Source organism: Pleurodeles waltl, chromosome 4_2, assembly GCF_031143425.1.
Source record: "Pleurodeles waltl isolate 20211129_DDA chromosome 4_2, aPleWal1.hap1.20221129, whole genome shotgun sequence".
NCBI classification, from domain to species: Eukaryota; Metazoa; Chordata; class Amphibia; order Caudata; family Salamandridae; genus Pleurodeles; species Pleurodeles waltl.
Window position 1 is genome coordinate 609,084,943 of NC_090443.1, and position 144,179 is coordinate 609,229,121.

The window sequence follows — 144,179 nt, forward strand, 5'->3', positions numbered from 1 at the left end:
GAGGTGAGGAAGGGTTGGTTGGTTTTGTGGTACCACAGGTTGGGAGTTTTAGTCATGGGGCTTCTGGTTGTTCAAGGGCAACGTATCTTAAGGGTGATAACGAAATAACTTGTAAGGTGGATGCTTCAATTCAAGCGAACGTGGTCACGGAGGTCGGTAAGTTGGAGGTAAGCGTTGGGTCTGAAGGGTCATCAAATAAGGCGGAAGAGGGTGATGGAGCAAAGGCGAGGTCTAAGCACATGGGTGGGGAGGGCAATGGGGGAAGCGTCAAGTCTAAAAGGTTACCATATATGGGAGTGTTGATGCCTTTGGGGGCGCATCTCACTCTGAGTTTGAAAGAGAAGATTTGGAAGGATGAATTCGTGGACGTTTTTAAGTTGCTTCATCGGGAGGTTCAGGCAAAAGAAGGTTCAAAAGAAGAGGAATGGGAACTAGCTAGGAGACCTAGAGTTCCTACTACGATTGAGAACTGGACGTCAGCTTTCTTGATTTATGCCAGCGTCTATTGTGAGAAGCATCAGGATTCTTGTGTAGCATTGATGAAGTATATGGATGTAGTGCGTAGGGCTCAGATGGATTTTGGTGGTTTTGGCTGGTTTAGGTATGATGAGGAGTTTAGGGCAAGGAAGGCTATGGACTCTTCTAAGATGTGGGGTGAAATTGATCAGGAATTGTGGATGCAATGGTTGAGGTCGGCGAGGAAGGCGCCCACAACTCATACGGCGAGTGGGCTACCGGTGCTGTATAAGCCCTTTCAGGGGCGCCCCACCCAATTTGGGGTGGGTTTTGGGCACCGAGGGCAGTTTCAGGCGAATGGGGCATGCTGGTCTTACAACAGTGGCACCTGTAATAGACAGCAGTGCAAGTTCAGGCATGATTGCTCCCACTGTGGAGGAAAGCACCCAGTTTTCCAGTGTCTCTGAGGTTTTCAGTGGACCTGGCATGGGCCGCAGGCCAGAGGCGTTGATAGAGGTAGAGGTTCTTCACAACATGTTACGGGAAAAGGGCCCTACGCCTATTCATTTTGAGACAGTTGCTTACTGGCTACAATTTTATACACTTGAGGAAGAGGCCAAGGTTTTGTTTAGTGGTTTTTTAGAAGGTTTTAGGTTGCGCTACCAGGGACCGAGGTTGAGAAGATGGGCCAATAATTTGAGGTCAGCGAGGGAACATCCTGAGGTGGTGAGAGCGAAATTGAAGAAGGAGGTGGATTTGGGCAGGATTGTGGGCCCCTTTTTAGCTTGGCCTTTGGCAAATTTGACTATTTCTCCTTTGGAGGTGGTCCCCAAGAAGCAGGCGGGCGAGTTTAGATTGATACATCATTTGTCCTGGCCCGCGGGGGCCTCGGTTAATGATTTCATTGCAGGAGAAGATTCGATGGTACATTATGCTTCAATAAATGAGGCTATTGCATTGGTTCGGAGGTGTGGTAGGGGCGCGGAGATGGCTAAATCTGATGTGGAGTCGGCGTTCAGGCTATTGCCTGTTCACCCGGATGATTTTTCATTGTTAGGCATGCAATTTGAGGATGCCATTTACGTTGACAGGATGCTGCCCATGGGGTGCTCGGTGTCATGTAGTTTTGTTTGAGATGTTTAGCTCATTTTTAGAATGGGTTTTTGTGTTTCTCGGAGGTGCTGGTTTGGTGACCCACTATTTGGATGATTTTTTATTTGTGGGTGCCGCCGGGTCTGTGAGTTGGAAGCGGGCAAGGTTTAGCATTGCTTTTTGGAATTTTTTCCTTTGGTTGTAGCTTTGGCAGTTTGGGGCAGATTTCTGGCTAACAAAAAAGTGGTTTTCAATGTGGACAACCAGTCTATAGTACACTTGGTGAATTATCAGAAGGCAAAGGATGTAAAGGTTCTTAAATTGTTGAGGATATTTTTGCTGAATTGTTTGAAGTTCAACATTTTGTTCAAGGCTCGTCATGTGCCCGGTGTTAAGAATGACATAGCTGATGCGTTATCTCGATTTCAGTGGCAGAGATTCCGTGGTCTGGAGCCGGGAGCGGACGCGTTGAAGGCGGCTATTCCTCCAGAGTTATGGGCCCTAGGAGATTGAGGATTCTAGAGCTGGTTCAAGTCTATAGCTCCGTCAACGAGAAGGGCTTATTGGCAAGCATGGTTGGAGTTTTTGGATTCGGTTGCGGTAAGGCGTTCGGGAGGTGACGACATGCTTTATTTTAGGCAAGAAGATGCAGTGAATTTTGTAATGCAGCAGATTGAGAGTGGGTGGGCGGCAGTTACTATATCGGGTAAGTTATCGGGTGTTTCTTTTTACGGTAAGTATTTAGGGGGTATGATCCTGTCGATGGGGAGTTATGTAGGAGGATTTTAGCGAGATGGGCTAGGGCAGGGGGTGGTGAGGTGCGATCGTAGGCGTCCTATCACACTTAGGCCCTCATTCCGACCCTGGCGGTTTCAAACCGCCAGGGTGGAGGGCAGAGGAAGCACCGCCAACAGGCTGGCGGTGCTTTCAGGGCCATTCTTACCACCGCGGTCAGAAAAGGGGGGGTTTACCCCTGGCCCAGGGAATCCTCCATGGGTCCGACCCCCTTCCCGCCATCCTGACCGCCAGGAACAGGATGGCGGGAACGGGTGTCGTGGGGCCCCTGGGGGCCCCTGCACTGCCCATGCCACTGGCATGGGCAGTGCAGGGGCCCCCTAACAGGGCCCCATAAAGATTTTCAGTGTCTGCTTTGCAGACACTGAAAATCACGACGGGTGCCACTGCACCCGTCGCACCCCTGCAAATCCGCTGGCTCCATTCGGAGCCGGCTTCCTCTTTGCAAGGGCTTTCCTGCTGGGCCGGCAGGCGATCTTTTGGAGATTGCCCGCCGGCCCAGCGGGAAAGTTGTAATGACCCCCGCGGTCATTTGACCGCGGTGTGGTCTTTGGGCGGTTTCCACCCGGCGGGCGCCGCCAGCCGGGGTCGGAATGAACCCCTTCATCTGTTGAGGGCTTTATTGGGGGCGTTGGGGAGCATATGCTTTTCCGATTGGGAGGTAGGTTTATTTTCCCTTTGTATGTCATGGTTGTTTTTATGGTGCTTTTCGTGTTTCAGAGCTTCTAGGAGTGAAGGGCAAGGAGGGACTTATTCACAGCAATGTTCAGGTAGGTGATGGGGGTGTGTCTATATGGTTACTTTTTTCCAAAATGGACCAGTTGGGGAGGGGTCAGGAGGTGTTTTTGAAGGCAGTTTATTCTAATGATTGCCCGGTGCGCTGCTGGTTTTATTTTGCAGCATTGGGGTCGCATATCTCCAGGTTTGTATTCGTTCATCAGGATGGGACACGGTTATTAGCTTCTCAGTTGTTAGCAGTACTGAGGATGGCATTGAGGAGATTGGGGTTGGATCCTTCTAACTTTGGTACATATTCATTTAGGATTGGGGCCGCCACGGAAGCTCGGAATCAAGGTAAATCTGATCAGTTGATTAAACAAGTGGGTAGGTGGAGATCTGGCTGTTTTAATAAGTATGTGCGTTCTTTTAAATAGTGTTTTTATCTAGCGTTTAGATTCTACTTTTCTGCCTATGCTCCTATCTGGTTTACTTAACTGAATTCTCTTGCTGTTTGCTGTTTCTGGTTTCCTTTTAATTTTGGTTTTGCAGGTTGTAGAAGCGTCACTTAACATATTTTCTCTTGTAGGTTGTGTCGGGGGTCCTGACAAGGTGTGCGCCGTGTGGTTTGTGGGACACTCATTTGTTCGATGGGCGGAGAAGCAAGCAGCATCAAGACATTTTGGGAGGCAACTGGGGTTAGATAGTTCAAGGATAAGGGTTAGTTGGGTAGGGAAGAGCGGAATGAGATGGGGAGAGTTACTATATGTTTTGGCCAAGAAAATGGAAAGGGGTATTTGCCCGGATTTATTGGTGTTGCATTTGGGGGAAAACGATTTGGTAGCTTTGTCAGGCATTGGATTGATAAAGGTCATGAAGATGGATCTATGTCGGATTAAGGAACGTTGGGCAGGTACACACATAGTATGGACGTGTTTAATGCCGAGAAGAGTATGGAGGGGTGCTCATTCTTTTAAGGGCATAGAAAAGCAACGGCGTAAAATTAAAAGGGAGATGAGAAGTTTTTGTAAAGCTCAAGGTTTTTCTGTTTTGTGTCATGTGGACATTGGGGTTTCTGACGTAGATCTGTTTCGCCAGGACGGGATACATTTGACGTTTTCGGGTAACGAGCACTATTTACTGGACGAGGTTGTTGATTGCGAGTTATTGGGTGAACGTTTGTGGGACAGATAATAATTTTGGGGGGGGCAGGAAAACACCTTTGGGTTTTCCTGTGTGGCCTTTCGGGGGGTAAGGGGTAGTTCAGAAAGAGGAGAGGGTAGGGAATTTGCACTGGTCAAGGGTAATTAGAGAAGGTGACTGCAGGGCAGATGGGTTAATGGGTTGGTTGGGTCAAGGTGGGGATGGGACAAAGGGTAGGGCGGTTGGGTCAGTTTAGAGGGAGGGGGAGGGGTTAGATGATGGTTTTTGTATTAGTGAGGTTTGGGTAGTTTTGTGAGGCTATAATGCCAAGGTTTTTTATTGCCAGACCTGTTCTATTAAAGCGGCCTTTTACCCCTTACAGTGAGTTTGTGGTCGTTTCATTTTCAGCCCGATGGGGACTTGGGGGGAGCACAGGGCTTGCCTGTCTCCCCCCGGGTTTATCGGGCTGTGGTGGAACGTTCCACAGACTCGACTGGGGATTGGTTTTGGGGAGGGAACTGGGTGGTGACGTTGGGGGAGGTATAAAGGACAGGGGCTGGGTGTGGGCGGCCTCTTTGGCCGTTGTCACACCCAGTGGGCGTTTTGGTCTTCGTGCCCTCCCGTCCTCCCTTTAGTTTATTGCATTCTACCTAAGGCTTTTTTGATGGGTCTAGTTTTTTGGTACAATTTTACCATTGGCGTGGGTTTTTTCACTCCTTTTCGGTACGCTTGTTTATGGTATTTATGTTTTAACAGGGCAGGTCTATTTGAGTTTGTTTTTGTTTAGGCGTATAGGTTAATGGGCTGGATGGTACTAGTTAGTTTGGGGTAGAGGTTTGGGGGGGAGGGGTTTTAATCATGTTATTGCCGCTGATAGTCAGGTCTGGTATGAATTGGGTATTTATCGGAATGTGCTGTTTGGCCTTTCGGGGGGGAAGGGGTAGTTCAGAAAGAGGAGAGGGTATGGAGTTTGCACTGGTCAAGGGTAATTGGAGAAGGTGACTGCAGGACAGATGGGTTAATGGGTTGGTTGGGTCAAGGTGGGGATGGGACAAAGGGTAGGGCGGTTGGGTCAGTTTAGAGGGAGGGGGAGGGGTTAGGTGATGGTTTTTGTATTAGTGAGGTTTGGGTAGTTTTGTGAGGCTATAATGCCAAGGTTTTTTATTGCCAGACCTGTTCTATTAAAGCGGCCTTTTACCCCTTACAGTGAGTTTGTGGTCGTTTCATTTTCAGCCCGATAAGGGATGCGCTATATCTTACTATTTTGATGCATGTAGAACGTGCCGATGCTTTTAATAGTTAAGTGGAAAAAATATTAAATACATTATTGAGGGGACTTATTTTGCCCCACTCAGACTTCTCACATTCGAAGGGCGTTAGAAATGACAGGGAATACACAGGGCTAATTCCAAAAACATACATGCCAACATCCTGACGTAACGGAATTTGTTAAGAATGAAATTATTTATTTTAGCTATCCCCGCGTGAAATGTTCTCCACCTCATTTCAGTTCATTTCAAATTAATTCCCCAAGCCTTTTTCTCTCAAACTCCCTCTTGCTAGCTTCTAAAAGCTGACATTTATGCCAGAAGTGCTTGTCAAAATAATAATGCAAGTGGGTGTCACCTTGCTTTCAGCTGTGTACGTGTGGTCTATTTAAACAGTGTAGCAAATATAAACTATTTAAACAGTGCAGGAAATATAAACTGCATAGATTGCATTTAGGGCTGCCGCGTTTGGCCAGTGGTTCGGGATTTCAGTCTCGGAGCCTGTTCTCCTGTCAGCCTCCGGCGTGTTGCAGGCCTGCTAGAGCGGCGCGTGTGCCTTTGTTCCCGGCTTACACTCCACCATAGGCCCTGTGCTCGCCCTGCTTCCGTTGTGCGCATGCGCGCTTCCGGTCTCCGGCTGCTTTCTTGGGACTTGGTTCGCCGGTGTTCCTCTCGCTTCTCTGCGCTAAGACTCTCGGCCAGGTGCGTGGCTGCTTGGGGTGGATGGTGGAGACGCTGGGAACCGGATTTTATTCTCAGCGCCGATCGCACGCAGCCCAGAGCCGGTCCCATTAACCATTGTCTACGTGTTTCTGTTGCAGGGCACCGGCGTCAGCTATACCGTCACCGTCAACAGCTGCCCCCGGCCGCAGCCCGAACTTCACCCCGCCCAGGGCCGCCATGGCCGAGTACATGCTGGAGATCGATGGCAGCATCATGGAAGGGGTGAGCGCATCCGAGCACGGCCGGGGTGATGGTATCTCTGTGTGTTGGTGCACTCTGCGTCCAATCAGTGTTTCCATGAGAAGGCGGGGTAAAGCTCACCCGAGAAGGAGGGCTCTCAGCCGAGGAAGTACTCCCTGAGGGCAGAGTTGAATATGGGCGGGAATATATAGTGCGGGAGGCAGGGCGGGTGCAAGATTACCTGAAAATGTTTATGCTTCCTTGAAATCCTCACACGAGTGAGTCCCTTAGGGATGCAACGGGGGCGTTCTGCACAAGGGCTTTTAAATACAAGAAAATAGACTTTCCAAGATATCTCTATATCACAAACATAACCTTACCGCAGAGTTTTGATGTGATAAAGCAATACATCCTTGGCTATATCTGTTTGGTTCAATTCACATCTATTTATTTAGGTTTTTAGAAGTTCTGTCAACCACATGACAGTGGCCTTCGAGTGCTCTTGGGGTTGTGGGTGCATATAAAGATCAGTGGGCGGCAGGACAGGACTCTGCAAAACCTGATGTTGAAACATCTAACCTGTTAGGGATGGGGCCAACTGAGAACAACAGCCATCAAATATATCCTGGAAGGTGGTAAGCTTTTACAAGACCAGGGCCCTGAAACCCAAGCGTGAAACGGCATGTCACTTATTAGACCAGCCAAAGAGGCGTGTGTCAAACAGGATTGGATTATCTAAATTCCCTTGAAAATTGTTGTTATTAAGAATTTTCTGAGCTCGAGAAAATCATTCTCACGTCTCGGATTTAGTGGTATGGAATTTCACATTGAGGAACTCTGCACATATAAAGCTTGCCCACCTAATCTTTTCTACTCAGCTGGGTAGTGGTGAAACATCTGAATCCAGACTCAGGGGTACTGATTCGTAGATAAGAGATGACCTAAGGTCTGTATAGTTTTGAAAATTCTGGAGTTTAGAGGGAGCTTTGTCGAAGAGATGTGTGTGTATAAGGTATTGAAATAATCCAGGCGCAACATGACCATGGCAAGGATTAGAGTGGTTTTCTAAGAGCTTTGGAACCCCTGACGAACCCCTTTCAGCAGTTATAAAAGATGGAACGCTATTTTGGAGACTGCATTTATTGTGGGTTGGGTGGTCAAAGATAGACCTCTAACAAGGATTATTCTCAAGCTGTGAGCTCTATTAATGGAGGTTTAGGGGGTAGTCCATTTCTTCTGGCCAAGACTTATTGCAGGGCTATGGTCTAACATGGTCAAAAGCGGGATTTCAGGTTTGTGCCGATTAAGACAGAATCATTCATTCTGCATCCAAAGGTGAAATCGGAAAAGTGTGACAAGATGGACTAATGAAAAAAAAAAATACACCTCTTATATGAAAACAATGCACTAAAGGAGTCCTTCATTAAGAAAGGTGTGCCCCGGATACTTGTAGTCTTCTGGTGACCCTGTATGTGAGAAGCACTTTCTCACTTCAGTAAGCAGAACCATGGGGGGAGTGAGCTCAAGTGTATAAGAAGGGTTGTACCATTATGCTAATATTAGTCTTGCACATAGTGCATTGTATTTTGTGAGGGGAGGGTGCGCCCAGCACTCCCAAAAATATTTCTGCCCATATTCTAACTCTTCCTTCTCATCACAAGTCTGGTGCCAATGATGGCCTGGAATCCTAGTTCATTGTACCATCACTAACTTGTACACCACAGTTGTCCCAAACCCATTTCCCTTTCCCCGAGTGCGATTTGATTTTCTGTTTTGTGCCCCCACTGCTCCTATTTCTTGCTCCACCCCAGCCTCTCCAAAGTTTACGCACATAACCCTCTTGTACCTCTGCATCCTTTCGAGCCTCTACAGTGTTTCTGATGACCTTCAGTCAGTTCTGTTCCCACATTTCTCACTTTGCCCACGGGCCTTCTGTCCTGCTTCCTTGGCAGCATGTGCATGGCCTAGTTCCTACCGTTTTTTTACCTTTATGCAAACCTCAAATTTGTGTATTCTCCTACTTCACTCTTTGCTCATTCCTTTTGTTCTCTCCCCACTCGCCCATTAGTTCTTCCTCCCTTCCCTTTGATTTAGTTCTCTGTTCTCACTGCTATTTTTCATCCTGTGCAAGCTCCTCTCCATGTTACTTATGTACATCTTTTCTTTTGCAGGGTGGGCAGATCCTGAGGGTATCAACATCCCTGAGTTGCATCTTGGGGCTTCCTGTGCGGCTCCACAGTATACGGGCTGGCAGGAGCACACCGGGGCTCAGGTAAACGAAAATAAACTGCAACCAGTATCATTAACTGTATTCAGAATAGAATGACTTGACAGAGAAGGCACGAGCGGGGATGATATTTTAGGGCAAAACGGGAGGTCTAAGTTGGTCCGTGGCACATATTTGAAATGCATAGACAGAGTGACCCACGGTGAACAGTGCTGTCCTAACCAGTTATCAGTCCCTGGTTTTGTATGAGTATGTCTCCTGTGGAGTACCATTTGCTCTGGCTTTCTCATGCAGTCACGATGCTTTACAGAATGTCACTGCATTTTTAGCAGAAAACACAACTCTAAGTGAGATGTGAAGTGAAAACAGTATTTTTATTGTCTGAAAGATATCAATTACAATAATACAAAGAATAAGTAAAACTATATAATTATTAAATAAAATCAAGGTGCCTAAACCTATTTTGCACATAATCTTAACATTTACCCCTGCACCATGTTAGTGCATGATCTAACAAACACAAGGTGTGATTGAAATAGTAGATTTGTGCAGCAAACTATAACCAAAATATAAACACTTCGTATGTTTTCCAATAAAAGTAGAAGGTTTCACAGAAAAATAGTGCTTAACCGCACTTTGACTGTACTAATGTTTCCCTTAATAAATTATGCCCCAAGTATAATTTTTCCTTAAAGCCAACAGTTTTGAGAATAGACAAATTATATGGTCCATAATTTATTTTTCGAAGCCACTAAGCCTGCATCCGTTTGTAGCTAACTGTTGGACCTTCTATTTGCCTTCAAAATGATGAAGTTGCAGGTTGTACAATAATCTGGATCTTCAGCACATCATTCTGTAAACAGACTCCAGAGTGGAATAAAAGTACTCTTGCTTTGCTATTTAATAGGAGTCAGTTAATGAATCAGTGGCAGCTAGGATTAGGGCTGGTTGGTTTACTTTTTTCACTCTTAATTTAGTAAGGATTAACCTAATGTATTAGCATTCGCTCTACCACAATCATAAACATAATTTAGAATTGAGGCTTTGTGTAATGTTGCCAAGAATGTCAAAAGTAATTCAAGTCGAAGCTTTCGGGTTGAAGTTGCCGTGCATAGATTTACCAGAGATCGTATTTCTCACTTATAGACCTTATCCAGTTCACTTCCCTTTTTTATATTAGGTGCTAATGAAGCATACAAAAGAGACGAAATAGGCTTAAAATGTATTGCTGTATTCAAAGATGTGATACCTCGACCACCATAAATATTCTAAAATCTCTTAATTGATATTCTAATGATGTGTCATTTTATTTTCTTAATCGAAATATGGTAAAAGCATGATAACTTATTGTCAATAGTTAATCCCAAATATTCATATATATTCACTTTTCTATTAGTTTTCTACCTGTTTTCCAAGACGATAGCATGCAGATTATACTGATATACATCACTTTCGTTTTCCCAAGATTTGCTGTTAGGCCTTTCTCAAGAGCATACTCATTCGGCCTTAATAGTTGAACCTCTAAGCCCTTTGCTAATAATGTCAATATGACCGAATTATCCGCATAGGCCAAATGAGTAATAGCTTGATTGCCTAATTTTGGTGGATGTCCTTTATTACATTGACATAAGATGGTAAATCTAAAATATATATAAAAAGAAACAAGAGGCTACAAAATGCAGCGGTGCATAAAGCCATCTGAAATAAGCATGTTAGGGGAAAGAGTCTAGTTAGACAATTTAATTTTCAACCAGGTTTCAACATGCAATGCTATTAAAAATGTGATGTTGTCAATTCCCCATTTTATTAGTTTGTCCCTAAATCTTACATGAATAATTGTATCAAGGACTGTGCTATAATCAATGTATGAGGCATACAAAGAAAGGTGTTTTTTTTATTACTTTATTAGATGTTAAAATGAGGGCAGTAATATAAATAGTTGAACAGCCTGATCAAAATCCCCTTTGATTGAGTTCTGTAAAGTTATGTTTGATTGTTCATGCAGATAATTTATCCAACAGATACTTGGCAAATATCTTGCATTTACAGTCAAGAAGAGCTATTAGACTGTACATTTTTGGATCATGTTTTAAACTCTTTCGTGTGAATCAGAAAGATAATTGAGACTTTGGTGGAGACAGGTAGTGGAATCTGTTGAGACTGTAACACACTTGCAAATAGTTGTACTAATAGTGAACTCCGTAAAGTAGGATTGCATTTTACTGCAGCATTGGGTATGCTGCTAGAACCAACCACATGTGAAAGTCAACTTTTCTTTTTTTCATCAGACTTGTGATTTTTTTTTTGTGATAGATGGAGTGTTGTATTGGACTAATGTGAAATAATTAAGTAAAGATCTTTTACATGCTCTTGCCAGATATCATTTGGTGTAAAGTAGTCAAATTTTATAGACCTCTGTTCCATGACCAATCAAGGACCAACATTGTTTGAAGCTATTTGAATTAATTGCTTCAATTAAATTAGTTCAGGCTTTTTCATGATTTTTCATTGATGTTTCCTTCTTAGTATGGTTATACAGCGTTTTTATGTTTATTTGACTTTCACATGTCTGAAAATAGTAATGTTCCTTGAAACTTTTTCTTTCCTGAATTCATATGCAAATATAGTGTTAGGTTGTCCATCAAGCAGTCTGGAATTCCAGCATCTGTGTACATTTTCTAAGCGTGTGTCTCCACAGTGTTTTATGGTTTAGGAATAACTCTAGAATTTACATTTGTATTTGCATTTGTCTTAAAGCTCTTACACCATAATTAGATATTGTAGCATATTTTATATTTTTAGTTATTTTTATTTGATTTAAATATCAAACCATTAAAACACTAGCAGTGTCTACAGACAATATCTGTCTGTGTATAAAATCTGTGTGTGTATACAGGTATGTGAACCTAAGTGGGAAAGAAGTTTCAGCTACCCCAACGTTTGGCTAAATATTAAAAGATTTATTTATATATATATACGTACATATAAGTAAAGATGCAGTTCCACAATAGATGTAATTTTTAAGCACCAAATGATCAATTTGACACCCAGCGCCACTAAGTCAGTCTTTGACATTCCTGAGGAACTTGGCTCCCCAGTTTGCAGTGAAACTAAGATTGTCCCACCCTGATCCCTTAAATCTACCTCTGTACTTTCACAACAAACACTGTTCAAAACTTTCTATTTCTGATGCAAGATGTCCATTTTTTTTCTTTAGAAAGTAGGTTTCACTCTTGGTCATCCTCACTTTTGAAAGCTTTCATCTCCTTATGATGCAAGAGTTAACAACTCTTTTATCCCCAATTAAATTTGTTTTTCTGCTGCATTCATGTCTGCCTCCTCAGTTGTGCAAAGCTTCGTCAATTCCGGCCTTGGCTTTTTTTTTTTTGTCATAATCTTAAAAAAAAAAAAAATGGCCAAGCCCAAATAATTAGCCCATGGTTGCCTTTACTTTACTGCAAGAGGGCAAATGAGCAGAAACCTTTACATTGAATTGGATGGATGGAGCCAGGCCGGGTATGATTGGTATGGAACATAAATAGTTAATTTTACACATGCACATTCCTTGTTGCACATGCATCTACCCACTTGCCTCTCCCTGTTAAAGTATATTGCTCCATTATCTTCAAGTCATTATCTCTAAGCTTCCATTGTAAATGATGAAGCTGATAAAAGTTTTCCTGTTAAGCACCACTTGGAGCCAGTTCCCACTTCACATTAGATTAGCCTAAACATTTCCTCCCGAGCAGTACTTTTAGCACAGAACTCTGTCACAAGCCGCATTGTGTCTGTAGGCACTTTCACCTTTCTTGTTCTGTGCCTCAGTCTGCTTTCAGAGTCAACAATTATCACGTCAATAGCTGTGTTTTCATACAGCAGTCAGGTTCAGATGGGAATACATGGTACATGAACCTAGTCTCATGAAAAAGATGAACGTTGTTTTTTTTTTTTTTATTTGTTTTCTTTTTGTTTTTTAGATTATTGTTTGTATGAATAATGTTAATGTATAGCTGCTGTGAAATTGAGGTTCACATGCAGGTATGTGCTCGTGACCTGTTATTTTATAGTCCGCCCACACCAGTATGAACAGGTATGTTAGAGTCAAAGTCCATTAACATTGGTTAAGGAGTTCCACACCTATCCCCTTCTCTCCCAAACTGTCATTTTGACACAGTGCTCTTCATTGTCTAAAATGATCTCTATGAACTGGTCAGATTGTTCATGAGTAATGTATAATATGAACAATGGTGTGTTTTAGATTGTCTACTATTAACCGAATTTGTAGTTTACTGTACGAATTGCCACTGTCCGTAGTAGATCGTCAACAACAGACTGCTAAAAGCTGTAGGTGAAATAGAAAAACTGACACAACAATTTCCCATTGAGCTAACTCCTAGGTTTTCCTACTTTATGTGATACATTTCTCTTTGGGCAGCAGTCAGCCTTGAATCCACAGCCAAAAGAAAGTAGGCAACAATAGAGTCAGTTTAAAAAAAAAAACTAAGTGGCCAGTGATTTTACCCATTCACTGTCTCCAGTTAACCCAGTTCTCTGAAAAAAGAATGAAGTCACATTCTCTTTTCAGTTACTTGCTATACCATGAAAATTAGTTTACTTACATCAATGAAGTATTGTTGAATATGCCTGTACAGTTACATGCATTTCTGTACACAACTTTGTGCAAGCTTGGTGACATCTACTGTAGCTTTATTGCCTCCATTAGTTTTTATTTCAGAGTGAACGTAGGATATTATTATAAATAAAATACATGCATCCCTTATTATTGGGAGTTGGGGACAAAGGGAGATAAATGGAGACTGTCCCTAGAATAAACAAAGGATCCAAGCCAGATGCTAGTTGAGCAAGAGATGAAATACATTGAACTTTAGAAGCTGAGTGGCATGGTTTATGTGCCTCTTCCTTCAGCACGAATTTGCACTCAGAATTTCACCTTTTTTATTGAAAATTGACAAATATGTATTTTTCAGATTTGTGGAAGATAAAACGGAGAATGAGTATAACTAGGAAAAATAGCAAGTGCAGAAATAAAAAGTTTTGATTATTAGTTTGTGTTTTATTTCTGAAAATGATTTCTTCTTTTTTGCAAAGCAGTGCTCAGTAAACATCAATAATGGAACATTTTTCAGCATAAATAGAATTCTTTTTTTTTTTTTTCTCAGTTCATCAGCACACTACAATTATAGACTATTTATTGGGAAAATACCTGTACTTGCTTTTCCAGACTGTACACAGTTTTCCTTAAAAGCATAACATTAGTATTTAGTTAGGCTTTTGTCACAGAATAATAATGTTGCCAAAACAAATCCAGCAATATTTTCAAAAGATACATGACACAAAAATATATGTGTGGAACATCTACGCCATCAGATTAGGTGGTGTAAAAACTGTAATTCAACAGTTTCATGAAATGGGGAATCTGAAAGCCCACAATATTCTCGATTTGCTTTTTCAGAAATTCATAAGAATTGTAGCACTGGATGGAGAAATAGAGAGAGAGACTAAGGCTCCAAGACAGACATTGAAAATACAAAAGCAATGTTGGATGCTTGTTTGCAGAGCAAGCGTATCCTAAAGTAATGAGCATTGTGTCCAAACATCAGTGGGTGAAACCAAAAAACAAGAAGCAGCATACTAAAGACCGCAATGCTGTATGACATCTTGAATGCAGCTGAGGCTTGACTAGAATATAGAGACTTGAACGTTGTAAAAACGTGTTTCAGTATAATGTCCAGTCCCACTGTAATACCGCTCTATAGTTATGGAAATTACAGATGTTAATAATTATCCTTGTAAGAATGAAAGGCTGAGCTGGAAAGTCAAGATTAAAATTTGTGACTTTTAGGGTACAGGCATTTGTCTGTAGTGAGCACTGAACGAATTGTGGCTTCTTACATAATGAATTGTATTGCAAAGCAAATTGTTCCTAGTCTTGGAGTGTTTGTTTTTAATAACTCAAATCAAATAAGTAAATGTGGTCTATCATGGGGTTAGACGCTGAGCTACACGCTTGCATTGACGTGGTCAATGTTGACTTGTGTACGTATCCATTGTATACTGAGAGGATTGTTGTCTTCCTTTTTGATTTAATGCGGTTGGGGCGTATGTTGCTCTACTCTTTGTTTTGAGAGTTTCTAACAATGAAGTAAACAAAAAATGCATGAAAGCAAATACAAAATATTGTACATTGTTATACTCTGCATCCTTTTCTGCTTTATATTGTTTTGCACCTTTCCTCAAAGACTAATTTAATGCACACTGTTGAATAATATTGTAAAACGTTTAGTAAAGTGATACATACACAGTAGGAGTGCAGCAGAGAAAATTTGAGCATTGAAAAATGAGTGAGTTGCTTATCTGTAGGTACTAGTCATGGTGCTGTTCTTACGAAGTTGTAGTAAGATGCATCGGGTGATGTACTTTCTGCTGTATAAATAAGCTTGAGAGGTTGAGAATATGAATATAAAGTCTTTTGTGTGTAATACATGTTACAGGAGAGACCGGTAAAAAAGAGGTTTTATTTGAATACAGAAAGATGACAAACTAGGAGAATCGGTACAGTAGGGCTGAAGAGGAATGTAAGCTTATGTATGATTTTTATAGACTAGGGGCCTGATTTTGAGTTTGTTGGATGGAATACTCCATCACAAATGTGACATATTCCGTCCGCTATATTACTAGTGCCTTATATGCTATGGGGCTTGATATAATAGAGTATCCCATCCGCCAAAATCGAAGTCCGGCTGTAAGTATTTCTTCATGTGAGTGGGCTTTAGGAAACCATTCAGAAACTGCAGTGATGAAAGAGGTTGTAAAACGCATGGATAGACTATTTGTGAAGTCTGGCGAACATTGACTTTTTCTTCTACTATTTCTAATGACGTATTTTTGAAAATTGTCACTAAGATGGCAGTCTCCCCATCAGACATTTATGTTTTTTCTTTATTCAAAAGGTCCGCCTTAATGTGCACCATATAATGTATTCCATTTTACAGGCCTCAGCATCTGTCCGGGCTGGAGATAGTTCGTGATTTATGTGAAGGTCAACTGGAAAGAGGTGAAATTGGGTCAACTGAAGTGATTTTCACACCTGGAAAGATCAAAGGGGGAATCCACACAGCAGATACAAAAACAGCAGGGTAAGTCAATCACAATAAAACATATACTGACTATCTAGTTCTTTCGATCTGTGCCACCATTTTAGATTCTGTCAATCATATGGATAGTCTATGGCACTTTTCTCAATCAAAAGTGTGGTTGTCCTGAGATGGAGATGATGTCCTAAAATGTGAGAGACGGACACAACAGTTATTTTGAACTATCCATTATTGATTTCCATTTCAGTTATATTTTGAAAAAATATTTAGGATACTTGTATAGCATTGGCCCACTCACAAGTGCAACAAAGTGCCTCATATAAAACAGCAATATATTGGAAGCCACAAGGCCAGCGGAGTGCTTCACATAAAATAAGAACAATACAAAAAAAAGTAACCTGAGGCGAAGTTTGGGGTGATCCAAATCTGACAGTAGATAAATTTGCATGGATGTGTGTACATTTTTCCAGAAGGGCAGTATGTTGGGGTTGGGTCTTAGATCCTTGAGTAAGTGGTTCCCAATTCTGGGTGCGTGGTAAGAGAAAGATTCGCTCATTGTCTTGGATGCAATTGTCCTTGTGAAGACAGAGATCTTTGTGAATGCCACAATTAATTTTGAAGTGATTTTTACCTTGCAGCAATAACCTGTGGAGGTTTTTCAGAATGTGTGTTGTACAGTCAGATTTCTTAGCACAGCATCTTTGAAAAGGTATTCAGCTGTGTTAAGGATAGCCCTTATTCATTGGATTGATGTGGGCCCAATAATACTTGGGAAATGACCAGTGGTTTTACAGCAGTTCTGAATTCTGAGGGTATGATGGAGGACTATTGCTTCCTTAGTAGAAGATGGAAGTGTGTGGTTTTGTTAATTTTGGTGATCTACTTATTGTTAATAATTGCCAGATGATGTGGCCAACTTATTTGAAGAGTAGGAAAGTGCAGTGTCCAGGTCTGAAAATGTTTCCATTTTTCAATGGAGGAACTGTCTTCAGATTAAAGGAGGAGGACTTACGTTTCCGTTGTATTTGTTTCAAGGAGAAATATTGTAAATATGTCATTTTCTCTGAATATTTTGTAAATCTAAAATGTCTGAGGTGTTTGTCATTTTGCGTCATCTGTGTATTGATGTATGACACGATCTATATCTGGTATCATTAATTGTAAAGGCTCCATGTTGAGTTTTAAAAGAGTAGATGTAAGGATTGGGCCTTATGGTAAAATACAGTTAGTTCATAAAGAGGAGAGTTGGAAAACGAGTATCTACATGATAAAAAGTTTCATTGCCACTTTAGACTTTGACTGTCATTCCCCATCGTGGGTGAAAGACTGTCAAGTAATGTCTTGTGTTTGCTTTGTTAAATGCTGATGAAAGGTCCAGTAGCTCTGTAATTCAATAATCATAATCCTTATCCTGGAGAACATCTGCAATATTCTGTATTTGGTGGGATGAAATTCTCTCCCCCCCCCCCCAAGAATGTTTTATTGATTTTTAATGCAATGCAGTACAACACGCTTCTAGAACTTAATAGACATTGCTGTTGTTAGAGCTAGGGTTGGTGTTTCAATACTGGTAGCAGTTTTGGCAGCTATCTGAAATGTGTGAGAGAAGAGTAATAGCCTTTTTACTTATTTTTGCCAGGAAGAGAAAGCTGAAGAGCATCCTTAGGTTATGGAAAATCAGTAGTGTCAAGGGTAGGTGAGGAGTGATTTGACTTTCTTTGAGGGTGGCGAGAAACACAGTTTCTGGAAATGAGGAATAAATGATATTTAAGAAAATGGTCACTATGTCTTAGGTACATGATTTTATCAACATTCTTGGAAAAGTGTAGCCCGCATATGTAGAGGGCTTGGTGGAAACAGTGATTTGTAGAAGAGATTCGGTGTCAAATGGTTTAAAAGGGACATCTAGTGTAGAGAAAAACAGTTCTCTTTACTCAGTCCTGCATCTCCTACAGTTGTCATTCTAGAATGTTGCTTTGTTTGATGCAGTCATCTGGGATTGTAAGAAGCATTGTAGCAAGATTCACCGGATGGTCCAGTAAATCATTGTTTATGAATCTTTCTTTCTAGGATAGTGATTGAAGAAGTGGGCTATTCTGATAGCAATCTTGCTTGTGAAATATGATTTTTAGGATAGATATAAGTAGTGTTTAATGCTGGCGATTTTGTTCCCACTGGGGATTTTTGCTCCAGCTAGTGATTTTGTTCCCACCTAATATTGTGCTTCTCTCTTCAGGACACTCTTTCACAAACATATACCATGTTATGTTAATCATGTTCGTTTTAATGTCCACATTGTTGTCCTCTTCCAGCTTTCCAGCATCAGTAGTTAATTTATTACAATCTATAATTCTATTTTCCTTATCCTGGAGGACATTTGATTCATGAAGCTTCCATAATCATTATTTTTTTAAAATGTGTATTATCAGAACTTTCCTCAGGTGCCATTCTAGAAGAACTCAATACTTTAACATCTGGAGCTGTACATACATAAAACTTCCAGCCTCAGTACCCATTGTAAAGCGATTATTGCTGTATATAGGGTGTGTTGCATCTTTTTATACAGATGCCATGTAGTTTAATGGAAATAAAACTGGTGTGTGTGTGTTTTATCCATACGTGGAGTGAAATGATGTTATTTTCTTTGCCTTCTAGAATTGTACTTTCCCAATGGTATAAAAAAAGATTTGAACAGAACTGTTTTTGGTCCATTTTCAGGAGTGTCTGCCTTCTCATGCAGGTATCCTTGCCCTGTGTACTGTTTGCTGCTTCCCCAACAGAACTCTATTTGAAAGGTGGGACCAATGCTGAGATGGCGCCACAAATTGATTACACAGTGACGGTAAAAAATATTTTTGTTTTCTGATCTTTAAAGACTAGTGTATCTTACCTTATTAATTGTCCGCTTCAGGATTATTTGACGAGTGCAAGAGTAGTGCCTGTCTACATTGATAACTACAGATGGGGTTGTTTGCAATATTTTCCACGGGAAGGTCCATTTATTTGCTGAAGTGATCGGTGCTTAAATCCAGTGAAGTATGGCTGCTTCAAACACGTCTAAATTGAAGAATAATCATATGTTGTTTTACAGCTTAAACCTGATGCTTATGTTCATAGTATTTTGAGTTAAGTATTGGATAATGTAGGTTTTCTTGACTATTATGAAAGGAATTCTGGTTTCTGTGCAGAGGTGAGCATAGTATTTCTATCTTCCTTTTCTACTGAGAGCAGCAGCAAGAAGGAAAGGGTCATTAAGTACTGAACTGCAAATCACATCAGGTTAAACCACCAATGATATAGTCCTCTCTTGTGTAAGATCATTTGTCCCATCTCAACACTATCCTTTTTGCCATGGATGGCTAATAAATCACTCAGTTTCTTGCGTTTAGTTTATCCATATTTATTTATTCAAAGCACCTAGAACAACTGATGTGTTTAACATCAGATGAATGTCTCTCACAAACAAAAACACCAATACAATAATTTGATTAATACTCAGCTAGAAAATGTAAGCTATGATCAAAACAAAGCACATTATTCTCTCATTAGTAATAACTTCAAACCTTTTCAATCTTCATTAAAACTGAAGGATTGAGTAATGCTTGCGTCTGTGTCCTAAATAGAATACATAATTTTCTTCACTAAAACTTTGAAAATGTAAAGTCTGTGGCAGATTGAATGCAAGCATTATGCAGTTTTAAAACTTACTTGCCACCAATGATGACTGTGAGGGATTGGTCTCAAATAAAAACTCTTAAACACAATGGGATTTGTATCTATTCTGATGAATGAGTACATGTTGTTCTCTGTATTAACGTCAAACATTTTATTCAAACCTAATCGGGGAGATGCCAGTTTCACCCCAGGTTGCCTCACTTTCAAAGACATAGAGAGGGAAACTTCAAAAACCAAACATGAAGTGATGCAGTAAGTTCACAGTATGTCTTGGTAAGCTAGGTTACCAGGAATACCATTGAGCGCCAATGATGAACACTCCCATCATGCAATTCATTCTTTTGATATGCTGTTGGCTCTATGGCAATATGCAGCGGCCATTGGTTTTCAATTGAAATTTTTAAATGGAATTTTCTTATGTGATATGTTGGAAACAGCACCTCATTACCTTCTAAAATTTCAGATGAACATTCCTCCAAAATAGGGTCCCTCAAAAAATTCAATCAGAACTTGTGTTTCACAATTTCGCTACAATCCATTTTGTGTTGTAGTCGACTACGAGTAATACAAATCTTCCCTCAATGCCTAAACCTTCCCATGTCCAATAATATCTAGGGCAGGTTTACACCAAAACCCATATCACCACTGAATGTAATAGTGGTTTGTTGGTAAACGTAACCTTATTACTGTATGGACAGAAAAGCAAAATCACGCACATTGTGGTCTATCATTGACTTGAGCCCAGGCCACTAATAGCACTTTCTAACACTGCGCTTGGTTAGACTGCTATCCAAGTTATCCTCGTGTGCCAAATCAGGTATTATTTCTGTTAATGTGTGGCAGGTAAAATCTTGATTTCTCTTATTAATTTTCCTTTCTGAATACTTAACTTGTCTTTAAATTTCCCAATATGCCTTCAAAGTTTCACTGAAAACAAGCTTTTGGGCCTATTCCACTAGGGCAAAAGTAACTACTACTGTACCTACAACAAATATCCTAGTGTTAGAAATGACCCTGCTTTATGTGGTTGTCCCCCAAACATTGGCCTTCTGTAGCTGAACCCATTTTGTTGTCATTAGGACTTTTGTGCACTTTACCCCAGCCAACCAGAGATAGTGTCATTGCTCTTTCCTTTGAACATGGTAAACATGGCTTTCACCTGATTGCTGCATTTAATTTACTTATACATTCCTAGCATTTTGTACTCCCTAAACCAAGGCCAAGGGCCTGTAAGCTTAGTGCTACTAGGGAGCTGCAGCACCCAGGGTGCCAGCCACCAAAGTTGTTCCATTTGATATCTCAGGCATGCTGCTGCAGTGCAGTTTTAAACTCTCATATTGACTTGGCCAAATATGCCCTCACTATTCATACTTATAAGTAAACCCTAAGGTAGGTGAAAAGGCTCACAGGGCAAGGTTAAAAAGTAGGACACACATCTTTGTTCTTTTAAGTGTCCTGGTATCGAAAAACCTCCAAAGTTGTTTTTCACTGTAGCAGCGCTGGCCTCCCACAGTTTAACACTGGTTTATCTCATTACGTTTAGGAAGTGCTGAATCCAATTTGGGAACAGCTAGAAAAATATTTTTTCAATTCATTTTAATCACAATTTGATATACTCTTTAATGGTAAAGTCTTATTCTAAAAGACTATTTTTGGAAATGCCACTTTTAAAAAAGTTGGCATTTTTCTCCCTAAGCCAAGTGTGTCTTTCTGCCAGAAGAAGGAAGCCTTGTGTGTCACTGGCAAATGCAGCTCGCACCAGAATCTGCCTGTCTTTTATTTCAGTAGCCAGGCTGGAGACAATCCTAGGGGAAAAGAAAGAACTGACCAAAACCAGTTTAGGGTTAGACAAAGGGAGTGTCCCACACCCACAGGCTGGCACGGGCGTGAAAGTGGCAACCCCAGAACCTGAAAACAGAACACTCCTGGACCTGTGAAGACTCAGAAGATTGACTGCACTGCTGTCCGAAGCCTGAAGGAAGACCAGACCTGCTTTCCTTGATACCAGAAGTGACTCCAGAGGTCAGTTGGCTGACCTGTTTGAGTGACAGGGACACGCAAGCTTCCAGGGGCCTTTCCTGCTTTTCAGCTGACCAGATCCATCTGGACCCGACTCTTATCCTCTACTGACCGCTCTGGGAGTGAATCCTGACCCTCAAGCTTTGTCTTCAAGTTCTGGGCCATTTACTGAAGTCAGACTATGCTTATCCCTGCCTAACAGAAAGTTTCACCAGATCTGAAATGCCTCTTCCTGAGGGTTAATTGGCAATAGCTGCAAAGTCTTGCAAAAAAAAAAAAGCATGTTTGCTACCACCCTCGGCTTCACCTTATCCTTTGAATTTTACTAGATGGAGCTTTTCAGTCTTAATCTTTTGTAACATTACGTACACAGGAATATTGTTTTTGCGTTTGGGTTGGTTGCAACGTCAAAGGTTATTGAGTAGAAACAAAAGATTTTGTTCCCCTGCACTACACAAAGCACTATAAAGCTGTACTCCACTTCTGAAAGACATTTTAGAACAGTAGAACATTATTCCAAAAGTAAACCACAGGTAACACCATACCAACACCAATAGTTTTGAGGCACATTGAAATATTGTTGCCATTGGTACTCTAAGATATTTATCCGCTTCAAGGTCAAACCAAAGCTTGGGGTTGCAGTGTTGCTACCTACGGACGATGGTGTTAGAGGATTCCCTATTACTCATCAAACTGCAGGAGCTCCAAGCAGTTGTGTTAGCGTACATAGCATCCCTAAGACATGTACATATCGTTTTGGTAAAAATAGCCCATACCTTAGTAGGTATTATCTCCAGAAGCAGGTGGACACACTCTCTGATAAGTAATTGGAGGAAGCTTAGAACCTGTGTGTCACTGCAGAGGCACATAGGCTTCCTGGTGAGGCACAGCTTTTAATGGAAAACAGCCTTGAGGTTAAGTAGAAGCAACACACCACAACCACATTGTAAATCCTTTCTTTTCAACAAGCTGGCATGCTAGACAAGGCCTAGTTCTGTTCTCATCAAAAGAAGCAAAAACTCCTGTTTTATGCTTCTGTGTATCTCAATTCAAAGTCCAAGAGAAGTGCACTATGGCTAGAAAGGCCTGCAGTATTTACCTGTGATAGACCCTTGCATATCATGAATCACAGATGGTGGGGAAATGCATATACACATAATTAGCAATTAACTTTATCCTTTCAGTGTGGGCGAGACATCCCTAATTGTCAAACTTCATGGCAGTCTCCTTAGTTTCAGACATACACCTAGGTGACAGACAGAATTTACACATCATGCATATTTGGCAGTTGCCCTTCTAGATTCTAGACTTCAAATAACTGCAAATGTAACAACTTAAAACAGTTTTTCGAGGAAACCAGTCATCCAAATACATGATTTTGCTTTGTCTGAAAGTGGAAATGTTTTCTTTATTTATTGTGCTTAGAATTTTTTTGCCCCTCTACCGACTTCAGTGGAAGGCGTGTTTACAGTATTTAAGTGTGCATGTAGTTTTGATTCTGTACTTCTCATTACATAGCTGCTGTGAATACATTTTCTTCTCATAACGATTGGCTTTTGAGACGCAGTGTATGTTGATGCATTTTTTTCACATTATGCATTTTCAACCACTTTACATTATCTGTTTCCCCTAAACGCGTGCAAACACGCACACAACCTGATTTAGAGTTTGGCAGACGGATTACTGCGTCACAGGTGTGACGGATATCCCATCGCTGTATTACAATTTCCATAGAATATAATGGAATCGTAATACGGTGGATGGGATATCTGTCACTTTTGTGATGGAGTAACCCTTTCCAGCAAACTCTAAATCAGAACTAAAGTTCCTTCTACCAAATATTTCTTTTATTTGCTGTTCATCGCTCACATACAGTATCTCCCTTCCTGTATTTTTTTGTTTTGTTTGCAGGAAGGGAGAAGCTACACTTCTTTGACAAATGGGATCACTAGAGTGTGTCACATTGCGTATTCAGAACATTGATACTACACATCCAGATACTTGGATCTCATCTCCGAGGAAAATGCCCTACTGCTAGTCTTTTTTCACCTTCTTGCCATCTGACCAGTCTTTTCCTGCCATAGGTCATTCATAGGTGAACACATCCAGGTCTGGAATGTTTCTAATTACCCTGACTCTACCATGCCAGTTGGTTTCCTGGAAGTGGTAGTTATGTATTCTTTTCATGAATAACACCTGCAGGTTTGTTTAGCAACCTGAATCCCTTGTCATGTAGGCAAGACTACGTTTTTCTTTTCAAACTTCCATCAGAGACCCTAATGGTTTGGCCCGTGGATTATTGCAGTACAAATATATTTCTTTTCATCGAATCAGAGCCAGTATACATCATATGAGAACATTTCTTATTCCTGCAATTGTAAGTAATTCCAGTACATGATGTCTGTATAACAATCTGGGTCTAATGCAGTCCATCATAGCACAGTTGTGTTTACCTCTGTTACTGGGCCAACTCAAGGCGTCCTTTTGTTTCTTCTATTAAACTTTGAGTTTATCAGCCTTTATCTGATAGATAATGCTTGTTTGCAATATCTGTGACAAAATAGTTTGTGTAGGGCCGCACTGTAATAAAACATGGTTAATAATACAGAGACTCTTTAACAGCGATCCCTAAGATGTATATCTCTTTAAGAATACATTCTCATCACCTGTCTGAAATGTATTTTAGGCTTAGAACTACTCAAACTATGTTTCTTCCATTGTTCTCTCCTCTTACTTCTTCAGCAAAGAGTTGCTTTCTTCTTACATTAGACTCTGTGAGATTTCTTAGTTAGGGTCTTCATCAGGGGTATCCAACAGGTTGATCATGAACTACCAGTAGCTCGTAGGCTTCTACTGAGTAGCTCAGACATGACAAAGGCACACATGATAAGACAGCTATTTTAAACAGTGTGCCTGTGAGCTGGCAGTGCACCCTACACTGTTCTGAAAATTCATTTCTTCTTTTTGCCTTCTGTTTTTGCTTCTCCTTCCTACTTTCTTTTTTCCATGCACTCATGTCTGTCTTTCCTTTTGTGCTGTCTTACCTTGCTTTCCATTTCTCTCACATTCTTTCTCCTCCTTTCTCTTTCTTCCTATAATTGTACACTACTGCCTCCTTTCCCCACTTCTTTGCTGTGCATTCACTTTCTTTCTTTTTCTGGTCTTTATTTACTCTTGATATGTTTTCTCTACTTCTTCCCATTTTTCCCTCTACTTTCCTCTTTTTCTTCCATTTTCTGCTTCTTAGTTTTGTCTTTAGTTTTTTCTTCTTTTGTTCTCTTTACTTTTTTCTTCAGTTCCCCTCATTCTTTCTTTCCCTCAACGATTCTTTCCTTTTTTCTTTCTTTCTTTTTCCTCCACTTTGCTTTTCTCCTTTCTCCATTTATTTTTCCTTCCCCCCCTCTTTCTTTGTTTTTCCTCTTCTCGTCCTGTTTTGTCCTATCTCATACATTTTCTGTGTCTTACTGTCTTGTATTTTGTTCTGTTCTTCCTTCCCTCTCTCCTTTCTTTCAGTCTTATCTTTTTTTCTCTCTTCAGCTTTCCCACTTTGTTAATTCTCTAGTTTTCTCTTTTTCTTGTTGCATTTACTTATGGTCCTTTTTTCTTTTTTTTCTCTTCTTCCATTACCATCCTATTCTCTATGTCTCTCCTTTGTTTCTTTATTTTCTTTTTTCTTCTACTGTTCTTCTTTCTTTCTCTGATTTTGTTCCTTTCTTTACATCTTTTTCTCGTTGTCTTTTTCTTTCCTTGCCTCCTTTTTTCTTTATTGTACTGTTCCTCTTTTCTTTCTACTTCGTACTTTCTTTCATCCTCTCCTTTCATTCATTCTTTTCACTGCTTCTTCCTCTTTCCTTTTCTTCTTAATTTCTTTTAGTTTCCTTTTTTCCTCCATTCTTTTTTTCCTATATTTTGTTTCCATGTCTTTCTCTGCTTCTTTCTTTTTTTAAATAATTTTATTGGCATGTCAACAAACATTTTGCAACAAATGCTTACAATTCAAGGTCTACTTCAATTAGCGATGTAAATCGTGATCTTTGTACAGTATTACTGCTCTTTAGAAGGGAGTCCAACCATTATCTTTGTACTAGGAAGCATAATGACACTATTTAACAACAATACCTAAACACAGCTCCCCCACCCGAGCTTCCAAAGTTAGCTGGTGCATGTGTGCAATGTCCTTCCTTAGGCTATAGGTAAATCTTAGCGTCAACCTCCTCAAGAGTCCCCTCTCCCTCAGGCCTGATCCCTCCACTGCGTGGTGTTGGGCACAGCCTGTTACCCCACTTCTAAAGGACCTCTATTTATCGTACCCCTGAACCCTCTAGTACTTTTATCAAGGTCTGTGTCATCATTTCCCAAGCTAGCAGATCATTCTGCAGTCTGGCATTTCACCTGGTCCTCCGCATGTGTACTTCCTCCGCCCATTCCAAAGGATCTTCCCGCCATATCAACTCTGGCGGTGGCTTGGGGCTCAGCCAGTTTATCGATATGCGCTGCTTTGCAGCCATCATCCCCACTACTGTATATTTCCAGCTTTGTTTCTTTTTTGGATTGGCAGAAAGTACGCCCAGGATACATTGTTTAATCTGTAATAGCAATGTCCATCCTGTCACCTTTTTTTATATGGGCCACAATTTCTTCCCAGAACTTTATGATGGTGCACTCCCATACCATATGAATGAAATCTGCTTGTGCTTTGCCACAGCACATGCAGTGTGGATCTCTGTGGGTATATTTTATTTAGCCTCTTTGGGGTTGAGTCGACCATGTGGATATAATTATATTGTACTAACTTCACTTGTGCATTAACGCATACTTCTTTCACTCCTATAAGTATTGTCTCCCACTCTCTGGGCACTGTCTGTTCCTCACCAGCTGCTTGCCATTTGTTCTTCCACGCAGAGAGACAAACTATTTCTGTCCCCCCCGGAGTGCCCTATATATACTTGTGTGATCAACCTCCGTCAGCAAGGGTCAGCATCGTGACCAGTGTCTGTGTGGGTGGTGGGACGTCTGGGAAGGAAGGCCACAGCTGCCTAGCCATAGCAGGCAATTTTGCATTTAGCAAAAATTGGCCTCTGCCCAGTCTGAACATTTCGCAGGCATCCTGTAAAAGTGACAAAACAATTGTCAAGATAGAGATCCGAGGCCGTGATGCAACCTCCCTCCCTCCCTCCCTCCCTCCATCCATCCATACACTGACATTACCCGCGCGATTTGGCCAGTGTCCAAATATCTAGAACTGCTGCATACGGTGTTCGCCTAATGACCCACCTAACTGCACAAGCCTATAGTCAGTTAAATTTTTCCCATTAGGGATAGGTGTAGTGTGTTCCAAAACTCCACAGTTGGTCACAAGGCCTCGATCACCCGACCAAGGTTAAGCTCAAGTGTGGCCCGTCCTCCATGAGTGATCTGGATTACCAGGTAGCACACCTTGTCAGTCCTCCACGGTATACCAGCTACTGCCAGCTGGATGACCGGGATTTTACTTAGCCTCCCTATTGGGAACAGCATTGATTTGCCCGCATTGAACCGAAGGCCAGCGTATTCTCCGAACTCTTGCATAATGTTTAATAAGATCAGCGCAGATATAGCTGGTCGACGGAGGAATATCAGTGCAACGTCAGCATAAAGCTATACTACATGTTCTGTGCATCCTACGTGGACTCCACATTCCCCAATGAGCACTCTCAGATGACAGGCTAATGGCTCCATTGCTAGCGCAAACAGCAGTGGCGACAACGGACACCCCTGCTGTGTGCCCTGTTGCAGCGCATTCACGCCAGAGATGAATCGGCCGGTTTGTGCTCTTGCTATGGGGTTTTCATACAGCAGTCTCACCCATCGAATGTAAGTGTGGCCTAATCCAGACACCTCCAGCATCTGCCATAGGTATTCCCAGCAGACCGAATCAAACGCCTGCTCTATGTCCAGGAACGCCAAGGCACAGGCGTCCTGGGTCAAGTCCGATGAGTGCATCACATGCGTTTAATCGCCTTATGTTACACAAGGTGTTTTGTCGGGGGATAAATCCAGATTGGTCATCATGTACCAACCATGGCAAAAACAGCAGTAGCCTCATCGCCAGTACTGTGCTAAGTGTCTTTTAATTGACATTTAGCATTGATATTGTTTGGTAGGAGCCCGGCTTTAGCAGATCCCTTCCTGGTCCCTTCCCAGTTTCGGGATTGTGTTAGTGGTGCCCGAACACCTTTCTGTCTGCATCTGTCAGCGGCTGTAAAGACAAGCCATTCAGATAGTCTAGCAGTTCGCTCCGTTCTAGATCAGGGGGTGGGGAGAAACATCACTAACAACGTGGTCAATGCAACGCTATACATTAACCACGCTGCCATTACCATTGTGTTTAGCACACAAGCCTTTATCACACATATGCGTGATAACGGCAGAGAGAGCAGTCTGGGCAAAAAAGGAAGGAGCCGCGACCAGAGGGGGGAGAGGTAAGTGAGGCTGGGTTTGGGGAGGTAGGAGAGTGGGGAGTCTTTAGGACAGAATCGGGGTACTTTTTAGGACAGGGTGGGGTAGGTTTTAGGGTTTAGGGTGGGGTGGTGTGTCGGGGTATTTTTTAGGAAAGGGTGGGGTAGGTTTTAGGGTTCAGAGTGAGGGGTTGAGTTTTTAGGACAGGGTAGGGTTTGTGGTGGGGGGGGTCGGGGTAGTTTTTAGGACAGGGTGGGGTAGGTTTTAGGACAGGGCAGGGTAGTTTTAGGGTTTGGGGCAGAGTAGTTTTTACAACAGGGCAGGATAGGTTTCAGGGGCGGCTCCTCTGGTATGGCAGAGGAGCGTCACGCCCTACACTGCCCCCACCCCACCTCCCCAACTGTGTTGCCGGGCTGGAGAGAGCAAGCCCAGGCTCCTAGTCTGCGTTGGAGCACCCAGCCAGGGCACTCCAGTCAATCATAATGCTGCTATGAGCAGCGACATGACTGGCCTCAGGGATGGCTGGGGTGCCTGGAGTGCAGCGGTGCGGGGGAAGGCGGCTACATTCAGGTAAGTTTGAAAAAAAAAAATATATATATATATATATATATATATATATATATATATATATATATTTGTTTTAATATATATATATTTTTAAAATTGTGTTTTTTTGCCCCCTTCCCTGCCACTTTTCACAGTCACCAGCTGTGACTGGTAGGTTTTAGGGTACAGGGCGGGGGTTGGAGTAGTTTTTAGGGCGGGGTAGGTTTTAGGACAGGGTAGGTTTTAGGATGGGGTCAGGGTAGTTTTTAGGACGTTCGTTGTCGGTTTTAGGAAAGGGTAGGGTAGCTTTTAGGTTAAAGGTGGGGAGTCGGGGTAGTTTTTAGGGCAGGGCGGGGTAGGTTTTAGGGTTCAGGGTGGGGGCGGGAGTTGGGGTAGTTTTTAGGACCGGGTGGGGTAGTTTTTAGGACAGGGTAGGCTTTAGGGTCTAGGGCGGGGGTTGGGGTAGTTTTTAGGGCAGGGTGGGGTAGTTTTTAGGACAGGGTAGGCTTTAGGGTCTAGGGCGGGGGTTGGGGTAGTTTTTAGGGCAGGGGGGTAGATTTTGTCTTTATAGTGGGTGCTCTCGGGATCTGCGTCTACTCTGCCATCTTGTGTAGCCACGTCCCCACTCTGCTTCTTTCTTTTCTTTCTCTCTTCCTGTGTTCCCTCATTCCATCATTGTTTCCTTTCTGGCTCTTTCTCTTCTCTTTATTTCTTTCACATTCTCTCTCTGTGTTTCTTTCTCCCTTTCTATTCTCAAGAGCAAAGGACAACACTTCTCATGGACCCCAAATTTAAACCTTTTGCAATACAGCTCCTGTACCATTAATACTGTATGTTCCCTGTAGCAAGAATGGGTGTATTTTCTAAGTTATTTGGCCTCTCTGTACATGTATTTAATATCTAAATTAGTCCGTAGCTCACAACGATTTCCATGGATTAGAACTAGCTGACTATAGAACAGGTGAGCCCTGATCCATTTAGGTATAGAGAGTTGTTTAAAAAAAAATAGGAAATTAGGGTTTCTTTAAATTGTATTGCTTTTGCATGTTTTAAGCCGTAATCTAGTTAGGACTCGACTAGGACCAACACCCAAACCAACCGATCACACCAGAAACCTCAGCATAATCCTGGAGAGCAAACTGATCATGAAGTGCCCGATCAATGCAGTCGCAGCTGCCTGCTTTTGAACACTTTGCATTTTACAAAAAGTCTTCAAATGGCTTCTCCCCTTAACACCAAATGACTGTGGTCCCCTCTAATACAATGGCCTATGTTCTCTGCGCTGAGATCACTTATTTTAAATGTACTTTCACTTTATACACTCTTCTTCATCTGTGCTACAAGAAGCCTTGAAGGTAGAGTTGTCAAATCCGTGCATGTGGGAAGTTATTTACGATTACAGTCATTGCCTTTTATAAATCATTTTATCAATTGACTGATGGCCCTATTTACTGAGCCAGAGCTTCAAATAGAGCAAGTCAAGCAGGAAAATGTATATATGTAATATAATTAATGTATCTCATGTAGCACTCATGATGTAAGAATATTATACAATCTCTTAAGTTCAAAAAAGTGTATTTTAGAAGCGTTTTACTTTAGTACATAAGATTATATCACTGCATAGCCAAGCATGTATTAAAAGTGATAGTTTTTAGAAACATTCATGGTTCATCCCCAATGACAATGTCATTAGTAAACTAAGAGGTAAGTCAGTACTTGTGTAACCCCCTAGACTGTCATAAGTTACATTATAGATGCAGCAAAATTACAGTTTACTAAATCAAATATAAGAGGTGCCTGCACAATACACATCCTGTTTTCAATTATTTGAAAGTGCGCTCAAATGTGATAATAAAGAAAAAGGAGGTTCTGTGAAATAAAATAATTGGCTACTATCATGCAATTTGGACAAGCAGGGAAGCGAGTGTTGATTCCACAATGTTCTGGTATCAAATTTTAAAATTTAGCCACTAGATGGATATCGCTTTCTTTCCTACTCCCTCCCCCCGCCCTTTCAGTTTTGTCTTTCATTCTTTGCATACACCAGAAAAAAATTACACAAAGATATCAGACTCGACTCAGCTCCCAAGTCCCAACTACCAAGCCAAGAATGCATTTATTTGGGAGTTATCACACCCCACACCGTCCGCCTGATACTACGCCTCTGACCGTACCTCAGGAATGGGACTAGCTAGAAAAAAAAATTAAAAACTATTTTTAATATTTATTGAAATCCAATTCAGTGGTGAAGTTGAATTTTTAAAACATATTTAAGAAAATTGACTTTTACAATGTTTACTTTCTGTGCCTGACGTTCCTGAGGCCACATTTGTATGTGTTCTACCCCCTTCTGTCAGCCAGTAATAAACACTTTGAATAGGTGTCGAAAACATCTGGAGAGTCTTCCAGGGGCAAACAGTAGGCTGACGTGGTTGAAGGTGACTCCTCTGAACCTCACACATTATGCATGATGGGGGAAGTGTATATCCTTTTTGACAATATAGTGTCAAATCTTGCTGGACTGTCAAATCTTGCTTGACAGGTCTGCTGGGTTTACATATGACACTTTGGGGCGTACTTGAAAGAAAGCAAACTGGGGGAATTCTTGTGTATCCAGTGTCTGGTTGCTGGCCGATCTGCTGTGTTCCACCAGACGTCTGTCTCTCTAGCTTGATTGTGGGTACAGTGGCTTCCTCAAATTGGATTTTAGTGGTAGATGTGGGAAGACACTAGGATTTTCATAGTCCTCTCCCCAGACACCTCCCTCCCCCATTCCTCCGAGCCTAGTGTAGTGTAACTGAAGAATTTTTCCATCTTTTAAAGGCTCAAAGTGGGTACTCTATTGGTTAGTGCATTCCCAGGAGTCATTCTCACCCACTAGCTCATGCCAGGCATAAATGCGGCTTCTCCAGTTACCAACTTCAGAACACTTCTGGACCTGAGGAAGAACTGAAGAGGGCTGGACCTGCTGTCTGTGACCTGAGAGGAGCCCTGAAGGACTGGGCAACCTCCCTCTTGTTCCCAGGACAAAATAGTGGCGTCCAGGGGCCATAGGGCTCACCTCCTGTTAAAGTTATACAGCAAGCCACAAGAGTCCTTTCTTGCAGCTGACCAGTAGAAACTGGACTTGGCTTGGGCCCTCCTGTTGTCCTCTGTTTGACACCCTGTGATTCTCCAAATGCTTCCCTTGAGGTCCTGGGGCACTTAAATAAAATCTTTGACTTTATGCTTCTTGGCGCTATTCCTACTTAAAAGTTTAAAATGTTATGTCCCTGCTTTCCCTTATTTGATTTGGTTATTTGTTGTCATTTTGTTTATTATTTTTTTCAAATTTTGCTTGGGATTTTTATTGTTCCTCATTACTGTTTTATGTAATGCATGAATGTGTTACACAGTGGCCTAAGTTGAGCCTGTCTGGTCTTTGCCATAGATACCAGTGGGTTGAGCTCAGGTTAACTTAGTGAAGTTGAGGGTTCACCCTGACAAGTGTTGTTGTTAATCTTTGAGGTGGGTAGTCACACATTGTATTAATAATCCAATTTCTTAAAGCCCTGTTTCTCCAGACAGCTCAAACAGCAGGCCCAAGTTCTTGTTCAGGTATCTACTCCTATGGTGTGAACGAGTGGAGTATAAACTAAAGTCAGGAGCAGGCGGCAACCATTTTGGGAGTGATGCCCAATGTGCAAGAATGACTGTGTATGCTCTGAGTCTGCAAAATTATTTAACCTTGCGCTCCGTTATAAGCTGTTGAAAGCACCTCTGCATTGGAAGTATCGTAAGCCTTGTTTATTTATAGTTCAGGGACAAAGTTATGAAAGGAATTAATCCAGTAACTGAGTCAATAACCCTTAAGTGACCAGATGCTATAATATGCAGAACTCTAAAGACAAAATACTTGAAACATACAAGTACTATACATAATACCTCAGCCAATCTGTCACCCAATATCTTAGTTGTACGTAACAAGTAGAATAGGCATGCAATTTTATGAATGGAACGTGTTTACAGAACAAAACATTTTTAATACTGGAATTAACTCATGCCTTCCCATATGTTGTTTTTATCTAGGTCTTCAAACCTATTGTGGAAAGATTTTCATTCAAGTTTGGCTGTGATATTAAAACAAGGTAAGTGCAATAACTTTCTCGTAAAATCTAAAGTTCTCATGATCCAGCTGGACTACACCATTTGAGAAGTAAAAAAAAAAAAGATAATTGTCGGAGATCAGCTATTTTAGACGCAGTACAGACTTCAAAACTAACTTCTCACTGACATTATGTGAAAATCATCTATTGACAACCAAAAGAACACTATCAGTGCATTGTAAAGAGATAAATAACACTAAAATGTCTGAGACGTGAGAAGTAGGAACCTTTTGTGTGGTATTATTTAAAAGAGCAGCCAAATAAAAGAAATAGCTTAAAAATCTGCCTGTCACTTATTAACATAGTAAAATGTTGCACAGCGGAAAAAAAGCATATTTTTGAAAGCTCTGAAAGAAGACCTTGAAAGTAGTGGAAGCCGTATAGAGTGGCGGGTGGGGGGCAAAGGTAAAGAGAGACTAGGAGTGAAAGGGTAAAAAGAACTTGGTGTGGGGTAGTGAAAAGGATGGTCTGAGGGTTCCCTCCAGTAAAGAGAACAAAAAATATTGGTTATCTTTGTTTTAAGTTTGTGGTTATATGTGATTGTGGAGATACGTTTTTCAGAATTCTAAAAAGAAAAAAAAGTTAGTTTTTATCTTTTCACGTAGACCCATCTCATCCCTTCAGCTCCAAATCAAGATTTTTATTTGCATTTAGTTAATGAATGCTCCTGCAATAGTGTTAATGAAGGAATGCATCACATATATGTAAATGAAGCAAGAAAATGCATTACGGTACAGTGACTGATTTATAGTCCCCACCTCACAGGGTGGAAAGAGTAAAGGGAGAATTTGGGCCAGTGGTTGTCTTAGAAAGCAGTTTGAGCCTTTCATAGCTACCGGGAAAAAAAACAGCCACAAGCATTTCCTTAGGCTTTCAAACCATCCAACCTCCGTTTTATTTTGCCAATACCACATACAGGGTGTTTTGATGTGATCTATTGACACGCAGTAGTGAAGAAAAGTAATGGGAACCGCTTTAATGACCAATGTCCATTTGCACAGAAGAGCAGTAGGAAAACTCAGGAAGAGGTGCTACCTAAATCCGAAAAGGAGTACAACATATTCAGTGGGCTCACGTCTTTTTCAGACTAGGCCACATTAGAAAATGTGACATACATTATGGTTAATAAAAGGGAGGACAACAGTTGAAAACAAAAAGGGGAATTGCAAAAGGCAGAAATGTTTTACTATTCTCTCGCTTGCGAGAAATATTGCATACAACAAGAGGCTTGCAACTTGCCCATTATCTAACATTCATTGGTTTTATTGTCAGTCTTATTTGCTGTCTTCCAATTGGCCAGCGCGTGCTGGCTTCAGTTCCTCTTCTTTCAGTTGGCATATGGACCAAGTACTGTTTGCTTCAGCTTGATTGCTGTCCTTCCACTAATTGTGCTTTGATTGAGGCTTATTTTTTTTCTTCCTGTTCTCCTTGTTGAACCGCCTACCATTTGTAGGTATGTTTTACTAAGCCACACACACTTCAATGAAGCCCTCCTTTTCTCCTTTTAAAATAGATATTTTTTGTGACAACAGATGTTATCTGCCTGTATTGTGACAGCAGAGGGCTGCTTCTAAATGTATTTAAGACATGGACATCGGTGCAGTTTCTTTCTTTATGTAATAGGGTCTTTTTGCCAAATGACATTGTTTTTCTTTTTTACGCTTGGGAAGATTAACTGATTTTCTCAGAACCTCAGAGGTGTTGTGCCGAGACCTAACCAGAATCGGCAAAGCCCATAGGTCTTACCTTTGAGAGTAATGGCTCTGCCTTTGCCTTTTGTTCGTACTGCACAGAAAGGACATTGCTGACTTTGGCAATGATTTTCAGCCATGCTGTGTGCTAAAATTAATAATAATTTTTTTTTTATGATGGACCCAGCGCTAACGAATAAAAAAAAAAATAAGAAAGTGGCTACATTGAAGCTTTAAAAAAAAAAAAAAGTTTTAGCCACACTGCAAAGCATCGCAATGCTGTAGGACATGGCTAAAAAACATTGGCAAAGCCATTAGCTCTCATAGCAAGACCTGTTAGCTTTGCCAGTACTTGCTTTTTTTGTAAAAAGAAAATAAAAATAATAATATATATATTGTTTTCATGAATTTTTGAACTTATATGATAATACTATTCAAAGGCACATGAGCATCTGAAACCCATTGTACATACAGTACATTCATATAAACAATTCAGTGTGTAGTTATTTTTAGCCATGTTTAACCACCACATTGTATTACAGTCCTTTCTGCACATTATTTCGGACTAGCTCAAGGTGTCTGCCCAATGTCTGGTCCATGATTCTAACAAGCAGTTCACCCCAGGTTATTAGGTCTTCATAACTTTTTTGTCTCTTCTAGTAAGATTTATTTGTTGCTCATTTGCTGGTAAGTCTGTCTTCCAGACTTTTACCTCTAGGGCCCTAGATGCTACTCAGTGTATTGCAATCTGCCTCCACGCTAACATTCAGGTTTTTCATTTTTAAGCGTTTCCGACGTGGCTTCACATATTGATAGAGCCCTCTAATTCCAGCCCCACAAAATGCAACATCACAGCCATCAGCTCCACCTAGAACTCCACCAACATTGGACAAGCCCACGCCATATGCAAAAAGTCGGCATAAGGAAGCCTGCACCTCTCATAGCTGCAGGGGCTAGTGGGGTAGATTTTAGTCAATTTAGATGGCATCATGTAAGTTCTGTGAAACAGTGAAACTTTATCAGCATAAAATGTGCATTAGGGGACACCTGCTTGACTTTTTCCGATGCCCTCTATTCTGATGCAGTCAGTTCATACTACATGCAGGTGTGTTATTCTGCGTCTACACCCCGCCTTTCCCAGTATCTGTTGCACAACTGCATGCTCCTCTGGCTTGCCTGGGAATGAAGTCCAAATCCCCCGGGTCGTGTGCGCTAGTCTAACATATTATAAGAACTTCCCAGGTCCCGGTACATAGTGCCCTTGTGCTTGTGCGAAAGAGGGGAATCTATTATTCAGGTATAGATTCCCTACACATTCACAGAACCCATCTCGCCTTCTCACATAGTTCAAATCTTCATGTGGATATTAAAAATGGCTTTAATGACCACAGGGGCATATCGTCTAAAGAGGGGGCCTGGGAAATATTATACAATCCACCCTGTGGCACACATCCGCCATTCAACAAACACACTAAAGGAAGACATCTTTAGGGATTCCTTTCCTCATCATAAATGCTTCTGAAAGGGTATATGGGTTGTATGTGCCTGCCAAAAGGGATTTCTCCCAGTTAAGGCTATCATCAAACCAGCTCAATGCATGTTGGAGCCATGTAGCTGTAAATTAGGGGAACAAGTCCGGCAGACTCACCCCAACTTTACTCTGCTTCTTTTTCCAGCCCACGCTAGTGTGTACAGTAATATTTCCAGGTGAGGAAATGTAGTACTCTGGATTGGGCATATTACATTATGCAGTGTGGTAGGAACACCATTTTTACCAAGGATGTACGTTCAATTAGAGAGAGTGGTGGACATGTCCAAAACTCAACAGAGTGTCTCAAGCCCTCAAATAAGTTCCCCACATTTAAATCATACTGAGCTACAGGACAGGTTGTCACCCAGATCCCCATATAACTACATTTATCAATTTGCCACTGTAGTCCAAGCCCCTGGGGAGTTTCATATTAGTGCTTCTCAATCCACCTAGGGGAGCAATTTAGATTTTATCCTGTTTGTGAGTAGACCCGACATCGTGGCAAAGTATCTCTGTTCCTCGGGGAGGAGGATTTTTGATTGCACCAGGACATGCTGATACATCTGGGTATTATCAGCGTACAGTGACACTTCTTGGATCATCACTGCAAGTTTAATACCCCAGGTTCTGAGTTCCGACCTTAACCTGCAGGCTGTGGCTCATCTGCAAGCACAAAAAGCACCAGGGTCAGGAGGCAGCCCTGTCTGGTACTTCTGCCCAGCTTTCATGGATTCAAGACGGTTCCTCCTGTAGATATTGTTACACTGGGTCAGCGTACAATAGTTGCACCTATCTAATGAAGCTGGTACTAAAGCCCATCAGTCCCAAGAATGCCCACGTGTACTGCCAGCCAGTAGTGACAAAGATATGCATCAGATGCAGAGCTGCTAGTGCGTACTCTTCCTCTGTGGGTTCCAGTGTATCCAGGACACGATTTAAACGATTAGTACGTTACGTTTTGCGTCTCCCAGGTAAAAAAAAAAAATCTGTTTTGTCTGAGTGTACCTGTGTGTATCCATTCTTAGCAGTCTGGAGGCCAGATTCTTAAACAGTAGTTTAATGTCTATATTTGACATCAACAGGGGCTTATTGATGGCCAGATCTGATGCATACCTGCTTTCTTAGAAATGAGGACCATCCTTGCTTGCTTCGAAAAGGAGGGCAGGAGAACACCCCATTCCTGTGGCTTCAGGAAAACGTCTGTAAACTTTCTAACATAGAGAAAGGCAGCACCTGGTATAATTCGATCGGGAGCCCATCGGATCCTAGCCTTTTACCATGGGTTATCCCAGTTAATGCTTCCTTGAGCTGTTCCAAGCAGTTTCTCCAGGGATGAACGTTGCTCAAGTGTGAGTCGTGGCAACTGCGACTCCCGCATTTTTCCAGTGTGTCCTGTGGGACAGCATGTGTCTGGACAAACCCCATCTGCAACTATTCTGAGCAGGCCTCATTTATCTGGTTTCTAGCCACTCTATCAGGCCCTCCATCTTTGTGTAGTGCCAGTATATGCAAATGCGGCTTGTTTCTTTTTAACAGCCATGCTAGCAGTTTACCGGATTAGGGACAATCAGTGGGGGACCCAAGACTCTGATGCGGAATGGCCTGCCCTGTCCATTTAGATTTTGTCCTATTTGTGAGAAGACAGGACATCATCCTCTGGGATCATAATTTGAGTGGCACACTGGGAACCAGTTCTCTGACTGCCAGGTCTGAAGCGCCTCTGCCTCCAAACTTCCTTCCATTACTGTTGTGAGGCCATCTTGGGCCCATTCTGGTTTTTCGTCTTAACTTAGTTTTAAATTTATACGTTTTAGGCTGACATCGCTTTTTAGCAATGACATTTTACACACTTTATACCTACACAATATTATTTTGAGAAGACACTGTACATGTTGCTTGTTTTCAGAAAGCCTTTCTTGCTATGTAATCTGTACACTGTTCAAGGCTAGGAGCATAGAACAAGATATCCTAGTGCTTGCGTTGCTCTTTTGGAGACAGCTTCTAACATCTAGACATATCATTGCATCCGAGCTGTGCCTATAACAGAGTGTTGGTTTGATTATATAAATGTGTGCACGGCCCTAGGTCAGAGGAGCACTCCATCCACTACCGTCCTGGAACAAATCCTGTGCTTGAAATACAGTTCTGCTGGCACTGATCTTACATTTTTCAGAGAAGGATTGCCAACTTCACTGTAGACTGGCTCCCTGGCTCAACTCTCTAGGTATGGGGGTCGCAGGATTTCCACTCCGATCAGGCAGAGGGTACACCCACTATGCTCTGAGTGTAGGTATTGATAGGAAGATCTAGATCTAGGATTACCAGGTTGGACTGTTAATACGTTTCACCATGTTATTAATGCTGATTACAGTGCTTTGTCACATTTGCCTAATAATCACAACTCATTGTCTCTAAGTAAGAGTATGATTATTTCAATAAAAGTCTGAAAACCTTCACTCGTATCTTTCTTGTGTTTAACCTTGGCATGCATGAGAAAAACAACAAAAGGGTAAGATCAGTTTTCACGACTTCCTTTGGAGTCAAAATGTCATGTTGAGGTTGCTGAAATGTGAGCTGGCTAGGAATTGGGTCGACCATTCCTGACTGTGTAGACAGACCCAGCCCTCTCTTCCTGATGATCTGCCACCCTAATACGCAGTCCTACCTTTTTAGTGGTAACCGTATAACACTCCGGGTCCTGTGTCTGAGATCATGACCACGCGTTGAGCCCACCATATCCCACATATCTAGTCAGGCCCTCACTTCCTGGGGTTTTCCTTGAGCTGTAGTCTTCAAACATGCAGGGGAAAGAAGCATTTAGCAAATATCAAGTGCCCTGAGTTTTTGCTTTACTTCAGAAAAGGACTTTTGTTGCGCCTGCAACTTTCTAGTACAGAGCCTAATTTTGAAGTAGTTGTGTAGCCCGTTTCTCCGTCACAGAGATGGAGTAAATTACTTTGTCCCTCCGAGGGGGTTGCCGCCTGGCAAATTGAGAAATAAGTGCCAAGCAGGTGTTTGTTTCTTTAAGCAACATCGGGAACCTCCATGGCGGTTTCTGTCAATGGTTTTTATGGTCTGGCTTGACAGCTCAGCTGTCACCAGACAATTACGTGAGAACCACCAGGATGGGGGCTTTGGCTCCGCCCACACTTGGGATCTGGGAGTGCATGTTGTGATTGGGCAGAAGTTGTGTGCTTCCACAAAAAATATGTTGCTTTCCAAACAGCGGTGATCATTTTGTTTATTTAACCAGATGCTTTAGGTTGAACTTTCAGGGGCACACATAACATTGTGATGTTATTTAAGTGTCTTAAATAACTGGATTATGGTGTTCTTTCTCTGGCGAATATGTGACAGAACAACTAGGTCCTAAACAACTATAGCCTAAACCACTACTGCTAAACAACTAAAAAGTCTCTTCAACCAAGTACTGAACAACTACTGTCTAAGCAACAATTGTGCCTGAATAACAATTGCCTGAACAACTAATATATTAAAATATACATATATATATGTTCGATGGCATGTGTAGCTGCAGATACGCATGCTGTGCATATCCGCCATCTAGTGTTGGGCTCGGAGTTTTACAAGTTGTTTTTCTTCGAAGAAGTCTTTTAGAGATTGAGGGACTCCTCCCCTTTCGGCTCCATTGCGCATGGGCGTCGACTCCATCTTAGATTGTTTTCTTTCCGCCATCGGGTTTGGACGTGTTCCTCTTCGCTCCGTGTTTTGGTTCGTAAAGTTAGTTAAATCTCAGAAAATTTGACGGTATTGTTTGCGTTCGGTATCGGGTTAGTTAACGCAGATCGACACTGAATTAAAGAAGAGCTCCGGTAGCCCTTCGGGGCTTCTATCCCCCGGCGGGGCCTGGTCGGCCCGACCGCGTGCGTCTTCAAGGCTCATGGAACGGACCCCATTCCGCTTCTGCCCCGAATGCCACAATAAGTATCCTTACACAGATCAGCATCTGGTCTGTAATTTGTGTTTGTCCCCCGAACACAAAGAGGATACTTGCAAGGCCTGTTGGGCATTTCGGTCGAAGAAAACGCTACGGGACCGGAGAGCACGAAGGCTTCAAATGGCATCGGCGCCGGCAGGACACCACGATGTCGAAGAAGAGGAGACTTTCTCCATTGCCGACTCTGACTCGGATGACCCCGAAACGGAGCAGCCTGCGAAAACCGTGAGTAAACCAGCCCCGGCCAAAACTCACGCCAAAATCATGAAGGCCCAGGGGACGCCACTGTCAGCAGGCCATGGCCTAACCCGTAAAATCGGTGACCAACCATCGGCACCGAAAAAGGGCACATACGTGTCGAATTCATCCGACTCTGGTCGAGATACCGGCACAGAGTATACTCGGCACCGAGAAACTGGCTCCGACCAAACTCGACATCGAGATACCGGCTCCGAGCAAAGTCAGCACCGAGAGATCGGCACCCCGAAACCGAAAAAAGTGGCTTCGGAGCCGAAAAAGACTGTGGAAAAAGTTTTGGTGCCGAAACACCCAGCATCGGAGCCAAAAACAAGCTCTTACTCCGAAGAACAAGGCCTTTCAGCACAACTACAAGGCCATAAATTTGGACCAGGGATAGAGATGGGGGAGCCAGATTATACACAAAGAAGGCTCCATATTCAAAAAGAAACAGGGAAAATAAGAACTCTCCCTCCTATTAAGATGAAAAGGAAACTTTCTTTCCAAGACACAGAAAAACAACCAAAAGCAAAGGTGGCAAAAGAAGTAACTCCACCTCGTTCTTCGCCACAACCTTCGCCACACCACTCACCGCAACTGTCACCAATTGCAACCCCCCCTATGATGCAATCTCCAACGCACACAGGGATGAGCCAGGATGACCCAGATGCATGGGATCGATATGATGCACCAGTATCTGACAATAGTCCAGACTGCTACCCAGCAAGGCCATCACCACCTGAAGACAGTACTGCTTACATGCAGGTGGTGTCCAGAGCAGCTGCTTTTCACAATGTGGCACTGCACACTGAACCGATTGAGGATGACTTTTTCTTTAATACTTTGTCGTCAACACAGTCAGTACCAAAGTGTACCAATGTTACCAGGGATGTTGAAACACGCGAAACAAGTATTTCAAGAGCCCATCAAAGGCAGAGCCATTACAACTAGGGTGGAGAAAAAGTACAAGCCTCCCCCTATGGACCCTGTGTACATCACGCAACAACTAACACCTGACTCAGTAGTAGTAGGCGCAGCACGTAAAAGGGCTAATTCACACACCTCTGGAGACGCACCACCACCCGACAAAGAAAGTCGAAAGTTTGACGCAGCGGGGAAAAGAGTTGCAGCACAGACAGCCAATCAATGGCGCATTGCCAATTCACAGGCTTTATTGTCAAGATATGACAGAGCTCATTGGGATGAAATGCAGCACTTTATAGAACATCTTCCCAAGGAGTTTCAAAAGCGTGCACAACAAGTGGTGGAGGAGGGCCAAAATATCTCCAACAACCAGATACGATCGGCAATGGACGCAGCGGACACAGCCGCAAGAACTGTGAATACAGCGGTCACTATTCGTAGACACGCATGGCTACGCACCTCAGGATTTAAGCCAGAGATCCAACAGGCTGTGCTTAATATGCCTTTTAAAGGACAGCAGTTGTTTGGGCCGGAGGTGGATACAGCTATAGAGAAGCTGAAGAAGGACACTGATACGGCCAAGGCCATGGGCGCGCTCTACTCCCCACAGGGCAGAGGCACATTTAGGAAGCCACAATTTAGAGGGGGGTTTCGGGCCCAAAGCACAGAACCCTCAACCTCACAAGCCAGACCCACATACCAGGGCCAGTATAAAAGAGGAGGCTTTCGGGGACAATACAGAGGTGGACAGTTCCCTAAAACCAGAGGAAAGTTCCAAAGCCCCCTCAAACTAAACAGTGACTTCAGTGTCACAAATCCCCAACACATAACACCAGTGGGGGGGAGACTCACAGAGTATTACAAAAATTGGGAGGAAATAACAACAGACTTGTGGGTCCTAGCCATTACCCAACATGGTTATTGCATAGAATTCATACAATTACCACCAAATGTGCCTCCAAAGACACACAACATGTCCAAACAACACTTGGATCTATTACAACTAGAAGTCCAAGCGTTATTACAAAAAGAGGCTATAGAACTAGTACCCAAACATCAGAAAGGAACAGGTGTCTACTCCCTGTATTTTCTAATACCAAAAAAGGACAAAACTCTGAGGCCCATATTAGATCTCAGAACACTAAGGCCCTCATTACGACCCTGGCGGTTTGTAACCGCCAGGGCCGCGGGACGCGGTGGCACCACCGACAGGCCGGCGGTGCCCCGCGGGGCATTCTGACCGCGGCGGCTTAGCCGCGGTCAGAGAAGGGAAACCGGCGGTCTCCCGCCGGTTTCCCGCTGCCCCCAAGGAATCCTCCAAGCCGGCGCAGCTTGCTGCGCCGGCTTGGGGATTCCGACTCCCCCTCCCGCCATCCAGTTCCTGGCGGTTCTCCCGCCGGGAACCGGATGGCGGGAGGGGGAGTCGCGGGGCCACTGGGGGCCCCTGCAGTGCCCATGCCAACGGCATGGGCACTGCAGGGGCCCCCGTAAGAGGGCCCCAAAATGTATTTCACTGTCTGCATAGCAGACAGTGAAATACGCGACGGGTGCAGTAGCACCCGTCGCACCTTCCCACTCCGCCGGCTCGATTACGAGCCGGCTTCATGGTGGGAAGGTCGTTTTCCCCTGGGCTGGCGGGCGGCCTTTCGGCGGCCGCCCGCCAGCCCAGGGGAAAACTTGGAATGCCGGCCGCGGTCTTCAGACCGCGGTGCGGTATTCCTGCGGCGCAACTTTGGCGGGCGGCCTCCGCCGCCCGTCAAAGTTGTAATGAGGGCCTAAATCTTTACATCAAATCAGATCACTTTCACATGGTGACACTTCAAGACGTAATTCCATTGCTCAAACAACAAAACTACATGTCAACATTAGACCTCAAGGATGCTTACTTCCATATACCTATACATCCTTCCCACAGGAAATACTTAAGGTTTGTAATCCAAGGAGTACATTACCAATTCAAAGTGTTACCATTCGGGATTACAACAGCACCAAGGGTATTTACAAAATGCCTTGCAGTAGTAGCTGCACATATCAGAAGACAGCACATACATGTATTCCCGTATCTAGACGATTGGTTAATCAAAACCAACACTCAGGAACAGTGTCTTTAACACACAAAATACGTCATAGAAACCCTTCACAAACTAGGGTTCTCACTAAACGACCAAAAATAACACTTACAGCCGTGTCAAATACAACAATACTTAGGAGCAACAATCAACACAAAAAAAGGGTTTGCCACTCCAAGTCCACAAAGGGTACAAGCATTCCAAAACGTAATACAAAGCATGCACCCAAACCAAAAGTATCAGGTAAAATTAGTGATGAAACTACTAGGCATGATGTCCTCATGCATAGCCATTGTCCCAAACGCAAGATTACACATGCGGCCATTACAACAGTGCCTAGCAATACAATGGACACAAGCACAGGGTCAACTTCAAGATCTAGTGTTGATAGACCGCCAAACACACACCTCGCTTCAATGGTGGAATCCTGTAAATGTAAACCAAGGGCGGCCTTTCCAAGACCCAGTGCCTCAATACGTGATCACAACAGATGCTTCCATGGTAGGGGGGGAGCATACCTCAACCAACACAGCATCCAGGGACAATGGGACGCTCAGCAGAAACAACTTCATATAAATCAACTAGAACTACTAGCAGTGTTTCTAGCTTTGAAAGCATTTCAACCACTAATAGCCCACAAACACATTCTTGTCAAAACAGACATCATGACAACAATGTATTACTTAAACAAACAGGGAGGGACACACTCATCACAACTGTGTCTCTTAGCACAGAAGATTTGGCATTGGGCGATTCACAATCACATTCGCCTAATAGCGCAATACATCCCAGGAATTCAAAACCAGTTGGCAGACAATCTCAGTCGAGATCACCAACAAATCCACGAATGGGAAATTCATCCCCAGATACTACAGACCTACTTCCAAAACTGGGGAACACCGCAAATAGACCTATTCGCAACAAAAGAAAACGCAAAATGCCAAAACTTCGCATCCAGGTACCCACAGCCACACTCCAAGGGCAATGCGTTCTCCCACTCCTTCCGTATCTAGTAAACAAATTGAGTCAAAACAAACTCAAACTAATACTAATAGCACCAACTTGGGCACAACACCCTTGGTACACAACACTACTAGACCTGTCAGTAGTGCCTCATATCAAACTACCAAACAGACCAGATCTGTTAACTCAACACAAACAACAGATCAGACACCCAAATCCAGCATCGCTCAATCTAGCAATCTGGCTCCTGAAGTCTTAGAATTCGGACATCTAGACCTTACACAAGAATGTATGGAGGTCATCAAACAGGCTAGAAAACCTACTACAAGACATTGCTACGCAAATAAATGGAAATGATTTGTTTATTACTGTCATAATAATCAAATTCAACGATTACACGCGTCCGCGAAAAACATTGTAAGCTACTTACTACATTTACAAAAGTCTAAGTTAGCTTTTTCATCCATTAAAATACATCTCGCAGCAATTTCTGCCTATCTGCAAATTACACATTCAACTTCACTATTTAGAGTCCCAGTCATAAAAGCATTTATGGAGGGTCTAAAAAGGATCACTCCACCAAGAACACCACCAGTTCCTTCGTGGAACCTCAATATTGTATTAACACGACTCATGGGTCCACCATTCGAACCCAATCACTAGTGTGAAATGCAAAACTTAACCTGGAAAGTTGCCTTCCTAATAGCTATTAGATCTCTCAGAAGAGTAAGTGAAATACAAGCTTTTACCATACAGGAACCCTTTATACAAATACACAAGCATAAAGTGGTTTTACGCACAAATCCCAAATTTTTGCCAAAATTTATATCACCGTTCCACTTAAACCAAATAGTGGAACTCCCAGTGTTTTTTCCAGAACCAGACTTTGCAGCTGAAAGAGCATTACATACATTAGACATAAAAAGAGCACTAATGTATTACATTGATAGAACCAAGCAATTTTGCAAAACAAAACAATTGTTTGTAGCTTTCCAAAAACGTCATGCAGGAAATCCAATATCCAAACAAGGCATTGCCAGATGGATAGTTAAGTGTATTCAAACCTGTTATGTTAAAGCTAAGAGAGAACTGCCTATTACACCAAAGGCACACTCCACTAGAAAGAAAGGCGCCACCATGGCCTTTCTAGGGAATATACCAATGACAGAAATCTGTAAGGCAGCCACATGGTCTACGCCTCATACATTCACTAAACATTACTGTGTGGATGTGTTAACAACACAACAAGCCACAGTAGGACAGGCAGTATTACGAACATTATTTCAAACAACTTTAACTCCTACAGGCTAAACCACCGCTTTTGGGGAGATAACTGCTTACTGGTCTATGCACAGCATGTGTATCTGCAGCTACACATGCCATCGAACGGAAAATGTCACTTACCCAGTGTACATCTGTTCGTGGCATGAGACGCTGCAGATTCACATGCGCCCTCCCACCTCCCCGGGAGCCTGTAGCCGTTATAAGTTGATTAAAAAAAAAAAAAAAAAAGAAATCGTAAATTTGTAAATATATCACTTTTAGTCACACTATGTACATACATACTTACTCCATTGCATGGGCACTATTACTATATACACAACTCCTACCTCACCCTCTGCGGGGAAAACAATCTAAGATGGAGTTGACGCCCATGCGCAATGGAGCCGAAAGGGGAGGAGTGACTCAAAGACTTATAACACTCCGAGCCCAACACTAGATGGCGGGATATGCACAACATGTGAACCTGAGATGTACACTGGGTAAGTGACATTTTCCATATATATATATATATATATATATATATATATATATATATATATATATATATATACACATTCTAACCAACTCATAAACCATAAAAACCAAAAAGAAAACCTTACTTTAAAATTAGTTGTTCAGTCATTTGTTATTCAGGCACAATTTTTGTTTAGACAGTAGTTGTTCAGTACTTAGTTGTAGAGACTTTTTAGTTGTTTAGCAGTAGTGGTTCAGGCAAGTAGTGGTTTAGACCTAGTTGTTCAGGATGTTTCCCTTCTCTGGCAGCTGCACAACTGAGAGGAGGGCAGTCATTAACCTACATGGAGTTTTAGGTCTGTGTTGACAGTGCAAAGGTCACCAGATCTTTTAACCTACACCAATATTATTCTACAGTTCTTTGCTTCCACACAGATGGATATCCATTCCTATGCTATCTACATATAATGCTTTATATTACCATACAACATTCTTTTAAGGGCAGACCTATTGGCATTGTCAGTATTTGTTGAAGTTTAGCATACGGCAGTGTCATCAAGATGTTCCCCTGCGCCAAACTGGTTTTGTGATTATCTTTTCACATAGTGGCACTGCTTTCACCAGGTATGAGGCTAGCCACAGGAAATGTATCTTGTCCCTCTCGTTCCGGGCTTTGTTTTGGCTCAGTCTACCATCACAGGTCATTTGCTGCTCAGCAGGTCTCAGCCACCCAGGGCACCGTGGCTGATTTTGGGCTCTGTCAGTGCACAGCTGTGTCTTCACAGCCGGTGCAAGTCAACCTTCAACTTCTCCAGCTGCCTGCCAAGTTAATGGCAACTGTTATACACCATCTACCTCCTGCGGACTCGTGTTTCCGCCAGTGGGGACCCGGCATCCAAGCCTCATATCTGTCACTCTAAGATGTTTGCCATTCCCGCACTTTGGTTGGGCCTACCATCGTCATGAAGTCCCTGGTGCACCCCCTGTTCACAGAAAGGAGACAGCCAAACGGGGCAGGGGCGGAGACAGACAGACATCATTTTCTTAGTTTCAAAGAAATATTTTATTGATTTCAACAAACAAAACTGGCACCAACAGGTACACAACTACTTGCTATAGTCCACCATGTCACACTGAAGGTTAACGCCTCACAAAAATCATTTTAACATCCCATTGATGATCCGTCCAGCATACTTACTCACATGCCCTTTGCAATACAATCCCATCCCTTCCTGTATATTCCTCCCTGCCCATTAATAGAGTAGACTCATTCTGTGTCTCATCAGAAGAGGGCTCTTTGTCGTCTGACGTGGAGGGAGAACATACCTCTTCAGGAATAATGAACCTATCCAGGAGTCCCACCCACGTCTCAATGTCCTTCTGTGCCTTCTCATCTCACCTGCACGTTCTCAGGCGGACCTCCTCAGTTGCAGTCTGTAAGGAAATGCCTCCTTGGCATGGTTGCCCCCTGACTTTTTGCCTTTGCTGATGCTATGTTTACAATTGAAAGTGTGCTGAGGCCTGCTAACCAGGCCCCAGCACCAGTGTTCTTTCCCTAACCTGTACTTTTGTATCCACAATTGGCAGACCCTGGCATCCAGATAAGTCCCTTGTAACTGGTACTTCTAGTACCAAGGGCCCTGATGCCAAGGAAGGTCTCTAAGGGCTGCAGCATGTCTTATGCCACCCTGGAGACCCCTCACTCAGCACAGACACCCTGCTTGCCAGCTTGTGTGTGCTAGTGAGGACAAAACGAGTAAGTCGACTTGGCACTCCCCTCAGGGTGCCATGCCAGCCTCTCACTGCCTATGCAGTATAGGTAAGACACCCCTCTAGCAGGCCTTACAGCCCTAAGGCAGGGTGCACTATACCATAGGTGAGGGTACCAGTGCATGAGCATGGTACCCCTACAGTGTCTAAACAAAACCTTAGACATTGTAAGTGCAGGGTAGCCATAAGAGTATATGGTCTGGGAGTCTGTCAAACACGAACTCCACAGCACCATAATGGCTACACTGAAAACTGGGAAGTTTGGTATCAAACTTCTCAGCACAATAAATGCACACTGATGCCAGTGTACATTTTATTGTAACATACACCACAGAGGGCACCTTAGAGGTGCCCCCTGAAACTTAACCGACTATCTGTGTAGGCTGACTAGTTTTAGCAGCCTGCCACAAACCGAGACATGTTGCTGGCCCCATGGGGAGAGTGCCTTTGTCACTCTGAGGCCAGTAACAAAGCCTGCACTGGGTGGAGATGCTAACACCTCTCCCAGGCAGGAATTGTCACACCTGGCGGTGAGCCTCAAAGGCTCACCTCCTTTGTGCCAACCCAGCAGGACACTCCAGCTAGTGGAGTTGCCCGCCCCCTCCGGCCAGGCCCCACTTTTGGCGGCAAGGCCGGAGAAAATAATGAGAATAACAAGGAGGAGTCACTGGCCAGTCAGGACAGCCCCTAAGGTGTCCTGAGCTGAGGTGACTCTAACTTTTAGAAATCCTCCATCTTGCAGATGGAGGATTCCCCCAATAGGATTAGGGATGTGACCCCCTCCCCTTGGGAGGAGGCACAAAGAGGGTGTACCCACCCTCAGGGCTAGTAGCCATTGGCTACTAACCCCCCAGACCTAAACACGCCCTTAAATTTAGTATTTAAGGGCTACCCTGAACCCTAGAAAATCAGATTCCTGCAACAAGAAGAAGGACTGCCCAGCTGAAAACCCCTGCAGCGGAAGACCAGAAGACGACAACTGCCTTGGCTCCAGAAACTCACCGGCCTGTCTCCTGCCTTCCAAAGATCCTGCTCCAGCGACGCCTTCCGAAGGGACCAGCGACCTCGACATCCTCTGAGGACTGCCCCTGCTTCGAAAAGACAAGAAACTCCCGAGGACAGCGGACCTGCTCCAAGAAAAGCTGCAACTTTGTTTCCAGCAGCTTTAAAGAACCCTGCAAGCTCCCCGCAAGAAGCGTGAGACTTGCAACACTGCACCCGGCGACCCCGACTCGGCTGGTGGAGACCCGACACCTCAGGAGGGACCCCAGGACTACTCTGATACTGTGAGTACCAAAACCTGTCCCCCCTGAGCCCCCACCGCGCCGCCTGCAGAGGGAATCCCGAGGCTTCCCCTGACCGCGACTCTTTGAACCTAAAGTCCCGACGCCTGGGAGAGACCCTGCACCCGCAGCCCCCAGGACCTGAAGGACCGGACTTTCACTGGAGAAGTGACCCCCAGGAGTCCCTCTCCCTTGCCCAAGTGGAGGTTTCCCCGAGGAACCCCCCCCTTGCCTGCCTGCAGCGCTGAAGAGATCCCGAGATCTCTCATAGACTAACATTGCGAACCCGACGCTTGTTTCTACACTGCACCCGGCCGCCCCCGCGCCGCTGAGGGTGAAATTTCTGTGTGGACTCGTGTCCCCCCCGGTGCCCTACAAAACCCCCCCTGGTCTGCCCTCCGAAGACGCGGGTACTTACCTGCAAGCAGACCGGAACCGGGGCACCCCCTTCTCTCCATTCTAGCCTATGTGTTTTGGGCACCACTTTGAACTCTGCACCTGACCGGCCCTGAGCTGCTGGTGTGGTGACTTTGGGGTTGCTCTGAACCCCCAACGGTGGGCTACCTTGGACCAAGAACTGAACCCTGTAAGTGTCTTACTTACCTGGTAAAACTAATCAAAACTTACCTCCCCTAGGAACTGTGAAAATTGCACTAAGTGTCCACTTTTAAAACAGCTATTTGTCAATAACTTGAAAAGTATACATGCAATTTTGATGATTTGAAGTTCCTAAAGTACTTACCTGCAATACCTTTCGAATGAAATATTACATGTAGAATTTGAACCTGTGGTTCTTAAAATAAACTAAGAAAAGATATTTTTCTATATAAAAACCTATTGGCTGGATTTGTCTCTGAGTGTGTGTACCTCATTTATTGTCTATGTGTATGTACAACAAATGCTTAACACTACTCCTTGGATAAGCCTACTGCTCGACCACACTACCACAAAATAGAGCATTAGTATTATCTATTTTTACCACTATTTTACCTCTAAGGGGAACCCTTGGACTCTGTGCATGCTATTCCTTACTTTGAAATAGCACATACAGAGCCAACTTCCTACATTGGTGGATCAGCGGTGGGGTACAAGACTTTGCATTTGCTGGACTACTCAGCCAATACCTGATCACACGACAAATTCCAAAATTGTCATTAGAAATTGATTTTTGCAATTTGAAAAGTTTTCTAAATTCTTAAAAGACCTGCTAGGGCCTTGTGTTAGATCCTGTTTAGCATTTCTTTTAGAGTTTAAAAGTTTGTAAAAGTTTGAATTAGATTCTAGAACCAGTTGTAGATTCTTAAAAAGTATTCCAACTTTTAGAAGCAAAATGTCTAGCACAGATGTGACTGTGGTGGAACTCGACACCACACCTTACCTCCATCTTAAGATGAGGGAGCTAAGGTCACTCTGTAAAATAAAGAAAATAACAATGGGCCCCAAACCTACCAAAATACAGCTCCAGGAGCTTTTGGCAGAGTTTGAAAAGGCCAACCCCTCTGAGGGTGGCAACTCAGAGGAAGAGGATAGTGACTTGGAGGAAAATTCCCCCCTACCAGTCCTATCTAGGGAGAACAGGGTCCCTCAAACCCTGACTCCAAAAATAATAGTCAGAGATGCTGGTTCCCTCACAGGAGAGACCAACACCTCTGAAATCACTGAGGATAGCCCCAGTGAAGAGGACATCCAGCTAGCCAGGATGGCCAAAAGATTGGCTTTGGAAAGACAGATCCTAGCCATAGAGAGGGAAAGACAAGAGATGGGCCTAGGACCCATCAATGGTGGCAGCAACATAAATAGGGTCAGAGATTCTCCTGACATGTTGAAAATCCCCAAAGGGATTGTAACTAAATATGAAGATGGTGATGACATCACCAAATGGTTCACAGCTTTTGAGAGGGCTTGTGTAACCAGAAAAGTGAACAGATCTTACTGGGGTGCTCTCCTTTGGGAAATGTTCACAGGAAAGTGTAGGGATAGACTCCTCACACTCTCTGGACAAGATGCAGAATCTTATGACCTCATGAAGGGTACCCTGATTGAGGGCTTTGGATTCTCCACTGAGGAGTACAGGATTAGGTTCAGGGGGGCTCAAAAATCCTCGAGCCAGACCTGGGTTGACTTTGTTGACTACTCAGTGAAAACACTAGATGGTTGGATTCAAGGCAGTGGTGTAAGTAATTATGATGGGCTGTACAATTTATTTGTGAAAGAACACCTGTTAAGTAATTGTTTCAATGATAAACTGCATCAGCATCTGGTAGACCTAGGACCAATTTCTCCCCAAGAATTGGGAAAGAAGGCGGACCATTGGGTCAAGACAAGGGTGTCCAAGACTTCAACAGGGGGTGACCAAAAGAAAGGGGTCACAAAGACTCCCCAGGGGAAGGGTGATGAGACAACCAAAACTAAAAATAGTCAAGAGTCTTCTACAGGCCCCCAAAAACCTGCGCAGGAGGGTGGGCCCAGAGCCTCTTCACAAAACAATGGGTACAAGGGTAAAAACTTTGATCCCAAAAAGGCCTGGTGTCATAGCTGTAAACAGCATGGACACCAAACTGGAGACAAGGCCTGTCCCAAGAAAGGTTCCACTCCAAACTCCCATCCAGGTAACACTGGTATGGCTAGTCTCCAAGTGGGATCAACAGTGTGCCCAGAGCAAATCAGGGTTCACACTGAAGCTACTCTAGTTTCTGAGGGTGGGGTGGATTTAGCCACACTAGCTGTCTGGCCGCCTAACATGCAAAAATACAGACAACAACTCTTAATTAATGGGACTAGAATAGAGGGCCTGAGGGATACAGGTGCCAGTGTCACCATGGTGACAGAGAAACTGGTTTCCCCTGGCCAATACCTGACTGGAAAAACTTACACAGTCACCAACGCTGACAATCAGAGAAAAGTACATCCCATGGCAATGGTTACTTTAGAATGGGGAGGGGTCAATGGCCTGAAACAGGTGGTGGTCTCCTCAAATATCCCAGTGGACTGTCTGCTTGGAAATGACCTGGAGTCCTCAGCATGGGCTGAGGTAGAGCTAAAAACCCATGCAGCAATGCTGGGTATCCCTGAACTGGTGTGTGTGAAAACAAGAGCACAGTGCAAGGCACAGGGTGAAAAAGTAGAGCTGGAGTCTGGAAAAATGGCCCAGCCTACCAAGAGAACAGGAAAGTCAGTTGGGAAACCAACTGCAACACAGCAAAAGAAAGGGAACCTCTCTTCTCAGGAAGAAGTTCTGCCCTCTGAGGGAACTGAGCCTTTGGAGCTTGAACCTTATCAGGTTGAGCTCTTAGGCCCAGGGGGACCCTCAAGGGAAGAGCTGTGTAAGGGACAAGAAACCTGTCCCTCTCTTGAAGGCCTTAGGCAGCAAGCTGCTGAAGAGTCCAAAGGCAAGAAAAATGGAACACATAGGGTCTATTGGGGAGATGGGCTCCTGTACACTGAGGCCAGAGACCCCAAACCTGGTGCCACTAGGAGAGTGGTAGTGCCTCAACTGTTCAGAGAGTTCATCCTAACATTGGCCCATGACATTCCCCTTGCTGGACATTTGGGACAAACCAAGACGTGGGAGAGGTTAGTCAACCACTTCTACTGGCCCAATATGTCCAACATGGTTAAGGAGTTTTGCCTCTCCTGCCCCACCTGTCAAGCCAGTGGTAAGACAGGTGGGCATCCAAAGGCCCCCCTCATTCCACTTCCAGTGGTGGGGGTGCCCTTTGAAAGAGTGGGTGTGGACATAGTTGGTCCACTGGAACCTCCCACAGCCTCAGGAAATATGTATATCCTGGTAGTAGTGGATCATGCTACCAGGTATCCTGAAGCTATCCCCCTTAGGTCGACTACTGCCCCTGCAGTAGCCAAGGCCCTCATTGGTATCTTTACCAGAGTGGGTTTCCCTAAGGAGGTGGTGTCTGACAGAGGTACCAACTTCATGTCAGCATACCTAAAGCACATGTGGAATGAGTGTGGAGTGACTTATAAATTCACTACACCATACCATCCACAAACTAATGGCTTGGTTGAGAGATTCAACAAGACATTAAAAGGCATGATCATGGGGCTCCCAGAAAAGCTCAAAAGGAGATGGGATGTCCTCTTGCCATGTCTGCTTTTCGCCTACAGAGAGGTGCCACAGAAGGGAGTAGGATTCTCACCCTTTGAACTTCTGTTTGGTCATCCTGTAAGGGGACCACTTGCCCTTGTTAAAGAAGGCTGGGAGAGACCTCTCCATGAGCCTAAACAGGACATAGTGGACTATGTACTTGGCCTTCGCTCTAGAATGGCAGAGTACATGGAAAAGGCAACCAAAAACCTTGAGGCCAGCCAACAACTCCAGAAGTTTTGGTATGACCAAAAGGCTGCACTGGTTGAGTTCCAACCAGGGCAGAAAGTCTGGGTTCTGGAGCCTGTGGCTCCCAGGGCACTCCAGGACAAATGGAGTGGCCCTTACCCAGTACTAGAAAGGAAGAGTCAGGTCACCTACCTGGTGGACCTGGGCACAAGCAGGAGCCCCAAGAGGGTGATCCATGTGAACCGCCTTAAGCTCTTCCATGACAGGGCTGATGTGAATCTGTTGATGGTAACAGATGAGGATCAGGAGGCAGAGAGTGAACCTCTCCCTGATCTTCTATCATCAGACCCAAAAGATGGCACAGTAGATGGAGTGATCTACTCAGACACCCTCTCTGGCCAACAGCAAGCTGATTGTAGGAGAGTCCTACAACAGTTTCCTGAGCTTTTCTCCCTAACCCCTGGTCAGACACACCTGTGTACCCATGATGTGGACACAGGAGACAGCATGCCTGTCAAGAACAAAATCTTCAGACAGTCTGACCATGTTAAGGAAAGCATCAAGGTGGAAGTCCACAAGATGCTGGAATTGGGAGTGATTGAGCGCTCTGACAGCCCCTGGGCTAGCCCAGTGGTCTTAGTCCCCAAACCTCACACCAAAGATGGAAAGAAAGAGATGAGGTTTTGTGTGGACTACAGAGGGCTCAACTCTGTCACCAAGACAGATGCCCATCCAATTCCAAGAGCTGATGAGCTCATTGATAAATTAGGTGCTGCCAAATTTCTAAGTACCTTTGACTTGACAGCAGGGTACTGGCAAATAAAAATGGCACCTGGAGCAAAAGAAAAGACAGCATTCTCCACACCTGATGGGCATTATCAGTTTACTGTTATGCCCTTTGGTTTAAAGAATGCCCCTGCCACCTTCCAAAGGTTGGTGAATCAAGTCCTTGCTGGCTTGGAGTCCTTTAGCACAGCTTATCTTGATGATATTGCTGTCTTTAGCTCCACCTGGCAGGATCACCTGGTCCACCTGAGGAAGGTTTTGAAGGCTCTGCAATCTGCAGGCCTCTCTATCAAGGCATCCAAATGCCAGATAGGGCAGGGAACTGTGGTTTACTTGGGACACCTTGTAGGTGGAGGCCAAGTTCAGCCACTCCAACCCAAGATCCAGACTATTCTGGACTGGGTAGCTCCAAAAACCCAGACTCAAGTCAGGGCATTCCTTGGCTTGACTGGGTATTACAGGAGGTTTGTGAAGGGATATGGATCCATTGTGACAGCCCTCACTGAACTCACCTCCAAGAAAATGCCCAAGAAAGTAAACTGGACTGTGGAATGCCAACAGGCCTTTGACACCCTGAAACAGGCAATGTGCTCAGCACCAGTTCTCAAAGCTCCAGATTATTCTAAGCAGTTCATTGTGCAGACTGATGCCTCTGAACATGGGATAGGGGCAGTTTTGTCCCAAACAAATGATGATGGCCTTGACCAGCCTGTTGCTTTCATTAGCAGGAGGTTACTCCCCAGGGAGCAGCGTTGGAGTGCCATTGAGAGGGAGGCCTTTGCTGTGGTTTGGTCCCTGAAGAAGCTGAGACCATACCTCTTTGGGACTCACTTCCTAGTTCAAACTGACCACAGACCTCTCAAATGGCTGATGCAAATGAAAGGTGAAAATCCTAAACTGTTGAGGTGGTCCATCTCCCTACAGGGAATGGACTTTATAGTGGAACACAGACCTGGGACTGCCCATGCCAATGCAGATGGCCTTTCCAGGTTCTTCCACTTAGAAAATGAAGACTCTCTTGGGAAAGGTTAGTCTCATCCTCTTTCGTTTGGGGGGGGGTTGTGTAAGGAAATGCCTCCTTGGCATGGTTGCCCCCTGACTTTTTGCCTTTGCTGATGCTATGTTTACAATTGAAAGTGTGCTGAGGCCTGCTAACCAGGCCCCAGCACCAGTGTTCTTTCCCTAACCTGTACTTTTGTATCCACAATTGGCAGACCCTGGCATCCAGATAAGTCCCTTGTAACTGGTACTTCTAGTACCAAGGGCCCTGATGCCAAGGAAGGTCTCTAAGGGCTGCAGCATGTCTTATGCCACCCTGGAGACCCCTCACTCAGCACAGACACCCTGCTTGCCAGCTTGTGTGTGCTAGTGAGGACAAAACGAGTAAGTCGACTTGGCACTCCCCTCAGGGTGCCATGCCAGCCTCTCACTGCCTATGCAGTATAGGTAAGACACCCCTCTAGCAGGCCTTACAGCCCTAAGGCAGGGTGCACTATACCATAGGTGAGGGTACCAGTGCATGAGCATGGTACCCCTACAGTGTCTAAACAAAACCTTAGACATTGTAAGTGCAGGGTAGCCATAAGAGTATATGGTCTGGGAGTCTGTCAAACACGAACTCCACAGCACCATAATGGCTACACTGAAAACTGGGAAGTTTGGTATCAAACTTCTCAGCACAATAAATGCACACTGATGCCAGTGTACATTTTATTGTAACATACACCACAGAGGGCACCTTAGAGGTGCCCCCTGAAACTTAACCGACTATCTGTGTAGGCTGACTAGTTTTAGCAGCCTGCCACAAACCGAGACATGTTGCTGGCCCCATGGGGAGAGTGCCTTTGTCACTCTGAGGCCAGTAACAAAGCCTGCACTGGGTGGAGATGCTAACACCTCTCCCAGGCAGGAATTGTCACACCTGGCGGTGAGCCTCAAAGGCTCACCTCCTTTGTGCCAACCCAGCAGGACACTCCAGCTAGTGGAGTTGCCCGCCCCCTCCGGCCAGGCCCCACTTTTGGCGGCAAGGCCGGAGAAAATAATGAGAATAACAAGGAGGAGTCACTGGCCAGTCAGGACAGCCCCTAAGGTGTCCTGAGCTGAGGTGACTCTAACTTTTAGAAATCCTCCATCTTGCAGATGGAGGATTCCCCCAATAGGATTAGGGATGTGACCCCCTCCCCTTGGGAGGAGGCACAAAGAGGGTGTACCCACCCTCAGGGCTAGTAGCCATTGGCTACTAACCCCCCAGACCTAAACACGCCCTTAAATTTAGTATTTAAGGGCTACCCTGAACCCTAGAAAATCAGATTCCTGCAACAAGAAGAAGGACTGCCCAGCTGAAAACCCCTGCAGCGGAAGACCAGAAGACGACAACTGCCTTGGCTCCAGAAACTCACCGGCCTGTCTCCTGCCTTCCAAAGATCCTGCTCCAGCGACGCCTTCCGAAGGGACCAGCGACCTCGACATCCTCTGAGGACTGCCCCTGCTTCGAAAAGACAAGAAACTCCCGAGGACAGCGGACCTGCTCCAAGAAAAGCTGCAACTTTGTTTCCAGCAGCTTTAAAGAACCCTGCAAGCTCCCCGCAAGAAGCGTGAGACTTGCAACACTGCACCCGGCGACCCCGACTCGGCTGGTGGAGACCCGACACCTCAGGAGGGACCCCAGGACTACTCTGATACTGTGAGTACCAAAACCTGTCCCCCCTGAGCCCCCACCGCGCCGCCTGCAGAGGGAATCCCGAGGCTTCCCCTGACCGCGACTCTTTGAACCTAAAGTCCCGACGCCTGGGAGAGACCCTGCACCCGCAGCCCCCAGGACCTGAAGGACCGGACTTTCACTGGAGAAGTGACCCCCAGGAGTCCCTCTCCCTTGCCCAAGTGGAGGTTTCCCCGAGGAACCCCCCCCTTGCCTGCCTGCAGCGCTGAAGAGATCCCGAGATCTCTTATAGACTAACATTGCGAACCCGACGCTTGTTTCTACACTGCACCCGGCCGCCCCCGCGCCGCTGAGGGTGAAATTTCTGTGTGGACTCGTGTCCCCCCCGGTGCCCTACAAAACCCCCCCTGGTCTGCCCTCCGAAGACGCGGGTACTTACCTGCAAGCAGACCGGAACCGGGGCACCCCCTTCTCTCCATTCTAGCCTATGTGTTTTGGGCACCACTTTGAACTCTGCACCTGACCGGCCCTGAGCTGCTGGTGTGGTGACTTTGGGGTTGCTCTGAACCCCCAACGGTGGGCTACCTTGGACCAAGAACTGAACCCTGTAAGTGTCTTACTTACCTGGTAAAACTAATCAAAACTTACCTCCCCTAGGAACTGTGAAAATTGCACTAAGTGTCCACTTTTAAAACAGCTATTTGTCAATAACTTGAAAAGTATACATGCAATTTTGATGATTTGAAGTTCCTAAAGTACTTACCTGCAATACCTTTCGAATGAAATATTACATGTAGAATTTGAACCTGTGGTTCTTAAAATAAACTAAGAAAAGATATTTTTCTATATAAAAACCTATTGGCTGGATTTGTCTCTGAGTGTGTGTACCTCATTTATTGTCTATGTGTATGTACAACAAATGCTTAACACTACTCCTTGGATAAGCCTACTGCTCGACCACACTACCACAAAATAGAGCATTAGTATTATCTATTTTTACCACTATTTTACCTCTAAGGGGAACCCTTGGACTCTGTGCATGCTATTCCTTACTTTGAAATAGCACATACAGAGCCAACTTCCTACACAGTCCATTTAACCACATCCGCCACCCACCTTCCTTCACTCAGTACAGCCTGAGCCATCCATGTAATTGCACTTCCCCCCCCCCCCCCGCCCTCTCCACTTGGCCAAACCCAACAGCAAGTGCAGGAAGTTAAAGGCTCTTTGGTCTACAGATGTCTTCCAACAAGCAGACAGCCGGGTCCTTATCCACAGTGATCCCATTTGACCTCACGTGAGTCAACACATTTCATACTGGTGTGAAGTATGTACGATGAAAGAAGTGGAAGTGCAGGAGTTTGAAACGTGAATTACTCTACACTCTCAGCACCAGTGCACAGGGCTATCATCAATCGAAACCCTCACCTCCCCCTCCAAGCACCATCCCCCATGCCTGAAGCAAATATCAAGTGACGGCTCTTGCCCAACTCTAAAAGTAAGTGAGGTAGCCGGGGCCATAGGAAACAAGGGTCATATACCCCGCACAATAGCTGCAATATTTGCATGCTGCAGAAATTCACCAGGCTCTATATGGGAGTGTTCCTGTGATGCCTCATATTCTATAACTCCTCATTAGGAAACATATCTCTCAGTAACTCAGTAACGCACAGCCACCCACCCTCCAGGTGGTCAAGTCCTATGAAGCCCCCAGTAGTCTAAGGTCCGGCAGATCCCGGAAGACCAAATCCTGAGCGAACGGGGCTCTACCCAAAACACTTCTAACTGTACGGTTCCACAGTGAGGCAGTATGCCTGACTAAATATGGGACTACTCCACGTTCCTGTCCCCGCCATTAAGAGCTGAGGTAGGGAGGACCAACCCCCCCCCCCCACCACCCCAAAAAAAGTTACTTCTACCAGGTGCCCTCCTTGACTATCCAGTGCGCCACTTGTTGTATTTCGGCAGCCAAGTAGTATTGTTGTAGTTCCCGTACTGACAGCCCTCCCACCTCCAATGGTAGCGACATGTGGACTCTAGCCACTCTGCTCTGCCACCGGGCCAGATCAGAAATGTCTGTAGAGTGTGCAACCTATGAAAGACAGCTCTGGGCACCATGTCAAAGGAATGCTGGATAACTTAGAGGCAACAAGGCAGAACCACCATCTTCACGATAGTCACGCAGCCCATGAGGGACAGCAAGAGAGAAGTCCAAAATTGCACTGACGAGCGAAGGCCCTCAGTGACCCTGCTCAATATTACATTGTTTACGTCTCTCTGGGGAATGTGCTATAAACATTTCCAGGTAGCGGGAGGAAGGGGCACCAGTGGCAACCAACACCCACCCCCCAACCTCAGGCAGCCATAGATTCCAACAGAAAAACACCAGGGACTTACCATAATTGAGTTGCAGGCTTAATATTTCCCCAAAAGAAGTTAAGTACAATGAAATAATGGGTTGAGACTGCCGGGAGATGAAAGGTAAAAAAGAGTATTGTCTGTATATAAGGACACTAAGTGAGTGACACCCCCCCATCCTAATCCCCCATTCGGCCATATGCTGTCGGATCCGAACTACAACAGGCGCTAGTGCTATAGCAAAAAGGAAGGGGGACAACAGACAACCCTGGCGGGTGCCCCTGCCCTCCTTCCACAGTGTGGAACTTAGCCTCGACACCCTTACCCAAGCAGTGGGCTACATGTACACCAGACATACCCAAGAACAAAAGTGGGCTCCGAGCCCCATAGCCTCCAGCACTGCAATAAGATATTGCCATTTAACTGTATTAAAGGCTTTAGCAATGTCTATTGACATCACAGTCAGTTCTTTGTCACAACCCTCCACCTCAGGTAACACGTGCATCAATCGTCACAGATTCATTGAGGCACTGCCGCCAGGTATGAATCCACATTGATCTGCGTGTATCAGTCGAGTGATGACCGGGCGAAACCTGAGGGAAAGCACTTTGCAAGGTATCTTAGTGTTTGTAGTAATCATTGTAAGTGGCCTATAGGCAGAGGGATTTGTCGGGTCCCCTTCAGCAGCGTTGTAATGCAACCCTCTCTCATAGATGGTGGAAGCAGACCCCTCTTCTGTGCCTCTTAGTACACCTCTAAAACATGCTGGGTATGCACAGATGAAAAGTTGTGGTAAATCTCTGCAGGGAATCCATCACAACCTGATGCCTTACCCCCTGGTACAAACCTCTAGGGTGAGGGCTGCATCCAAGTCCTGAGGGTCTAGCTCTCCCAGCTGCGGTAGTGACAATGACGCTAGAAAAGTTTTGATTGGCTCCTATGAGGATGAAGCAAGGTCTCGGTATGCCTGCTCCAAATATGTTTGCAGTGTGTCAACTACACCCTCCTGTGTATACACCTCCTGACCCTAGGAAGAGCAGAGGTACAGGCTAACAGGGTGCAGAGCCTCCCTCCAAAGAATCCAGGCAAGGAGGTGCTTGGTTCTGTTCCTTTCTCTATGAAGACGTTGTCAATACCATGTAAGGATAGACTGCACCAGCTCATTCCTAACCACTGTGACTGCACGCAAGAGTCGCAACTCCTCCCGACGCCCATCCCTACCATCTGGTGCCAATTGCTGAGCCTGTGCTAGGCCATCCTCCTTCTGGAGGAACTCAGAATGTAAGGATGGCCGCACACCACATGATCAACCGATACAGCGGCCTCTGAGCACTGCCTTCAGGGCCTCCCATTCGGTTGCCCAAGATTGGGTCATAGACCCATTGAGCTTGAAGAAGTCTCTTATTGCCCCCAGATAACGTTTCCCTTGTCTCAGGGTCCTTCAGGACCTCAGTGGACAGCCTCCAGTTCCCCAGAGTCTGCTTACCCCCACCACCCCCATGCCAATTCGATGTAAACTGGAGCATGATCCGATAAATGGTGGGAATGGTGCAATATCTCAATAACATCAGGGTCCAACAAAGCTGTCATAACAATGCAATGAAGCCTGCTATAGGTCCATGCATTGGAGAGTAACAAGTATAATCCTTGGATGAGGGATGTTTAGCTTGCCAAACATCTTGGCGACCCAAGTGTACTTCAGCCTCACTGAGGGCTGCTGTAATTGTAGAAGTAGTGTGTTGCCGTGGTGGATGCCTATCCAGTGCCTCATCTGCCACGCAATTAAAGCCCCCCTCTCACAGCACTCTGTATCGAGCACTGATGCAACAATATACTGCACCTCTGGATAAAAAGCATCATTGTTGAAATGGGGCCCCTTAGTATTTACCAGGACCACCTCCTCCCCAGCAAGCCTGCCCTGAATCAAGATATAGCTCCTTTCTACATCCGCCTCCATATATGTCATTGCGAATGGAACCTTTGGCGCATTCCAAATGAGTACCCCTGAGGAAAAAGTGGAATAATAAGCACTGTACGTCTGGCCCCTCCACTTTGCGTAGTTTGGCCACCTCCCGATCTGAGATGAGTCTCCTGCAAACAAGCAATATCCACTTTGTGTCTCATAAGGGAGAAGTGCACCCTGTATCACTTTTTATAAGATCCTAGCCCCTGCACATTCCATATAAGGATCTTAAACTTTCCTATGGCTCACATTGTAAAATAACCCCTGTTGGACAAATCCTAACACCCCCGTGACATAATTGCAATAGCTCCAACACAAAACCCCCAACAGACCCAAGTCCAACAGGACACCACCCCACCCCGGACAGGGCGCACATCCAGCATGTCTAGCCTGGACCAGACATCCTCAGGGCGTTCGAAGAAATGAGACCTCCCTGAGGCAATAGCCCCGTTTGGCTGCATATAAAAGCTTATATGTCTTATGTAGTTTCCTCTTAACTTCAAGAAAAGACTTGCGCCTTTCCTGCACCTTCTGTGTGTAATCCAAGTATAAGGCTATACTGCTGTTCTCAGGATCCCATCCCTGTCCATAAAATTCAAGATTCTAGCAATAAACACAACACCTTTGGAGGAGCATCAGTCTTTGGGACCGGCACCAGTGCCCTATAAGCTCTTTCAGTGACGAAGAAAGCAGACAGATCTTTAGGGCACAACACAGTCCTCTCCCAGTTTATCCAGAAGTGCTCAGCAGATTGACCCTCCACCCGCTCAGGGAAGCCCAGCGGGTGCACATTTATTCCTTCTGGAACACCCTCTAGCATTCTCAATTCTGTGTTCCAGGGTATGCAAGACAGTCAGCAACTGGGCAACATGTTTTTAAGTTGCTTTACTTCAGTCTTCAGAGTAGTTATTTTGGTTTCAGCATTCTCAACTTTGTCAGCTACTTAGCAGAGGTTGGCCCTCAACAGGTTAACCTCTAAGGACACTGCTGCAATCTGTCCCTTCAGGGCCACTCTCAACCCCCCTGTATTGCCTCTAAAAGTGCAGCATGGGAGGGCTCCTCCTACTGCTTCTGTGAGGGCTCCAGCATAGACAGGTGCTCTAAACAGACAGATGTTCTGAACAAGTAATTCTATGAGTGGCCAACGAGATGTAGTGACATGCATAATAGTATTCCCCTGCGATTGCAGTTGGGGACTGTCTTTACCCATCTTGTAAAGATGAAAGATGAGCAACACAGTACAGTGCTTGTAAACTGCCAGGAGTCCTCCTTTGCCCTGCCTCTCCAGACTACCGCCTCAATATGACACACAGTTTTGTAGCTGCAAATGGTACAGGGGGTCTGGCGCACTGCCCTCACCATCAAACTCCTGCCGTAAAGCAAAGTCTCTCTCCAGGGGCCCCCTCTCACCGCAGTACCGACCTGCAGAGTCCCCTAGCATCCGGTGTCTGGAGTCTCTTGGCCTGGCGAAGTTGCTACGCCCAACAGGCCGCAGGTGGCATCCACCAGCAATCAGTCATCCGGGGTGCAAACAGACCCCAAACAGCACCCAGATCAGGCATGGGTGTTCAGCTGCGCAGCGGCATGAAGCTGCTGTCCGGATGATTGAGGAGAGAACAGGATAATGCAGGATTTAATGAGCAGGGAGCCGGAGCTTCCTAAGGGCACATTCAGGCGGCCATCTTTGCTAGCTATGCCCCCTGACAGACTACATTTTCTATTGGAGTTACACCAGTTTCAGCCCAGGATGAAGCAAGATGTATCTCAGGCAGCCAGAGCATCAATAGTTCACCCCCTGCCAGCCATTTTGCTTGTCCACACGCCCACCACTGACAACTTAAAGGAGCCAGTAAAGGCCAGGGTCGCCACTCTTCAAGCTGAGGAAAAGGTGTAAGCCTATCCCTCCAATCTGACTTATATTTGTGGAAGGTCTACCTGCAAGTGCCTAATTGTTCACACTGCCTGTAAAAGGGCTTCGACTCGGGTTGCATGGGATGTGCCTCCACCTGATAAGAAGTCTAAGCGAATTGACACTACTGGGAAGCATGTAAAACTTGTCACATCCACTCATTGGCCTATTTTAAACTCAGTGTACCACCTCTACAGGTACAAAGGTACACCCAGAACAACAGGTATGAAAAGGAGGGGCCGGTAAAGCACCTCCCACAGGCTCATTGTAAACGCTTACAGGAGTTTGTTGCTCAGGGACAAACGATCAGCAGTGCCAATATTAGATGTACACGCAACGCTGTGGCTATAGAAGAAAGAGTTATTAGTACCTGCATCCTCCTACGCAGCCATGCCTGGCTTAGGGTGTTAGGATTTAGGCTACTTGAATGTTGTTTTGATGAATAACCGCTGCTTGTAACCTAGTTCATCCAGATGCCTGAAAAAATACAAAATGATACCTATATCACCAAATCTGGGGGTGCCCTATATTCCCCCAGTCCCAGATCTGCTTCCTGCAGGCACTAAAACAGGGGTGTTGTAAAAACCGTGGGCTCAGGTCAGAGACCCCTATCAATGGCTGCTTGGTCCTCGTCCCCCATTCAGCCATGTGTGGCCCTAAGGGCTAGAGCAGTAGGTGTGAGGAAAAGCCATACCCATTGACATGCCCACACACTTGTGCATCGGTCGGAAGTGTTTCCAAGCACACAATGACAAGGAAACACCCGATGGGTAGATCCATTGTCGCGAGAGACGCTAAAGTCTCGGAGGCCATATGAAGCAGATACGCGCAAGGCTTCGCAATCCAGCTTCAGCATCTGAATGAGCAGCATTGTCTTCCTTGCTGGTTAACACCTGCTCCACGCTGCTGAATACTATGCTGCAAGAGAAATGCAAAGCTATGTAGAATGCATTACAAAGCATGCATGCTCATTGGGGGCATATTGGGCCTGATTACAACTTTGGAGGTGGTGTTAATCCATCCCAAAAGTGACGGATATACTATCTGCCGTATTACGAGTCCATTATATCCTATGGAACTCGTAATACGGCTGGTGGTATATCCGTCACATTTGGGACGGATTTAACACCTCCTCCAAAGTTGTAATCAGGCCCATAATCAAAGACAAAAACTGGCATGTAAAGCGTATTACAATACTTTCCAGCTGAAAAACTAGCTCTTGAAAAATCCTTCTTATACATGCAGCTCTGCATTGGGGTCGCTTCCCAGCACTGATGTTAGTGTGTAAGAGAAAGAGCCTTATTACCAAGAGCCTTTATGGATGAGCCTTTATGTTCCTGTGTATACTGGACCTCAAGAGTCCTTATGTCCATACTAAATGAGCAGTTAACAGGTATGCCTTGTGGCCTTGTATTTATTTTCTTTTTGGAATGTGTGCAGTAGTGTGTGGAAGGGCTATAGTGTGAGTGAGTGAGTGTTTCCCCGGCATACACCAAAACCTACTTACCCTATGCTGGGTAACTTAGAATTCCAACCTTTTTTCTTTCTTTCATATTTTTTTTTTTAAACTCTTTTTATTGAATTTTCAACTGGTGCATACCAGATCAAAAAAATGTATACAGAACAACACTGTACTTTGGCACCAAGTTAGAGAAAAGAAACAACAATGAACCCCACACTCCCCACTCCCACAGACACTCACATATCCTTAAGCAATTCTAGATTTGGTCTCTATTCTCCAGCATCCATCCATTAGTTTACAGTCCTCGTCGAACTCCAGTGGGACCACAGTCAATACCTCCCTACATAGATAGTGAATGGTCATCCAAGCTCCCCATGCCCTTCCAAACTTTCTCGGACAGCCTCTGTGTGTGTATGTTACCTTTTCTGCCATCATGAAGCCATCCATCCCTCTCCTTCACGTGTCTACCGTTGGGCCAAGCTGTGCTCCCCACAGATGGGTAACATCCATCTTAGCCACCACCAACCCTGGGCACATCCACATCATTGGGTACTCCAAGGAGGATAAAGATGGGGTCAAGCGGGTTCCACTCCGAGACCACCCCCACGATCTTCACCCAGTATTCCTGAGGTCCGGGGCAACCCAGTATGGTATGGAAAAAGGTGCTGATCTGCCCCTGACATCGTATACAGTTGGGTGTTGTGCCCGCCCCATAGTATGCAGATGCTGCCTATCATAGTAAACCCTATGAAGGATCTTACACTGAATTAGTCACAGCCTGAACCTGATGGCTACTTCTCAGGGAAACATCAATGCTGCTTCCCAGTCTGTATCCTCTTTTTCCCCTAAGTCAGCCTCCGACCGGCTGCGTAATCTACAAAGGGTGTTCCGCATATTATTGTTAATGGTCCTGTACACCATAGAGACGGCTTTGACGTTTAACTGCTCTGTCAACAGTCTACCTTTCAACGGGGCATATTCTGGTATTTCCATTCTCTGGAGGCCCTCTGCCCTCCAAGCATGCCTCAGTCGAGCATAGTAGAAGAACTGCGTCTTGTTGAGCCCAAATGCGGCCTGTATTCATTCAAAGGGCATTAAATCCCTCCTTCCAACACATCTCCTAAATTGGAGATTTTAATACGATCCCACGCCTCGAATCCGGTCAATTTGCCAAATTCCGGCAGCCAGCCTCCCTCCCACAGAGTGGTCATCCTGGTGGGTCTGCACATCTATCCCAGCACCCTAGTGACCCTAGACCAGGCTCCAACAGCCACCTGTGTTGCGTGCAGGAGCCACCTCACTCCCCCCACCTCCATATGAGTATTGAAGGCACGATCTCCCCTCCCTCTGTAATCTCTCCAACCTTAAGGTAGAATGATCACCGGGGGCAAACATACAGTCGTTAACATTGAGCAGGTGTGCAGCCCAATAATATGCTTCCACATCCGGCAGGGACAGGCCCCATTATTCATTATGTTGCAGGGTTTTGAGCGCAATTTGTGGGTGCCTCTTCTCCCATAGAAAAGCCTGTACATCCCGCTCCAGGGCCAGGAAAAACCCCAGTGGGATCTGGTAATACTTATTTTGTAAGACGTATAGCAACTTCGGTAGGGGGATCATTTTAAGTATGGCTACCCTACCCATCAGGTTAAGTGGGAGATCCCCCCCCCCCCAACGTTCTATATCTGCTCGGCACATACCAGTCACCCTCCCCAAATTACAGGCATGACAGAGGTCCGCCTAATGTGTCAGAAATATGCTCAGGTACTTGAATCCCTCACTTGAATATTTTAGTTGACCTGGAAGGGAGTAGAGAACCATGTCCTCCAGTGAGGCGTATACACTGATTTATCCCAGTTCATCTGGTACCCAGAATAACTCTGCAACAATCTGAAAGAGTCTCGGCAGAGAATCTAGGGGTTTCGCCACTTAGAGCAGTATATCATCCGCGTATAAGGAGATGCGTTCCTCCTCCCTTCCCTCCAATGTCAGCCTGAACCCATACAGCTCGGGGTGGGTAAGGATCCTACATGCTAGGGATTCTATGGTGAGGGTAAATAGCAAGGGGGACATCCCTGTCTGGTGCCTCTTGTGATAGAAAACTCGGACGAGAGGGTCCCTTTAACCCTGACCGCACCACCGGATTACAGTAGAGCAGTCACACCCATTCCCGGTATTTGGGGCCCACCCCGAATCTCTCCAGAGTACACTCTAGGAAGGGCCAATGCACCGCATCAAATGCCTTTTCAGCATCCAGAGCCCAAAATATGTGGGTCCGAGCATGGCATGATGGTAGGTATCTAGTTATGTGTGCACCTCAGATTATATCTCGTGGACCGCCTCAATGCCAGATTGGTCCCTGTGAACTAAAGGGGCGATAGCTCCCTAAAGGCGCGTCGGTAGTACTGTGGCCAGCACTTTCACTTCTACATTAAGGAGGGAAATTAGTCTATAGGATGCCCAGGACGTTCTAGGTTGGCCCTCCTTGTGAGTGACCACTATTTTTGCTTTCCTTAGGTACGGGTGTAGTGTGCCCTGGCTTCTTTGCTCAAGGAACATAGCAAGGAGATGGGGGGGGGGGGTGAGGCCAAAAGATCGCCCAGCCTCTTGAAATGCTCCACTGGGAACCCGTTAGGGCCTGGGGCTTTCCCTGAGCGCAGCCCTGTCATGGCCGTTTTAACCTCTTCTAAGGTAATATCCTTTTCAAAAGTCGCCCGGGACTCAGCATCTAAGACTGGGACCACTATGCCTTGTAAGTATTCCCTTATGTGGTGTGAATCATGTAGCTGGCATGCCTGGTACAAGGCCCGAAAGTAATCGGCGAAGGCCCCTGCAATTTCTGTATTCGAGGAAACCGGAACCCCCGCCTGGGTCACCACCTCATCTACCCACCTCACTTCCATTTCATTCATACCCACCCAGACCAGGATTTTCCCTGCCTTGTCTCCCGTTTCATATAGCCTGTGTTGGGCAGTGCGCAATTGAGCTCTACTTTCCGACTCCACTGCTTCGCTATATTCTGCTCTAACTAACTCCAATTGACATAGGGCGGGAGGAGCTGGAAACTATGCCAGGGCCCCTCCATTTCTAGGAGTTGTTGCCTGTATTTTCCAGCGTTTCAGATGCCTTTTTCATCTTCCGTGCCACGAAGTTCCACGTACTGTCCCGTATCACTGTCTCATACGCCTCCCAGGGTACCACCGAGGATTCAACTGTCCCCACATTTTCCCGGAAATATAGTTCAGTGTCTACTTGAAGCCCATGTGCCACCTTGTGGTCCTGCAAGTCCCAAGCTTCCATCTTTGGGATCGCCCGTCTGGTTTCCCAATCCATACCAACAGTGGGAAATGGTCCGACAAACGCCGGGCCAAATAGTCTGCCTGGCGGACAACCCCCACTACCTCCACGGTGGCAAAAATGTAGTCCAACCTAGAAAAGACCCTAAGGGCCCCAGAAAAGTAGGAGTATTTCCTATTGGTAGGATGGGCACGTCGCTAAAGATCAGACAGTCCCAGTGTTGCCGCAAAGCTATACAATAGAGTATGTGGGCCCATTCCCCCAGACATCCCTAAGTGATCCAGCTCCATATCCCTTACATCATTAAAATCAACTCCCACCAGGTAGATCATGGAGTATGCTGCCAATAGAATCTCTGCCGCTTGTCCAACACAGGAGCCTGAAGTCTCGGTGGGGCATAAACACTTACAAACAGTATTTTCTGTCTACCCTAATGCCCCTGTACCCCCACATACCTACCCACTGGGTCTGCCCACTGTCTTGTGCTATAAAAGGGGGGGAATTTACGGATTAATATCGCCACTCACCTGGAGCCAGAGGTGTAACCTGTGTGTGCCAACGTAACATAGGGCCCTCTACCCAACAATTTTCACCTGGTGCCCTTAAGATATGTCCCCTGTAAAAAAAAAAAAAAAAAAAAAAAAAAGACCAGGATGCATTCTCTTTATGTACTGAGACACCAGACCTCGTTTGACCCTGTCCCCTAGTCAGTTTACATTCCATGATAGCACAGAAAAGCCCCGGGGATTGGAGGGGGCTGATATCACTTCTGGGAGTCATTGTATTCAAAGGCGGACTGCGTTAAGCGGGGGAAGAACCTTCCGTCCCTTACTTCCGGGCATGTGGGTGGGACATCTAGATGCAAGCAATTCATAAGACGAGACCTAACATGCATACGTGTCTGTGGTATATCTAAAGTCAGCATAAACAGGCAAAAAACAACCCCCAACAGAGCCAGCTTTCACCCCTCCCCACCCCACCTCCCATAGGTCCCCGTGAGAAGGTCTGGAGCCCCCCCCCACCCCACCTCTTCAACACAAAACTACAACGCACAGGTCGCCTCCACAAAGGAAGACTCCCCGACTCAACCCTTAGAACAAGGAAAGTTGCGTAATGTCTAAATAGCGTTCCAGCACCACCTTCTGCGCCTCGTCCTTACACGGGATGGTGTGTTCCGCTCCTGCTCCTTCAGCCCCTAGTTACTGCATTTCCTGCACAGTCTGGACTTCACCCTCTGCCCAAAGAACCATTTCCTCAGTTTCTATGCGATTGATGGCCGCCACCAACTGATGAGGAGACCCTGATATCGTCCCTGTGTCCACACCCAGGGCTGTCACCCCTGTGTCCGAAGCTGAGCCTTCCCTTCTGTTTCTCTTCCGGATAACCAGGATCCGACTATCCTCAGAGCCAGATGATGCTGCTCCACTCTTTGGTGATTGTCTCACTCTCCATGGTGTGTCTCCATCCCCTCTCTGCTGCCTCCAGCCCCTTCTCCTGGGGTGCAACCGGTCCCGCCATCCCATGGCCCGGAGTCCCCAGGTCTTCTGTCAGTCTCGTGGCCACCTCTCCCGGACAATTGAGGGCGTTCCTCCAGCCACTCCCAAGCACCCTCTGGAGATTTGAAGAATGTTTTTTCCCCTTGAAACGCGAATTTTAGTTTGCCTGGGAAAAGGAGCATGTATTGCAAATGGAGGCTACAGAGCTTGATCTTCACAGAGTTAAATGTGCGCCGCTGCCTCTGGACCTCTATGGTATAATCGGGGAAAAATTAGAATTTTGGAGTTCCCATTCAGTACCTCTCCCATCTTATGTACCTCTGTCAGAATCCTGTCTCTGTCCTGGAAATTTAGGAAACGGGCGATCATAGGCCTTGGAGGTCCTCTTGGTTAGCATGTTTGATCACAAAATAGGTAGAAAACTTCTCTGATGGCAAGATTCATCTCAGCCATGCTTCCAAAAACCGTCCCGCATTGGTCCTCTCTGTTCCTTCTGGGAAACCCACGAATCTCAGATTGTTCCTGCAGGCCTGGTTTTCTGCATCTTACAGCCGCCACATAATATCCTTTTTGAGGATCCTAGTCTCGGTCATTTCCTTATGGAGGTTCTGGACCGTATCCTCCCAGGTCTGATATGCGCGTTTCTGCTGAGGTGACCCTTTCTACCAAATCTTGGCACTGGAGGGATACCTCTGATTATACTTCTCCCACGTGTCCCTCCAGTACCTCCCTAGAGGACTTAATTGCCAACAAATAGCCGGTGGGTGGGGGGGAGGGAGGGGGTCACCACCTTCGTGTAGCGGTCCATACGGCCCTGTCTAGGTGGCTTGGGTTCCTTATCTCTCACCATTATAGTATTTATGGCCCACGACCTCCTCCTATGACACTGAGGGTCATCCACAGAGACTTGTACCCCGACCCACTCCTTTGCTGTGTGTTCCCACTTCCCAGTCTAGTTTTCACCATCAGTGTGAAAAAGTTGCTTCTTCATTCACAATAAGTCCAGCCCTTCTCAACTCTAAATGTGGTAACAGGAAAAGCAGAGGTGATGGCATTCCAATACCTGCTGTCTGTTTTTTAGGCACACCACTGTTCAAACAGTGATGACGTTTTGGAGAAAATGGCTTCAGGCATAATGATTGTAGCACATGCCTGGTTTGAGAGAGCTACTTTAGGTAACAATACTAGGCACCTCAACTGCTCACCACCAAAGGCACTATATAAAGTACCTGGAGCTTGTAGTTATCAGACTAGCTGCAAAAGAATTCCCTCCACTTGTTTGGGGTAAGACAGTGGTAATAAAGACAGACAACATGACACAAATAATCTACACCCAGTAGCTGCAGTGGCACCCACTCTCCCCTGAGTTCTCTGCACAGGAGATTTGGCACTGGTAACCCGCAACAACCTTCATTTGTTGCTAGAGTATTTGCCAGGAGTGGACAGTTACTTTGTGGACCTCCTCAGCAGGACACGTGAAAAAGTTCACAAGTGGGAATACCACCCACAGGTTGTTCAGAAGTACGTTTAGTGGTGGGAAACATCAACACTAGTCCTGTGTGCCACTCCTGGAAAAGAAGAATACCAAAACATTGCCTCCTGGTAGCTGCACCCGCAGTACATGGGCAATGCACTGTGGATGAAATGGTTAGGAATATTTGCCTACACTTTTCCACTTCTCCCTCTTAGTCCCGATAGAAGAGGTAGATGTCCATTACACTAGTACTCCCAACCTAGGCAAAGGCCTGGTATTTATTCCTCCTGAAGAGGGCAGTCAATCTTTGGAGGAAGAGAAGGGCATGTGCAGCAAATTAAACATACATCCCTTGAGAACTGTGTGACTACAAAAGATGTTCCCCTTCTTCTTTTCCTGTTTTTAAGAGCCTACAAAAAGCAGGATAATTCCCGTGACGACAAAGATACAAGGCCAGTATCTACTGCATGTTTTTTGTTTTTCTTAATTGCCCTTCCATGAATACAACTGACATAGTATAGGTGTAGGACTCTGTGGGGCTCTGACAGTCCTGGCGAAGGCTGTTGACCCATTTGGCCACGTATGACTGGCATCAAAATGCTGATTGAATAGTATTTCTGGTTGGAGGGTCATTACAACCCCGTTGCCATCTCACTATGTATTTTTAATTTTGCAAGATTTGCCAGAGATAAAGATGAATTCAGTTGACATGCGAGACAATTTTACTTCATCTGTTTTGATCTAGCAACAATTCTAAGTATAATATCCAGAGCTCCTACTTTGTCGTTTAGCCCATCACGACTAATGTTATGTCCCAGGTGAGGAGAATTGTGCCACAAAATGTGTGTGATGGCTTCTTTCTAAAAAAAAAAAAAAGGGGTCTCCTCTACATAGATTCTTCAGTATATGAAAGATCAAAATATTTCTCTTACTCTTCCGCAGGGTGTTATGTGGGATCAGTCAGTTCCCACAAGAACCTTCCACTCAGGCCAAATTGTCTCACTCCGCATCAAGGTCAGCGCACACACCCAGAATCCACACAGTTGAACCTCCTGATCTGGCACCTTAGTTCATCTACCTCCTGCGGGAAGCTTAATAACTATTACTCATGTCAGTTACTCCGTTAAGTGGAAAAAGGTTTATGCATTACTCTATCTCTAAACAGTTAAATCCATTTAGAGTTTCTGTCCAGAATTGTTTATCTTGAAAACTTTAATTAGAATTGACTCTTCAGGCCCTATGTTATATAGTACTGTAACAGAGGAAGGCATGCACATTACACGTGTATCCAGATCAAACAAATTTGAAATCCAGTGTAGATTAGGAAGAACTGATCACAGGTGCACCAGTCCAGCTGTCATTCTTGGTATTTGGACACTGGGTAAGGCACACTTGAATGCATCCAGTCTGTCAGAGAGAATTCATGGAGAACGTTCAGGTACAGGCAACATGCTGTCTACACACAGAAGACATTGGAAAGACTACATGAGTAATGTCTGAAATTTTCAGCTACAATGTGCAAAACGAGTGCTACTGAAATTAAAAATGAGTCCTGCATCACTGTTTCAGATAGGACTTAGCTAAAGTGTTTGGTAGGAGCAACCTATGTGTACGTTTCTTCATGGCCAGTAATAATGTGACGGCACTGCTGCATTGCCTTTCATTTAACCAAGCACTCTTTGAGGTACGCAAGTTGTGCTCAAATTGAAGATATTTGAGATCAAATGTTAAATGTGGTCAAATAAATAAAAAACATATTGCACAACGCAGTATTGTCTCCAGACAGTTGTAGTTTTTGCATACTTTCTTGGAGCCTAATGGTATTTCTTTAACTTTACAGAGGCTATTATCCTAGAGGTGGTGGGGAAGTTATAGTCAGAACGTCACCCGTCAAGAAGTTGACCCCAATAAATTTAACTGAACGAGGCACTGTGACAAAAATATATGGAAGAGCATTTGTTGCTGGTGTGTTGCCATATAAAGTAAGTATTTTTATAGTATATAAGTGCCTTGAAGGTTCAATAATGTCTATACGTTGAAGTAAAAACTCACGGTTCACACTGTAGGAACACTATATTATTTTTAAGTAGACAGTGTTTTCATCAAATGTTTGCATATGCAGGCAATAAGATGCCATGTGGTTTTAACACTTTGTATTCTCTTTGCAAAATGCTAGATAGCAAAAGACATGGCAACAGCTGCAGTTAGGTGCATCAGAAGAGAAATTAAAGATATATATGTGAATGTACAGCCGCTTCAAGAACCTAAAGATCAATCTTTTGGAAACGGAAATGGAATAATGTAAGACAACAAGTTCGTTTGCATGTGCATTTAATTCACTTTAAGTGGTATTTATTTCAAGAAAGTGTTGGAAAAAGGCTAAGGAAGGTTTTTTCAGCCTGCAAAATTATTAATGATCTGGATACTAAACTTTAGGTGTCGGTTTGTGTTCCTTGCACCTTTTTATAAGCCGAAATGCTTTGGGGGTAACTTTTTACATCTTTCTATTTTTGTACTTTATTAATAATCTTTCTGTTCAAAATATCCTTATTCTGGATGCACTGTGTTCATTTCGCCCACGGACAGTGAGTATGCAGACTATTTGTAGAACATGTATACTTTGACATGCATGCTGGGCAGTCCTTATATCTCCAAAATAACTGAAATGCTTTTCACTAAACCAAGAAAACGCACCAAGTGATGAAAACACTGCTGTCCTATTAAAATTTGGTGACCATTTGTGTCTCATTTTCGGAGTAAAACCCACAGAAAAATATCGTATAGGAAATCCTATTTTATTGGTAATAGAAAACACAGTTTGGGGGGGGGGGGCGCCTTACAACTTGAATAGTTTGACCAATCTGTACCAAATGTAACACACTTTTACCTGTACCACTAAACATTTTCCCCTCAAGTTTGGTGTAGACTGGTCTGGGGGAGATAAGAGGTGTCAATCTTAACTGCAACGGCACAACAGCAGCTCTGTAATATATATTTATTTATTTATAGGTACACATAATGTGTAAGGAGATTTATTCTCTCTATAACATACTGTTTTATTTTACTACTGGTGTTTTAACAACATGAGAACGTGCATGCATTAAGAAAATAGGGCATCTAGCCTTTTTATCGAACGTTATTACAAATGACTTGTGAAGTCACATTGCCCTTGACTCAGCATGTACGAGGTTCATGCATGTGAGCCCAAACAGCTTGTGTGCCAGCAGCAGATGGTGAAATAATCTGCCACTCGATAAGGCATACAACGACTGTGCTCAGGGAGCTGTGTTTCAACTTACTTCAGCTTCACAATGTAGGTTTTCTTAGGCAGTCTGCAGGAACGAGCAGCACCAGTCCATGTAAGAAACAAAAAAAACATGTTTTGGTGGGCAAAGGTCTAACAAATCAAATAGCTGTGAAATACATTTTCTCTCCTATCCAGTTCCACTGCCATAAGATCATTGAAGTCCCTTCCCAGAATGTGTAACAAGGAGTTGGCTTCCAGCAAAATGTCTAAAGTCACGTCAGCGTGAGGGTGTAAGTCCTTACCGGTGTCTGTGCAGCATCGACTTGGGCCCAGTCAGTGACTCTGGCGAGGTGCTACACCTAGGGCCATATGTACGAACACATTTTCCCATAGTCACAGAATGGGTAAAACCCTTTGATACATCTGGCCCCTAGTGTGCAAGTCCCGACTACGACCGCGCCTCAGCCCAGAATCCAAGGCACGACCCTTGGCAGGGCCCAGTTGTAGAGAGGCAAGGGTAGAAGCCCCGGCTCAGTCGGACTACCTCTCAGTCCTTGCAGCAGAATCTTAGGCTTGTTTGTCGGCTCTTTTGGGTATTCAAAGGCCTGGGTGCCCCTTAGGCCCAACTGCCCCGACCTCTGCAGTGCACCCCGCGCAGATGCAGTGGAGTTTGCTGCGGCTCTCTTGCCTTCTTCGTTCTGTCGCCTATTCCCTCTGGCAATCTCAGTCGGTCCCCCAGGATTACAGGGCATGTGTAGGTGAATACTGACAGCCACTACTTCATTGGCGCAATTTAGAACGATTTGAATCGGCCTGGGAGCGGAACTTGTTCAGTGAGCGGCTGACACTGTCGCCATCTTGGTCATGGGCCCAATGAAGGTCTAGATTTAATTAGATTTTCTTCTTTCCAGCTAATTCTCTTTTCATGGCAGTGCATTTGTGACTGCACTGTGATAATTACAATCCTGAGCCACACTATAGAGCTTCACCATTGCCCGTTATTTAATTTGCAACTATTTTGGGAAAATAAGCAAAACGTGGCCATTCTAATTGCATAAAGGCCCATTATAGTTGAGCTTTACGGGAACAGCTTAAAAAATGTATCAGCTTAACCATTACTTGTTGTTTTGGCCCCAGCTTGTTCATGAAACCTGAATATTCTAAATGCAACAGGGGTACAATGTTGTATAGCAAGCCACATGCCAAATGTGTTTTTTGATAAAGATAAAGCAGTCTCCGAAACTCTAGTCTTAACTGCATAATTAAATATGTTTTTTATTATTTTTTATAATAGACATCACACAGTATAGTCTAGCATTTCACTTTCTGCTTTCAGTAATCCTTTGCATTTTCAGGTTAATTGCACCAAAATAGACACAAATTATAAAAGATACATAATGGGTAACTTGTGTAATATGTATAAGACTATATTACAATTATAAGGTTACCTGTAATGCATTCTCTCTCACTCTGTCTCTCTCGCCATGCACTTCTTATACCCTCACATATTACATCATCGGTGACTTGTTCAGTGATAGCATTGATAATTCCACTCATGACATCTGAAATTATGTAAGTTATTATAACACTGCATGGTGTGGACGCGCATTATAGTTCATGGCGCAAGTTATAATTACTTCAGTTAACTATAACTGGTAAATTTGTGTGTTTTTGGTTTAATGTGTGTGTGTATAATATATATGTTCGTTGGCATGTGTAGCTGCAGATACACGTTATGCACAGTTCCTGCCATCTAGTGTTGGGCTCGGAGTGTTACAAGTTGTTTTTCTTCGAAGAAGTCTTTTCGAGTCACGGGACCTTATATATATATATAAAAAAAAATATATATATATATCTGTGTGAGTGTGTAGAGGTTGTTGGTATATCTGTATTTGTGTGTGTGTATTCATAGATCGCAAATGTACTCTTTTTCTTGTGTGAAAATCTAAATCTGTATGTGGGGAAAATGAAAAATAACTGCTTTTATTGATGTGTAAACATGGTTTCTTTATAGACTTTTTGCTGAGACCTCCACAGGTTGTATTTTTGCTGGATCGGCACTAGGCAAAAGAGGTAAGAATAAGAGTTAAATGTGATGTTGGAGTTTTCCTCAATGCCCAGTAGCTTGCTGTTTGAAACTTGTGTAAAATTATGACGAGACTATTGTTGGCTGCTTCCAAACAAAACGTATATCATGTAGTGAAAGGAATGCCTGCATTTTGCTTATCCAGCGTAACATGGTTTTACTCTTATCTTATTTGATGAAGCATTGTGAAAAAGACAGGCACGCATCATGCTTTAGCTGGCAGGAGGAAGTTGCTGTCACTTGGTTAGATTCAAAACTGAAAGTCAGTGCTCCTTTCTTTTCATCATAGACGTTAGGAATGGTCTTGTGTGGTAACACTTATCAGAGAAAAGCGTATACCTGTTGATCATTGGGCAAGATCATTTTTACATATTATTGATGGTTCTTTAACGTGTTCCGGGTATCCATGCTAATGCTACATTGGTTTTTGTTTTCTTGCGTTTTATAGGCCTGCTCACTGTACGTGCCTCACAATGACTGCTTATGGTCAAAGACACACCCCTGACTTTTCAGAGATACATTTTTAACTGACTGTTATTTAATAGGGAGCTGCATTGCATGTCAGTGTGCAACCCTTGTTCAAAAAGTTAGAGTACACTTTGATGCTGTCTTTAAGTCATGCTAAGGAACGTCTTTAACTGAATTCCTGCTGGAGCAGACCTGCCCAGTGCATATGCTTGGAATATTTCCCATATATAAGAAAAGTGTATATAGGGAAAGAAAGGGGGATTGTAGACAGCAATTCACTCACTTTATTAGCTCCAGGACTGTTAGGTTTGCATCATGTGTTGTTATAGATCATATACTGTGTGCTTTCCCTCCATCAGGTGTTGGGTTCAAAATATTTCACTTTTTTTCAGTCTTAGTTTGGTTTTTGATATACATCTAGACTTGAGTAGTTAGTGATAACATCCCTTGAAACACACACAGACAAGTGAAAAGGCTACGGTTAACAGTAAACTACATTAACACTAAATGCAAGTTTTCAGCCCAATCCATTGAGGTCACATGAAAAGTTCTAGTGTGATGACTGAACATAGGAATACTCAAGTTCAGGTGTTTTCCTTCTTTCAACTCTCCCTTCACTTGTTCCAACCTTCAGTAAGGTCTGTAACCTTTGTTTAAGATAAATGCTTCACTTGAATAAAATTTTTGTGGAAGGAAACACGTTCCAAAGGCATAGGTGGTGGGCACACTATGCTCAGATTGTCCTAAGGACTGTACCAAGTCACTGCATAGAGCTTAGATCAGTATGATAAAGCGCCAAAACAAGGAGAAAAGTAGACAGTAATGAGCTGCCTTTAGTAATTAAGTCTGCACCATGAGGAGTCTGATCTGAAACAGTGTGTTCCGGGAACTACACAGAAACCTGAACTGACCGGGACAGGTGTTGTACCCAGATCACACATAAAACATGTTTGTTGAACCCATCAACTTCACAACAAACGTTGCATACCACTCAGATTCAAAACGTTTGTTATCGACATTGAAAAGATGACAGTAAGGCTGCATTGAGATTGGCCCCTACATGTGTATTGACTTTAAAAAACTCCTTGAGGATGATCTACATCAAATAGATAACTGAGTGCAAGAAATATAGCATCCTCGCAAAGAGACTAAAATGCATATGGAAGAATAACATGGAGAGGATGATCAACTTCTGTTCTTTTGGATCGAAGAACTTTGACTTAAAAGACACTGGAGGAAGACTTGACTCTGAAAACATAAAACAAGCTATTCAGAGTCTTGGGCTTCAGGTACATTTCGGTTATCGGTAAGAGAAGATGAAAGACTGAAATGAATCACAGAGACCACAAGATTTGTGCGTTTAATGGCACAAATCCACCATTTCTGCCACAGTCTTTTCCTTCAAAGAAAACAATTGTGGAGGAACCTGAAGTTATCCTTTAAGGAGGAGGAACTCCATCTGAAAGCTGAGCAGGAAGAACAGCAAGAGCATGAAAAGAATGGGTGTCTGGAGTAAATAGCCAGTGGAAACTAATGAGGCAACTCTGGATACATATTCAGTTAATGTTTTCCCAACAATGCCTCCTACAATGAGGTAAAACAGACAATTGTATTCTAGAATGGTGTTGCCTTTTATGTAGATGAAGTGGAAGATGGTTTCTTGATGGTGGCAATACCAAGAACTTAAGAAAGAAACCAATATTTTCCTATGTAAATACAGTCAAGATTATGACAGAAAACAACCATTGTAACCACTCCCAGAGTTGAAAGAAATTTAGAAGCAGTTAATTAAGATCCATTTTATATTAGGGGTCATGTCCAACCAGATTCAGCATTGGTACATACAGGGAGTGCAGAATTATTAGGCAAGTTGTATTTTTGAGGATTAATTTTATTATTGAACAACAACCATGTTCTCAATGAACCCAAAAAACTCATTAATATCAAAGCTGAATATTTTTGGAAGTAGTTTTTAGTTTGTTTTTAGTTTTTGCTATGTTAGGGGGATATCTGTGTGTGCAGGTGACTATTACTGTGCATAATTATTAGGCAACTTAACAAAAAAAAATATATACCCATTTCAATTATTTATTATTACCAGTGAAACCAATATAACATCTCAACATTCACAAATATACATTTCTGACATTCAAAAACAAAACAAAAACAAATCAGTGACCAATATAGCCACCTTTCTTTGCAAGGACACTCAAAAGCCTGCCATCCATGGATTCTGTCAGTGTTTTGATCTGTTCACCATCAACATTGCGTGCAGCAGCAACCACAGCCTCCCAGACACTGTTCAGAGAGGTGTACTGTTTTCCCTCCTTGTAAATCTCACATTTGATGATGGACCACAGGTTCTCAATGGGGTTCAGATCAGGTGAACAAGGAGGCCATGTCATTAGATTTCCTTCTTTTATACCCTTTCTTGCCAGCCACGCTGTGGATTACTTGGACGCGTGTGATGGAGCATTGTCCTGCATGAAAATCATGTTTTTCTTGAAGGATGCAGACTTCTTCCTGTACCACTGCTTGAAGAAGGTGTCTTCCAGGAACTGGCAGTAGGACTGGGAGTTGAGCTTGACTCCATCCTCAACCCGAAAAGGCCCCACAAGCTCATCTTTGATGATACCAGCCCAAACCAGTACTCCACCTCCACCTTGCTGGCGTCTGAGTCGGACTGGAGCTCTCTGCCCTTTACCAATCCAGCCACGGGCCCATCCATCTGGCCCATCAAGACTCACTCTCATTTCATCAGTCCATAAAACCTTAGAAAAATCAGTCTTGAGATATTTCTTGGCCCAGTCTTGACGTTTCAGCTTGTGTGTCTTGTTCAGTGGTGGTCGTCTTTCAGCCTTTCTTACCTTGGCCATGTCTCTGAGTATTGCACACCTTGTGCTTTTGGGCACTCCAGTGATGTTGCAGCTCTGAAATACGGCCAAACTGGTGGCAAGTGGCATCGTGGCAGCTGCACGCTTGACTTTTCTCAGTTCATGGGCAGTTATTTTGTGCCTTGGTTTTTCCACACGCTTCTTGCGACCCTGTTGACTATTTTGAATGAAACGCTTGATTGTTCGATGATCACGCTTCAGAAGCTTTGCAATTTTAAGAGTGCTGCATCCCTCTGCAAGATATCTCACTATTTTTGACTTTTCTGAGCCTGTCAAGTCCTTCTTTTGACCCATTTTGCCAAAGGAAAGGAAGTTGCCTAATAATTATGCACACCTGATATAGGGTGTTGATGTCATTAGACCACACCCCTTCTCATTACAGAGATGCACATCACCTAATATGCTTAATTGGTAGTAGGCTTTCGAGCCTATACAGCTTGGAGTAAGACAACATGCATAAAGAGGATGATGTGGTCAAAATACTCATTTGCCTAATAATTCTGCACTCCCTGTACTGCAGTAAAGATGGCTTTCTTTTCAGGGAGTTGCCTAAGGCCTGCATCTTGAAGGTAAGCAACTTAGATGTATCTGGTGAAGGACTTAGCTGCTAGTATGGTGATGAACTGTTGCCTCGCTACTTCACAAGCCTTATGTTGGTAAAAAAGGCATCAATGGAAATAAATGGATAACATCCTTCATGTATACCTAGGCCACAGTGGAAGAGAATATAGGAAATTATACAGAACATCTTGAATGCATGTTGCACTTCAGATACGTTACATGCCTCTTCTGCCCTTATTAACATTTGCCTACTGCTTAGGAGTCGCACATGCCTGAATGTTTTGGACAAGGGCAGTCACTGCATAGAATTTGACAAATTGCCTCAACATAACATGCCCACAAAAAAAAGAACAATTAGGAATAATCAGCCTCTTCTCTCACAGTAAGTGCTAGCTAAAGATGCAGTAGAGGAATTACTATCACTGGAGTTAAAAAGAGCAGTATTTTTTATCTCTGTCTCCATTCCAAAGAAGAGCAGCACACTTGAGTCAGTCCTGGCCTTGATATTTCCGAATCGATATGTCTCGACATTGCATATTAAGTTGACAATTTATTAGAGGGTTATCCCATTGCTCCAGGAAGGGTACATCTTGTGTACATTGGACTTGAAGGATTCATAGTTCCATGCACCAATAGATCCAGCCTTTCCAGAACACCTAAGGTTTGTGTTGTGTAGTAAACGTTATGAATTTAAATGGCCCGCTTCCCGCATAAATTCAGTTCCACAAATTATTAACAAATGTCTAGTTGTTTGACAGCACACCTGCATCTCAATTGTAGTTATGCCTACCCCTACCTGGATCCTTGCTTGGTAAATGTGAAGAAATCAGATCTGGGGATACTTTGTGTCCCTGATTTTCCGTGATGCAAACTCGCATTAGGGGCCGCAAAAGTGCATCAAACTACAGAGAGGGTTTTGGCATTTTAGAAATTGATTCCTCTTTGGCAGGCATCTCAACTGCTGACAGTGAGGAGGTTGGTGAAACTGTTGGGAACTATATAATCATGCGTTTTGTTGGTCTAAATTGATGTTTAAAAATGTGACCTCTACAGGTGTCTTTGGCAAGCTGGTGATCTCAGCAGCTGTCAAGGGAGAGAATCTAAGACCGGATGTACTTACATGCTGGTCACAGAAAATGGTTGCATATTGTACACAGGCGTTTTGCAAACAGTTTCATTTTGGAAACCAAACTATGTATCAGTGGCTTGGTTTGGAAAATAGGTAATCGCAGGGTGTTGCAGAACAACCTACTTATTATTCATTAGTTATGTCGCAGTTTGCGACCCCTCCCTCACCTCATGGTTGGCTGCAGTGACAGGATTGTTGGCCTTCAGGGGTCAGCACTCCATCATGCATGTCATTATGTTTCAGAATATGTTTTTTAAGCAGGCCTATATCCTTAATGGCTGCTTTAACAAAAAAAACATTTTGAAAAACTGCCTACTCCCATTAAGTTGCCATTCTGATTCCCAGGTGTGAAGTTTGCTGAAAGGGGAGCCCTTTCCATATGGGACTCTATTACCGCCCCAACTTGGTCTATGACATGACCAGAAACCATTAATGCAAAGCTTTCCATATCTCAAAGGTTCGGCAATCCACGTGGTTTATGCAATTTAGTGATCATTCCTAAACCCAAGTTTGAAAAACTTTTCTAAATCTCAAAATCGTTTTGTAATCTCAAACTCGTTTTTTTTTTTTCTTTTTTTTTTACCAAACTGGAGGGTTTGGAATCACAGAAATGCTTTGTACACAGTTAGATTTGAATACAGAAATAGGCACAGTCCAAAGTTTCTTACTCACTGGTTCTTTATTCCTTGTAGGTGGTCATATCACCTTCAAATAGTTGCAAATAGTCCCCTTTGTCCGTGGCTCCTACACTCCATTTGCTGTCTCTAACTACTCATTCACCAACTAACTTTGTACCATTGAATATTCTGGTTCCATTACATCACCATTAATGAAACCCAGCATACGCCTGGTCCCTTGGGTTATTTTTTCACAGGGCATATCTTCAGTGAAGGAACAAATACAATCTTTTACTGAGCAGACGTTTTGAAGATCCGCAAGCAAAAGTAACAAGTGAGCTTTGAAACAAATACACCTCCATTTGAGGAGGGACCTCACATGAAAGGAATGACAATATAGGGTATGTTGCCAGCAGATGTACTACTTCAACATATCAGTTTACTTGAGCTTAGTTAACTGCAGTAGTTCTCTGTGGCGCTCATGGTTGGCCACCAGTCACTGAACCACAAAGTATACAGTATGACAGTGATGTATTACATAGAACTGAGAGGCACACATCCTCTTTACTTGACTAAGATGGCATACTCACCAGACCTCTGGTGGGAAACGTCTGAGAACGGACATTGAATTTTCAGACCACAGATGTAGAAATCAACAGGAAGCACACAAATGGAAGATTAAAACTAGTATTCTGTACAAATTCTTTCACAGGTGTGGTGACCTACATGAAAATCTATTTGAACCAACCACAACCCCAGTTTTTATGCATGCTTGTTGGATAGAATGGCTAGGGACATGTTCATGAAGTTTCCACTTTAGCTTTTCCTCAATGAGTCAAATGCAAGATGTTCCAAACCCTGATATCCGTATTCTCCATAGTTCCAACATGGACCTGTCAACTGTGTTATCCTTTCTGTTGGAGATGTCCATACTTCCAGTCAGCATAACATCCAAATCCTCAGTCATTTAATGTAGTTATTTGGCTATTGTAATGTAAACATCTAAGTATTTGCAGCCCCCTCTTCTTATTCTTAGAGAAGCATGGCAACACACTACCAGAACATGTTGTGCAGCTGTGTGGAAGCATTTTGTGAACTACTGTGTCTACATAGATGTCTGTCACGGGTCCAATAAATCATTAAATATATGTTGACCTTACAAATGTCAGGCTTTGCTTACGTGTTGATACAAGTTCCCTTGGAAGTCTTTGCAGCATAGTTGCAAAACAGGAGACTTGCATTTATTTGTCAAATAGCTGTTAAAAAGGAATTTACAGCAGACCACGAGGATTATCCCACCCAGGGTGCTTCAGTCACCACCTTGATAAATACACTTTGTACTTACCCAATTGACGGGATCCCATTTTTGAAAACTACACTATGCAAGAGAGCAGAGCTTTTCTTCGAACAGGCCTTATTAGTAGCTTTGGTTGTTTATCCACTTTTTCTTCCAAAATTGTTCTCTAATCTATATCAATCAGTCGATTAAACTGCAGACTTTTTTTTTTTTTACTAATTCACAGATCTTTATCCGTATATTTTACTGCTTTTTCAAAAACAGACAAGAACACATCGTAGACAGTGGCAGTTCCATTATATGCAGTCTCCGGTAGTAATGTGTGTGCATCTTTAGCTAGGTGATGGCCACACCATGTTCTTACCTTAAATGTTCCACTCAAAAGTAACAATCCTATCTGACGTTCGCAAATCTGTTCTCCCTAGAGACTTTTCAGGTTAGCTCTTTCCAGTGGACTTGCCTCTTATTACTTTCTGTTTCAGGAGTTAATCGTACGCTGGGTACAACAGCAAGAGCCCTTCCAGTCTGTTATATTGTTCTCCAGACCCATATCCCTTTGATCACGTGTTGTTAAAAGAACACTCACGCACTATAAATTGATCAACCTAAGTCTATCGGGAAATAAAAACACGTGTTACTGCCTTTATGTACTCACATCAAAGCAAAGCATTCCCAACGCAAGTCTTGTTAGATGAATTGTTTGATGTATTTAGATTCGTTGTGAAGACCAAAATTAACATATTTAGATATGCCTAGTGCATGTTCTCACACGATAAGGGCCATAATGGCTTTTTGGGAAACATTGTTTTAGTTGATGCTTCTAGACCAGCTGCATGCAACTCAGTCTGCTTAGTCACAATATTGTTGCATGGCTGTAGAAGCCGTAAAAAAGGCACAAGTTGATGAGACGGTTTCAAAGATGTTGCTTCATCTTCTAGCTTCACCGGAAACTGGTACTGCTTTGCAATCCCTGCACAGCAAGAGATCCATAACACTTGCTGCCAGAAAACAACTTTACTTAGCCATAACAAACAATTTGAAGCTTACAACGATGTATATGCAACCCTCTCACTTCCACGGGGCATGAATGTCTCTTTATTATAGAGATTGTGCAAATATTCTTAAGAAACTCAAACTCCTATTTCGATGGGGGAAAAATGTAAGTTAGAGACTGGTTTGTTGTGCATTGTGGGTTTCAGGGAAGTGATCAAGAGTCATTTGATACATAATCGAAACAAGGATTTTAAGAAAAACAAGTTTTAATATTTTGAATCTAACACTGGATGGCAGGAACCTACTCTACAAAACTGCAAGCAGCAAATAGATTTTTACAGGTAAGTAATATCCTTTGAAGACACTTTGTTCTGTCCCCTGCTAACCTTCTGCTCTGTATTGCCTGCCTATCGCATTTCTAGGAGAGCCAGAATAGGAAGGGGGTGTAGTCAAGCAGACATGCTGGGATTCAAGCCTGCTGGAAGTACAGTTGTGCTGCCTTCGTTTTGTTAGGTAATACATTCTTGGGTCAACCCTCATAAATGAGGGCATTTAATGGATTGTGAAGGAAGAGGAAGAACATCACTACCAGTCCTAGAGTTAAGAAGGGGTATTTTTTTCTGAGTGGCTCCCTCTCCAGAACAACACAAATTAATTTGCCATCGAAATAGCAAACGTATCTCAAGACTTCTTGCAAAAGACAAATCTTTTGTAAACTGACAAACAATAAAACATTGGGAGTGAAAAGAACTTGACATTGGCATCCTGGGTCAAATACTCTTTCCAGTGTTCTCAAAAGAAGCCGCCATTAGGGCAAAAGTTACCCTGACAACAGATTATAATTTGCTTCTAACCCTATACCAGTATGGATGTATTACTTACACCTGAAGCCAGTTAGTGAGTGCTGGTGATATAAATTATCAGCTACCAAATTACTCTATAATTCTTGTTGACTCTAAAAATAGCACATGATAAAAAATAAAATAAAATAAAAAAAATACATGAAATATAGACTCTCTCTGCCATGGCACCAAAGTGAAAACATACACTCTAATGATGTTTCTTTTTTAGGGTCGAGCCTGCGTCGCATGCGCTTGCGCATGCGTTTTGCTAAGCAAGACGATTTAGGAATTAAAAAGGGTTTGGAGCCCTGTTCACGTCCGTGTCTTTCATTGGCTCGTGGGCTTGCCTGTTAGAATCGGCTTGATTTCATTAGTGGAAGGCACGCATACGTCATGCAGTTTCCAGTGGATAGCCCTCCTCGAGCGCATCGACCAAGTACAGAAAACATACAAGGCTCGCTGTTTTCCGTCCGGCTCGTGGACTACTTTTTCTCTAGTTTCCCAGCGCGATCTCGCTTGACCTAGTAACTTCAAGTTTGTTTTGGCTTTCTTATTGGCTGCGCCCTTATGTTATTTTTAGAAAGGCATTCTGATGGAAGTTATTTTAGAGAATGCATTTCTGACAAACATAAACGTGCAACAAACTACAGTCGAGCACACACCAAGACCCAGAAGAGCCACATAAATATTTGTGTCATACATTGCCTTATTACATCAGTGAGAAGAATAATTCTAGCGTTTCAAAATACTTATTCCAGGCCTTCTCAAATTATAATTCCCTGTCCATTAATCACACCGAAATCTGTGCAAGAGAAGCCAGCTTTCTGCCAATCTGAGTTCGAATGTGTGTTTCCTATGTTTCAAACATCATAAACCTCTTTCCCCCAAAGAAGCGGGCTTTTTCGTATCCAGTTAGAACATCTTTAGCAATCAGTACGTTTTGAGATTGACATTAAAGAGTATGAGTTATGGATCAAGTGTCCAGTTAGAGAGGTGTGTATGTGTGGTCAGAAGGCCAGATTAAAGTAGATGGAAATTTACTACTATTACTTGCAGAATAATGTCGCTATTACCCCTAGCTGGTAATTTGAGAACATATAATACTTCATATACCTAAGTTGTACATACATTCCAAACTATCTACCACTGCTGATTTGTCTCCAGGTACCACTTTTTTATACATTGGTTATGAGAAGGAAATCAAGGTTATTTGATCTAGCAGGGGTTCGTTTATAAAGAGGATAAGGGGCAATGATGCATGCTGACAAGTAACAAGACTTGTTTTCCCTTTAAGCGGATTTATGTGTTCATGTTTATTTTAATATGCTAATTGTATTGGTTTCTTGGATTACGAGCCACAAAACTAAAATGTAAAGGAGTAATGGAACAAATACCTCAGTCCTATGATCTTATCTTTTTTGTAATTGTCACAGGTGTTTCTGCAGAGAAGGTTGCAGTGGATGCTGCAGACATGTTGCTTAGAAATTTAAGGCATGGTGGATGTGTGGATGAATTTCTGCAGGACCAGGTGAAGATGTTGGACTGGATGGACATTTAATTTTAAACGTTTCTAGTCTTATTAGTTTAAAGTGTAGAAAAATAACTAACTATTATTCTGTCCTTCATAGCTAATAATATTTATGGCGTTAGCTGATGGTGTCTCTAGAGTAAGAACAGGACCTATAACACTCCACACAAAAACAGCTATACATTTTGCAGAACAGCTAAGTAAGGTAAGAGAAATCCACACTTGGAATTCATAAAGGTATTTCTAAAGCTTACTGTATGCATTCTATATTTCCTATTATTGCTTTCTTAAAATAGTGTTTTAAAGTGGTGTACATTTTGAAAGGACATATGTTTGCTTTAAAACCTTTTAAAAAGAGTTATATTCTTATTGCTTCTCATGAGCTGTCTGATGATGGGCTAAATGTGTGTGCCAGTTACGTTAAGCAAAATGGAAATAAAATGAGTGAATCAGATGGAAACATGATTGATAGAGGGCCCGGCACAAGTATAATGACTTTCACAAAATTGTATTTTAAATACCAGACCACCAACAAACACACAAGCAAATAGAACCTTTGAATCTCTTTTAAGTGAATGTAACAGATAACTTCTTTCTTAAAAAAAGAAAATTTTTGTAAAGCAATAAGGTTAAAATTAACAATTTTGAAATTGCATAGGCAGAAAAACCTGACAACTGTCCTAAATTGTTTTATAATTAATCCTCATTGCAGCATATTCTCGTATAAGAGCCATATTTCTTCTTATAGAAAATACTAAGGAGTGCACAGGAAGATGAGGGTGGCTTTCAACTTAACATTTTTGAGATGAGATAGGGATCCTATGATTTGTAGCTCCTCTTCATTTTCTCTGCTAAATACCCTTTCACATACGAAGAAGCTAAAATGATCTCAGCACCAAGGTCTAACTATCTGAAAGCACTTTAGGGCTTCCCAGCTTAACTGCAATCAAATATTCAAAAAAGGATATTAATATATGCAAGATACCAGTGACACTGAAAACCTGCACTTTTAGGTAAGCAATGATGTACTAGAATTCATAACATTTTTAAATGTTTTATGTTCAAAATACATACAGGAAGCAACTGTATTTGCAGTTAAACCTCAACCATAGCACTAACTAACCTCCAACCACAGCATCCTCAATGACACCAATGAGGTTCATCTTCCTAAATGCAAATATGGCATAGTCACTCAAATACTTTTGCCTTCTCACTCAAGAAAACGTTGCTTAATAGAAAGGAAATAAATGGTGCTGCAATATATTTTGGATGCAAGGCATGGTGAACCACTTTAAGGTACTCAGCCTGAAATTCACTCCAATTGGTTTAGTCAACTTACTAGTCCTTTGCCAGTGGCACCCCTGTGCTGTCTGGTTATCCAATCTTTAGCTAAGGGGAACATCAGAAATGCAAATTGACTTGAGTATCTCATACTTCAAACCCTCCACCAACACTATAAAATCACCCTGAATTGGCACTTCAACAAGTCTTTCCACAGTGCCAACAACCTCCTCCCCAGTGGCCCAAATACCCGACCTGAGCCAGGCATGAAGCATAAAGTCTGCCTCATCAGCCCTATGCCTTTTTAATGCCCACAGATACATCCTCTGTAGAAGATTAAGGGTGTAGTACACTTCATGCATGGAACTAAAGTGCATTAACTTTTACCTATAATTAACTGAGACAGGATTAATTTGACAACACATATGCAAAATGGTCATGTTTTAGCTGGCTCTGCTTATTGCACTGTTTTCCCCATAATCCTTATCGATCATGTGCACAGGGCAGAGATGAGCCATTCCTCACTTTTCTTATTTTCTCCAAAGAGTTCAGACATTTGAAACCCTCACAGAATCATGCTGTACTCATGTTTAAGACTAAAACATATAAAAATGCCTAGTACCCCCTTCTGACCTGCTATTCATCTCCTCCAACTATAGAAAATGTTAGTAAAACAGTTTCATTTATGGTGTGCATTAATTTTCTGTAGCAGCTAGATTTGTGTAGGGCAAATATGGGAAGAATGCTGCTTCCTAACCCACTTTATAGAAGTTTTGTTGATTTTGTTGATTTCGTTCTTGAATAGGGATCCCATGCCAAGTATGACTCCCTTCTCCCCAATACTTTTTCCTGAGCTTGGTCTATGCACACACAACAGCACCCTCCTTCCTACTCAAACTAGTACAGAAATAATTAGCATGGACAACAAAGTATAGCGCTTAACAAGAATCTGTGACTGGGAGGCCACCCATATCAGTATCATACTGTTTGACCACGGTATGCCAAACAATCCCAACTGTCTAAATTCTCAAATTAGCTTGAAGTAAATAGCGCACAAGTGATGGAATTACTTGTTCCAGGGACTACAGGGGTATTAAGAAATAAACACAAGAACTTAAAAAAATTGGCCCTCATCAGCAGAGAGAACTCCTAATTGACAGTGAAAGTTAAGTCCACTTTTTTCTAGGGCTTCAAAGCTTAGTGGGTCCTGCCAAGACCAACGATGACAGCAACTGCCCTGAATAAGTGATGTGTGCATTTATCACAGCAGCCTAACACACAATCCAGTACAGTGTGGTAATAGCTCAATATACTTGGGTCAGGGAGAGTGATGCACACAGCAGTGCCTGTCCCTTCAAGCGTTTACTACACTTCATGAATGATCCCTTCCCTCCAGATTGGTCATCAGTCCCAGGTACCAAGTCAGTAAGGCCACATAGACAAAGCTCTAATGAGCTGGCTAAAGCTGGATCAAGCACAGGATGCACCTCCTCAGACGCAGGCTATACAGAAGAAGTATGTATACTGATGTTAACCATCCAAGTGGCAGCCATCTGTGACCTCGCCAACACACACTGTAGCAGCAGAACACACACCACCCAGAACCTCTGCACTAGCACCTCGGCCATCTGGCTCCACAAAGCACCATCTCTTTTCCACAAGGTCACACTCTTAAGCAAGAAGCTGTTCAGGGCGTTCTGTGAGGAGAGTGATGCACCTTCCGCTACTCTCGGAGATCCCACAGTCCTTCAGAGCAAGAAGAGCCTTGGCCCATCATTCCAAACCAAGTATGTAACTGATGTACCTTCAGGGCCTCAGGATGAAACATCCATACCGTTCCACAAGCATGAAGAGTGTCCATGGCACCAGATTGTACAACAACATGTCACTCAGTCCTTGAGCGGGTCACATCAGTCAGCAGCTCCATGGTCCACCACCATAGGAGTTTTCCTCCACCTCCTTTTGAATCCATCACAGATGCACTCTTAATGTCTTATGACAAAGGTGAACGAGCCAAAAGGCCCAGCCCATGTTCCTCACAAAGTGGACCATATCAGTCTGGCAAATGTTACTGTGCTGCAGCCCTAAAATATATACCTCAACACAAAGAGGCACTAGGGGTGTACCCTGTTAGTCTCAGCAGGATTCTGGTAAGTGAGCACAGTAGTGCTACAGAGCCTAAACCAAGGCTGTCATTTTGATTTGTGGCACACTAGTGTCTCCACCCTACCCCATATTCCTCCTCAAAGGTTAGGATCAAGAAAGAGACTCCTAATTATCCGGAACAGTTATCATTCCATGTTTATTTAATGCAGATTTGATAGTCTGCTATTTATCTTTAGAGAAATTGGATTTAAACTGTCTGTCCTGAAAAATTCAATTATACATTACATAACTTGGATATTGCAACTGTTTTCATGTTACAAACAGAAATACTGTTTATGGAAGCATCATAGTCCGTGTGGACTGGTGTGTCTCAAGTCCTACACAAATTCAGATTGGGTGTGACTTAATGTGATATATGTATCAATCTTCTCTTGGGTCTAAAAGGCTTCTATATTTAAAACATACATATAAAAAGTATCACAGCCTCCACATAATGTTGCTGTGGCCAACAAGTATTGAGGTCAACAAAAGAACATGGCGTTGTGAAAACTATATTAGGACTGTGGTCCTTTTTATATGCTTTCAAGTAGCCTTGGATTTAACCTGCAACCCTTCGGCTTACAATATTATAGTTTATTTCTGTTGGATACTTCTAACCACAGATTCTTCACCTTTTGAATTTTCTTCTTTCCAGACTAGATCTTGAAGTTTTTAAAGCAACTCTTTACACACTGCAATTGGTGGTGCCATTGGCAACATTGTGCCATTGCAAGAACCTTGTTTTCTAAATAGTGTGCTAATGGAAATGCACCCCAGAAGACCACAGGCTTCAAACTGTGGTGTGATTGCAGGAAGCAGCAGTTGGTAACGGATCAGCATATCTGCCTATTCTGTCAAGAATTTTGGCATGACTCCCAAGTTATGCTCAAAATGTTCCCTGACACACCCAAAGGCCATCCAGGAGCGATGAACAAAGCTATATGTTCTTGAACACAAGAAATTGGGCAAGTCTCACTCCAGGTAGTGACTCACTCCTGCTGCAAGTTACGAGGCCGCTCTCCCTCTAGGTCCTTGTCCCACTTGACTTTACCGTCTTCGTGTAATTCAGAAACAAAGTTGAGAGACAAGTCTCACCACAAATGCAAAGCATCAAATAGGGACTGTTCACCATACGGTCACTCCTACTCCAGGGAGAATTTGGCACTCAAAGAACCTGATTCAGTTTGCAACCTCTAACTAAGAACCCTTCCTAAAGCTGGTCCCTAAATTCTCTGGGCCATAGTTGCTGAGGTCTGCTCCCTCTGGAGTGCCTTCAGGCCCTTAGGAGCCATATGGCCATCCTGTCTAACTTCTGCTACTGAGACCTACCCCTTTGCGTACTGAGCCTGTGGGGCCTCCATCCACTTTTCTCCTGGCAGTGGCCATACCTCTACTCTTTCACAGGCAGTCTTGTCGGTCCTGAATACTACAGCACCGACCCCAATTCTATAGGTGCGCATCCCATATCTGACTCCGGCACCTATGTCTGTAGCCAGCATCGCTTCGTGCCACATGCCTTGTTAGGAGCTCACCAATGCAAAGCATCAAGCTTTGGATGAACTCCATCCTCTTCAGCCACACCAGTATTACTGGGGGCTGGAGGCCTTGTTCGGATTCACAGCTTCAAGATGCTCTACGGAAGAGGATGATGACAAAGAGATGGAAAATTTGATCCCCTTAATTACACAGATGCCAACCTATACTCAGATCTACACAATTCCAGTGGCCTAGATGCTTCCCCTGCAACAGAATTGAACACCCCACCAAGACCCCATACTGTGAAAAATAGTTGTTTTGTAGTATTAGTCTGTAGGCAACCTGGCGCATGCTTTGTTCATTTCACCCCTGTAAGTCATCGAGTAGGTATGTGCCACACACATGTCCTAGGGGGCCCAGCCTTCCAGACCCAGTATACTTCTCAAGACCGCATTCTAATTCAGACATTAACTTGCAAGGCAAATCCCAACACGTTCCTACGGCTCTGTGGACAGAGAGTCAAAGTGCATTGTTAATCAAAAGTGTTTCTTCTGGCTGTCTTGGTAGTGATATCTGAGTACCGCTTGTCTTCTGGGATGCTGCATGCATGATTTGTGGGATCTGGCTGGTGAGAGTTTACTGGCTATCCCTGATTAATTCAATAATTCTTTTTCTGACAATTCATGACGATCAGAAAGCAGCTGTTTTTAGGGTTGGCCTGGATATGACAGACTGTGGGTTGTGTCATCTGCACCAATATCCTGATCAGATGTCTTGTCTGGGTGCATACCACAGAAGTTCCACATGACATTTAGGCATCACTTATGGATATCCGTTTGATAGTTCCTGTTTTTTTTTTGTGAAAAAGTTGACTGTGCTGAAACACTTTAGGGATAGCCATGCCAGGTCCCGCTCTTTAGGTTTACGCTCTCTGGCCCCTTAATTCCATTAGCAGTACCAGAAATTAAGAGGATACTTTGAAGGTCTTGCGTCTCCCCAGAGGTACCCCTCGCAACCCACACATCAGCCAGCACAACACATTCATGGCTCAAAAGGGCATGGTGGCAGCAAAGGCTATGGGCACCACCATGGACAGCAGTCCTCTTCCTCCTCATTCCCTGCCTCTGCTGCGGCCAAGCTGCCTTGTTTCCCCCTTACATAGTCACATGTGACCGGCACGTGGCAAAATGAATTTTTTTCCTACCGAGCTGGCATGCTATAACTTAATACCAATGAGTGCTACTGATCCTTAGGCTGTATTCTGCCTTTCCCTTCATACTGCCCCCCTCATGTTACATAATTTACTGTTCAGACTTCTGCAAATCATGTCCTAGGAAGTTCAGATTCGTGGCATAGCTTTTCCACCCTTACAAGAAGTCATTCAGGTTGTGATTCTAGTAATTTGGGCTCATTCCTGGGTTTCAGCATGGATGGTTCTGAGCCTTCTTGACTTCATTGCCTTATGTACTCAAGCCAGTGGCCCAGACGTCTGTCGGATACCATCCATATTTTGGAGGCGACTGCTTGGGACGTCCAGTGGTGGTTGCTGGACACCAACCTGAGCTGCAGCAAGCCATTCTCCCTACCCCATTAAGAGCTCTAAGTCATGATGGATGCATTGTCTCTTGGTTGGCGCAGTCATCTCAGAGAGGTGGAGATCAATGGCCTTTGGCCCCTGGCAGAGCAGAGGCATCACATCATGTGCTGTAGTTTCATGCTATTACCTAGGCTCAGAAGACCTGTCTTTCCTCCATCAAAAGGAAGACGGGTTAGGTTCTGATAGACCGCACAAATGCCATGCGGTATGGCAACAACCTGGGAGATGTAGGGTTACTGGTCCTGTGCAAGGAGATTCTGCGGCCCTGGAAGTGGCTGGATTCTGAGGGAATCCCCCTGATGGTCAACCATTTGGGGGGTTGGATGAATCGTAGGGTGGGCATGCCCAGCAGATTCCATCTGTCAGACAACAAATGTCTTCACCTGGAGGTGGTTGAAGGTGTCTTTAATCTGTCAGGTATACCCTGGTCAGAACACACTTTGTCACGACTACTGCATGCTGGAGTTTCCACCTTAATGCTCCCTAGGAGATGCATTCTGGCTGAAGTTGGACACTGTTTTTGTTACTTCCCACCTGTATCTCCCCAGCCCCTTGTTCTGAGGAAGGGGAGAATAGACTGGGCACGGATCATTCTGAAAGATCTGAATTGGACCATTACAGTGTGGTACTCAAGTCTCCTATACTGAGCATCTGCCCTCTGATCGACCTGCTTCTTCAAGAGGACCTCCTGTCTCAGCAACAGGGCGAGGTCCTCCACATGAATCCCTGTAACCTACACCTTCATGCATGGAGATTGAGTGGGTTTGTTCTGCCCGCAAAACTAATGAACGGTATTCTTGCGTCAAGGTCCCCATCTACTGAATCGGTTTATTTTGGTCACGAGGTGGAGTTTGTGGCCAAGTGTAAAGACCCTAAATTTGACCCTTTTTAGGCAAAACTGGCTGGTTTGACGTTCTTTAATCTCTGGCTCCGCATTGGTTTGCTGTGGGCACTGCTAAACGTTACTTGCCAGCTCTTTCGACCTTTCTGTGTTTTCCTGAGCAACCTTTGGTATTCAAGTCACAGGCTGTCATGCTTTTTTTAATGGGGCTCACATTTATGTTCCATTCTGCACCCTTTATTATGCCTCTGTGGGATCCTAACTTGGTCCTCACATTCTTGGTGTGCACAACCTTCTGTTGCAAGTCTGTGCACTGTTGCTACTAAAACTGCTGACTATTAGGACTGTATTCCTCATAGCAGTTACTTCAGCTTGCCTTATTAATGAGCTGTGAGCACTTTTAGTCAGACCTCCATATACCTTCACCTTTCCAGACAAACTGTTGCTGTGAACTTGCGCCTCTTTTCTACCAGAGATGGTGCCCCCTTCCATGTGACAGTCCATCACTGTTCCTGCTTTCTTTGCCCCACCCCAACCTTTTAAAGAGAAGGACCCTCTTAGCATCTACATCGTGTGCGAAGAAGCACGGGATTGAAGATAAGCTGATTATTGATTTTGCCAGTGATAAAATGGGGAAGACCGTCAAGAAGCAGACCTTTTGCAGGTGGATCATCCCATGTATTAAAGCATGCTGTTGTGCTCTGGCTAAAAAGAAGGCTCATTTCACCTGAGCCAAGGCCACCACTGTGGCATTGGCGAGAGGTGTTCCAGCACTAGACATTTGCAAAGCAGTGATACCGGCATCCGTTCCCGCCTTCACTATGGATTACTGTCTCAACATCCACGTCTGCAGAGAGGGTAACCTCTCCAGCTCGGTCCTGCAGGACTACTGCGTGTCCAGTACTAAGACCCTGCGTTGTTTTGACACTGTTTTGGATCTATCCAATGGTAAGGAATCTGTGATTAGAAGTATCCCGTCAGTAGAGCAAGTTACTTATCTTCAGCAAATCTCTTTCAATTGGATACTTTATCTAACTGCAAACTCATCAGCGCTATCTCGCCACTTTCTGCAAAATTTACTTTCACAGTTCTAAAAAAGCCCCAGGCTAAATTTTGCACTGCCATAATGCAGTTTGTCCATTAGCATCTGAGAGTTAAAAGGACAATGATATTACCACGCCGGAGTAGAGCCTTTACTTGGCTCTGTGTCATCATTTTCTGCAAGGTTGCTGTGGTCACCTATTAGTGCATTGGGGCAGTTGCACTTGAGGGAAATTCAGAAGATGAGAAGTCTCCTGTCAGAGAAACTGTCCACCACAAAGACCATTGTAGAAGAGATGTAACGATTTCATCTGAACCAGTCATACGCTTTTGTAAACGTTTCTCAATTTCAAGGTTCAAATGCAGTTTACAGTGTAAATAACTCTAATGTGTTTTGTACCCGTCTATTGTTGCACCTCTAAAACATGACATAAGCAAAACCGATTACATTGCTTTTTGTGGTCCAGGTTTTTATTAAATCATTTTGTTTAACGTCACACATTCCTATTTATGTCTTTCCTTGGTTTCAGTAATATATCTTTTTATCCACTTTAGGCTACGTTTACTGTGAAAAAATCAGAAGATCAAACTCCAGATTCAGAAAACTACATTATAGAATGCCAAGGAATTGGTTTGATTAACCCTAATATATAGCATAATTATTATGTCTTTCTCTTTCCTTGCACTGCTTTTTAGGAAATGAAAATTCACAAAAGTATTCTGGGGATACAAAATAAATGTATTTGCTTTGAGATATCAATGCTTGGAATTTTTTGTTTACATAAATTTATTTTGTAAGACTTCATTTGACCATTACGTTAACAAACTTGCTGATGATTCTCAGTAGGCAAACTGACAGAAAACCACTCAAATACAGTGGATGTTACCTTATGTACTCTGAATATGACAGTGCGGATAGTCCTCTACACCTTCTGTTTTCATATCTAATAAACTTGCATCTTAATCGTAATTCGTCTCATTTTAAATTTTAAAGTAGCAAATCACGTTGGTGCAAGTGGGCCAGGCCCTTTGGCCATCTTTAAAATAAAGTCCTTGATAAGTAACAGATGTTTCCTTCTCCTAGTAGTCTTTCTTTGATTTAACAGTATGTTAGGTTAACTTGAACAGTTCTTATTGATAGTCTGGACTTCAACTCCCTTGTAGCAATTTGCAATTACTTTGAGCAATTATTACCTCGATCTTTGGTGGTCACTTCATACAGGATTTGCTATGTTGCTTGTGTGTTTGTGTGTTTAGCCACAAGTGTAGAGTTGCAAATCTGAATCTTTGTACATTTTACTCTTGTGGCAGAAGGGATATTCAGCTTCAAATAATTTAACTTTACAACTCTCAAATGCAATTTGGTTTACTTGGAAATGTAAGAATGTTGTGGATGTGTTATTTGCATTGCATATAGTACCTTAAGTTGTTGAATTGGTCATAATGAAACACAATAAATTGTCCTTTCCGAAGTGTACTATAATTATTTTGCTGAAAAGATATTTGAAATAATAAAAGGAAACAAATCAACTTGTTTATTATTTATTTGGTTGTATTTACACTATTTAGTAAAATGCGTCTAAAATATACTTCATTGCATGTTACATGCTCAGATTGTTTCAGACATGTCTATTGAGAAACCAGCTACATTGGAAAATTAGTTAAACAAAATAAAATATCAAAGGTGTATATAAATGATGAATTAATACATTTTAATTACATTTTCATTAACATCGCTGAAAAAGAATTGTTTGATAGCCTAGTTAGTCTTAAATATCCTTTTGTAATGTATTTTATGGGCGTTTCTATAGATTTATTACTGGGGGCCATTTATGTTTTTTTTGTTTGTTTATTACATCTGTCATTTTACCAGTTATTGACAACTGTTGCAATCTTGGACAAGGAATGAAACATATTTTTATCTAAGAGAAGATGAAAAAAACGCAGCTAATAATTTGCATGTCCCTCCACGTTGCTGGCTTTGCCCTGTACCCTGTGAAATCAAAATTCCCACCTTAGGTATCTGAGGAGTGGTCCGGAATGTATAATGTGCCTCATTTTGTTGGGTCTGTAAGGCACCTTTGAAGCGAAATTATATTTTGCTGAACAGAACAGTTGAAGTCAATCTACTTCACTGCACACTGTAGGCTTATAGATCTTCCAAACAATACTATCATCGAAAAAGAATCCTAGGTCTTGGCATAGTTTAGAGACTTGTAAACAGCAGAGGACAATCTGAGACAATCCAGGAACAATGATACACGTCTAGGGGTACAAGATCAATCGAAGTACATGAAGCATAACAAGACAATAAAGAAACCATAATAAGAAAATACTGTAATGATAAATATAAAAAGACATAATGAAAAATAGACAATGGTGACAAAAAAGTGACAATTGAAATAATATAGATTTTTAAATAATTTTGCATATATTAAAATGACATGACTTGAAAGTGGTAAGGGTTGCAACTAGGGTAAAGTAGGGTTTGGTTTACAGTCAGAGCTGGAATTAGGATTAGGGTAAGCCTAAGGGTTATCGTAAATGTATTTGTAAGGTAAATACTGGAGGTAGGTTTTATGCCATATGTTAATAACTATGGTTATATCTGTATTATGGTTTTGTCATTATTGACAAATTTCATATATTTATATATATATGTTTGATGGCATGTGTAGCTGCAGATACACATGCTATGCATAGTATGCCATATAGTGTTGGGCTTGGAGTGTTACAAGTTGTTTTTCTTCAAAGAAGTGTTTTCGAGTCACGGGATCGAGTGACTCCTCCTCTTCGGCTCCATTGCGCATGAGCATTGACTCCATGTTAGATTGTTTTCTTTCCGCCATTGGTTTGGACGTGTTTCTTTTCGCTCCGATAGTTCAAGTCGGAAAAGCTTTAAAACTTTAAAAATCTCATCGGTATGGTTTTGATTGCGTACCATCTTCTATCGACACTTCGGTACCGTCGGGTCAAACATCTTTACTCGCCCTTCGGGGCACCTGCGCCCAACTCGGGCCTGGTCGGGCTGACCACGTGGAAGCCTCATGGATCGGACCCCATTCCGCTTTTGTCCTCGGTGCCACGCAAAATTTCCCTACGCAGACCAACATTTCGTCTGTAATCTCTGCCTTTCCCCAGACCATTGGGAAGAAAATTGCGAGGCCTGCAGATCCTTCCGTTCCAAGAAGACACTCCGAGACAGAAGAGCACGGAGACTCGAGATGGCATCCAAAAGCATTGAACACTGCTGTCTCCGTTCGAGGTTCCGACTCCGAGCAGGAGTCCGAGGAGGACAGACCAGTCACGGCAGGACAGCACATGAGTACGCCTGCCCCTGTTCCAGCCATGCCCAAACGTAAGGCCTTGGGAACGCCACTGCTGGAAGGCCATAGGCTAGGTCATAGCTAGGGCAGCATCCTATCACAATGTCGCCATGCACACTGAGCCGTTAGAGGATGACTTCCTTTTTAATACACTCTCCTCTACATATACCACCTATCAGTCACTTCCCATGCTCCCAGACATGTTAAAGAATGCAGACAAAATATTCAAGGAGCCAGTCAAGACTAGAATAATTACTCCTAGGGTGGAGAAAAAATATAAGCCACCTCCATCTGATCCTGCCTTTATCACACAACAATTGCCTCCGGACTCTGTAATGGTAAGCGCAGCCAGAAAAAGAACAAACTCGCAGTCATCAGGGGATGCACCCCCACAAGACAAGGAGAGCAGAAAGTTTGATGCTGCACGCAAAAGGGTGGCATCTCAGGCAGCCAACCAGTGGAGGATAGCCAACTCCCAGGCATTGTTGGCTAGATATGATAGAGCCCACTGGGATGAGATGAAAGACATAATTCAACATCTCCCCAAAGAACAACTGAAAAGGGCGCAAAAAATAGTTGAGGAAGGGCAAGCTATCACAAACAATCAGATCAGGTCAGCCCTGGACTCTGCAGACACAGCAGCTAGAACAATCAACACTGCTGTCACCATAAGAAGACACGCATGGCTTAGGTCTTCAGGATTTAAGCCTGAAATACAACAGGCTGTCCTCAATATACCGTTTAACCAAAAACAGCTTTTTGGACCTGGGGTAGACATGGCTACTGAAAAAAATGAAAAAAGATTTGGACACAGCTAAAGCCAAGGGTGCTTTGTATACAACACAATACAGGGGATCCTTTCGTAAGCCCCAATACAGAGGTGGATTTAGAACCCATACACCTCAGGCATCCACCTCACAAACAAAGTCGGCCTACCAACCTCAATATCAAAAAGGTGGTTTCAAAAGCACTTACAGAGGCCAGTACCCCAGAGGCAGGGGAAAATATCAGTCAACAAAACAAGCCTCACAACAGCCAAAGCAGTGACTTGATCCATCCCTTCCCAACTCACACCTCACCTGTGGGGGGAAGACTGCAAAGGTTCCACAACAATTGGCTACCCATCACAACAAACAACTGGGTATTATCAATTATCCGCAATGGCTATTGCATAGAATTGGCACAAACTCAACCAAATATTCCACCAAAACCACACGACATATCGCCCTGTTGCAAGAGGAAGTAAAAGCTCTATTATTCAAACAAGCAATAAAGCCAGTGCCACAAAATCAACTAGGTACAGGAGTTTACTCACTTTATTTCCTCATTTCCAAAAAGGACGGAACCTTAAGACCAATATTAGATCTCAGAACCCTCAATCTTTACATCCTGTCAGAACACTTTCACATGTTAACACTACAGGATGTTGTCCCACTACTTTAACAGCACGATTTCATGGCAACATTAGACCTCAAAGATGCGTATTTTCAGATACCCATCCATCCAGCGCACAGAAAATATCTCAGGTTTGTGATTCAAGGAAAGCCTTATCAGTTCAAAGTGTTACCCTTCGGAATAACAACTGCTCTCAGAGTATTCACAAAATGCCTGGCGGTAGTTCCAGCCTACCTAAGAAGGCAACACATTCATGTCTTCCCATATCTCAACAATTGGCTAATAAAATCCAACAGTCATACACAGTGTCAAAACCATACGCATTATGTAATGCAAACCCTACACAACCTAGAGTTCTGCATAAACTACCAAAAATCATACCTACAACCTGCGCAAATTGAACAGTATTTAGGAGCCACACTAAATATGCAAACAGCGCTTGCAAGCCCAAGTCCACAAACAATACAAGCATTTTGCAATATATTGCCACAAATACAGCCAGCCCAACAGCACATTGTCAAATTTGTCATGAAACTGTTGGCCATGATAGCATCCTGTATCGCCATTGTCCCACATGCAAGACTAAACGTGCAGCCTTTACAACAGTGCCTTGCACAGCAATGGTCACAGGCACAGGGTCAACTTCACGATCTAGTGTTGATAGACCGCCAAACATGCATATCACTTCAGTGGTGGAATTCCACAAACCTAAATAAAGGGCGGCCATTTCAAGACCCCGTGCCTCAGACCATACTTAAAACAGATGCATCAATGATTGCCTGGGGGGCGCATCTGAACAATCACAACATTCAAGGACAATGGGACGCCAAACACAGTTACACATAAATCCTTATTAAAACAGACAACATGACAACAATGTATTACATAAACAAACAAGGAGGGACCCATTCATCCCAACTCTCCCTCATAGCCCAAAACATTTGGCAATGGGCAATCCACAACAAGATTCACCTGGTAGCACAATACATTCCAGGGATACACAACCAATTGGCAGATGTTCTCAGCTGAGATCATCAACAAACACACAAGTGGGAGATTCACCCTCAAGGGCTTCAGCTATACTTTCGCCATTGGGGAACAACAGACATAGATCTATTCGCCACCAGCAAAAACGCAAAATGCCAAAAATTCACATCCAGGTACCCACATGCCCTATCCAAAGGCAATGTTCTATGGATGAATTGGTCGGGGATATTTGCTTACGCTTTTCCCCCTCTCCCGCTCATTCCATTTCTAGTCAACAAACTGCGTCAAAACAAGCTCAAACTCATACTCATAGTGCCAACGTGGGCACGTCAACCCTGGTACACAACACTATTAGACCTGTCAGTAGTACCACATATCAAACTCCCAAACAGACCAGATCTGTTAACACGAAACAAACAACTGATCAGGCATCCAAATCCTAACATACTCAAACTAGCGATTTGGCTCCTGAAGTCATAGAATTTGGGTATCTACAACTACCAACTGAATATATGGAAGTAATTAAACAAGCAAGAAAACCCACTACCAAGCAGTGCTATGCCAACAAATGGAAAAGGTTTGTGTATTACTGTCAATCTAAACAAATGACCCCTCTTTCAGCATCAATACAAGACATTGTACGTTATTTGCTTCATTTTCAAAAAGCAAACTTAGCTGTTTCATCCATAAAAATACATCTCACTGCAATCTGTGTACTTGCAAAATATACAACACAGCTCTTTATTTAGAGTTTCTGTTATCAAAGCCTTCATGGAAGGATTAAAATGCATCATTCCACCTAGAACGCCTCCAGTGCCTTTGTGGAATCTAAACATAGTGCTCACACGACTTATGGATCCACCATTTGAACCTATGCACTCATGTCAGATTCAATACCTAACATGGAAAGTTGCCTTCCTAGCTGCAATTGCTTCATTAAGAAGAGTTAGTGAAATCCAAGCTTTCACAATTCAAGAACCATTCACACAAGTACACAAACATTAAGTTGTACTTCGAACTAACACTAAATTTCTTCCAAAAGTTATATCACCATTTCATATCAAACAAACCGTGGAACTACCAGTCTTCTTCCCACAGCCAGACTCTGTAGCAGAAAGAGCCCTGCATACATTAGATATTAAAAGAGCCTTAATGTATTACATAGATAGAACAAAATCATTTAGGAAAACGAAACAGTTATTTGTGGCGTTCCAAAAACCACATACTGGTAACCCCATTTCAAAACAAGGTTTAGCAAGATGGATAGCAAAATGCATCCACACGTTACCTTAAAGCTAAAAGGCAGCTCTTAGTTACACCTAAAGCACATTCCACACAGAAAAAAGGGCCTACAGTGGCTTTCTTAGGAAATATACCAATGGCCGAAATTTGCAAAGCAGCTACTTGGTCAACACCACATACGTTTACCAAGCATTACTGTGTAGATGTGTTAGCAACACAGCAAGCCACAGTAGGTCAAGCCGTACTAAGAACATTATTTCAAACAACTTCAACTGCTACAGGCTAACAACCGCTTTTATGGGGGGGAAACTGCTTTGTAGTCTGTGCATAGCATGTGTATCTGCAGCTACACATGCCATCAAACGGAAAATGTCACTTACCTAGTGTACATCTGTTCGTGGCATGTTCCGCTGCAGATTCACATGCACCCTCCCACCTCCCCGGGAGCCTGTAGCCGTTTAAGTTCAACATTCACTTGTACATATGTATATATATATATATATATATATATATATATATATATATATGTGTGTGTATATATGTATATATGTTCGATGGCATGTGTAGCTGCAGATACACATGCTGTGCACATCCCACCATCTGGTGTTGGGCTCGGAGTGTTACAAGTTGTTTTTCTCCGAAGAAATCTTTTTTCGAGTCACGAGACCGAGGAACTCCTCCCATTTCGACTCCATTGCGCATGGGCGTCGACTCCATCTTAGATTGTTTTTTTTCCGCCATCGGGTTCGGACGTGTTCCTTTTCGCTCTGTGTTTCGGGTCGGAAAGTTAGTTCTCGGAAAAATCGTCGGTATTGTTTGCGTTCGGTATCGGGTTAGTTACAACAGATCGACACCGAATTAAAAAGAGCTCCGGTGGCCCTTCGGGGTTTTCTTCCATCCTCGTCGGGGCCTGGTCGGCCCGGCCACGTGTCTCTTCAAGGCTGATGGAACAGACCCCATTCCGCTTCTGTCCAAAATGCCATAACAAGTATCCATATACAGATCAACATCTGGTCTGTAACTTGTGTTTGTCACCAGAACACAAGGAGGATACTTGTGAGGCCTGTCGAGCGTTTCGGTCCAGGAAGACACACAGGGACCGAAGAGCAAGAAGACTGCAAATGGCATCGGCGCCGACAGGACAAGAGCGTTTCGAGGAGGAGGAAGAAACATTCTCCACCCAGGAGTCGGACTCTGAGGAGATCGATCCCGAGGAAATGCCGAAAACCGTGAGTAAGACGTCGAAACCAAGAACTCACGAGAAAAGCGCTAAAGCCCAGGGGACGCCACCGCCAACAGGCCATGGCTTAACCTGAAAAGTAGGTGACCGTTCATCGGCACCGAAAAAGGGCGAGCTGGTGTCAGTCATCCGACTCCGGTCGAGATACCGGCACACAGCAATCTCGGGCCCGAGATAATGGCTCAGAGAAGATTCGGCACCGAGACAGCGGCACCGAAACGGGTCGGCACCGAGAGAGCACGACACTGAAAGTAAAAAAGGTTTTGTCGGAGCCGAAAAAAGCAGCCGAAAAGGTTTCGGTACCGAAATATCCGGCCTCGGAACCGAAAAAAAAGTTCCTACACTGAGGAACAAGGACTGTCCACACAAATGAAGACCCATAGATTTGGACAGGAATTACAGGCAATAGAGCCAGATCCCACACAAAGACGGCTCTTTATTCAAAAAGATACAGAGAAGATTAGCACTCTTCCTCCAATCAAAATGAAACGCAAGCTTGCCTTCCAAGACAAAGACAAACAGCCACACGCAAAGGTGGCTAAACAAGTAACACCGCCACCATCCCCACATCACTCTCCGCAACCATCACCGGTAGCCACTCCACCAATGATGCAATCCCCAACTCATACAGGAATGAGTCAAGATGACCCTGACGCATGGGACCTTTATGACGCACCAGTGTCAGATAATAGTCCAGAATGCTATCCAACTAAACCATCGCCACCAGAGGATAGTACAGGCTACGCACAGGTGGTGTCAAGAGCAGCTGCATTTCATAATGTCAGCCTTCATTCAGAGCCCATTGAAGACGACTTTCTTTTTAATACACTGTCGTCCACACACAGCCAATATCAGTCTCCCTATGCTACCCGGAATGCTAAAACACTCCAAACAAGTGTTTGAGGAGCCTGTTAAAGGGAGAGCCATTACTCCAAGAGTAGATAAAAAATATAAACCGCCACCAACAGACCCAGTGTACATTACACAACAGCTAACACCAGACTCTGTTGTAGTGGGAGCAGCGCGCAAAAGAGCCAACTCTCATACTTCAGGAGATGCACCACCTCCAGATAAAGAAAGTCGAAAATTCGATGCTGCAGGCAAAAGGGTGGCGGCACAGGCAGCAAACCAGTGGCGTATTGCAAATTCGCAAGCTTTGCTAGCCAGATATGATAGGGCCCATTGGGATGAGATGCAACACCTTATTGAACATTTACCCAAGGAGTTCCAAAAAAGAGCGCAGCAAGTAGTAGAAGGAGGACAGGGTATCTCCAATAATCAAATACGGTCAGCAATGGATGCTGCAGACACAGCTGCTAGAACTGTCAACACAGCAGTAACAATAAGGAGACATGCATGGCTGCGTACATCAGGATTTAAACCAGAGATACAGCAAGCTGTGCTGAATATGCCATTCAACGGACAGCAGTTGTTTGGGCCGGAGGTGGACACTGCGATCGAAAAACTTAAGAAAGACACTGACACGGCCAAAGCCATGGGCGCACTCTACTCCCCACAGAGCAGAGGCATATTTCGAAAGACACAATTTCGAGGGGGGTTTCGAGGGCAAACCACAGAAACCACAACCTCACAAACAAAGCCCACTTACCAGAGCCAGTATCAGCGGGGAGGTTTTCGGGGACAATATAGAGGGGGACAATTTCAAAGGAATAGAGGAAAGTTCCAAAGTCCCAAAACTCCTCCAAACAAGCAGTGACTTCAAGGCCACAAATCCCCAACACATAACACCTGTGGGGGGGAGACTAACCAAGTTTTACAAACATTGGGAGGAAATAACAACAGACACTTGGGTCTTAGCAATTATCCAGCATGGTTATTGCATAGAATTTCTCAAATTCCCTCCAAACATCCCACCGAAAACACACAATATGTCAAAACAACATATAGATCTTCTAGGACTAGAAGTTCAGGCATTGCTACAAAAAGAAGCAATAGTGTTAGTACCAAAACAACAAATAAACACAGGAGTTTACTCCCTGTACTTTCTGATACCCAAAAAAGACAAGAGTCTGAGACCTATACTAGATCTCAGAACATTAAATACCTACATCAAATCAGATCACTTTCACATGGTTACATTACAAGACTTAATCCCACTGCTGAAACAACAAGACTACATGACAACACTAGACCTAAAGGATGCATATTTCCATATACCAATACATCCTTCACACAGAAAGTACCTAAGGTTTGTATTCCAAGGGATACATTACCAATTCAAAGTGTTGCCATTCGGAATAACAACTGCACCAAGAGTTTTTACAAAATGCTTAGCAGTAGTAGCTGCACATATCAGAAGGCAGCAAATACATGTGTTCCCGTACCTAGACGATTGGTTAATCAAAACCAACACGCTAAAACAGTGTTCACAACACACAAAATATCTCATAGAAATCCTCCACAAACTAGGTTTCTCAATCAACTACACAAAGTCACACCTTCTGACGTGTCAAACACAGCAATACTTAGGAGCAACAATCAACACAGCAAAAGGGATTGCCACTCCAAGTCCACAAAGAGTTCACACATTTCACAATGTGATACAAACCATGTATCCAAATCAAAAGATACAAGTGAAACTAGTGATGGAACTACTAGGCATGATGTCTTCATGCATAGCCATTGTCCCAAACGCAAGGTTGCACATGCGGCCCTTACAACAGTGCCTAGCATCACAATGGTCACAAGCACAGGGTCAGCTTCTAGATCTGGTGTTGATAGACCGCCAAACATACATCTCGCTTCAATGGTGGAACAGTATAAATTTAAACCAAGGGCGGCCTTTCCAAGACCCAGTGCCACAATACGTAATAACAACAGATGCTTCCATGATAGGGTGGGGAGCACACCTCAATCAACACAGCATCCAAGGACAATGGGACATACAGCAAAAACAGTTTCACATAAATCACTTAGAACTGTTAGCGGTATTTCTAGCGCTCAAAGCTTTTCAACCCATAATAAGCCACAAACACATTCTTGTCAAAACAGGCAACATGACAACAATGTATTACCTAAACAAACAGGGAGGCACACACTCGACAGAGTTGTGTCTCCTAACACAGAAAATATGGCATTGGGTGATTCACAACCACATTCGCCTAATAGCACAATTTATTCCTGGAATTCAGAACCCGTTAGCAGACAATCTCTCTCGGGATCACCAACAGATCCACGAATGGGAGATTCATCCCCAAATACTAAACACTTACTTTCAAATGTGGGGAACACCACAAATCGATCTATTTGCAACAAAGGAAAACTCAAAATGCCAAAACTTCGCATCCAGGTACCCACAAGATCAGTCTCAGGGCAATGCGTTATGGATGAGCTGGTCAGGGATATTTGCTTACGCTTTTCCCCCTCTCCCACTCCTTCCATATCTAGTAAACAAATTGAGTCAAAACAAACTCAAACTCATACTAATAGCACCGACATGGGCAAGACAACCTTGGTACACAACACTACTAGACCTCTCAGTAGTACCTCATGTCAAACTACCAAACAGACCAGATCTGTTAACACAACACAAACAACAGATCAGACATCCAAATCCAGCATCGCTGAATCTAGCAATTTGGCTCCTGAAATCCTAGAATTCGGACACTTAGACCTCACACAAGAATGTATGGAGGTCATAAGACAAGCTAGGAAACCTACCACTAGACACTGCTATGCAAATAAGTGGAAAAGATTTGTTTATTACTGCCATAATAATCAAATTCAACCCTTACACGCATCTACCAAAGATATAGTAGGATACTTACTACAATTGCAAAAGTCAAAGCTAGCTTTCTCTTCAATAAAAATACATCTGACCGCAATTTCAGCCTACCTGCAAATTACGCACTCAACTTCATTATTTAAGATACCAGTCATAAAAGCATTTATGGAAGGCCTAAAGAGAATTATACCACCACGAACACCACCAGTTCCTTCATGGAACCTCAACATTGTCTTAACACGACTCATGGGTCCACCTTTTGAGCCCATGCACTCTTGTGAAATGCAATATTTAACATGGAAAGTTGCATTTCTGATTGCCATCACATCTCTAAGAAGAGTGAGTGAAATTCAAGCATTTACCATACAAGAACCATTTATTCAAATACACAAGCATAAAGTAGTTCTACGGACAAATCCCAAATTTTTACCAAAAGTGATCTCACCGTTCCACTTGAATCAAACTGTAGAATTACCAGTGTTCTTCCCACAGCCAGATTCTGTAGCTGAAAGAGCACTGCATACATTAGACATCAAAAGAACACTAATGTACTACATTGACAGAAAAAAACGAATTCGAAAAACAAAACAACTATTTATTGCTTTCCAAAAACCTCATACAGGGAATCCAATTTCTAAACAAGGCATTGCTAGATGGATAGTTAAGTGTATTCAAACCTGCTATCTTAAAGCAAAGAGAGAGCTGCCTATTACACCAAAGGCACACTCAACCAGAAAAAAAGGTGCTACCATGGCCTTTCTAGGAAATATTCCAATGAACGAAATATGTAAGGCAGCAACATGGTCTACGCCTCATACATTTACCAAACACTACTGTGTAGATGTGTTAACGGCACAACAAGCCACAGTAGGTCAAGCTGTACTACGAACATTATTTCAAACAACTTCAACTCCTACAGGCTGAACCACCGCTTTTGGGGAGATAACTGCTTACTAGTCTATGCACAGCATGTGTATCTGCAGCTACACATGCCATCGAACGGAAAATGTCACTTACCCAGTGTACATCTGTTCGTGGCATTAGTTGCTGCAGATTCACATGCGCCCACCCGCATCCCCGGGAGCCTGTAGCCGTTTAGAAGTTGATCTTGAACATTTGTAAATTTGTAAATATATTACTTTAAACTTCATTATGTACATACGTATTCACTCCATTGCATGGGCACTATTACTAGCATACACAACTCCTACCTCACCCTCTGCGGGGAAAACAATCTAAGATGGTGTCGACGCCCATGCGCAATGGAGTCGAAATGGGAGGAGTCCCTCGGTCTCGTGACTCGAAAAAAGACTTCTTCGAAGAAAAACAACTTGTAACACTCCGAGCCCAACACCAGATGGCGGGATGTGCACAGCATGTGAATCTGCAGCGACTAATGCCACGAACAGATGTACACTGGGTAAGTGACATTTAACATATATATATATATATATATATATATATATATATATATATATATATATGTTTGATGGCATGTGTAGCTGCAGATACACATGCTTTGCACATCCCGCCATCTAGTGTTGGGCTCGGAGTGTTACAAGTTGTTTTTCTTCGAAGAAGTTTTTTCGAGTCACGAGATCGAGGGACTCCTCCCCTACTGGGTAAGTGACATTTTCCATATATATATATATATATATATATATATATATATATATATATATATATATATATATATATATATATATTCCATTTGCATGGACATCTCTTTTCTTTATACTCTATCACTCCTACCTTACCCTCTGCGGGAAAACAATCTAACATGGAGTCGATGCCCATGCGCAGTGGAGCCGAAGAGGAGGGGTCACTCGATCCTGTGACTTGAAAACACTTCTTCGAAGAAAAACAACTTGTAACACTCCGAGTGTGTGTGTGTGTGTGTATATATATATATATGTGTATATATATATATATATATATATTTTTCCTTTTTATTATCAATGAGAGGATGTGGCGTATTGACCTGAGTTGCTGACTTTTTAGCTGGGGGAACCAGGTTTGAATAGTGGCATCTGCTCAACATTCTGTGATTCTGGAAAAATCATTTAATCTTGCAATGCCTACAATTCAGCACCTTAAGACCCTTGTGTGATTTGCTGCGCATTACAAATCCTAGATTTATTTATTATTCTGTGTATTTCTTAATTACAGCGTTCTTTATTTTCATGACGTTCTTGTATAAAAGCATGGCCTGTCACGTTTGCTGTAGTCAGGAAATGGGTAAGCACATTACCCTGGGTTATGGGACTAATAATGAATACATGCTTTTTCATGGATTGGCCAATATACAAATGTTACCCATTGAAAGAAACTATGGGCACCCACTTCAGCTTAGAAGTTGTACTCCAAATTCATAGTTTCCTTTTGATTAAAACTGCTGACTTATCTAGACAGGTGTCAGATATTGCATGGTTGCCTATGATTTTTTTTTCTCTTATGACAGTGGGGTAATATACAAATATGGTTCTACAGCATGTTACAACTGAAACAATCTTGGCAGTACACAAGAGAAACTTGTTTTAATTCTAGATGAAGGGAACTTATTGAAATGCAACATTCCGTCACCTGCAGTAAACATGGAGTACAACAGAAATCAGTGTTGGTTTTGTTTCTTTATAATGTGTACATTAGGCTAACAAGATGTCTGCATGGTAAGGAACAGAAACTCATCAGGCAAAAGGCAACCGTAAAAATTGTAGGAATGCTGCTACGTAAATAGTTTCCATGCCTGGAAATCTGAAGTATTTCTGATGGATTAAAAGTAGAAGTTAGGGGATTTAAGTGTGCCTTATCTATCCATGGGAACCATTCAAACCATTTGAAAATGTGAAGGACATATGGCTATTTCCTGATACAACTATAGTTCTTGTATTTCATATTGGATTGTCAGTTCCTCTCCGCTTTACCTAAGGTTACTAACAATGTTGTGCCCAGCCCTTTCTCCAACCAATATAGGTATATTGGTGGGACCTTGCTTAGACAATCAGAAATGAATTAATCTGAGACCTATAGATCTCTTATCAGAGTGCTACAGAAAGTGTATCAAGTTTAGGTCGTCTGAATATAACCCATCTGAGACCTATAGATCTCTCCATCATAGTTCTACAGAAAGTGTAGTCAGTCAGTATACCTCAAAGAAGATAAGCACAGAACACAATCACATCCACCCAACTTTAGTTTCCTGCTTTGCCTCTGAGAATCATTGTGCTTGATCCATTGAGGATACTGTGATTCATGGTTTAGTGTTTCTCACAACCTCATCTTGGTTATATTGCTGGCAACCACTCAGTAGCTAGACACCTGACAACTTTAACTGAATTTTTGCAGGTCTTGGTGCATTGTGGCATCCTTGGTGTTTTTGCATCTTCGCGGCCAGTGTAGTTGTGGTGAAATATGTGTTTTGACCACTGACTTTGTGGTGCACCACTTTGCACCTGGATTAGCTGTTCAGTGTTTACCAGTTACAGACTACATTTTGTATTCAGTTTAGCCTTAGATTCATTCTGCCTATTGACTTTATCGTAGCATTAGACACTGCCATGTTAAAGGCTGCCTGTATTTTTCCACATTGTAAACTGTGCGTTCAGCTTTTTCTCACCAAGGGCTTTGGTTGATAAGGATGTACTCAGATGGCAGGAAACAACCTTGTTTTGACTTGACATGTTGGGATTGTGGCCGAACCCCAACATGTTATTTTCAAAGCATACCTAAACTAGCCAGCATGTTTGAATCGCAAAATGAGGGTTTTTTCCAGAAAGCTCCTTTTGTTTTTTTAACATATAAAAAGACCCAGTGCGACAGTGAGAGTGTCAGTGGCCTCAATCAGGATTCTAGACGTTGGATGCCTGATATATTTCCTGTGAGGGTAGGGAGCTCTTTCGCAGTCGAATGGGGTAACCGTCTTGCTGGGATGAGAAAGATGAAGCACCTGACAGGCCTTACGGTGATGCATTTTTAATTCATTATTTGCTTTGCATTATAATATAGATACATATAATTGCTGTGTTTATTGCAGTGGAGAATCATTTTTGTATGTTTTCATTTCATTGCTGTGACTATTTTTAAACGTGTGTTTTCAACATGCTAATCTCCTTTTAGGAACCTTGCATAGTGAAATAATGTCTTCTTTGGATTAAGAAGTGCATTTCAGGGATTTTTGTCAGCTCGGTCATTAGTGAAAAGCAAAACAGTAGTGCACGTCTACCAAATAGGAATGAATAGTTATTTTTTTTTATTGGCTATTTACTTCCTACCTGACAAACGCCCTGAATGGCATATGCCAACACAAGTTTGCTTTGAGCTGTTCATGTGTATGACAAATATTTTTTTTTGTCCTGGCCCTGAATGACCTAACTTGGGAAGAGGAATCTCATGTGTTGATACCACTCATTTCACATGAGATGAAATCAGTGCTGTTGCTTTTACACTAGACAGCAAGTGCAGTTGTTCCCATTGAGAAAATTGCACACCGTGCCATCCTTACTGCTGTTTGAGAAGTGATTCTTCTGTACTCATATGGATCTGAGCATTACCTCCTAGAAACAGGTAGGGGTGTAAATCAGGGTCCTCCAAGGCAGGGAAAAGTACTACTTAGTACTTGTTTAGTCAGAGATTCACCTTGATACCTTCTTGCTGGGGCCGGACTCTTACAGAGTAATCTCTTTCTTGCATAATGTCTTTTTCGGAGCATCCCTTTAACACCAATGAAGATCATCTTCATATTCCCACAACTATTGTATTGGCTGAAGATAGTGTCACAGAGGGAAGATCCAAAAAAGAGGGACCCTGGATCAGCATATGTTTCAGACAACCACTGACCCTTTTTCCTCCTCCAAATGTTTGGAGGCAGACTCAGGTTTTGCTGACTATTGTAGGTTTCCCATTTTGTCATTGGAAGCATTTTCTGTACATACTTTTTTGACCAGTATTGTCTTTTGTTATATGTCTACCAGACATACCACAGCACATACACTGCCATATGCACAAGATGTGGACAGTGATAGTCTTGGAAAGAGGTAGATGTTTGTGACACGAGTGATGAATAGAATCAGTACCCAAAATCAAAAGACTGGTGCTCTAACAGCCAGCATCATGTAATCTACATGGAGTCAGCAATAAGAAAAATGAAAGAGTAAAACATGAAACCTTATTGAAAGAAATATGTGTGGCTTGGGTAATATAGTCTCATCTTGTAGGTAATGACATACATAGGATGTACCGAACAATGTTACTATTACTAAGACATGGGCCAGGGGACTAAATGATGGGGTTTAGCGATAATTGGTTATACTTTATTCTGGACGCATGGGATACTAATGGAGTGTAATAATATATTTACTGTAAATGTTTCCTAAAGTCATATACAATGAAACAACCAAACAGAGATCATAAAAACTTAAATATATAGTATTGCCATTCTATTAATATAAACCAGTTTCACTCATAAACATGATCTTAACTAATTCAAGAAATTTCTGTACATGTCTTTCCTCATATAAAGGTTGGTTGAACATGTTCTCCCCAGATCAAGCAACTTTAGACTTAAACAAATCATGTGCTCCTCTTGAGAATTACATAAGCAGCAAGTAGTCTCCCTTTCAGCAATCACGTACAAGAGCCATCCAATTGAGAAAAAGGAAAGTAAATAGTCTGAATCATAAAAAGGACTTCTTTGCTGTGAATGACTTTTAAAATCCTATAAGACTGTCTCTGTATCGTGTATGTTGAGACTATACACCTATATATATATATATATATATATATATATATATATTTTTTAAGACAGTGATTTTTCAGTGTCAAACAAAAAGTAGGTGGGTTTAATCGTCGGCTTCACTAATAATTTTCATCTTTTTATGTTCAGTTAGTTTTGGAAGTTTACTGTCCACCACTAATGTAGTTGCAAGATGTTAATACTTGATATTCACCATTGTCTGTCCATTCCTCTTTAACCCCTTCGCTGCCAGGCCTTTTCCCCCTCAGGTGCCAAGCCTTTTTTTGGCTATTTGGGGCAATTCACGCTTAGGCCCTCATAACTTTTTGTTCACATAAGCTACCCTCGCCAAATTTGCGTCCTTTTTTTCCAACATCCTAGGGATTCTAGAGGTACCCAGACTTTGTGGGTTCCCCAGAAGGAGGACAAGAAATTAGCCAAAATACAGTGAAAATTTCGTTTTTTTCAAAAAAATTGGAAAAATGGGCTGCAGAAGAAGGCTTGTGTTTTTTTCCCTGAAAATGGCATCAACAAAGGGTTTGCGGTGCTAAAGTCACCAGCTTCCTAGCTTTCAGGAACAGGCAGACTTCAATCAGAAAACTCAATTTTTCAACACAATTTTGGCATTTTACTGGGACATACCCCATTTTTACGATTTTTTTGTGCTTTCAGCCTCCTTCCAGTCAGTGACAGAAATGGGCATGAAACCAATGCTGGATCCCAGAAACCGCAACATTACTGAAAAGTAGACAAAATTCTGAATTCAGCAAGGGGTAATTTGTGTAGATCCTACAAGGGTTTCCTACAGAAAATAACAACTGAAAACACAAAATATTGAAATTGAGGTGAAAAAATCTGCAATTTTTCTCTACGTTTTACTCTGTAACTTTTTCCTGCAATGTCAGATTGTTTAAAGCAATATACCGTTATGTCTGCTGGACTCTTCTGGTTGCGGGGATATATAGGGCTTGTAGGTTCATCAAGAACCCTAGGTACCCAGAGCCAATAAATGAGCTGCACCCTGCAGTGCGTTTTCATTCTAAACTGGGTATACAGCAATTCATTTGCTGAAATATAAAGAGTGAAAAATAGCTATCAAGAAAACCCTTGTATTTCCAAAAAGGGCACAAGATAAGGTGTTGAGGAGCAGTGGTTATTTGCACATTTCTGAATTCCGGGGTGAGCATACTAGCATGTGAATTACAGGGCATTTCTCAAATACACACTCTCTTATATTTGGAAGGAAAAAATGTAGAGAAAGACAAGGGGCAATAACACTTGTTTTGCTAATCTATGTTCCCCCAAGTCTCCCGATAAAAATGATACCTCACTTGTGTGGGTAGGCCTAGCGCCCGCGACAGGAAATACCCCAAAACGCAACGTGGACCCATCACATTTTTTTTTAAAGAAAACAAAGGTGTTTTTTTGCAAAGTGCCTACCTGTAGATTTTGGCCTCTAGCTCAGCCGGCACCTAGGGAAACCTACCAAACCTGTGCATTTTTGAAAACTAGAGACCTAGGGGAATCCAAGATAGGGTGACTTGTGGGGCTCTGACCAGGTTCTGTTAGCCAGAATCCTTTGCAAACCTCATAATTTGGCTAAAAAAACAAATTTTCCTCACATTTTGGTGACAAAGTTCTGGAATCAGAGAGGAGCCACAAATTTCTTTTCACCCAGCGTTCCCCCAAGTCTCCCGATAAAAATGATACCTCACTTGTGTGGGTAGGCCTAGCACCCGCAACAGGAAATGGCCCAAAACACAACGTGGACACATCACATTTTTTCGTAGAAAACAGTGCCTACCTGTGGATTTTGGCCTCTAGCTCAGCCGGCCCCAGGGGGGGCAGAAATGGCCTAAAATAAATTTGTCACCCACCCCCCACCAAACCCTGCCCCCCCCCCCCGGAGCGACCCTTACCTACAGGGTCGCTCCCCCTGCGTGACATTGGCGCCAAAAACAAAATCCCCGGTGCCTAGTGGTTTCTGCCCCCTTGGGGGCAGATTGACCTAAAATCGGCCAATCTGCCCCCAAGGGGGGCAGAAATGGTCTAAATACAATTTGCCCCCCAGGGGAGCGACCCTTGCCTAATGGATCGCTCCTCATCTCTAAAAAACCAAACAAACAAAAAAAAAACACACAAAAAAAAATTGCCCTGGCGCCTAGAGGTTTCTGCCCCCCTTGGGGGCAGATCGGCCTAATAACAATAGGCCGATCTGCCCCCAGGGGGGGGAAAAATGGCCTAGAATAAATTTGCCCCCCCAACCCCTCCCCGGGAGCGACCCTTGCCTACGGGGTCGCTCCCCCTGCATGACATTGGCGCCAAAAAACAAATCCCCGTTGCCAAGTGGTTTCTGCCCCCGGTGGGGCAGAAATGGCCTAAAATAAATTTGCACCCCCAACCCCCGCCAGGGAGTGACCCTTGCCTACGGGGTCGCTCCCCCTGCGTGACATTGCTGCAAAAAAAAAAAATCCCCGGTGCCAAGTGGTTTCTGCCCCCTTGGGGGCAGATTGACCTAAAATCGGCCAATCTGCCCCAAGGGGGGCAGAAATGGTCTAAATACAATTTGCCACCCAGGGGAGCGACCCTTGCCTAATGGGTCGCTCCCCATCTCTAAATAAACAAACAAACAAAAAAAAAAACAAAAAAAAATTTGCCCTGGCGCCTAAAAGTTTCTGCCCCCCCTGCGGGCAGATCGGCCTAATAACAATAGGCCGATCTGCCCCCGGGGGGGCAGAAATGGCCTAAAATAAATTTGAACCCCCGCCCGGGAGCGTCCCTTGCCTACGGGTTCGCTCCCCCTGCGTGACATTGGCGCCCCAAAAAAAATCCCCGTGCCAAGTGGTTTCTGGCCCCTTGGGGGCAGATTGACCTAAAATCGGAAATGGTCTAAATACAATTTGCCCCCTAGGGGAGCGACCCTTGCCTAATGGGTCGCTCCCTATCTCTAAAAAAAAATAAAAAAAAAATACACAAAATAAAATTTGCCCTGGCGCCTAGAGGTTTCTGCCCCCCCTGGGGGCAGATCGGCCTAATAACAATAGGCCGATCTGCCCCCGGGGGGGGCAGAAATGGGCTAAAATAAATTTGAACCTCCGCCCGGGAGCGCCCCTTGCCTACGGGGTCGCTCCCCCTGCGTGACATTGGCGCCCAAAAAAAAATCCCCGGTGCCTAGTGGTTTCTGCCCCCCTTGGGGGCAGATTGACCTATAATCGGCCGATCTACCCCCAAAGCGGGCAGAAATGGCCTAAATACAATTTGCCCCTCCAGGGGAGCGACCCTTGCCTAAGGGGACGCTCCCCATATGTAAAACAACAACAAAAATCCCCGGTGCCTAGTGGTTTCTGCCCCCCTTGGGGCAGATCGGCCTAATTACAATAGGCTGATCTGCCCCCATGGGGGGCAGAAATGGCCTAAAATAAATTTGCCCCCAGGGGAACGACCCTTGCCTAAGGGGTCGCTCCCCTTACGTGAAAAACAAAACAAACAACAAAAAAAAACTCCCTCGTGTCTAGTGGTTTCTACCCCCCTTGGGGGCAGATTGGCCTCATAAAAACAGGCCAATCTGCCCCCAAGGGGGGTCAGAAATGGCCTAAATATATTTTGCCCCCTATGGGAGCAACCCTTGCCTAAGGGGTCGCTCCCCACACCTAAAACACAAAACAAAATAAAAAATAAAAAAAAGTATCCCTGGTGTCTAGAGGTTTCTGCCCCCCCTGGGGGCAGATCGGCCTAATAATAGGCCGATCTTCCCCCAGGGGTGGGCAGAAAAGGCCTTTAAAAAAAAAAAGCCCCCCTGGGAGCGACCCTTGCCCAAGGGGTCGCTCCCTTATGTTACTTTAAAAAAGAAAAAAAAAAACATCCCTGGTGTCTAGTGAGGTTTCAAAAGCCGGATTGCAAGCAATCCGGCTTTTGAATCCCTGGGAGAGACTTCAAAGGGAAGGAAATACATTTCCTTCCCTTTGAAGCCTCTCCTTGTCTCCCCCACGTGATCGAAAGAGAAATGCTGAGCATTTCTCTTCCAGCGTGATGGGAGAGGCTCTGTGATTGTCAGCGCGCGCTCGCGCGCTGACGTCACAGGTGGGTTGAAGGGGAAGGGATTCCCCTTTCAGCCCTGACCTGGGGGGGCCGCCCTCGGCGGGAGCGCTAGCGCTTCCCCCGAGGGCCGGTAGCAGGACGTAATGGTTAAGTCCATGGCGCCACACGGGCGCTGCCATGGACGTAACCATTACGTCCTTGGTGGGGAAGGGGTTAAGTATGCATTTAAAGTGTTTTATTCAGCAGAGATATAGTCTACAACATAATTTATATGATGTAAAGAATTGGAGGTGCCAAACCCAGTTTTAATTCTAAACATCATTGTGGAATTGATGTTCCTAAATGGAGTTGACTCTGAATAGATTAAAGAAATAGTTTTATCCAGTTGATTGATCAGTGGTGGCTTCAGATTAGTAATCCTTATAGGATTGTCGGAATTATTTATTTATTTTTTGCAGCTAAGAAAGATGGTTCTAGAACACCTCCTCCATATTGTGTTGCAAATCTTTTAATTTCTCCAATAGCATTAGATGATTTGTAGCTAAGTTGTTTAAGTTACATAGTCCAATCTAACTTTCTCTGTTACTGCTCCAAGATAGTTATAGTGTTACACATGTTCACTACTTGAGCTCTGCACAACCCACTTAACCTTGGGATAAGTGCACCCAGAATGTTTTATCTTAGTTTGTCCATAGTTTATCTACATTTATTTTTTTAAAGATTGTAATTATAAAGTGGTGTAGATGTGCCCAATATATCTGAGATTGAATGATAAAACATACATGCTTAAAGGGGTCAATGAATTATATTACAAAAGATCTCAGAAACCACACAAGTGTATTCAAACCAAAAAACGTTTGGAATGCCTCGAGTTGGTAATTGTCAGTGATGCAGAACTGGCTAAAGAGAATTATTTTTCTCTCCACTGGATTGCATTTTCATATACCATGCAGATGTACTCGAAAATGGGACTGTTCTCTGTATGTATTGGTACCTTCATAGAGGGAACCGATTTTTAAGACATTGGTTGAATACATTTATCAGATATCTGATAAATCTGCACTTGTTTTGAGAGACTTTATTCTTTTTTTAATGACTGACTGCTTAATTTGAAACCAATGTTAGAAACAACAATAACATGTACTAATCACATTGGACATACTACAGATATTTAATGAAAGCCCACCCACAGTTGGGCAATATTGGTTTTTTTTTTAATGAACGAATTGCGGCCAGTTACGGGGGCTGCATAACTAGAATTCAGTGCTTGCCACGTGCATACTGTAGCGTCATCTGAGACTCAGTTGAAGAAACAGGATAGATAAAGTAAAGTGTGTAGAATAACATCACATCAGCAATGACCTTTGAGCATGCTTTATCTAATGATGGTTTAGAGACAGTTGAGGTGGTGCACAGTCTGTATAAGAAATCATGAAAAGTGATGCAGGTGCACAAATCCATGTATTCAGAAGAAGAGAGGGGCAGAGGTTGCAGAAAAGAGGCACTTAAATACGTAGGGGTAAACATGCATTGGAAGGAGTGAGTATTCTTGATCATATTTAGTTCCGGAACAGCAGGTAACCAGTTGCTTCTTTCAAGTAGCATAAGAAAACACTTTGATTAGCTCCAGTTTATAACATCCTATTTAGTATGAAGAACTAGCAGTGACAGATAAGATTTTTGGCCAGGGAACTGCAATACAATTGTCCACAATTATATCATAAGGGAATATCCTACAACAGTGGACAGTGGAGAGTTAGCAACCTTCATCCTGTTGGATCTCTTGGCCGCATACACTCTTCAATGGAAATGTAATTTAAAGGTGCCTTGTTACAAATGTGTCAGTCTCTACATATGGCTTATTTTGTATCTAGCTACTGTTTCTAGTAGAGATAGAAATTATAACTTAATTCACTCAGCAACTACAAGATGGTACAAAGTTGGTCTTGTTAAAGTTTTCTTTAATGTATGCTCACATTAATTGCATTGAATTTCAGCTAAGATGGCCCTCAAGGTGTAAGCTACTAGTGAATCTTCATAATAGTCTGGAGGTCTGCTTGTATATCCTCCTCAAGAAGATCAATAAAGTGAGATGCCCAACTGGAAAGAGAGCAGGGCTCTAGAAAAGTAAATGTTAGATGGAAGATAGATGCCACCACAAAAATGCAGCATAAGTAAATAACTGTGAGGGGTGTAGTGATGGTAGCCTCTGCAGAATTACACCAATACATCCGCACTGACTGATGGCGCACAGTGCCCAGCCTGAGCAAAGGCAAATAGTAGGGAAGCAGACTGGGTGGGAAGCAGTTTGCATGGGGGAGAGACCAATTAGTGCTAAGTCCCACTCAGCAGTCATAAAAGAAGCATGTATTGTAGCATGGATGTGAATCCTGTGAGTACCACATAGCAACTAGAGACCAGTGCAGGCCCTTAAGACACAGAGCCCCACCTTAGAGCTATGGAAATGGTTGAAGCAATGAATCACATCATGGAAAATGAGATAAAGGGAGAAGTCTACAGAGAAAGCCTTGTAGAGTACCTTGAGGCGTAAAAAGATTATTGACATGGAAAAATACCTGAAAGCATTAACCCCTTCGCTGCCAGACCTTTTCCCCCTCCTGTGCCAGGCCTTTTTTTGCCTATTTGGGGCAGTTCGCGCTTAGGCCCTCATAACTTTTTGTCCACATAAGCTAACCAAGCCAAATTTGCGTCATTTTTTTCCAACATCCTAGGGATTCTAGAGGTACCCAGACTTTGTGGGTTCACCTGAAGGAGGCCAAGAAATTAGCCAAAATACAGTGAAAATTTCGTTTTTTTTCAAAAAAATTGGGAAAAGTGGCTGCAGAAGAAGGCTTGTGGTTTTTCCCCTGAAAATGGCATCAACGAAGGGTTTGCGGTGCTAAACTCAGCAGCTTCCCAGCCTTCAGGAACAGGCAGACTTGAATCAGAAAACCCAATTTTTCAACACAATTTTGGCATTTTACTGGGACATATCCCATTTTTGCAATTTTTTGTGCTTTCAGCCTCCTTCCAGTCAGTGACAGAAATGGGCATGAAACCAATGCTGGATCCCAGAAACCTAAACATTTCTGAAAAGTAGACAACATTCTGAATTCAGCAAGGGGTCATGTGTGTAGATCCTACAAGGGTTTCCTACAGAAAATAACAACTGAAAAAGACAAATATTTAAATTGAGGTGAAAAAAACATAAATTTTTCTCTACGTTTTACTCTGTAACTTTTCCCTGCAATGTCAGATTATCAAAAGCAATATACCGTTACGTCTGCTGGACTCCTCTGGTTGCGGGGATATATAGGGCTTTTAGGTTCATCAAGAACCCAAGGTACCCAGAGCCAATAAATGAGCTGCACCCTGCAGTGCGTTTTCATTCTATACCGGGTATACAGCAATTCATTTGCTGAAATATAAAGAGTAAAAAATAGCTATCAAGAAAACCTTTGTATTTCCAAAAAGGGCACAAGATAAGGTGTTGAGGAGCAGTGGTTATTTGCACATCTCTGAATTCCGGGGTGACCATACTAGCATGTGAATTACAGGGCATTTCTCAAATAGATGTCTTTTTTACACACTCTCCTATATTTGGAAGGAAAAAATGTAGAGAAAGACAAGGGGCAATAACACTTGTTTTGCTAATCTATGTTCCCCCAAGTCTCCCGATAAAAATGATACCTCACTTGTGTGGGTAGGCCTAGCGCCCGCAACAGGAAACACCCCAAAACGCAACGTGGACACATCCCATTTTTTTTTTAAAGAAAACAGAGGTGTTTTTTGCAAAGTGCCTACCTGTAGATTTTGGCCTCTAGCTCAGCCGGCACCTAGGGAAACCTACCAAACCTGTGCATTTCTGAAAACTAGAGACCTAGGGGAATCCAAGATGGGGTGACTTGTGGGGCTCGGACCAGGTTCTGTTACCCAGAATCCTTTGCAAACCTCAAAATTTGGCTAAAAAAACACATGTTCCTCACATTTCTGTGGCAGAAAGTTCTGGAATCTGAGAGGAGCCACAAATTTCCTTCCACCCAGCATTCCCGCAAGTCTCCCGATAAAAATGATACCTCACTTGTTGTGGGTAGGACTAGCGCCCACGAAAGGAAATGGCCCAAAACACAACGTGGACACATCACATTTTTTCATAGAAAACAGTGCCTACCTGTGGATTTTGGCCTGTAGCTCAGCCGGCACCTGGGGAAACCTAGCAAACCAGCGCATTTTTTGAAAACTAGAAACCCAGGGGAATCCAAGATGGGGTGACTTGCGGGGCTCTGACCAGGTTATGTTACCCAGAATCCTTTGCAAACATCAAAATTTGGCCAAAAAAACCCACTTTTTCCTCTCATTTCGGTGACAGAAAGTTCTGGAATCTGAGAGGAGCCACAAATTTCCTACCACCCAGCGTTCCCCTAAGTCTCTCGATAAAAATGGTACCTCACTTCTGTGGGTAGGCCTAGCGCCCACGAAAGGAAATGGCCAAAAACACAACGTGGACACAACATATTTTTTCACAGAAAACAGAGGTATTTTTTGCAAAGTGCCTACCTGTGGATTTTGGCCTCTAGCTCAGCCGGCCCCGGGGGGGCAGAAATGCAGTAAAATAAATTTGCCCCCCCAACAGAAATGGTCTAAATACAATTTGCCCTCCAGGGGAGCGACCCTTGCCTGATGAGTCGCTCCCCATCTCTAAAAAAACAAACAAACACAAAAAAAAAAACACAAAAAAAAATGTGCCCCCCCCCCCGGGAGCGACTCTTGCCTACGGGGTCGCTCCCCCTGCGTGACATTGGCGCCAAAAAACAAATCCCAAGGGGGCAGATTGACCTAAAATCGACCAATCTTCCTCCAAGGGGAACAGAAATGGTCTAAATACAATTTGCCCCCCAGGGGGGCGACCCTTGCCTGATGGGTCGCTCCCCATCTCTAAAAAAACGAACAAACAAAAAAAAGCAGACCTTCCAGCGTGATGGGGGAGACCCTGTGACTAATCAGCGCGCGCTGACGTCACAGGGGGGCTTGGGGGGTTAGGGGGTGGAAGGGGAAGGGCTTCCCCTTCCATCCCTGACTTGAGGGGGTGGGGGGGAACCCCACAGAGGGAGCGCTAGCGCTCCCTCTGGGCTCTGTGCACAGGACGTAATGGTTACGTCCTGGGCACAGCAGCACTGTGCCTCAGGACGTAACCATTACGTCCTGGGCACAGAACAGGTTAAACAGAAAGTCTCATTTAGAAATCACACAAGCTGATACATGAGCCGGATGCTACAATTAGAACTAGGGTAGTGTAGTGGATATACATGCCTATGCAGGGCATGACCATGGAGAAATGCTGAAATCGATTATTGTTATGAGGAAAGCAAACGAAATGTGAGGTACCAACAAAGGACATTGTAGATGACAAAACTAGTGTCCCCAAAGTGGGTGAAGGAGGATTAAGTAGACAAATCTGCATAGGTCCCAAAAGACCTTACTGAGTATAGACAATGGAGAAGTAAACCTCTGGAAAGTGTATACTTATTGATGTAAAAACAAACATGCAATCAATGAACCAGCACCTAGAGCAAAAGTGGCAGCCGAGCAAGGCCAGTATACACCAAATACTTGCTTGGAGACCCAGGTGAAAAACATGTTGAACAAATCTAGAGACTTAGAGAACAGATCACAAAGAGACAATATCCTGATAAGAAACCATAATTTAGGATAGAGGTGGCAAGGCTGTGGTGGTCCTATTGGACTTATCCGCAGGCTTTGACACAGTGAGCCACTCTGTCCTGAAGCTCCAGTTAGCCGAGATAGGTATTCATAGCTCTCTCCTGAATCTGCTGAGCTCTTTTCTTGATGAAAGGGAGCAATCATTTACTATGGGGGATTTCAAATCTATGCTTTTCTCCTTACCCTGCGGAGTTCCACAGAGGTCTTCACTGAGCACCACATTATTTAATATTCATGTGGCTTCCCTCTTGAAACTGATAAGTACTTTTGGGGTTTCCACAGTCTTCTATGCAGATGATACCCAAATTGTGATATCTATCCCTGACAACATTGACAAGGTAGCCTCACGTTTTAAGAACTATGGGCCATATGTACGAACACATTTTCCCATAGACACAGAATGGGTAAAACCCTTTGCCACATATGGCTCTATATGTCTGCAATAGTCAACTGGAGGAGTGCCTACTGTCTAAAGCTTGATTCTGAAAAGACTAAGGTGCTTCCTTTTGGAATAACTCTTGGTGGCCTCAGCCCCTCTGTTCTCTTCCCAGTACTGTATTGAAAGAAAGGAACTTCAGAGTCATTTTCAATTCCAACCTTACTTTTATTGACCAGTCAACTTACGTCCTCCTGCTTTTTACTTATAAAAACACTGCAGAAAATCTTTCCCTTCATACCTTTGGATCTGCAGAAAACAGTTGCCACTTCTTTTCTGTTCAAGTTGTACTATTGCAATGCTCTGGATGTCTGTGCGCAGCTAGGCATTCTTAAAAAACTTCACAGACTAAACAAAAATGCAGCAGTCTGGCTCCTCTAGAACATTAGCAAGTTCGAACCAGTCTTGAAGGCTATGGATGAAGTGCACTGGCTCCTCATCAAAAGGAGAGTAGCTCTTAAAGCGCTCTGTATTGCTCAAAAAGTCCTCAATCATTCTGGCCCTATTCTTCTCAAGAGCAAAATCACATGGTACACACCCAATAAATGCCTTCATTCAGCCAAGAAAGTGACAGTTCCAAAAATTCATAAAGCCTCTGGGGTGGCAGAAGCTTCTCCTATACTACCTGCCATCTCTGGAACCAAATGGCGAGGCATTTAAGTCGGCCTAATCTACTGACTTTTAGGAAACAGCTCAAAACATAGTTATTTACTCTTCCCCCTTGTAGCCCAAACCACATGCAGTTTCAGCCTTTCAGGTAGATGGCAGCCCCTAAGCACCCAGGGGCATGTGTTGAGCTCTGTAAAAATCTAATCTAATCTATAAGAAGATGGCGCTGATACACACTGATACAGGAGCATACAGAGTTGGCAAAGGACCCAAGAAGCCACTAAGCAACTAGGAGACATTACAGCCATAATGGCAGATTATTATCTTAAAAAGGCCCCTTCTGTCATGACCTATCAGCAGCAATACTGCAATGGAGAAGAGAATGGTGGCCAGTGACTCTAACTTCTACAGAAAAATGTTCACTACAGATGGCTGCTCCCATTTGGATTCGGACTTCACTGACAGGACAAGTGTGCCAAGTTACCACAATGGTAGAGGACATGTAGTGCCACAAATGGAAAATAATCAGTTTACTCAGATGACTGAACCATACACTGAAAATTATTGCCTTTTAGATGAAAGAAAGAAGCGACCAATGATCAACAGAGCAGGAAAGTTGTTATGAGAAAAATAGACCGATCACCAACAGGTGGTACTATGTGGCAACATGAGTGTCAACTCAATAGTACAGTATTAGATGCACTGCTACAGCTTGACTCTGATTGATACAGTGTGGTTAGGAAAGTAGTTAAGATCTATGGAAGTAGGGAGAATATATTACCAAACTTCCCCACCACAGGGTTAGAGGTGGAGGGTGGTTTCACATTCCTCAGTAGCAACGTGTTAAAGCTGGAGGAAGAGGGAAGGGAGGGAAACAGTAGTCAACAGCACATCACACTGGTTCAGACAGCTGATGCATACCCCTTAACCCTAGCAGGTAGGTAGCTCCATATAACCAGTGACCAGTTTAAACTCTTCAAAAAGAGACGGAGATTCTGGAGATATTTTCTTAATTAGGACTTAGGCCCGATATTTTTCCCAGAAACATCAGTTCTGCATGAGGCACAAACTCTATTCTCTGCAATTCTGGGCATTAGCACCCATGAAAACTGTGGTGATAGCCATTTTATACAAACAGGTAGAGGGTGTAAAAACCAAAAGGGTAGAAACTTAAAGATCAAATGCCAGTTGGTGGCAAAAGAAGTGGACTGATAAGCGTCTATGCTGTCATTGTTGGCCAGGACCAGTTCTTAAGGAAAGTACTGAAAGACATGGTGGGTTCAAGTGAAGTAGAAGTAATTTGAGGGCGGAGACATGAACATGGTCTGGGACCCATAACTAGTTTGGAAAGGCAGGGGACAGTGGACATCAAGAGCAATGCCCAAAGATCTGGTTTTAAAATTCAGGTACCAAGACCTACTTTCTACTCAAAGGGCTGGTTTGGTTTGATCGGGGCAATGTGAGTTCTAAAGTACGAGGACCTCAGACAAATAAAGGAAACGTCCACAAGACAAGATTCTAAGTCCAAAACATGAAGGTTTATTTAAAATTATGAATCGTTAAAAAAAGCAAAAAGTTTAGTTAAACGATTAATTAAGTCATAAAATCCAAAGTATATAGTTAAAGATCAAACTGCCATGCGGACTGCTCAGTTTAAAAAGCAAGAAAAGTCTGAAAAATCTCCCAGCACAAAGAAGACCAACATGAGGTCTGCTTTCAAAGAATAGGCAAAACCTTACCCACACATCCGAAAAACAGCAAATTTGATAGGTTCACAAAAGCATGAAATCATGCCCTCTGCAAAACATGAGGTGGTTAGATGGTCTATGCTAATACAAGTTACACGGCAGAAACCAGTTGTCAGGATTTGGGTGTACTATATGATATTGCTGACAGACCTTATCATGCAGTACACTCTCATACCATCTTGTGTCTTGTCAGGCTTGTCTGCTTAACCGTAAGCCCAACCCCTGGGTAGCTCTAGTTGCAAGCAGCAAGGCTTGGCAATTGTACTTAGTATAAAGCAGTCAACAGCACCAAACAATAAAGAAAGTCGTACAACTTGAAACAAATCCGACACCAATTTATTATTAAAATAGATTTTAGAAGATATTATCACTTTTAAATGCAACTGCAAATAAGCATTGCCCAACAAAACTTCTATAAACTTTTGAAAAGTCCAAAAAAGTTAGTTCAACTACTACGACCTAGGTTAGGTGATCAATTGCGGCTTGACAGAAGTCTACGGGGCCAGAGGGGACACCAGGCATCCAGAGTATTATTAGGGGGAGTTCCAAACTTCGCAGGACGACCGCCATGTACATCAATGACAAGGCCCTGATGCTGAGGATACAGACAAAAGATGCTCAAAGGATATTTTGGTTGTGGTGCGGTCAACGGGTGTGTCTTTGTGGTTGCTCCTCGGTCCACAGGTGAAGTGGGGTGACCTAGGACATAGAGATCGGGGTCCCTCGAAGTCCTCTATGTTGCAGTAGCAGGCCAGCTGATGCTGGGCTACTGGTCACTTTGCACAGCATTTAGGGTGAAATCTTTAGGTGGGGGCTAGTGTTACTTGGGTACAACAAATATGGAAAATAGATAGCACTCCCAGTTCAGGCAGACTTTAGAGCAAAGTTTGGCTTTCTTGGATTTGTCCTTTGGGTTTCCGTCGGCTGGTAGCAGCAAAACATCTGCGGTGGCTACCAACTTGTCAGTTTGGGTTTCTTCAGCTCTTGTGTCCCTGGAGCTGTTTCCAGGATATCAGCCGACTGATTCTTGGAGTCTCTGGGGCCAGGAATCAATTATTCCTCAAGCCGGGAGCTGCAGGCACATTCCAATCTTCACTAGCCCAAAGTGCTGCAGGTGCAGTCTTTCAGAGGGTGCAGCCTCTCTTTGTGAAACTCCAAGGGCAGGTTGGCAGTCTTTCTTCGGTCCTCTCACCAGATCCAACATGATCTGAGGGGCAGGGTGCAATATTTATCCCCAGAAAGTGCCTCTAGGGACCTTGTTGTCACTAGCCGATAGGCCACCGGGTCCCCTCCTACCTAGTGACGAAGTTCCTTTGTTGTGTGGCACTTGGCTATCCCAAAGAGCAACATTCTTGCCCTTTCAAGATGGCACAACCCTTCCAAGATTGTCAGGAGCTTGGTAGCCCGCTCTAGAGGTGCTGTTACCAGAGGGCTACAAGACCACGGAAAAATGGTTTGGGGGTGAGTTTTCCGTCTCTGGATCTGTCACCACATTCCTCTTTGAAGCTCGCCTTTTGGGGTAACACTGGGTGGCCATCCTGGGAGAGGAGGTAACACCTCACTCTGCGGCAACTGCCTTTGTTCCAGATCCTGTGAGTCGTTCACACATCTTCTCAGGTGGTCAAAAAGCGGTCTGTGTGCCAGGGCCTTTGTGAGGCTGCTGGTCTAGCTGGAGTACAGAGTGGCAGCTTTCTAAAAGTTGCTCAACTTTACTAGTGGTATTAAATTCAACCTGGGCATTGGGTTGGGTTTAATGTCACAGATACATTGATACCTTAAATGACCCATTTCGGTAGTTCCATACAGGGGTTAGCCGGGTTGGGATGCCTACAGGTAACCCTGTGTTAGCTAATGGGGCTACTTACTTATCCACAGCAAAACAACAATTTTGATGTGCTGTTGTTACGATTTATGAAAAATATATGTCTTACTTAACAATACACAGCTTTCTACCATAAGGCTCTTTAGCCATCCTTAGGGGAGACCTAAATATATTAAGGGAAAGGGTGGTTTTGCCTTTGATTACAATGACAGTCGAGCTGGCAGTGTAATCAATATCCTTACGATCTGCAGTGGCAGGCTAGGAGCTGTTTTGTACTTTGTCACACACAGGGTGTCATAAACAGTGCTGCAGCCCTGAGTGAGCCTTACACTCCCTGGGTACCATATACTAGGGACTTATAAGTAAATCAGCTCTTGCCAATTGGGGGTATATAATTTGACATACAGTTTATATGGGGTCAGAACATTGGCACTGTGGTCTGGTTAGCAGGCCTCAGTGCACTCTCTGAGTCAAAAAACCATCAGCATCAGTCCAAAATGTGGGGAGAACATGCAAGAAGAGGCATTTCCTTAAACAGATCATCACTGCAGAAATTGTGTTACATAAAACATAGTGCTCCGGAAACCCTCCCAAAATTAATAGGCAGTGAGTCCCTTTGCCCTACACACAAAGGGAAATGGCAGCCTTGATTCTGAAACATTACTAGAATGCTCCCAGCAGATGTCCTTAAAAAAAACATTAGTTTGTACAACACCAATATATAACGATACTGAACAGAGCACGTTTTGTCTATTCTATGAAAAGAGGAAAAACAGAACAAGAGAGAGAAAAATCATGCACACCGGCCAAGACCTAGTAATTTAGCTTTTACAGCATACTTATGCTAATTTAAAGACACAAAAATGAACATTAATTTTTAATATTAAACCTACTCAAACACCTAAAGGAAGCATGACGTACACTGCACTTCAAGGAAAGGAATTAGTCTTTCTGTTAGCACACCCACTTTATACTTCGGATAGATTATCTCTGTACGCCTCACAAACTGGCAATGTTGCTTTAAGAAGCAAACATATCAGACATTTCTATCTCAGACCACGCCTGGATAGAGATTATTTGGTAGGGGGGGAGGAGGCGAGCTTTGTGGAAGACCTGGAGACTGAACATGGGACTTTTCAGAGACCCGCTGCACAGTGGTGAAATGGTTAAAGGGATTAAGGACTGTTTCCCACCAAATGAGGCAGAGGACACCTCTGTCTGTAAGATGTGATAATCTCAACTGGACAGTGAGATAATTGGCAATAGCTATAGTGACTCAGGCTGAGATATATATAAGAGAATGACTGTTGATATAAATGAAGGACATAGATCATAGTACTTGAAAAACTGGATGAGCAGGTGATAACTCGAGCCCAGCAGAGACCACATAAGAATTTTTTGTGAAAAAAGAGAGTGGAGGCATGGCCATACCCCCACCCCAAATAAATGGGGACAAAGTTGTTGTGCCCACCGGTGGGCAGATGGGGCAATTACCCCCGATCCACTCCCTGGGCTCCTGGGGGGGGAAGGGGGGGGGGGCAGAGAGTCTACTAGATGCCAGGGAATTAAAAATAAAATAATTGTGGGGTGGTGGCTACCAACCAGTATGGCATGGTTATGCCCCCACTCCAACTGAAGGGGTAACAGTCTTTCAGCTCTTCCCCCGCACACTAAAAGACCTTATCCCAACGGCAAGCAAGAGGAAATTTGATTATTTTGGGGTTTGGTTTTACATTTGGGCCATGAGAGCTTGGCTAACTCTCAAAATCGTCTCACTTGGAATGGTTAGGGCTGCACTTTTTGGACTTCGGGACGCTGCCATGTACAAAAATCTACGAGACCTAGACACATCTGAAAACTAAACATCTGGGTGAGTCCAGGGTGGTGTGCTTCATGCACCATTTTCCTACCCACAATGCCCTGCAAACCTCCAACTTTGCTTGAAAACACACATTTTCCCCACATTTTTGTGATGGAAACTTTCGGAATCTGCAGGAATCCACAAAATTACTACCACCCAGCATTGGCGCATCTATACAGATAAAAATTCTGCCCCACTTGTGACCCTAAAAACATTTTTTTTCCAACTGCCCTTTTGGACCTGCTTTGGTTCCCCCTCAATTACAACATTTTTTTTGGCTCTTTCCTGCCACAGGCACTTGGCCCACCTACACAATTGAGGTACCATTTTTATTGGGAGACTGGGGGTAATGTTGGGTGGTAGGAAATTTGTGCTGGTGTGGCGATCCCACACAGAGATGTGAGAAAAATTCGGTTTTTTTTAGCTAAATTTGAGGTTTGCTGATGATTCTGGGTAAAAAAACACTGGGGGATCCACGCAAGTGACACCTCCCTGGACTCCCTCGGTTGTCTAGTTTTCAGAAATTTCTGGTTTTGGTAGGATCCCTAGATGGCTGATGAGCTGAGGCCAAAAATGCAAGTGCTCCCCCGCAAAGACAGGTAACTTTGTATTTGATCATTTTGATGTGTCCACGTAGTGTTTTGAGGCATTTCCTGTCGCGGGCACTAGGCCTACCCACACAAGTGAGGTACCATTTTTATCGGGAGACTTGGGGGAATCTGGGTGAAATTTGTGGCTCCTCTCAGATTCCAGAACTTTCTGTCACTGAAATGTGAGGAAAAGGTATTTTTTTGCCAAATTTTGAGGTTTTCTAAGAATTCTAGGAAACAGAACCTGGTGAGAGCGCCACAAGTTACCCCATCCAGGGTTCCCCTAGGTGTCTAGTTTTAAAAAATGTGCAGGTTTGCTAGGTTTTCATAGGTGCCGGATGAACAAGAGGCCAAAATCCACAGCTAGGCACTCTGTAAAAAAACAGGTCAGTTTTTTTTTGTGAAAATGTGATGTGTCCGTGTTGTGTTTTGGGGCATTTCCTGTCACGGCCACTAAGCCTACCTACACAAGTGAGGTACCATTTTTATTGGGAGACTTGGGGGAATCTGGGTGGAAGGAAATTTGTGGCTCCTCTCAGATTCTAGAAATTTCTATCACAGAAATGTGAGGATAAGGTGTTTAAGTGAGGTACCATTTTTTCGGTAGACTTGGGGGAACACAGAATATCAGAACAAGTGTTATTGCCCCTTGTTTTTCTCTACATTTTTTCCTTCCAAATGGAAGACAGTGTTTAAAAGACGTCTAGTTGAGAAATGCCCTGTAATTCACATGCTAGTATTGGGACCCTGGAATTCAGAGATGTGCAAATAACCACTGCTTCTCAACACCTTATTTGTGCCCATTTTGGAAATACAATGGTTTCCTTGATACCTATTTTGCACTCTTTATATTTCACCAAATGAATTGCTGTATATCCGGTACACAATGAAAATCCATTGCAAGGTACAGCTCCTTTATTGGCTCTGGGTACCTAGGGTTCTTGATGAACCTACAAGCCCTATATACCCCCGCAACCAGAAGAGTCCAGCCGACATAACGGTATATTGCTTTCACAAATCTGCCAAAGCTGCAAAAAGTTATAGACGAAAACGTGGACAGAAATGGCTCTTTTTTCACCTCATTATCAATATTTTTTTAATTTTAGCTGTTACTTTCTGTAGGAAAACCTTGGAGGATCTACACAAATGACCCCTTGCTGAATTCCGAATATTTTCTACTTTTCAGAAATGTTTAGCTGTCCGGGATCCAGCATTGGTTTCACACCCATTTCTGGCACTAACAATCATTGTCGGTAGTCATTCTGATATAGTAGCTATTAGAGATAAAACATAAGACAATAAACTTAATTTTAACTAGGAGCAAAGCGATATTTGGCAAGAAAATACTTGTAGTCCCCAAAAAGTTGAAGGAACTACAGTGCCTGAACATATTGCAGTATTTTCAAGCAGCGTATCTTGGAGTGATAGCAGAGTGGATGGTCGTGAGACCAAAAAGAGATGGATACTAATGTACAGGGCTCAGAGATTTTGTGTGATTAGAAGGTACATAAACCAATAAACGCCTATATACTTCACCTGGAAAAACAAACTTTGGGATTTGGGATGGTGTAGATGGTCGGAGTCAATTGACAGACTTTCTTTTCTCTAATACACACATTCATGGCAGCCGTGTTTCTCCCTTGCACGGTTAGAAAGGTTTGAAAAATGGAAAACGGGGGAGTGTAGAACAATATAAGACCTACTTACTAAAGGGGCATCTGTTATAAGTCAATACAACGGGGAGTTGGGATTAGTCTATAGCATCTATAAATTTCTGCAAATAAATCCCCCCTATGCTACCACCCACACCCCTATCTAGTCATTAAATGAAATTATCTAAAAAAAAATGGAGAAACTGCAAAAAAATAATTCAGTGAATGTGGTCAGATTTATGGGTATTTGAAGATTTTAGTGTATCCTATTCAGGCAATGGAACTATAACATTATGTACCAATGGTATCTAACTCCACAACACTTACTATAATTCTTTCCATCTACTCCAGAAGTGTGCTGGAGATGTTTGAGGCATCCCCACTTGGCGTAGCTAGGATCAGCAAACTAGGCACTAATTCAGCAAATTATGTGTTATTCCAAAATGTTGAGTGGACTTCACTGGAAATCAAGTGATACATTGTACATTGGTTTCATAAACTGTGGCAACTCAGGATGATAGAAAAACTGTCTTGCGATCTAACAAGTATGGAAACATTAACCCTATGTCTAACTGCTACGAACTCCTAGAACACACACCATTGTGTCCTATCTGAGAACCCCGTAGCTCTTCGACTAAAATGCAACACAATACAAATAGATGCAAGGTGGGACATCTGTTTCCATTAAGTCCCAATTTAGAGGGAGAAATAGGGATTGCCTTAAGGATGACAGGGTTTGTGTTGCTGATATGCTCGTTCTGTGCTGTGTGTGTGGAGTATGTAGGGGGAAACAAAGTTCTTGTTTACAAATGCTTTATGGATATACAGTACAGTTTGTGTGTCATTAAATTCAGTTCACTTAAAAGTTATGACTTTTGCACTATCTGCTTTCGTTTTTTTGCAGGGTATTAAAATTTATGTTGGTGACACTTCGCTCTTGTGTTTTTTAAATTACCGGCAACCCACATTCAGACCTGGTTCAATTAAGTATCTAACTAGCAGTCATTACATTCTGGGTAAACTCCTCTAAGTAGTTCAGCTTCAGATCTCCAGTATTGTATCTTTCATAGATTCACATGCTTGTTTCTTCCCCGTTGTCATGGTGGGAGTCTCACAGTGACAGTAATATAAGCAGTGTTAAAGCATTAAAACCCCATAGAAAACAATAGACATTAATAATCAATTCACATTGTTTTAAAGCATCCAAACGTCAACCAATCAGAGCAGAGACCCTAAAACACTCTTCTCCTGCAGGGCTACCATGCTTCATATTTCTTTCTGCACATCGTGTGTTAACAAGTCTGCCTGAGCTCTGCTGAGTCACAGTGTTACACAGCTCAACCTTTGACCTGACAGCTATCCAGTTGATCTCCAAACCTCCAGCCAACATCTGAGGTACAGTTTGGGGTTGTGATGTCCTATTTTTCACCAGGTCTGAGGATTTCAAAAAGAGGCTTTTCAGACCTTGTGAATCCTGTGGGAAATCAAGGTCCTTCTCTAAGGTTCCCCCATAAGGAATGTTTGTACTGCCTTTATCCCAGGACAAATTTAAAGAGTGCAAGTACTGCTTCATTTTTTCCACTAAGCACCTCAAAGATCGTGAGGCCAGACTGGTTCTTTGGTTTCAGAAGATTAAGGCACAGTCTGAGTGTCGCAAGAGTGGACATTCCTCCTAAAAAACAAAAACAATTTTAAAAAGGGGCCCTTCTCATCTGACAGAGACTTTAAGAGGCTAAATCCCACAGTATGGAGGCCAGTGTTGAGAGTTCGGGAAGCAGTGAGCCAGCTGGACCTTCTCCCTTTCATGGAAGACCTACCGTCTCACTTCGATCTGTTCCTGCTACTCCATTCAAGGAGCTGTCAATATAGAAATTCTGTCTGTCGGCAGATCGATCCATGAAGATCAACCCATCGATGACCACTGCATCATCTCAGGTATCCCCTTTTACACCACTGACAATGGCGACATCTACAACGTCAATGACCAGGAAAACCACCACCACTACTTCGTCATTGACAAAGACTCAGACAACAGCATCCTCGTCGGTGACAAGACAGTCACTGATGGCATGGATTTTCGCAGCAGCTCCGTCGATGCCGCCAGCTTCATCCGATGTCCTTCCGTCGACACGAAGTCCATTTGGGCAATGTCATCTATGACCCTTTGGACAGCACCATCAATGCCATGTCGGCATTGAAGGATACATTGTACATTTTAAGCAAAGGCATAAATTCACCTATGCCACAGGATATTTCTAAGGTATCACCTTTGCCCCAAGTACACCTACTGGAAATGCAAGAATTGGGGGACAAAAGTTGTTTTGGACCAGCAGGTAGCCCTTCTCAGCTCAACAAAATGTGTCAAGAGACTGAAGATGAAACTGCAGACTAGGGTCAGGATATATATCTATAGGGTACATTTTTTCCCACTAAAAAGGCCATCAGTCGGATCAAGAGTATGACTCATTCCAGGAGCACTACCCATATGAGGAACCAGAATAGGAACACAATCATGTGAAAGGGCATACTCTTGTGGCCCCTATTTCATTGGCCACTAATTTGTGCATGATGATCAATGATTATTACAAGAGGTACCCCGATGCCAATGCCCTGACTCAGCAACCACCTCTAAGACCGGACTTTCCAGAGTCTGTCTTCTCTTCCAAGGAACCCTACCAGACCACAAAGAGAAAGACCTGTGTTGCTACCTATTTCTATGAGGGACACTACCTGACAGTGGTGGGATCAGCAGCTTGAGGAAGGGAAAATCCACTTCGACTCAGGGGACAATCCTGAATGGGACAATTGTGTGGCTTCCTCCGGCTGCTAGCTGATATTGGTGGCTTCCATGACATCCTGGAGACAGCGTCAGGGGGCTTCGATCTTCCTCCTCCAGCTAAACAAACCGAGTGCTATCGCTACAATTTTAAAGAGGATGCCCATGCACTATAAAAAGTATCCCTACTGCTGACTTTATCTGGCAGGAGAGATTTAAAATTGATGATAGTACTGGCTTCACTGGCTGTCATTCCAAAGCTTGACAAAGAAATATATGGCTCCTGATAATTCACCAACTTGCCTTATTGGTTAGCCTTGACCAGACTATAATAATGCAAGCAGCCCAACAATGGGGTAAACATCCATCCATGCCTTGTAAAGCCCCTCCTGATACAGAGGGCCACATAGTGGACAACATTGGTAAGAGATTCTCCGCTATGGCGGCAAGTTCTCAGAGCTTCCAATGTGCTGGCCATCCTAAGGCGATATGACCGTCAGATATGGTCAGACATGTCAGCGTTCCTAAAGTAACTCCCTGAGGACAAGAAAAAAGCCTGAGAAATTCTGATTGAAGGGGATATGGGCTCTTCGGAAATAATTGATGCCACCATGTACATCTCCTCTACTGCCTTTCGGCAAATGGCAGGGCGGCAGTATTGCGTCGCCATGAGTGGCTGAAATCAACATCGTTTCTCTCAGGGGTGCAGGCAAAGATCCTAGACATGTCCTTTGATGGGGAGAATTTGTTTGGTAAGCATGTGGACGATGCTTTGCAGTCCATAAAATCGGACTCTGAAACTGCTTGCTTGGTGCGCACTTTACAACAGTGACGGTTCCAGTCTTTTTGTGGCAATTTTCTTCCTGAGCACTGTTACAGCAAAATAGATATCAACCCTACTCCCAGCAAGGTTTTCGAGCTCCATACTCTTGGCAACAACCCTAAAGGTCAACAACAACGTCCTCCTACTCTAGGCAGCCAGTGCATTGACGTCTTCAGCTGGAGGAAAGTCTCAGCATTGTTCTAGGAGGCAATGATGTAATGCAGGCACCTATCACCTCAGTTCCTTTACAATTCAACAATCCCCTTTCCAAATTCTACAATCGCTGGAAGCACATCTCTTCTGACAGATGGGTGTTAGATGTAATTCACCACGGTCACAACCTGGAATTTGTTCAAAAGGCCCTCCACCCAGATCATTGCATCACCATCTTTCCCTACTAAAGGAAGAAATTTGATTACTTCTCTCCAAGAATGCAACAGAGGAGGTCCCGCTTAGTCAACACAACACAGGATTTTATTTCAAATTATTTTCCTCATCAGAAAAAAGTCAGGAAAGTGGAGGCAAGTAAAAGGATATAAGACCCTTAAACAATTCATCAACAACCAGCACTTCAGAATGTTATCTCTGCAATACATTCTGCAGCTAGTAGATACAGGGGACTGACTACATGACCTCCCTGGATCTGCTGGGCGCATATTTCCATATCCCCATAAGCTAAAAGCACTGAAAGTTTCTATGGTTCGAGGTGGCAGGATGCCATTATAAATTCAAAGTGCTCTCCTTTGGGGTGGGGTCCCAAAGTCTTCATCTAATGCAGGGCTCCAGTGGTGGATTTTCTTAGATGATCAGGACACCAGATTTTCCCTCACCTGGATCAGTGGTTAATAAAAGACCCCACTTTTCATTTGGCAAAACAATTGACTCGGCCCTGTCTATGGCTTTTCAAATCTCTGGGTCTCAAACTGAACAAGGACAAATCCTCTCTAATGCCTTACCGATCAACCGTATTTCTGGGAGCAATTTTCAAAAGCCTTTCCTACAGAGGACAGGATTCTCTGACTAAAATCACTCAAGGAATCCCTATCAGCAAGAGAGTCCACTTCTGTCAGGAAGTACAAACCCATGTTGGGGATAATGTCATTCTGCACCTCATTGATTGTCACCTTCGCATGCAGTCATTACAGGAGTAACTGGATGCTCCGTGTATGCAACGCCAGGGCTCCTTCAAGGACATGATTTTGCTTACACCACAGATGACGTCCGCAATGTCTTGGTGGACGAACACAGAGAATACCTCTCAGGGTCTCTCGTTCCTTCCCATGCTACTCCAGGTAGTGATGATGACGAAGGTCTCCCTAGAAGCTCGGGGAGCTCACTTACAGGACTTTCAGGTTCACCAAAAATAAACCGTTCAAGAGGCTTTGTTACACATAAACCATCTGGAGCAGAAAGTGGTTTTCCTAGGTCTTCAGGCTTTCCTTCCCAAGCTCCGGAACTTGTCAGTGTTGGTGAGAACAGACAACACTAAATCGGTGTTTTGTTTAACCAAACACGGAGGGACACGGTCACAGGTTATATCGGCGCAACAAATATGGGAATGGTTATGAGCCAATAACATCTACTTGAAAACAGGGCATGTCCCAGGAGTATAGAATGAGTGGGTGGGCACCCTAAGCAGGACAAACAAGTAGTACCATGAGCGGGAGCTCGACAAATGGCGGTTAAGGCAGGACTTTCACTATTGGGGTTCTCCGAACCTGAATCTTTTCACCACTTGTCACAACAAGAAATGCAACTTGTATGCCAGCAGGTACCCTCAACTGGGTTCTCGGGAAAACGCATTCCACTTCGCATGGACAGGGATGTTTGCGTATGTGTTCCCTCTATTCCCACTCATTCCCAATGTCATACACAAGATGAAAGGGGAACCTTGCTGTCTCATACTCATAGCCCCAGTGTGGCCAAGGCAGTATTGGTTCATCTACTAAAATTCATCTAGTGGCCATCTCTAGATTCAGGAGGCATTCTGGGCTACTGTTATTATAGGCCAATAGACTGGTTAAAGAGTTCATAAAGGGCCTTTTTCAGGTCTAACCTCCAATTAAGCAGCCTCCTGGCATCTAAACACAGTCTTATCCCAGCTCATGAGATATCCTTTCGAACCGATGCACAAGGCTAACTTGAAAGTTCCCTCTTTTAAAGTAGCCTTTCTTTTTTGCTCTAACTTCTGCAGGAAGGATTAGTGAAATCCAAGACATCACAATTCATGAGCCATATTTGAAATTTCGTGATGATAGGGTCATTCTCCAAACTAACCCTATATTAATCCCGAAAGTACCAACATCTTTCCACCTAAATGAGCCCATCATTTTAACAACATTCTTCAATAAACTGTCTTCACCTGGAGAAACAGCCTTGGATTCTCTCGACATCAGACGCTGTCTGGAGTTCTATCAAAACCTTCAGAAAGGCTGACCAACTCCTGATTTCTTTCACTTCACCAAGGAAAGAAAAAGCTCTTTGCGGGCTAGTTCTGCTCGTTGGGTGTCTGTGACTATCGCCTTCTGCCATGAGAAGGGAGAAAGACCACTATCTGCGAAAGTAAAGGTCACTGCTTCTTCAGCCCTCTTTGCAAGAGTGTTGTTGCCTGACATCACCTTCATGAAGCACTACTGCCTGGGTTCATGGTGAAAAGCAGATCTGGCAGTCGGACAGGCTGCGCTAAGGCGCCTCTTTTCATAAGGTACTCAGCGCTTGAATTTTTTGCTTTCTCTCCCACTTTTAACTTTATTATAAGTCTGTCAGGTAATGCTTCTCGTATCATTGTGTTAAATTCCCTGTGATGTTTTAAGAATTACTATATTATTTATTTTCATCATGGTGGGATGGTTTGCCGTACCCGCCTCCATTGTTCAATGGGCACTGCTTGTTATTCTGATTGAAGCATGTGAATCTATGAAAGGTACAATACTGGAGAAAAAACAAGTTACTTGCTTACACACAGGTGTCTGATTAAGTTCATTCTTACTAGCCACCCAAGACTTTGATTGAAAAAAAAAATGTCTGGGTGCTTATTCAACGTGAAAAAAAACAAACCCCAAATAATCAATATTTTGCCTATCACCACAATTCCAATACTAAGAGCTACAACCTTCCTGGTTGAAAAGAACGAAGTTACCATTCCTAAAAACATCACTGGGTCAAAACAGATTATTGTAACATACTTTTTCCACTGCCTCACAAAAGTCTATTGCTAGATTTGCAGTCGCTCTGCGATAGCCCCTGCCTATCTGGGTGGGTGCTGGCGCTCATTGTTCTGGAGGCCGTGACCTGCAGCTGCCACTCTTGGGAAGGCCAGTCGCCTTGCTGGGTGACTAGACATCAGTAGGCCTGAGTCCTCAGGCCACCTTTTAAAATGTATTTACAGACAATTACTGCATTATGTTTGGAAGATCTGCATTTAATAACTCAAAATGAAAAGTTTTTAGTTGGGAGTAAAATTGTGTATTGTGAGAATATATCAAGCCTGTGCTTGTGGAAAAAAATAGGTTATGTATCAAGAACGAAAACCTGGTATTTGTATTTTAAGAAAATGACAAGTTGAAGTTTGAGAATGAAAGATAACACATACAAAATATAATTATAGTTGATATATGTGAGTGATAATTCTTCCCAGGTTGGGTACACGTATTGCTCATGTTACATCATAGGTAGCAGAACGCATTTGTTTTCTTGGCTGTTATTTCATGACCTCTAGGGAAGTGCCTAATCCGTTATACTAATAAATCTTTTCATGTGATCTTTTTATCGTGACTGCTGCTTTCTGAGGCCAAGGATTTTACACTAAGAGACAAATATGCTGTTCGCGCAGATCCGGTGTGTTAGCCTGTGAGATATACTTTGCCTGTGGAATAGCTCTTCTATGCATCAGCTGAGATTGTTTGGTCTGTGGTATTTGTTCGTTTCCTCGTCTTACCCCATCCATGCTGATTGTCAGTCAGGTGTTATGACTGTGAATCGGTTGGGACGTGGTAGAGTATAACAAAATAAATCATGTTAAAGGTAGAAGGGTGAAAATGGTTTATACACTATAATTTAAGATGATATCGAATGAAGAAAGATTATTTTAGCAACCTGGAACGCTTATTTTTGTGTGAAGTATACTCCAAAGTGTATTGGCACTTGATGCCGGATACTCTGTGAGTAGCTGGGTTGGCTTGGCACACCATGAAAGCACTGGGATAATTCACGAATGCCATATCTGAAGAGCATGTTCCTTTATAATAATGTATTCGAAATGTGCGCTGTAAAATCAACCGGATCCTATTTACTTCGAAGTGCTCTTGTGGGAAGAATTCCAATAATATTGTTTGAGGAAGTCTGGCTTATTTGGGTTAATTAGGGCAACCTATTAGGCCTCACCACTTTCGAGGCTCAACAGCTGCACAGCAAAAGCATGAAACAATACTGCATTTATACCTTGGATGGCCACTAGGTGGAGAAAAATGACAGAAACATTTCCCTCCGGGTGCGATTTCAAACCACCAGGTTTTAATCTTGACAGCATTATTCCCAAACTTTCCAGACGAAAGGAAGAAATTGAGTATTTGGTTACCATTTCTTCTCGTTTTTTAAATATGTATATTTTATTGTAACTTAAAAGGAACATGTTAAAAATATTTCGTTCAGAAAACAGATTGTACTAACAGTCACACATATTACTAGATTGATTTTAGCCAGAGGGGAATGAATGTTGGAGTGATACAGATAACAGAGGAGGGTTTTGATGGGCTGTAGCCCTACTTCATAAGCATTATAGGTGTCACGTGAATATTATACACGTGCGAAAAGGTCTCTGTGAACCGTGCTTCACGCATGTTGACCATGTAGCATCTCGCTTGTCAGTCCTAAACGTAAATGGGGAGCCTTATGGTTGGAAGCAGACAGAACCTTGCTAAACCACTCTTCTGTTGTGCAAAAGGTTATAGATTTCCGATTTTCAATGTTAGTCATTTCGCAGTCATTGTGCCTCTGAAAAAAAATATTACTTATGGATAATCGAGTTTCCCATCCCCGTGACAGTTGGAACGTGTGAAAACTCTAATTCCCTTTCTTTAGCATTCCATCTGTGCTCAATCCTATCCGTAAAGCCATAGGATTTAGAGACGGTGTCACAGGTGTTATAATATAGGTTCCTGCATCTATCATTCCCTGTGTGCCACTATTTATTTTGTGCAATGTGACTCTAGGTCTCAAATCCAGGGATCCATGTTTTATGTTTGAACGTCACTGGGCAGTAATGCTTGATGTACTTCTGGGTTCGCAATGTCCACGTATCCGGCACATTTGTACTCAAGAACCAGGTAAGCGAAGATGTTTGTAGGTGTGGGAAATAGAAAGGATGTTGTATGCCTGTGATTGGATGTGGGTCGGGTTTTTTAGTGTCCAGCGATATCCCTATGTTCATTTTGAATTAACACAATCAGAAGATATTGTACGATCTAAGCTTAGTTTATGAATGCTTTTTGTTCGCATCCTGCTCCTGATAACCTGAATAATTTACTATTTTCACTATGTTCACTATGTATTTAATAAGTATTGTACCTCACATGTGAATTGGCTTGGCCCGAACTTACTCATGGCTATTTGCTTGCTCTTCATTGTAGATGCCCCTAATAAAATGAACATGTATCTATACAGGTGTGATTAGATTTCCACACCAAAATTAAACTAGAACTTCAGAATGCATTATTCCGTAAAGCTGGGTGGCTGTGTTGATGGTGTTCTAAAGTATAAAAAAGGGATGAATGGAATGCTTGAATACATTTCATCCACTGGTCGCATCCCAATCCATCATTATTTTGCACATCATGCCACCTAAGTTTGGAAACAGCTATATGCAAACCAATTATGACCCTGCTTCAATGGGAACAGTCCAGACCGAACTGCCAAGCCAGGTCCTCCCTGAAACGTTCACACAAGCAACTCACGACCAGTTTTGCCATTGTTTTGGGCTCATAAGATGGGTATAGCTTGGTTCCAGTGACACAGTGTGTACCCATGTGTCGGTCCCAAATTACTAATATCATGTATAACTTACTGCTATTAGGTGTTCCTTTAATATTTAAATATAAACCTTGAAGACAATTAGTAAGGATCCCTTGTGTTGTATCTGAATGTTGAGGTACCAGCCCTCCTTGTCTCTGTTAACATTTAGGGTGCTCCGACACGTGTTATTTACTTAGAATGGCTATACCCAGTGCTTAATTTGTAAATAAAAATGTGCCAGTGTTTAAAGCCCTCCGCTTAGACATACGGCTGCTGCAATGAAATGTGTGAACACAGAATACTGAGGCAGCATAATCCTGAAGCCATTTCGGGCCTCTTCAATCCATTTAAAGCCACTCCCTGCCCCTTCAGCTCACTCTTGTAGCTTTCTCCCTTTGTGAAGCTTTTTAGTTTTTCTCTTCCTTCATCTTTCCCACTTGTGTCTTTTGCTCCCAGCTAATGCTTAAGGCATACAGATAAGTGCCGGCCCTCAAAAATATGTGCTGGTGCTCTGCACCGGAAACAACAAGCACAAATTAAGCAATAGCTATACCCATGTCTTTTTACCAGAGGCGGAGGCCCAAGTCTGCTGGGGATGTTGTGTATGTCGCATGCGTAATATATATTTTTTAAGCAAATTAGTTTCTTGCACGGGGATAACATAGGGGATTTTGTTTCAGAGATAACTTCACCTTGCATCTTTTATTTAGGGAGTTTAAGCCTTGCGCATTAAACGAGATAGGGAGTGGTTGTGTCCTTGAAAATGTAGACCTTTGAATAAATGTCGAAACCACACATTGAATTGTTTCGTTTACATTTCCGGAGGCCTCAAACTCCCTCCCACACAGAAAACTAAAAGAAACAAGCATTTGCAATGCAATCGTTCTCGCATTTGTGGAAGTTAGAACTCTTGGCGTTGAAAATGGCATTTTTTTTTACTTTTGTTTTTTGTATGCAGTGGAATGATGATATTTGCATAGCGCTATTGCCATTCATATGACCTTGCGGCACTGAAGAACCAGAACATGGGAAATAGGTTATGAGGGAGGGGAAGCGAGTAATATGCTGGCTGAGAAAAAAAATGTCACAACATCCTGGAAAAAGCAAACACTCATACATAATACAAGATTAAGTAAAGCATGTGAAACGCAAGCAGGAACAACATGGTTACTTTAACGCTTTTACACCTCCAATATCCTGGCTGAAAAAAATCTGCAGCATTTATTGTTCTAATGGGCACAAGGCAGGGAAAGGGTGCAGTGCCACAGGCTGACACTAGGTGTCCCTCAGGACCTCTTTTGGCCACATAAGATACTGCACCATACAATCTTAAATTCAACACATCCCCAATGACTTTCGTGAGCTGTGCTGATAAATGAAACGTGGTGCTCGTTTTGAGAAAAGTTTTACCCTGTCCATTCAGGTTATGAGGGAGGGGAAACGAGTAATATACTGGCTGAAAAAAAAATAACTAACAACATTCTCAAAAAAGCAAACACTCAATGAGAATGCAAGATTAAGAAAAGCATTTGAAATGTTTGCAGGAACAACATGATTATGTTAACACTTTTACACTTATAACATGCTGACTAAAAGAAATCTGCAACATTTACTGTTTGTTGAAAAAGGGGTCTCTGGTTGGCAGTCAGTTTGCACTCGGTCCAATCAGGTGCCCTCATTCTAGTCAGGGTAAGGGAGATACACCCCTAGGATAACCCCTTGCTCACCCACTTGGTGGCTTGGCACAAGCAGTCCGGTTTATCTCAGAGGCAATGTGAAAAGTATTTGTACCAACACACACAGTAACACAGTGAAAGCAGTACAAAATGGACACAGCCAATATTTATCTAAATCAAACAAGACCAAAACAACAAAAATCCAACATACACAAGCAATGTTATGAATTTTCAAAGATAAAACTTCAGTATAGCGCTTAGAAACACAAATGCTTCAATTTGGTGATATCACGGCGTCGTGATGGAGTCGTTCCCTACAATCAGACACTAATGGCGCCGGTCATGGAGTTGCACGGATCCCCCAGGTACAATGCCTTGTGAAAATGAGGAAACAAGCTGGTGCAGAGTGGAACCGAAGTATCGCTGTATCCAGTGCGGCGTTGGTTCCGGGGCTGCGGGGAAAATAGCAGAGGCGTCGGGTCCTTGCTGCGGCGATGAGGTGGTGTCAGTGTGCAGCATCGGTTCCTTACACTTCTGGCAGGGTCAATGTCCTGCAGTCAAGGCACGGTGGGGCGACCTCACGGCGTCATGGTCACGCCACGAGGCTGCAGGCGCTGCAGTGGAGTCGGGTGTCACTCACATCAGTGACACAGCACTTCCGGACTCACTGAGTTGTGGACTTGACCGAGGCTGCAGCAGCGGCTTCAGGCCTATGGGGTCGGTCAGGGTCATCGCATTCCACCAGGGAGCACGGCTTCAGTTGCAGGTGTCGTCGAGGGATCCGGAAGCACTGTTCGAAGTTGGTGCACTGGATTCATCTTGGTTTCTCACCAGCTTCTCCTTTCAAGGGCCCAGGGACTGGATTAGGCACTACTTGGTTGTGTAGTAGTCTCACCACGAGAGTCTAGGTGCTGGCAGAGGAAGTCTTTGATGGTCCTAAGACTTCAGAACATGGGGCAAGCTTAGTCCAAGGCCTTGGAGAAACTTCATAAGCAGGATACACAGCAAAGTACGGTCTTTGCCCTTTCCAAGGCAGAAGCAGCACTGCAGGCCAACCCAGCAAAGCACACACAGCAAAGGGGCAGTACTCCTCCTCCAGCTCTTCAGCTCTTCTCCTTGGCAGAGGTTTCTCTTGATCCAGAATTGTTCTAAAAGTCTGGGGTGTTGGGTCCACTACTTATACCCATTTCTGCCTTTGAAATAGGCAAACTTTAAGGACTGACTTTGTTGCTCACAGGATCCTGACTTGCCAAGGCTGGCCCCAGACACACACCAGGGGGTTGGAGACTGCATTGTGTGAGGACAGGCACAGCCCTTTCAGGTGTAAGTGTCAGCTCATCCCTCCCTACTCTAGCCCAGTATACTCATCAGGATATGCAGGCTACACCCCAGCTCCCTTGGTGTCACTGTCTAGATGAAATTCACAACAGCCCAACCGTCTGTCTGATCCAGACGTGGCATACACAAGCAGGCAGAGACACATAATGGTTAAGCAAGAAAATGCCCACTTTTTAAAAGTGGCATTTTCAAATTGACAATCTAAAAATCAACATTACCAAACGATGTATTTTTACATTGTGAGTTCAGAGAACCCAAGTTCCACATCTCAATCTGCTCCCAATGGGAAACTGCACTTAAAAGATATTTAAAGGCAGTCCCCATGTTAACCTATGAGAGAGATAGGCCTTGCAACAGTGAAAAACTAATTTGGCAGTATTTCCCTGCCAGGACATGTAAAACACATTAGTACATGTCCTACCTTTAACACTTTAACATACAGTGTATCCTGCCCATGGGGCTACCTAGGACCTACCTTAGTGGTGACTTATATGTACATAAGGGGAAGGTTTGGGGCTGGCAAGTGGGTACACTTGCCAGGTAGAATTGGCAGTTTAAGACTGCACACACAGACACTGTAGCTGTAGGAGTTAAACGTCCGGGACTGGTAGCTGAGGATGCCTTGCCCAAAGGGTTACCAACTTCGGAAGACATCTCCCCGTATATACTGCTAGGCACGATGAGTAATCTGTTTCCAGACACGCTGGCAGGAATTGATCTCTGGTTCAGTGAACAATGTCTGAATTTGCTGGGAGTGAAACATCCCTACATGCAAAGCAAAGGGGGCTGTGGGATGAAGGTACCAGAGATCTTGATCATGGAAGAGATCAGAGGCTTTAATTGGAATACCCTTGGCCCACAGTGTGGTGGTGGTCTTGTAGAGGAAACTAGCAGAAGTTGTATGTTCCCCCACACCACCCCGAGTTCAGTTCACAGTGAATTTCGGGTGCTGTTAATGCCCAAACCCCTTCTTA

General features: G+C 43.5%; 1 protein-coding gene across 1 annotated transcript; it reads left to right on the forward strand.

Annotated features, from left to right (window-relative positions):
• Window positions 1-5,978: 5,978 nt before the first annotated feature.
• Window positions 5,979-95,970, forward strand: RTCA (RNA 3'-terminal phosphate cyclase). The gene is made up of 12 exons (XM_069232171.1): window positions 5,979-6,173; window positions 6,293-6,416; window positions 8,546-8,646; window positions 15,615-15,758; window positions 18,435-18,558; window positions 32,463-32,521; window positions 72,238-72,379; window positions 72,574-72,698; window positions 75,659-75,717; window positions 85,965-86,059; window positions 86,160-86,264; window positions 94,996-95,970. Exons 1-12 carry the CDS (start codon window positions 6,088-6,090, stop codon window positions 95,092-95,094), a joined length of 1,263 nt encoding a protein of 420 aa, XP_069088272.1. The 5' UTR covers window positions 5,979-6,087; the 3' UTR covers window positions 95,095-95,970.
• Window positions 95,971-144,179: the final 48,209 nt, after the last annotated feature.

Excerpts from the sequence above, each read along its gene's own strand:
- RTCA (XM_069232171.1), top strand. The coding sequence starts at position 6,088 with ATGCGCGCTTCCGGTCTCCGGCTGCTTTCTTGGGACTTGGTTCGCCGG. Across the intron at positions 18,559-32,462 it reads AAATTGATTACACAGTGACG|GTCTTCAAACCTATTGTGGA; the intron begins GTAAAAAATATT and ends GTTTTTATCTAG. Across the intron at positions 86,060-86,159 it reads ATGAATTTCTGCAGGACCAG|CTAATAATATTTATGGCGTT; the intron begins GTGAAGATGTTG and ends TGTCCTTCATAG.